This window comes from Mustelus asterias, chromosome 14 (assembly GCF_964213995.1).
Source record: "Mustelus asterias chromosome 14, sMusAst1.hap1.1, whole genome shotgun sequence".
NCBI classification, from domain to species: Eukaryota; Metazoa; Chordata; class Chondrichthyes; order Carcharhiniformes; family Triakidae; genus Mustelus; species Mustelus asterias.
Genome location: NC_135814.1, coordinates 68,999,225 through 69,143,403, shown reverse-complemented (window position 1 = coordinate 69,143,403; position 144,179 = coordinate 68,999,225). Strand labels below are relative to the sequence as shown.

The window sequence follows — 144,179 nt, the reverse complement described above, 5'->3', positions numbered from 1 at the left end:
AGTCTGAATCATTGAATGGTTTCCAGAAGGAGATAGATATATTTCTAATAAAAAGGGGATATGAGGAACAGGTGGGGAAGTGGATTTTAGACCAGGGAGAGATCAGCCATGATCGGATTAAATGGCAGAGCAGGCTTGAAGTGCTGAATTTGCCCACTTCTGCTCCTAATTCCTATGTTCCTATGTAAAGTTCTTTAAATGATACTAATTCCATTAAAATGCAATAATCCGATTAGATGCAAATATACAGGAAATTTCACTTCTTTAATGATGAGTTATTTACCTCTTTCGGTGAGTGTGAATTAAAAGGTGCTTTTATCTTGTCAGATACTTTGGGAATTTTTCTTGCCAGGATTGCTATGTATACATCATTTTATCCTAATAATTGATATCCTTTAAAAAAATGCAAACCCAAACACAAAACTGAGCAGTGTTAAAATGTTTTTAAATGTGAGAAATGGTGGTATAATGTACCTTACAGTAAGAATAGCTATGGCTATATTTATTAAATGAGTGTATGGACAGCTGAGACCAATTTCTAAGGACTCTCAATCTTTTGACCATTTATGATTGCATGACGAATCACGTGCATGAAGCTCTTTTGGTTTAGAAAATAGTGTAAGATTTTTGATATTAGCTGTTTTAAATCATAAAGATATTTCTCCACAGGTTGCAAGAAGATTGTCACTCAAAAATCACTCAGCATGCGGTACAATGAGTGGAGGTGAAGCCATTGAATGTTTGGCTAAAATGGGAAACCGATTACATGTCAAATTAACGCAGCCCATAAGCCGGCACCTGGACTGTGATTTTTCCTTTTCTGGTCTCCGCAATCAAGTCAATCAAATAATTATCAAAAAGGAAAGGGAAGAAGGTTTGCCAGTCTTTTATATTTCTACTTAATGTGACAGATAGTACTGACTCACTCTTATTCTTTGTGCACTATTTAAAGTGAGATATTTTTCTGAACTAGGTTGCCAGGAGGGACAGATATTGTCCTGTGTAAATGACATTGCTGCTGCTGTACAACATACCGTGGCTGCTCACCTAGCAAAGCGAACACATCGAGCCATTCTCTTCTGTAAGAAGGAAGGTTTGTTACCTCAACCAAATCCAGCCTTGGTCAGTATCTCATGATGTACTTCTGTCTCACTTGGTGATAATATGTATTAAGCATGGTTCCACGGAGCCGTAAAATATGAGTTGGTGCTTTGCATTGCTGTATTATCAGTCTTAGTTGTGGCGCTGTTCAGAAGTGTTTGGTGAATCCCAAGCATTTTTGTACAGGGGGGGAAAGTCAGAGAGAGAGAGTCACCTGGCCTGCTCTTGACTTGTTACACCCTGTCATTAATAAGGCCTGACATCATCCTATTTGCTTCCTTAGATAGTGATTAGTGGCACTTGTAGACCTTATTAGAGGGAAAATAACTTTAATAAAAACTAGAGAGAATCTTGTTTTCACTAAAACAATAGTGCTTATGAAAGGTGGTTTAGTGAGAATGACGACTAAAAATTTTAGAACTAATCTATGTGGAGAGGCCAAATAGTTTCAAGTAGTGTCGGGAGACAGAATTCAAAGTAGTTTGACTTGTGTTGATTTTGTGCACTTTGCGTTCATCAATTTGAGACTAGCATTCTGAAGAGGTTTAGGGGTTGGTTACTTGTAAGCACGCTAGGTTGGAGAATTGATGGGATATTTTTAAAATAGTATTGTTTGTGTTCAGTTTCAAGTGTGATTTTCCTGCTTGGACTGGGAGCAGTTGCCGGTGATTGGCTGCTTTCTTGGCAGCATTAATGCACGGGTACTTGTCTCACAAATGGAATATGAACTGTGCCAGTGGCCATCTAATTTAGACCATCACCCGTTTATTGAACTCCTGCTCTGAAAGATCCATTCTTGGTGGCATCCCAATCATTCACGGGGAGGTGATGGCCTAGTGGTGTTATTGCTAGACAATTAATCCAGAAACTCAGCTGATGTTCTGGGGACCAGAGTTCGAATCCTGCCACAGCAGATGGTGGAATTTCAATTCAATAAAAAATATCTAGAATTAAGAATCTACTGATGACCATGAAACCACTGTCGATTGTCGGAAAAACCCATCTGGTTTACTAATGTCCTTTAGGGAAGGAAATGGAAGTAAGATGGATTATGAGAGTAAACTAGCTCAGAATATAAAAATGAATAGCAAAAGTTTCGACAAATATATAAAACGAAAAAGAGTGGCTAAAGTAAACATTGGTCCTTTAGAGGATGAGAAAGCAGAATGAGAAAATGGCTGAGGCATTGAACAGGTATTTTGTGTCGGTCTTCACAGTGGAAGACACAAATAACATGCCAAAAATTGATGACAGGAAGGCTATGGCAGGTGAGGACCTAGAAACTATAATTGTCACGAAAGCAATAGTATTGGGCCAGCTAATGGGGCTAAAGGTAGACAAGTCTCCTGGCCCTGATGAAATGCATCACAGGGTACTAAAAGAGGTGGCGGGGGAAATAGCAAATGCACTAGTGGCAATTTACCAAAATTCGCTAGACTCTGGGTGGTTCCCGTAGATTGGAAAACAGCATATGTGACGCCACTGTTTAAAAAAGGAAGTAGACAAAAGGCGGGTAACTATAGGCTGGTTAGCTTAACTTCTGTAGTAGGAAAAATGCTTGAATCTATCATCAAGGAAGAAATAGCGAGACATCTGGATATAAATTGTCCCATTGGTAACATGCAGCATGGGTTCATGAAGGACAGGTCATGTTTGACTAATTTGGTGGAATTCTTTGAGAACATTATATGTGCAGTGGACAATGGGGAACCTGTGGATGTGGTGTATCCGGATTTTCAGAAGGCATTTGACAAGGTGCCGCATCAAAGACTGCTGCGTAAGATAAAGGTGCACGGTGTTATGGGTAATGTATTAGCATGGATAAAGGATTGATTAACTAACAGAAAGCAAAGAGTGGGGGTAAATGGGTGTTTTTCTGGTTGTCGATCAGTGGCTAGTGGTGTGCCTCAGGGATCAGTGTTGGGACCGCAATTGTTTACAATTTACATAGATGATTTGGAGTTGGGGACCAAGTGTAGTGTGTCAAAATTCGCACATGACACTAAGATGAGTGGCAGAACAAAGTGTGCGGAGGACCTGAAAGTCTGCAAAGGGATATAGATCGTCTAAGTGAGTGGGCGAGGATCTGGCAGATGGAGTACAATGTTGGGTAAATGTGAGGTCATCCATTTTGGTAGGAATAACAGCAAATGGACTGTTATTTAAATCGTAAAAATTTGCAGCATTTTGCTGTGCAGAGGGACCAGCGTGTCCTTGTGGCAAGAATCACAAGGAGTTGGTTTGCAGGTGCAGCAGGTAATTAAGGCGGCAAATGGAATTTTGTCCTTCATTGCTAGAGGGATGGAGTTTAAAAACAGCGAGGTTATGTTGCAGCTGTATAAGGTGCTGGTGAGGCCACACCTGGAGTACTGTGTACAGTTTTGGTCTCCTTACTTGAGAAAGGATATACTGGCACTGGAGGGGGTGTCTAGGAGATTCACTAGGTTGATTCCTGAGTTGAGAGGGTTGGCTTATGAGGAGAGACTGAGTAGACTGGGGCTATACTCATTGGAATTCAGAAGAATGAGGGGAGATATTATAGAAACATATAAGATTATGAAGGGAATAGATAAGATAGAAGCAAGGAAGTTGTTTCCACTGGCAAGTGAAACTAGAACTAGGGGCCATAGCCTCAAAATAAGGGGGAGGAGATTTAGGACTGAGTTGAGGAGGAACTTCTTCACACAAAGGGTTGTGAATCTGTGGAATTCTCTGCCCAGTGAAGCAGCTGAGGCAATCTCATTGAATGTTTTTAAGGCAAGGATAGATACATTTTTGAACAGTAAAGGAACTAAGGGTTATGGTGAGCGGGCGGGTAAGTGGAGCTGAGTCCACAAAAAGATCAGCCATGATCTTATTGAATAGCAGAGCAGGCTCGAGGGGCCAGATGGCCTACTCCTGCTCCTAGTTCTTATGTTCTTAAATCTGCTGTCCTCCTTTGGTCTGGCCTACATGTGACTCCAGAGCCACAGCAATGTGGTTGACTCTCAACTGCCCTCCAAGGACAACGAGGGATCGGCAATAAATGCTGGCCAGCGAATTAGCTAAAGTCATTAAATGGATTGTTAACCTTGGCATCAAACTATATGTGCTTTCTTAGTCATATGGATGTATAAAAGATTGTTTTAATTACATAGGACCATAGTTAGCACACATTAAATCAATTTACTGTATTGTCCATGAGAAATCAATGTTTGGAAAGGTACGGATTTTCATTTGTGCATATTTATTATGATAAATTCCTTAATTTCATTTCAGGTGATTTCAGGGGGTGTGGCCAGTAATGAATACATCCGAAAAGCTCTCCAGATGGTAACTGAAGCAAATGGATTCTCACTGCACTGCCCACCTCCGAAACTTTGCACAGACAATGGCATCATGATTGCATGGTGAGAACAATAAATAGTGTTAATTGTACACTCAGGTACTGTGTACAATGAAGAACTATCATAACCATCCTAAACATAGCTGTTCTGTGGAAAACATGAATCAAAAAGTGCAAACTTTGAAGTCCCCAAGTTTACTTCTTGGATATAAATGTTTGACATCTGTCTAACTATGTAGTACTGATGATGTGGAGATGCCGGTGTTGGACTGGGGTAAACACAGTAAGAAGTCTAACAACACCGGGTTAAAGTCCAACAGGTTTATTTGATAGCAAAAGCCACAAGCCTTCGGAACTATGTAGTACTCCAGGAAGTGATGATCTTCACCTATGTTGGACAATTCTTTCCAGCTGCACCAGTTTTTAATGCATCTGGTACAAACACAGTTTAAATAACTTCATGTTTTTCTCCCTTTTGCTTTCTCGTATTGTGTTTCCACCCCGCGCTCCAATTTGCTTTTAAATATGTATTTATGCTTGAAAGGTGTCAGCAACAGTTTATAACATTCTTACATTCAGTAAGATGTCACTATTTGCTTTAAAAGAAGGAATGATGCACAAGCAGGAAGGAAAAGGAGGAATTGAAACATTTAGTCTGAGTAGGTTTCTGAATAAAGGGAGAGCATTCTGGAGGACAGGAGCATTGCAGCTAAATGAGCAGTTATTTATAAAAGAGTGGAGGGAGTGGGAGATAAAGAGTAACCCAAATGTCTACGGAGTGAAGGCTGTATAGATGATGCGTAAAACTAGAGCAAGGTAGAGGGAGACCATGGAGGAATTGAAGAGCAAGGACCAGAATATTGCGGTAACTTTGTTAGTTTTGGGATGAGGTAAAGGTGTGGGGCTTTGTAGGGCAAGACAGGGGGTCACGTATATGATGTTTAAAAACCTGTGAAGAGTTGATGCAAAGAGACCAACTAGGAGAGCATTGAAGAAGTTGGGAGTTTTGAGGCAATGATAGTAGGGAAAAGAGTTTTGCCAGTGTTGGGGGAAGAGAGGCGGGGGTGTGCAGTGTTGTGGGAGAGCAAGAATGTCCTGATAATGAAGAGAGGAATCTGAACAGTACAAAATGAACCCAAACTGTCTGACTCATCCTGAGATGATTGAGTTTAATTTGATCAAGGACAGAGGTGCTCAAATAGCTTCCACTTTCCTTGCTGTTCTTTGACTTGTGATACTGTAGCAGTTTACAAGCTTAGTTAATGTTTGTGATGACGTTACAATAATCAGTATTTGGATACCCCTGAATAGGACAACTATTTACAGTTTTCACAGACTATATTGGACAGTTTTCTACTCTGAAGGTGTTCTATAAATGTGAGTTGTTATCTTCTTCCGGCCCTTCAGTCCTTATGTTGAATAATTTAGAACTTTATCCTCTTGTTCTGTCCTCTTAGCTTAGATGAATTTCAAGGTCCAAACTCATTATTTCAGCCCTTAAACATGTATTGTACCCAGCATATGTGTAGCCAGACAAACCTAATGTATCAGTGCACAGAACTGCATGCAATTGAAATGTACAATTCCAGAAAATATTTCTAACTGTGCACATGTTAAGAAACGATTTATTAAAAACATTGCATTTATTAAAGTTCCATAAAATTAATGTAGAAATGTATTGACACTGATATTTAATAATGCTTGATGACAATGCTTTAACCTGTCACAAAATAGCTAAAATGAGAAAAGCCATTTAGAATTTAATTCATTCGTCCAGAATTGCCCAACAGCCCAACACCAGAATGTAGCTGCATTTTAAATGATTCCAGGGTTTATACCTTCACCTCAATATTCCGGAATCCATTATTAAAGTTGATTGATCTTTGTGTGAAGAATAGCTTCCTAACATCAGTAATAAATCTGATGCTAACTTGAACATGTGGCCTCTTATCCTGCCGTGTTTTAATTTGAATTAGTGCTCCAGATTTACATTTTTAGTGCTACTTACTATCTTGTGCACCTCTCCAATGTGACCTATTAGTCATCTCCTATCATGATTAGAAAAATCAAAGTTTATCCAATCCAGCCTCATAACTGAGCCACCTGAATCAAGGTACTCCCTCATGGTTCTTCTCAGCAATGCCTGTTGAGTGTCTGTCTTGCTTATAACCTGGAGCCCAAAACTGAATACAATTTAAGGTATGATTTGACCAGATTACACATGAATTCCTCTACTTCTTTGGCTATGTAGGTCAGTATTATCATCAGTCTATTTACTGATTCTATTCTACATAATTTTTTTCATCTAATGGGAGACCTAAAATTAAAAAAAAGGTCTTTTAAGCTTTCTGTTACATTGATTTTTTTAAATGCAATAAAATATATCAGTGCTTTCATTTTATAATTAATTTAGCTTTAATATTTAACAAATTCTGAAAACAGATTATTTGTCTTACATCAGGTCACATGCAACAGTTAAATGGTGCATTTGTACACTGATAATATTTCTATGTTTTAGGAATGGTATTGAGAAACTACGAGCAGGAATTGATGTTGTACATAATCCAAAAGGAATTCGCTATGAGCCAAAGTAAGTAATAAGCTTTTAGTTTTTTAAACAAATCATAAAATAACAGTTTAAATATGTATAGACTTTTCATTTGAAGCTTACACTTTTTAAGAATTGGCTCCAAAGTTGTTACAAATATGTGGCTGAATAATATGATCATGATAAAACAAACAAATGCAGAAGGAAATGAAATAAGAAGTACAGCTGCTTTGTTAGCTTAATTTTCTGTCACTTGTTTTGTTTTGCAGAGCCCCTCTGGGAATTAATTTTTCAGAACGAGTAAAGAAAGCAGCCCTCAAAGTTCCTTATCTTAAACTCAAGATATGATTAATAGGGCTTCTCTGGGATGTGTCACTTTAGGAAACAAGCAATGACCAGAACTCAGGAAACTCCACTGTGCTTTATTTTAAGTTAAATATATGAGCATTGTACTGGACTACATTATAAATAGCTAAGTTAATAAAATGTGCAAATTTGAAATATCAAACATTAAGTGAGGATCTTCAAGAAAATTCTGATATATAAAAAGTCATGAACAGATGAACGGTACTTAATGTAACTGATCAAAACCCCTGTGACATTGCCCATTGTAATTGTAACATTTTGCTGAAAACACAGAAATTAAACTTGTACGCCAACATTTTTACAGAAAAGGAAGTGAGATATTCAAAGATTACAATAAAATGGGTGAAAGAAACCTACGCAGCAGGTTATGTACAAAAGTGTACTAGAACTGTGCAGGGTATGGAAAGATATGGAGAATTCAAAAGGAGAATCACACTGGACTGGCTGCGTAAACGTATTGAGCAGGCTCAGTGAGCCAAATGGCTAGACTTTATCACGGGGAAGGAAGTGGAGGAATTCATCACTGAATTGTTTTTGTACAACCCTCAGCTGCCAACTACGAAGCATAATTGGTGAAGGCCTGGCAGAAGACCTCCAAGTCTAATCTGTAAGCTGACAGCGGTGAAAAGAAAACAGGGAAAACAAGAAATAAATCCTACGATACTACCTCTTTGCAAAGCTTTGTGAAGAGCTCTGCATAACAATCCCCAAATAGCAGGTTTTCGGGAGAAATCAATCAGTTGAGCTTAGTATATACTGATTTCATGTTTCTGCTATTTCTCCCAGTAACCTGCTGAAAATGAGGACTGCAGCAACTCACAGTCACTGTTGTGTGATTCCTACCAAGCAAGCTAACTCTGCTCAAAGAGCTAAACTTGACAACTGGAAGCTGTAGAATAGCTCTCCTGAAAGCTGTGCTGAGTCATACGAGAGCCTAATGTAATTCTAATTCATACAGACCAGAAGATTATAAACTTGATTCTCAAGCTGTGCTGAATTATTGGATTTTAGCCAGCACAGCATTGTATCACCCAATCTGCTGGCCTGGCTGAGAGCAAAGGGGACATGTTGTCACCCCTAATTACCATTCAGTGCTGGAATAAGTGCATGTTGCTTGAGAACAGGTTTGACCTTCACTGTGATTGGCAATTTGGGTGAGACCTGAAGTGCTGTGCTCAGCAAGGGTTAGTGCTCCAGGAAGAAAGTTGGGAAAAAGTCAAAGAAAGCAAGGAGCTCACAATTATTTGTATTGTTTCAAATGTAATGCTTTCTATCCTAAAATTGACATAAAGGTATTTTGGCTTCAAAATTGTAACTTCAGTTTCAATTTAGTGAACATTCCCTTAAATATTCCTTTAATGAGCTTCTATTTGACAGCTGCCAACACACATTTATTGAAGTCAGCGGGGATCAGGGAAAATACTTTCCTCTGGTTGGAGTCATACATAGGAAGATGGTTGTGGTTGTTGGAGGCCAATCATCTCAGGCCCAATACAGGAGCTGCTCAGCATTGTACCCTCGGCCCAACCATCTTCAGCTGCTTTGTTACCAATCTTCCCTTTGACATAAATTCAATCAAATGGAAAAAAAAATCCAGGTGGTAGATTATATGCAGATGTTCTGCTGTAGGGGGTATGTTAATACTACAGTATGCTTTAATAGGAAGAATGGAGCAATCAAAAGGGGAGCCATTGTTGTGAAGTTAGTGTTTGCAAAATTATTTAAAAATTGGAAAAATTCTAAGAGTTGTAAAATTTCATTGTCTGTTTTTAAAAAAAAGATAGCCTTTTGTTAAAAGAAAAGCAAGTGCAAAAATCCAGTACACAAATTGACACAATGTATCAGAGGTAAATACAACAGGGTTGCCTTGGCAACAGACTTCAGGCATTTGAATCAGAACCTGTTTTTGAATTTTAACCAATCAATTTAAAATAGACATTTGAATAGCAGTGGCCTATCAGATTTGAATTTGATGTTTTGATAATCTGTAGACCAATCCTATTGTGGTGGCTGTGGTATGTCATGGGGAGTATAAAGGCCACAGCCCCCAGCTTCAAACTGCCAGAATATCACCTGGCAGTGCCTGCCGAGTATAACAGCTTAGTTCAGCTCTCAGAGAGAGAGAGAGAGAGAGACACACGCACACAAACAAACAAACAGTAACTGTTTGCCAGTGTAACAGCCATTTTTACATCTTAAAAGAGAGCCTCATCTCAATCGTAAAGGTACCAACAGAACGCAGAAGAAGTCAGCAAAGAAGACAGAAGATTCCGGAAAATGACAAACCTGATTGCATTTTGAGTGTGACTCATAAATTCTATTTTTTTGTTAATAAGTGGGAATTGTAATTATCTAAACAGCATTCCATTAGAATAGTGTTTTATTTGGTTTGTTAATACAGTGCGGCCCCGTTATAACGCGATGGTTGGGGTCCATAAAATGTTATCGCGAAAAAAGCAGGGTCGCATCAATTGGGGTCGCGCTAAATTTGCCAATCATGAGCGGAAAAAAAAGGGTCCAATGATTCATCGCGTTATATCCGAATTTGCGCTAAATCGGGGCGCGTTAAATTGGGGTTCCACTGTAGTTATCCTGGTTACTGTTAGAAGAATAAAATGTTACTTGTTGATTTTACAGAGTCTCAGGTAGTTATTTTGATTTGACCACTAAAAGCTGTTGAAGTGCAGATAATCCCCCTTCTCTCTCTCACTTTAACAGATTATGAAGGGAGGTACATTCCTTTAATAAGAACATAAGAACTAGGCGCAGGAGTCGGCCATCTGGCCCCTCGAGCCTGCTCCGCCATTCAATAAGATCATGGCTGATCTTTTTGTGGACTCAGCTCCACTTTCCCACCTGCTCACCATAACCCTTAATTCCTTTACTGTTCAGAAATTTATCCTTACCTTAAAAACATTCAATGAGGTAGCCTCAACTGCTTCACTGGGCAGGGAATTCCACAGATTCACAATCCTTTGTGTGAAGAGGTTCCTCCTCAACTCAGTCCTAAATCTGCTTCCCATTATTTTGAGGCTATGCCCCCTAGTTCTAGTTTCACCCTCCAGTGGAAACAACTTCCCTGCTTCTATCTATTCCCTTCATAATCTTATATGTTTCTATAAGATCTCCCCTCATTCTTCTGAATTCCAATGAGTATTGTCCCAGTCTTTGATTAGTTGAGTGTTAGTTCTCAGAGAGGAGATCAACCTCCCCTTCGTAACACCATGCATGACATTGTTGCTCTTCAACTCTGCTCATTGAGATTTTTTATAGAGGTTTGGAAACAGATCAATTGCCCGCTGTTTAGTTGTAGACCTGCCAAGTCCCTGTACTGTACATCATGTTATATAGTAGTTAATTTATGGCGAGAGTACTCAATTTGATTATTTTAAAATGCCTGTTTCAAATGATTTTGGGTCTTGATTTTTCTTGGCTTTTCAGTTTAAGTTAATTTATTAGTGTCACAAGTAGGCTTACCTTAACACTGCAATGAGGTTACTGTGAAAATCCCCTAGTCGCCATATCAGCGCCTATTCAGGTACATTGAGGGAGAATTCAGCATGGCCAATGCACTTAACCAGCACATCTATTGGACTGTGGGAGGAAACCGGAGCACCCAGAGAAAACCCACGGAGACATGGGGAGAATGTGCAGGCCCCACACTGACAGTGATCCAAGCTGGGAATTGAACCCGGGTCCCTGGTGCTATGAGGCAGCAGTGCCCATCACTGTGCCGCCCCATTTTTGTAAAGTGAACATTTACTTGTTCCATTGGAGTGATTAAAATATTGAAACTGCGTGTGAGCATCTACAACTTCCCATTAAGACTTGAGAAACATCTGGATTGTGCAACTTGGGTTCAAGTTTTGAATTTCACATCTAAAAAAAATATAGATTGAAATGAATTAGCTTTCCATTTCCTACACACATAGATAAAATAAAAACGGAATTGTTGCACAAACATCATTATCAAGGGATTTGTTCTGCATAGTGATGTGTAAATTGACATCCTTTGGTTTCAATTTGAGAAGATTTCAAACATTCCTGTCTGATTCCAGTAAAATACACACTGCATTTCAGGTTGTATTTCAAACTCCCAATAGGATTTCAGCACTCTATTCTGCAGAATGACAACTCATGGATTCACAGTTCCAAACCCTAATATCATTAGTGGGATGCTGACTGGAAACTAAGTGCTTTCCCATGTTTAGATCTAGAGCTAAAAAGAAAATTCTGCTCTTGTCTAAGGTAATTGTTGAACAGGTTCAATAAGCCAAATGGCTTACTCTTGTTCATATATTCTATTTCTCACAGAGAAGGAGGTGGAGGGGCATATCTCTGGGTTGTTTTTGATTTGATTTGATTTGATTTATTATTGTATTAACATACAATGAAAAGTATTGTTTCTTGCGTGCTATACAGACAAAAACATACCGCTCATAGAGAAGGAAAGGCGAGAGTGCAGAATGTAGTGTTACAGTCATAGCTGGGGTGTAGAGAAAGATCAACTTAATGCACGGTAAGTCCATTCAAAAGTCTGATGGCAGCAGGGAAGAAGCTGTTCTTGAGTCGGTTGGTACGTGACCTCAGACTTTTGTATCTTTTTCCTGAAGGAAGAAGGTGGAAGAGAGAATGTCTGGGGTGTGTGGGGTCCTTAATTATGCTGGCTGCTTTGCCGAGGCAGCGGGAAGTGTAGACAGAGTCAATGGATGGGAGGTTGGTTTGCGTGATGGATTGGGCTACATTCACCACCTTTTGTAGTTCCTTGCGGTCTTGGGCAGAGCAGGAGCCATACCAAGCTGTGATACAACCAGTTTTGGTGTGATTGAATTCGACCTAGTTGTTAGAGCAGTTGGTTTGCTTCATAAGAATCACATCAGTGGTTGTGAATTGCTAAGTCCTTGCTACAGTCTTCATTTTTCGATCAGGGTGTTTTCAGCAACTCTCAGCAGCCAATTACAGAGCATAATTGGTGAAGGCCTGGGATATTGGCCTCCAGTCTGTCCTGTTAGCTGACCATGATAACAACCAAAGCAGGGGAAAATATACTACCCCCTTCAGATGCTTTGTGAAGAGACATGCGTAAACACCCCAATTAGAAGATTTTTGGGACAAATCAAATCTTATCAATTAAACTTCATGGGCAAGATTCTCTGTGCTTCCTGCTAGTGGGAGATGGCGCGTTGTTTGCTAGCAGCAGGATTCTCTGGCCCCGCCACTGTCAATGGGAATTCCCATTGCCGTCATCCCACGCCAGCAGGAAATCCATGGACAGGGGTGCATTGCCGGCAGGACCAGAGAATCCCACTGACGTGAACGGCCAGAAAATTCCGGCCAATATATTCTTATTTCATATATCTGCTATTTTGGAAGTTCTTCCACTATCCTGATCGAAAAATGAAGAGTGTAGAAAGGACTTAGCAATTCACAATCACTGATGTGATTCTTAAGAAGCAAACCAACTGCTCTAACAAGTAAACTAGGTCTAATTCATACAGGCCAGAAGTTTATAGATTTGATATTCAAGCTGTGCTGAGTTATTGGATTTTAGCCAGCACAGTATTGTATTGCCTGCTGCCCTGGTTGAGAGCAAAGGGGACATGTTGTCACTTCTGATTACCATTCAGTGCTGGAATAAGTGCATGTTGTTTGAGAACAGGTTTGACCTTCACTGTGATTGGCAACTTGGGTTCAGAACTGTGCCCCAGCAAGGGTTGGTGCTGCCAGGAAAAACAACTTGGAAAAAAGTCAAAGAAAACAAGGAGCTCACAATTATTTGCATTATTTCAAATGTAATGTTTTTCTCCCTAAAAGTGACACAGGGACATTTTGACCTGAAATCATAATGTCAGTTTCATTGAAAGCCTAACGTACTGGACAAATGTTCTTTTAATAAGCTTCAGTTTGACAGCTGCCAATGCAGATTTATTGAAATCAATGGGAACCAGGGAGGAAACTCCACTTGTTGGAGTGAAACCTAGCAGAAAGGAATGTTGTGGTTTGTGGAAGCCAATCATCTTAGGCCCAGTACCTCATTGCAGGAGTTCCTCAGGGTTGCATCTTAGGCCCAACCATTTCCAGTTGCTTCATTAATGACCTTCCTGCCGACATAAGGTCAGAAGTAGGGATGTGCACAGTGTTCAGTAACATTCATAACTCTTCTGAAGCTGAGGCGGTATGCATGCATGCAACAAGACCTAGACAATATTCAGGCTTGGGTTGATAATTGTGTAAGTAACATTGGTGCCATACAAGTGCAAAACAATGACCATCTCCAACAAGAGATAATATAATTACCTACCCTTGAATTTCAATGCATTATCATTGCTGAATCTCCACCATCAACGTCCTTGGAGTTACCATTGGCTAAAAGTTTAACTGACCAGCCATTTAATGACTGGATGCATGAGCATATCAGAGGCTGGAAATTTTGCAGCAAGTAACTCACCCCCAAACGTTCCAAATCTGTTCACCGTCTACAAAGCATTAATCAGGAACGTGATGGAATACTCTCCAATATCCTGGATGAGGGCAGCTCCAACAACACTCAAGTAGGTCAACATCATTAAGGACAAAGCAGACCACTTGATTGGCACCCATCCACTAACAGCACAGTGACAGCAGTGTGTAGAATCTATGAGATGTATTGCAGCCAAGGCTTCTTCAACAGCATCTTCCAAATCCGTGACCTCTATCACCTAGAAGAACAAGGGCAGTAGTTGCAATGGAACACCATCACCTGCAAGTACCCCTCCCAGTCACACAATATCCTGATTTGGAACAATATAGTTGTTCCTTCATTGTCGCTGGAACTCCACTCCAACAGCACAAGGCAGCTCACTATTATCTTCTTAAGGGAAAATGTAGATGGGCAATAAATGCTGGTCTTGCCAACAACACTCATATCTCAAAAATAAATCTGAAAAAAATATATACCCAGTGTTGGAGAAATGGCAGGTCAATTAGGACAATCGGCCCTTTCAATAAAGAAAATGAAGCATGGAATTCCCATGCAAAGCTTAGAGTTTTCAATAATTTGTACAAGCAAATAAAATTGCAAAAACGAAACCTTTAAGGATGTTTGTAAAAGTCAGTACCAATTTCAAAAGCAACATTTGGATAAAATGAATGGTTTTTAAAAATATCTTTATTAAACAACTTTGTGATCAGAAATTGATATGAATTGACTTTTTATTTTGTTCCTTGAACTTTCCCTTATGTTTCTCTTCCCTGGTTCCTGAAGGTGATAACTCATGATGTGGAGATGCCGACGTTGGACTAGGGTAAACAAAGTAAGAAGTTTAACAACACCAGCTTAAAGTCCAACAGGTTTATTTGGTAGCAAAAGCCACAAGCTTTTGGAGCCTAAGGGGTTTAAGGCTCCGAAAGCTTGTGTGGCTTCTGCTACCAAATAAACCTGTTGGACTTTAACCTGGTGTTGTTAAACTTCTTACGGTGATAACTCATGCAGAGATAATTTTCAAAGCTGTTGGAAGTTCTCTCATACTACACCCAAGTAGTCATTCTGTACTTGTTAGCCTGAACAACAGTCAGGGCTAATGGGCTAAACCTGTTGTTGTGGAATGTGCTCGGCCAGGATTCCGGAAAGAAAGAGCTACAGGCATATCAGGATATCTATTTAAAAACTGGTTTATTTACAATATGTGAAGTATGTCCATAGTTACAGGGAAGACACATCTCCCCTCAGGGCTGTTGTCTGCTCCTGTCACTACTTTGCACACTACTGCCAGATGTCAGTGCCATGTCATCATGTGCCTCATAAATTTAGCATAGCCATTCTGTTAACCTCAAGTACACTATCTTCTTTTTAACAACAATATGAAACTATCCCTTTAATTATTTACATGATCTTTGTTTTAAAATTATTTGCTGTCCTGATAACTGCTCCATCGGGTCAGAGGACTAGGAATGTGTTCTGGGGTGGGTCAATGCTCCTCGGAGTACTTAGAGCGTTTTGAGAATCTTCTGACTACATCACATGGTAGTTGAAACCCTGTGGTCTGGTGGGAGTGAGTGCATTGAGGGCTTTAATTCCTGAGACTACATATCAGCAAAAGCTGAAGCATCTTCCTTCAAAACCAGCTAATGTGATTTTAAAGACATATATGGAAGAGATCGTGCCGTTAAAAGGTTGCATCATGGTCAACATAGAATTGAGTGGAGAAACAACGGGGTTGCCTCCGTGTGTAGTCCGTGGTAATTCTCCAGCTCTATCTGGGAGATCATGGTTAGAGAAGATAAAGCTTGACAAATTGGTCATGTCAAAACAGACCTACTGCACCTTTTGGATAAATACAAGAGTGTATTCGAAGAGACCCTTGGCTCAATGAAGGGAGTTCAAGTGAAACTCAAGATAAAGCCTAATAGTCAACCAGAAAGTCTCAAAGCAAAAGCGATGCCATATGCAATTCATCCCAAGGTCAAAGAAGAATTAGTACATGATGTTAACACTGGTGTGTTAGAGCCAATAAGTAACTGGGTTACCTCCATCGTACCGGTCATGAAGCCAGACGGTTCAATTCATATTTATGGTGATTTTAAAACAGCCAGAAATCCAGTATTATGTACTGATCAATATCCAATTCATTTAATTTAAGATTTGTTTGCTAGGTTATCAGGTAGGCAGCAAGACTGTTCTTTCACAAGCATATTTGCAGATAAATGTAGCTGCTGAATCTCAACTATTGCTTACCATAAAGGTTTTTATCAATATAAAAGATTGTCTTTTGGAATAACATCTGCACCAGCCCTTTCCAAAGATTGGTTGTTCAGACTTTAAGTGGTCTCTATGGTGTACAATGTTATCTGGATGATAATTACAGGGTCCAGTGAATATGATCACTTGATTAATTTAGAAGTAACATTGTAATGTCTTCAAACATATGGTCTGCTTATCAAAAAAGAAAAGTGTGACTTTTTCCAGACATCAGCCCAGTCTTTGGATCACATTACTGATAGTAAAGGCCTACATTAAGCACCTAAAAATATGGATGCTATTTTAGATGCATCATGTCTGACGAATGTGATGCAATTGAGGTCATTTCTAGGATTAGTATATTATTATGGTAATTTGTTCCTAACTTAACTACATTATTCAAACCATTGCATAATTTACTGTGTGTGAAATAGTCATGGGACTGGACAACATAATGAGAGAATGCATACAAGGATTCAATGATGCTTTGCAGAATCCTGAAGTATTGGTTCAGATTAATCCAATGCTACTATTAATGCTGGCTTGCAATGCTTCATCTATGGACTAGGGGCAGTTGTTTCACATATTATGCCTTCAAGAGTAGAACAATCAATAGCTTTTGCTTCATGTACTCTGACTAGTGCTGAATCTAACTATGCTCAGCTAGAAAAAGAGGCATTGAGTATATCTTTTGGCATACAAAGGTTTTATCATTATTTATATCATCATCATTTTATGTCATTGACTTATCATCAACCCTTAATTACTATTTTTACGCTGTATAAATGCATACCTTCATTAGCTGCTAGTCGATTGAAAAGAGGGTCACTGATCTTATCTGCACACTCCTACAAAATAAAGTATTGCCAATCAGAGTGTCATGCCAATGCTGATGCTGACTTTTACCTATTGAGCAAATGCCACCAACTAACTTTGCTAATATTCTTTATTTTTCACTAGTAGATCATTTGCTTGTTACAGCTTCTCAAGTTCAGAGACATACCAGAAATGATTCTGTGATGGGAAAGTTGAAGGATAATGGTACTGGAAGGAATAATAGCTGGAATGCATCATCTACATCCTGATTTGAAACCATATTTCTCCTTCAGGAATAGGGCCTGGGTTGGTGCAGACTCGATGGGCCACATGGCCTCCTTCTGCACTGTAGAGATTCGATAATTATATGATTGATATGTGTCAAGAAAGCTTGAGTTAACCGTCCAAAGTGGGTGTGTTTATTGTGAGGAATCCGAGTGATCATTCCTCCTAGTCTACGTGGATGAGTTCTTGAACAACTATATGAAGGACATCCTTGAATCGTTTTGATGAAGGAGTTAGCACATAGTTATTTTTGGTGGTCGGGTCTGGATGCTCAGATTGAAGAAAAAGTGGGATCGAGTCAATCCTGTGCACAAATAAAAAATACACCACCATTGTCTCCTTGGGAGTAGCCTAAAATGCCATGGAAACAATTGCTGGTCTGTTGTTATAATACTGTGCCTTTAGGAAATGTATTTTTATCATGTTTCTTGTGAGGAGTATGTTTAAAAGTCATCTCTTTTCCACAAGATGCCAATTTGTCTGGGCAGCAGGCAGCTCAAATATTGAAACTGCAGGACAATATCAGATTTTAGCTCGGGATGTATTTGTTTAAACAGAGTTAATGCATTTGTCTTTACCTAGGTTTTCCTTGGGTTCAGAAAGTTTTGATTAGGTTGATTGACAGAGACAGGGTCACGTGCTAAAGGGAAGAGAAAATGCAGAGAAAATACACTCGGGGTGATTCTCCCATCCCGCTGCGCTAATTATTTTAGCGCAGTGGGCCGGGAGAATCACACAGGGGGAAATTCGCAGGGTTCCGGTGAGTGTTTGTGCCCTGCTAGTGCCTCCCAGTGCCAGATTTCCGGCACGGTCTGCTCCAGAAATTGGTGGGGAGGCGGGGCTCGTATTTAAATGATAATTTAAATATCATTTAAATGAGATTAGCGGGCCCGGGAATGAATTATCCAGACCCACTAGCCTCTCCCACCCCGCCAGAGTGTTTCACTCCAGCGGGGTTTAGAGTAGCTCCCCATTTTTGGGCAGCTAGCGACTTGACGCCGCTGGAGTGAAGGGGGGAAATTGAGGCCCCCCAGGGGGTCAGGCAGTGGGTGGGTGGTTCCCCCTAGGCATTGATTGGCACCCTGGCAGTGCCAGCCTGTGCCCCTGGCACTGCGCAATGGGCAAAGTGCCAATGCCTGGGGCCACCTTGGCACTGCCCATCAGACATGGGGCAGTGCCAAGGGGGGGTGGCCTGATAGGGCAGGGCCTAGGGGGCAATTGGTGGGGGGCTGGTGTCCCATTGCCACTCTGCATTGGGATCGATGAGGGCAGGAGGGAGGCCAGCAATTGGAGCAGGCTGGGTGGGGGGCAGGGCGTCTGCCAGGGGTTCAGCCTGTGGGGTGTCTACACTGCGGGAGGGGGGTGGGGGATTGGCACTGCGGCGGGGGGCTGGAGATTGGGGCAGTCTGGGATGGGGCTGTGGTCAAGGCTGGCCCAGGAATGGTCGAGAGGGCCATGAATGGGCTGTGGGGAGGTTGGGGGGCAGTACAGCAAATGAGCTGGCCAGCAAATGGGAGGCTGACAGTTTGGGGCATGCACAGAGACCTGCTGGTTTCAGCCTCCTGGGCAGGAATAGGCCCCACCCACTAGTTTTTAAGGATATTCATGCTGGTGGCCTCTGCAGTGCACTGAGTGTGGGAGCTTCTAGTCTGAACTCCCACTGAAAAAAACAGCGTGAATTACTCCAGTTTTCCCGCAAATTCAACACTTAGAATTTTTGGGGGAGAATTCCGCCCACAGTTTATTTTATTTTGAAACAGTTCAGTTTCTACCTGGCTCTGAAAGAAGTAAACCGTGTCTCTATCTCTCGCTCCCAAAAAGTGTTCTGAGAACTCTAGGACTGGCAATCTAGTTACAAGCATGCAAGCCTGTGTTTGCTAACTGATTTTGAAGAGGGGTTTTAAGCCTTTAAGAGGAATATTTCTTGAATTGGAACTCATAGGGGTAGATTAGCAGTTAAGAATTGTTTCTTGTCATGTTTAAGCATTGTTCAAATGTTGAATGTTAAGCTAATTCATTTATTGTAATTAAATTGTTAAATAAAGTTTGTTTTGATAAACTTCCAAGTTTGTCAGTAAAATCATGCCTGGAGTGAAACATCAAATCCTCACATTAATGCCAAAAATAGCAAATAGTTGGGGGTCTAGTTTAACTTCATAACATGCCTTGCAATTTATGATCTGTACCCTAACACTTTGGAGGGTTACATGTTCTTTGTCATAATTGATACACACTCAAAGTGGCCAGAAGTTGTCATGAAACCACTACAACTGAACAAATCATTGAAAAGCTTGACAGAATTTATTGAAGATTTGGTAAAGCAGAACTGACTGTTAGTGATAATGGTTCACAGTTCACTTCACAAGAGTTTGAGGATTATCTCAAAGTAAATGGTATTCAGCATATAAAATCTGCACATTATCATCCATCAACCAAAGGATTAACTGAAAGATCCACACACAGTTTGAAACATTCTTTAAAAGCTTCAAAAGAGCAAGGTTCATTATCATGTTGTGTGAGTAGATTTTTGGCATCTTATAGAAACACTACTCAGGCGACTATTCAATGTTCACCTGCATAACTACTCTTAAAGAGAAAATTAAGAACTTCATTAGATTTGTTATGTTGTCTGTAATGTTAGACACCTCAGTTTATACTAAAACTCATTTACCCAGGTGCTCTTACTCATGAGATGAACAAAGAAGAGTTGATTCACGGTTAAACCCAATTTTATTAAAGAACCTTATTATCAAAACTCTATTTTAAAAAAACAGCTCTTAATAGAAATGATTAACACACTGTACTGTCTATCTGCGACTTTGATACTAGATGCAGTTGAACTTGTCCAGGCTGTTCTACTGGGTACGATTCTTTGTCTTCACTGAGCTCTGCTGATTCTGATGATCTTGCATCTGAAGTCAGGACCTTCTTCACGAAGGTTAGTCTCACACGCCTTCTTCTGTCATCGCTGTGTCTTTGCTAGGTGGTTGAGTCTTCGCTGCGGGTGGCATCCAGGTGTCTCTTACGCCCTTCTGGAAGGTTCCCTAGTTTCCAGCCAATGAGGTTACTGGGTGAACATTGCAGCACCCAACTGGACTGCTGATTCCATGTATGAGAGGTGCTAGGAACACCCTCAGTACCTCCTCAGGTGCATGAAATGCACACAACCCTTTCCATATATGGTAATTGAGGTGCCTGTGAGTCTGGCAGACACTAACAAATACACAAAAACAATGTCCTTATTTAGTCAGGGTTGAATATCTACAGTCCCAGCTTTCAGGACAAATCCAGGTTTGTCCTTGCTTGTTTCTGACCTGTTTCAGTGTTTAAACTTGCCCTGTCCAAATTCCCATCAGGCCTCTCTGCTCAAACTGTTGGCTGCTGTTTAATTTAGATTGTCCAATTCTGTATCTGGCCTATCTGTTCAGGTCATTGACTACTTGGTCACAGTTATTACCTCCAGAAACTTCAGAGGTGGCTAAACGTGAAGTCAGGGCAAAAGAATACTCATTTCAACGAGGCTATCAAGTATTAATGTGCAATTATGCCACAACTGGGAAATGGGTACCAGCTATAGTTTTAGCAAAAACAAGTCCACTTTCTTACACGGTTCAAACCAAAGATGATCCAGTTTGGCAACATTATGCTGACCAATTGTTGTCATCTTGAAATAATTTCTCAGAGTCATCTTCAGAAGTACCAACTTCTTTAGTCCCTGGTGTTTTGAACGCTATTACAGAAAACTTAGTTGAGGCCGGTGATCGGGAGGCCGGTGTGTATGTGCTGATCTCCTCACTGACAGATGGGTGAAGGTGCAGCTGCCCGCTCAGCATTCTGATTCCGGCCTCTCCAGTGGGATGAGGCCACACCCTTATTGCCGTGAATCTCCCTGAGACACTGTGATGCCAGAGGTTCATTAAACTAAATACGCCCAGAATTTCCCGTTTTCCTGCCCATTAAGCACTTTATTTTCTTTTGGAGAATTGCCCCCATAACTTGGAACAACGTCACAAGATAATGCATGCAAAATTTCAAGAAAATGTCCCTTCGTCTGGTGATTGTGTCAATGCTACTGTACCATGTGAGAATGATGTAGAATTAGTTTCAAGAGGTTTCTACTGATGTTGAAAATCATTCTTCTAGAGTCAAGAACAGCCAAATTGCAGAACATTGTACACAACGAAAGAGGAATAGACATCCCCCTGATTGACTTTCTGATTGACTGTTTATAATGTTTATACCCTGCACAGTCTACATTTACTTCAATAAAATCTGTTGTGGTATTTTTGAATCCGTGGACGGAATTTTACAAGAAAGATTCGAAGTGTCCAGCCAGTGTGAAAATGGGAGAGTTCCTTATCTGCTTTTTGGGCGAGTTTTCATGACGAATCTTATAGACTTAGACATTGAAAATATGGGGTAGACCATTTCTAGATGCTGCAGGCAGTGGGCTGGGGTTAATTTGCCAGCCTGCCTGCAGAGGGAGCTATTGCGCATCTGCATGTGCACAATCCCAACAGCAGGGGTCTGACAGACAGACAGAGCTGGTAGTTCCAGCCTGGCACCCTGGCACTGCCCACTAGCATCCTGGCACTACTAGCCTGGCACACTGTCAGTGCCCAGCTGGCACCAGGGAGTGCAAAGGGGCCTTATGGGAGCAGGGCCATACAGGGGCAGAGCCAGACTGAGGGGAGGTAGGGGAGAGGGAAGAGAGGAACTCTACATCGGGGTTGGGAGCTGGTGGTGAGGCCAGCACTCAGAGACCCAGGGCTGTCCATCAGAAGGCCGGCCATCTAGGGTATACTGGGAGATCGGCACATGCGCAATGGCCCTCTCAGCAGTCTGATGCTGGCCTCTTGAGTGGATTTAAGCCCTCCCCCCACTGGCGTAAATTTCCTGATGGCCTCTGCACTGCAGAGCACCGTAAATTCATTTAATTAAGTTCACCCAAAAAACGGGCAGGAAAACAAGAGGTTTTCCCGCTCATTGGGCATTTAGTTTTGTTTGGGGGGAAATTGCACCCCACATCTTTTCATTTTGTTTAAAATCCACAAATCCTAAAATAGTTAGGACATTACATTTGTTAGCTTGCAGGTGAAGAGGGGAGCTGGTGATATGGGAGATCTCTTTGTCAAAGGTTAACTGCTGAAAATGGGCATTAACAAATTGGGGCCTGTTGTCAGAAATAATTTCATCTTGGAGTCTGTGGGTATAAAAGTTGGTTTGAAGTGCCTTGATGACAAACTCTGCTGTGGAATATGAAATCTGATTATCTCTAATCATCAAAAATAATAATCAGGAACCTGGAGCTATGACTTGCCATGGAAGTCAAAAAGGTCGAGTTCTATCTTCTATCATGGATGATCAATTTGTTTAGGTAGTCGCAGAATTTGTCAGGATTGAACACTTTCCGTACGACCAATTGTTGGATTTTTTGCAGATTTGGGCAGCGCTCAGTAATTTTGGTCTTTAACTGGGAAGACCACAGTTTCAACTTGAATGCATTCACTGCATGACAAAGATGTGCAGATTAGGTGGATTGGCTATGCTAAATTGTCCCTTAGTGTCAGGGGGACTACTTAGGATAAATGCATGGGGTTTATGGAGACAAGGCCTGGGTGGGATTGTGGTTGATGCAGATTCTTTCTGCACTGTAGGATTCTATGATTCTATGACAAATCTCTGTCCCACCCCTGCAGTTCATGGTTCAGCTCATTCAATTTTGCACTTATGTGCGTAAGAAACACAGCGTAATTGACAAAGGGAGGGAATTCAGGGTAATTTCTGCAAAGTGTAACAAAGCCTGCATTGGCACCCAGCATTGAGGGGCCCCATCAGTTATGATTGAAACCAAATTTTTGATTGGAATATTTTTCTCTCAAATTTGTTTCAGACATCCTTGCCTCTTGTCCTCTCTTTGAGTGGCAAAAGAGTGAGGAAGTCCTCCTTTGTTGTTGCATCTTTGAATGCCATGCAAACAAAAACAATCAGCTGGGCTGTATCTGTCATGTCTACTGACTCATCAAACTGCAGTGAGAAACATTCACAGTCTGGTAAGTCTTGATGTATTTGCTGAGACACATCCTTGGACAACAATTCCACCCTTCTGGCTACTATTAAAGAACCAAGTGGCGGCATGCTCTTGATGGTGGTTATAATGTCATTTTTGTTTTTAAAGTATTTGAACAAGGCATTGGCAGCAACCATCATAGCCTCCTTGATAACTTTGCCATCGGTGAACAGTTTCTTATGTTTTGCCAGCAGATGGCTGATGTGAAAAGATGCCTTTTTGCCAGCCTTGGCTATAGCCATTGGCTTTGAAAACAGTGACTATTAAGCTTGCAATATTCCTTTTAACTCCCCAACTTCCTTTGTCCAAATTCCGCTATCTAAACGGACATTTTCTTGAAATTTTGCATGCATTATCTTGTGATATTGTTCCAAATTACGGGGCGATTCTGCAAAAAAAAACGAAGTCCTAATGGGCAGGAAAACAGGAAATTTTCCTGCCTGTTTTTTGGGCGTACTTAGTTTAACAAATCTCTGGCATCACATTGTCTCAGGGAGTAAGGGGCGGCCTCATCCCACTGGAAAGGCTGGAATCAGCATGCTGAGTGGGCCACTGCACATGCACCCATCTGTCAGAGGACTTCGGCACATGCGTAATGGCCTCCCGATTTCTTCCCAGGCCGCCTCTCCCAATCGCTGGCCTTCCCAAACCTCCCCCCCCCCGAGTGGGCCAGCCTCAATCACCAGCCCTCCATGTGCAGCCCTGATACCCTCCCCCCAATAGCCTTTCTCCCTCTCCCTCTCAATGATCTCTAATGTAGAGTGCAGAACGGTCCCCCACCACCACCACCACCACCACCACCACCAATTGGCCCGGCCCCCACTAGGCTCCATCCCTCTGGCCCACATGCAACCAATTCTTTCCTATTTTAGGGGACAAAGTTCGTATAAATAACCCTATTTTTTTTGTAAGGCTCGATTTTTGTATTAAAACACTTTTTTTGAAATATACAAGTGAACAATGTGTTTTGAATCAAGTTGGTGGGGGGCAGAAACATGACTGACTCTTCATTATGGTGAGTCCATTTTGCCTGGTGCCCAATGGGTAGTGCCAGGGTGCCAGGCTGGCCGTGCCTCTGTCCTCAACAGTGGGGTGATCACACCTCCTCCCCTTTGATGGGGAACAGCATTAATCCCTGCTGGTGGGAACCTGTCATGGCGGGGCTGGGGGAGACACTAGTGAGCCTGGAGAATACCGTCCTGGGCTCGCTAATCATATAAAAATGTGATTTGCCCAAAAAATGGGTGTAATTCTCTCCTGTTTTCAAGCTCATTCGGCACTTAGAATATTTTTGTTAAGATCGCCCCAGTTTGAAGCATATTGATAGCAGGAATATTGGCTGATCGTTTCAAGTAAATTTTGGGTCTTTGTCTGTTTTTGGGAGGCCAATGACTTTGGACCTGAGCCAGAATTTTAACAGTGTTCCTTCTCATATATGGCTTTCATAAAGAATTGGGCTAGTCAGGAGAAGGCCCGTGGGCCAAGACATTCAGGAATGATGTTGTCATAACCAACTCGCTGGTGCTCAATTTGGGCTCTGCAGGAGCCACTCAGTCCTGACTTCATTACAGCCTTGGTCCAAAGAGGGAGAGAGGAATTGACCTCATGAAGTGAACAATGAGTGTGCTGGTCCTTCACATCAATGCTGTATTTCACTGACTGTGGCATCAAGGAGCCTTAGGGAAAACGGAATCAATGAGAATCAGGAGGAAAATTCTCCAGTAGTTGGAGTCATACCGAGCTCAAAGGAAGATGATTGTGATTATTGGAGGTCAATCATCTCAGACATCACTGCAGGTGTTCTTCAGGATCCTAAGCCCAACCATCTTCAACTGCTTTATCAATGTCCTTCCCTCCATCATATGGTCAGAAGTGGGTATGTTCACTGATGATTGCACGGATACTGGGACAGTCCTTATCCATAGGCAGAAAGATCTAACCTAGATTTTTCATCTGTTGCATTTGTGCACTCAGCAGGCCCAGATGCAGGCATGAAAAGTGCTTCTGGCTGCGATCAGCTCTGGAACCAGTTATTTTGTGCTGGCTGGCCAATTAACAGGCAGCCAATGTGAAACACACACTGGGAGAAGCTGAGTGCTGCCTGGAAGATTGGGCACCCAGAAAAGGGAATATTTGGGTTGGCGTTTCTAATGTGTTCCCTCGGGGGACAGCCACGGCAAAGCAGACCTATAAAAAAAAGTGATGGAGAAACTATGTAGAAGTTCTAGAAGCACATACCAACACAAGCCTGAGTCCCCAGACAAACTTAAGTTTTATTTCAGCACTGACATTTCATCCTGTCCTAGATCGAGGTTGAAGCTAAAATGGAAAGGCTACTTGGCCAATCAGCCCCCCTGCCAATCATAAAAGCAGATGGGCCATGTGAAATTGCATTCAATTGGCCCCTTCGTAGGCTAAACTGCTTGCTTGGTTGTTGGCGGGTGTCTCATGCATGGGGGGGGGGAAAGGTACCTGCTGACTGAAATATTGCTCGAGTGCACAATGACATCAGGACGCACATCCAACAATTTCTTGTGAGATTTTAGGTGCTTCTGGGTTGGGCGTGCGGCTGTCTGAACAACAGAAAATTCTGGCCCTGGACAACTTTCAGGCTTGGGTTGTTAAATGGTAAGTAACATCAGCACTACACAAATGCCAGGCAATGATCAGCTCCAACAAGCAAGATGCCCACAATCTCCCCTCGACATTCAATGGCATTTATAGAATCATAGAATCCTACAGTGCAGAAGGAGGCTATTTGGCCCATCAAGTCTGCACCAACCACAATCCCACCCAGGCCCTATTCTCATAACCCCATGCATTTACCTTAGCTAGTCCACCTGACACTAAGGGGCAATTTTAGCATGGCCAATCCACCTAACCTACACATCTTTGGACTGTGGGAGGAAACCGCAACACCCGCAGGATCTCACGCAGATACGGGGAGAATGTGCAAACTCCACACAGACAGTGACCCAAACCGGAAATCAAACCTGGGTCCCCAGCTTTGTGAGGCAGCAGTGCTAACCACTGTGCTAATTTATCTTTGCTAAAACCCTCCACTGGGGTTTAAACATCCTGAGGGTTACCATTAATGAGAAACTTAACTGGATGTGGAGATGCCGGCGTTGGACTGGGGTGAACACAGTATACACTGGGGTGAACACAAACTTAACTGGACCAGCCTTGTAAATATAGCTACAAGTGCAGAGCAGAATGCTGCAATAAGTAACTCGCCTCCTGACTCCCCAAAGTTTGCCACTATCTTCAAGGCACAAGTCAAGAATGTGATGGAATACTCTCCCCATACCTGGGTGAGTGCAGATCTAACAACACTCAAGTTAAACACCATCCAGGGCAAAGAAGCCCATTTGATTGGTACCTCGTACATCACTTTAAACATTCACTTCCTCCACCATCGCTGCACAGTGGAGCAGTGTGTACCATCTAATAATGCACTGCACCAACTCACCACAGATCCTTGAACATCTTCAAAATCTGCGACATCTACCACTGGGGAAAACCACACGCCATCCTGACTTGGAACTATATTGTCATTCCTTCACTGTTTCTGGGTCAGAATCCAGGAACTCCCTTCCCAACAACACTGTGTGGTTATACCTACATCATGTAGACTGCAGCAGCTCACCACCACCTCCCAAGGGTAATTAGGGATGGGCACCATTGCTGGCCGAGGCAGTGATCTCCATGCTGAGAAAGAATAAGAGAAACATCAGGATGATGGTATGTTGCTGCCTTATTCAGCTTTTTAAATCCCACTTCACTCTCATCCGACCAACTAGCATAGTGCAAATTGCAGGTGGTGAGAGCATGGGCCTCTCCACCCGACGCTGCTAAACTCACTCCAATCTCCTATTCTACTTTCAGAGTCCCAAAATGTTCTCTCCTGACAGTCTTTACAGCCCCATCATAAAGATCAAGGGCAGCACAAAAGCTCTAATGAAGAAGTACTATCACAATATTGATTGACGCTTGCTGGCAGCAGCTCAGAAACTGGTACTGTGTGTACCTCTGAGCCTGGTGTAGAGTCAGGGTCAGGTGAGTGAAATAAAAACAAAAAATGCTGGAACTTTATTCAGTGGATGAATGATCTGATCCCGCCGACTATGGGAATCATGGTTTGGAGACAAAATATATGTTTCCTGATAGTAGGTTCGACTGTTTGAATTTTGTTCTCCTGATTTTCAAGGTAGTTAAAGGTGGGTCAGGCTTCCCGATGAACAATGTCTGGAACCCTATTTACCTGTATTAGCATCTCATGCTCATTAAAAGGCCACTTCACCAGAAATAAGTTGCTCTCGAAGTTAAGTTTCTGCAAGCCCGATTTGAGAACTTTCAGTTTGACAGCTGAATTTAAATTGCATGCACTTTGTAAGCTTCACCTCTTCAACAACTTTGAGGCCTTGAAATGCTGATTTCACCTTTTTGGGGAATTTATATAACTTCGCTCATATCAAGTGCAAAGGCTGGATGTGGGAGGCAGGCTAAGCGGGGACATGGGAAGCCCATTAATTATATTAAAATGCATGGCAATGGGGTTCCTGCTATATATTTTCACTGGGATTCTCTGAAAGAGCATCCCGCCCAAGCCCTCTCCTCTGCCCTATCCCCATAACCCTGCACATTTTCCATGGCTAACCCACCTGACCTAAACATCCTTGGTCACGAAGGGGCAATTTAGCATGGCCAATCCACCTAACCTGTACATCTTTGGACTGTGGGAGGAAACCGGAGCACTCCGAAGAAACCCATGAGACACGGGGAGAACATGCAAACTCCACACAGTCACCCAAGGCTGAAATTGAACCTGGGTCCCTGACACTGTGAGGCAACAGTGCTAACCACTGTGCCACTGTACCACCCTTGTTCCTTGAGCTTACATTGAGCTTCACTGGAACACTGTAGCAGACCCTAGACAGAAAAGTCAGTATAGGAACAAGATGGAGAATTATAATAACGGCTGGAAGCTTGGGATATATTTGTGAACTGAAATGACAGTTCTGCAAAGCAGTTTGGTCTCCCCAGTATACAGAAGACCACATCGTGAACAATGAATACAGTACACTAATTTGAAAGAAGTAAATCGCTATTTCACTTGGAAGGAGTGTTTGGAGTCTTGGGTGGTGACAAGGAAAGAAAAAAAGGAGATATTTTGCTGTGGAGAAGGGACGGGCTGTTGAGGTGACTGAACAATAGACTAGGGTATCACAATGGAGAATCGTAAGCCAGGCATAGAGCTGGTATCCCCTGTCACCCAGCAATCACTCTCCAGTTCTTGTGGTGGACCAAAGATGGCAGGCAGGCCTGACTGCTACAGAATGAATGCAGCATGGCCGATGCCAGGATAGTGGACATTCGACAGGATCTTCTGGACCCATAGCCTGAGACTAATAGCATATTAAAGGACTGCCAAACTGTGTGGTTATGGCACATTAACATGTGGACTCTGCAGGGCCATATATATGCAGCCAATTGCACCCTATACCATTGGGCATCCTGCTAGCCTGGCTAAGTTATGTGCCCACTCCAACTGTTTCTCTTTAATAAGGGTAAAGGTCATGTGTGCAGGGCATCTGATGGGATGATGGACAGCGAACTGTGAGAAATGTTGATACAGGTGCCTGCTCCTGCCTGGGTAGATCCTCTGGCTTAGAAATTTAGTGTTAAAGTCACCTTAACAACCACAGGCAGTGTTATGTTTTTCCTGCTTTGTGGTGGCATCATGTGGCACAGTTCAGCTATAACCACCATGGTCAAACACAGGTGCCTTAGACGCTGATCCTGACTGTGGTGGACATGGATGTGCTTTCTGAAGACCCTTGGATGGAAGGGCTCCTCCTCCTCCCTTTTTGCAGTTTCCCCTACTTGCTGCATCTGCCCATTTCCAAGTTAAACTGCAGCCCAAAAGAAACTGCAGCTATAGTTCCCATACCAAAGTAGATTTGCTCCTGACAGGCCAACTGCTTCCTCTGACCTTTGTCAAAATCCAGCACCACTTACTCATATTTCCAAAATGTTTGCAAACTCCTCCATTAACACTCAAGACAGTATTTCCAATATCTTTGAATCAACAAAGGAAAATTAAAAGGCACTCATCTGAATCTTGTCCGATGATCTCTAAGTAGCACAGGTGGGAGACTCCCTTATGCAGCTAAATGCATGGGAGTGATTAAGGATGGGTGTTATCTAGACGTATGTGCTCAAAAATGGCAGATTGCGTGACAACTCAGCATTAGAGGTTGTTTGAAATAATGATCTGTCCACTCTGCATGCTTCTGTTGTACACATGGCATGCCTGACCCAGCACTTTTACAGCCGGGGAGTTGCACAGCCACTGTGATGAGGTTCCATCATACTGTGTACAAAAGTAAATAGATAATTTGGAAATAGTACAATAATTGGAGCAGCGTAACCTGCAAAGGAAGATCATTACAAACAATAAGAAATTTTGCAACAATATGCTATCAATTTGCCTGACATACCTTCAATTCAAAAATGGAAATATATTGGAAGTTTTTTTAATGGTCTTTGCTACTGAGATGAACATGAGTAACACTGCAGCAAATTTTACATTCTGTTTAGATCCCTAAGCAAGAAGCAAATAGCCTGACCAGAGGTTTATTTGAATTCCTTTTGTTTCATTTTGTTTTGAAAGATGAACGTGTTTTGCTATAGAAACAGCAAATAACATCTTGTTCAGCAGTCCTAGGCTTTTCATTGGGGAGCAGATTTTGATCGTAAAGCCATTATTTTCTTCTGATCATGTGGACAACTTGCTGTTTTCAATCTCACTGTGATTAAAACAAAACAAGTGTTTCGATTAATTATATCATTTTCCCTTTAATGGTAAATTTGCAATTATATAGCACCATGTAAATTATTTTGGTTGCTATTATATAGGCAAAGGCAGGAGAAAGTGTCAGAAGTAAGATGAAAAATCCACAATTCTGCTTTTCATAGTATTGGTTGAGATTTTTAAAATTCATTTGTGGGACATAAGCATTGCTGGCTGGCCAGCATTTATTGCCCATCCCCATTTAAAAAGTTAGCTTTGGTATCAAGAAAATGTCTTGTTCTTCAAATGCTATGGGAATTTTATATTTACTAACAAAGCCATATGACTTCCATCCCAATGACATCAATATGATTAATAAATTTGATAGAATTTGCCAGTAATGACTGTACCATAAGATTTAGGGGGAGATTTTCTGTTCTCATTTTTGGGGGCTGGATCAGGAAATCCTGAGGGAGTCCCAAAACATGGCTTACGCCAGTGGGGTTTTCTGTATCGATTTTCCCTGTTCCCTGCCAATGACATAATGAGAATTTTAAAAATTCATTTGTGGGACTTGGGTGTCATTGGCTGACCAGCATTTATTGTCCATCCCTAGTTGTCTGAGGGCAGTTGAGAATCAACCACATTGCTGCGGGTTTGGAGTCACATGTAGGCCAGACCGGGTAGGCACAGCAGATTTCCTTCCCTAAAGGTCATTAGTGAACCAGGTGGGTTTTTCCAACAATTGACAAATATTTCACGGGTCATTAGAAGGTTCTTAATTCCAGATAAACCTGATATCATCCCAATTTGAATTAATTTAAATGTCATTATCAGACCTTTATACCAGATAGATCCCTGCCCCGTCAGAATCTCCATTCATGTCACTGACAGACCTATAACAATGGGTCTGCTCCAATGTGTACCTGGCACTGCCTGGGTATTGCAGTGCCAGGGAAGTAGTATTGGAGGGGTATTTCATGTCGGGGTGGTGTTGTGTGGGTGGTGGTCCATGGTTTCCACGTTGCTTTTCTTGCCCACTATGCCATTTTGCTTAAAAAACAGGAAATTCCGCCCTTAGGTTGTCTATGGAAAACTAAAGGAACAATCCAGGGTAAAAATAATTAACAAGGGGAAACTAACTTCAATAGGATAAGAATTGATCTGACCCAGATAAATTAGAATCTAAGATTGGAAGACAAAACTATAGATGAACAATGGACTGCCTTTAAAGAAGAGATAGGTCAGGCCCAGTCAAGTATATTTCCATGAAGGGGAAATGTCAGAAAAACAAATCCTGAGCTCCTTGAATGGCAAAAGTGATAGAGGTTAAGATGAAGAAAAATTGTGCTAATGCCAAGTTGTCAAGTGGATAATACAACCAAGAACAAGGCTTAATATAGAATTTGGATGGTAATTGAAAAAGCAAATAAGAGTAGCAACAAACAGAGACCATGAGAAGAAATTGGTAGCCAGCATAGAAGGGACTCCAAATATATTCTATTCAGGAGCACAAAGAGGAGAATTAGGGCCAAGAGGGACCAAAAAGGTGATTCATGCATGAGGGCATGAGTATGGCTGAGGTATTAAGTGAATACTCTGAATCTGTTTTTATCAAGGAACACAGATCATGGTGAAAGAAGAACTCATTTAGACATTTTAATGTTCTAAAATTGATAAGGAAGTGGTACTGGATAGGCTACCTGTACTTAAAGTTGATAAGGCATCAAAACCCAATGAGACGTGTCCAAGTATACTGCAGCAAGTGAGAGTCAAAATTGTGGATGCATTGGTCACAATTTTCCAGTCTTCCTTAGACTCATGGGTGATGAAATAGTATTGGGAGAATTGTGAATGTTACATGCTTGTTCAAAAATGAAAAATAACAGACCAGTCAGTTGGGAAAACTTCAAGAAACAATAATTCACAACATAATTAGTAGTCACTTGGGAAAAATGGGCTCATTAAGGGAAGCCACCATGGATTTGTTAAAGGAAAACTATTTAACTAACTTGCCTGAGTTCTTTGATGAGGTAACAGAGAGGTTGTGTAAATGGATTTTCTAAAGGCGTTAGATAAAGCGTTGTATAACAGGTTTGTAAGCAAAATTTAGAGCTCATGGAATAAAAGGGAAAGTAGCAACTTGGACATGACACTGGCTGAGTGACAGGAAAGAGAGGGACGTGGTTAACAGCTGTTTTTCAGACTGGAGGAGAATATATATTGGGGCTCCCCAGGGGTCGGTGCTTGAACCCCTATTCTTCCTGATATATATTAATGTCCTAGACCTTTGCACAGAGGGCACAATTTCAAAAATTGCGAATGATTAAAATTTTTTGAAGTATTGTGACGTGTGGAGGGTAGTGTAGAACTTCAAAAGTACATAGACATGTTGGTAGAATGGATGGACAATTGGAAGATGACATTTAATGCAGAGAAGTGGAAAATGTTCCATTTTTGTATAAGAACTCAGTGACAATATAAAATAAAGTGAACAATTCTAAAGGGAGTACAGAAGCAAAGGGACCTGGCTGTTAATGTATATAAATCATATAAGGTAACAGCACAAGTTGAGACTGCTATTAATAAAGCATATAGCAACTTTGGCTTTATCAATAGGGACATTGAGAACAAAAGCATAAAATTATGTTAAACTTGTGGAAAACACAGGTTCAGCCTCAGCAGATGCATGCCACCAGTTCTGGGCACCACAATTTGGAGGGAATGTGAAGGCATTAGAAAAATGCAGAAAGGATTCACAGTCATGTCCATGATACATGCAAGAGATCATAAATTGTTTAAATCAAACCTTGCTTTCTGCTTATTTAAAAATGGGTATTGCTGTACCGAAAACATGGCTGCTACAAGTTACATGATTTGCAAGTTGGCTACAGTCCGGGAAACATCCAACAATAATTACAGAACAAAGCTCAACCCTCATCCTTGTGGGATCTCACAACTTTCATTGCTGGATCTATTACAATCAATGAAATGAGGGAACAGCAGACGGCCTGTCTGCCCAGCCTGAACTTAAAACAAAGAGTGGGCCATTGAAACTTGTTATACCTGCGGATGCACCACTAACCACCATCTATCCACTAAGGGGAACAATAGATTTTCAAACCTGAAACCCATTCAACAATGAACAACATTATGTGACCCAAACTCCTCTGATCTTTGGAAAGCTTTAATGTTACATTCCTGGATTCCCAAGGCAGCCGGCTGTTTAGCATCCAACCTGTCACCACAAAAAAAGGACTCAAGGCTGACACTATAACTTGCCTCAAGTCTAAAACTGCCCCGAAGCTTAATTCTCAGACAATTCCTGCCATTTTCTGTAGAGCTGGGGGGTGGGGGTGGGGGGGGTGGTGATGGTGGTGGAGGGAATCTTAGCAAAAACATTAAGTGCAATCAAACGTGAAAACAGGAGAGAATCATGCTGTTTTTTGGGCAGATAAAATCGAATCTTACCCAATTCTATCAAAAAAAAGAGAACTTGTTTCTAACCAGCAGGGGAGGGGCAGGGCCTGGATCGCCGGAAAGCTGGCAGATAGTAACAAAGAGCACCATTACGCACGTGCAGATATCTCTGCTATGTGAACACAGATATGATAGTTACTGCCTCCCCAACTACTGCTGGCCTTCGTGGCTGATTCTACACCCCTCTACCATGGGGCTCTGCAATTGATTCCATCCCATGCAGACTGATTGCGCCCCCACTACTGCGGGGCTCCTCGGCCAAATACCCCCCCATGCCCTGTGCATGGACTGCCCGACTGCCGGTTGCAGAGCGGCAGCAGACCCCCAATCGTCTTTGCAGAATGGCAGCAGTCACCCCCGCCCTGATCGCTGTTACAGAGTGGCAGTGGCTCCCCTCCCCATCGCTGTTGTAGTGGCAGCAGTCATCCCTCCAATCGGCCTGCCCCCATTTGGCCTCACTCCCAGTTGTCCCTGCCCCTCAGGACCCGCATCCCTTGGCACTGCCTGATGCCCAGTGGGTACTGCCAGTGTGCAAAGCTGGCAGTGCCAGGGTGCCTGATAGGCAGTGCCAGAATGCCTGGCTGACACTGCCCAAGGGGCACCCCCCACTCTGCCTCTGACTTCCCAGGAGGCTTCAATGGCCTCCAGTCCTACAAGCATGGCCATCACATCTGGTCCCCATTGATGGGGACCATGCATGATTCTTGCTGGACCGACCCTTCACCGGCAAGGCGACAGAGGCAAGTGAGCCCGGACAATTGCGTCCCAGGCTCACTTGTAACTTTAAATTTTATTTTAAGTAGAATTTAAATATTGCAATCAACCTCACACCCAAATAGGGTGCGAGGCTTATCTCGCCAGATATCCAGTGCTGGTAAGATCGCAAGAGGAGAGAAATTGGGCATGAGACTGATTTCTCAGCTCTCTCGCGATCTTACCAGATTGTCCCACCCATTGGCCAGCGGGGCGAAAAGGTAAGATCGCGGCTCAAGTCTTTGTGTACCAACCTCATCTTTCTGTGTCATCACCAACTTTAAAGAGATTCTGCAACTCCAGCTTTCAGTTAACTGAACCTGCCTGAACATTAACTCCAACATAAATTACCTCATGCTGGACCCTGACATTCACGTGAATTAATATCCAGGGCCAGAATTTTCCAACCTCACTGAGGCTTAGATTCTCTGGTTCTGCTGCAGTGAATGGAGATTTGGCTCAGTGCCAAATTCCCCATTCTCACTGGCAACAGTGGCAGAGTGTATGAGACCGGAGAGTTCTGGCTCGAATCTTTGCATTTCTTTTGTGTTAAATTATTCCTAATTGTAAAACTGTTTTCTTTCCTAGCTCCTGCTTGTATGTGTATATGTAGTATTGATGATAATTCCCATTCCTGCCACTAGTTTGAATGTATGAATAAACAATACTTCTGATTTATCCCTAAATAGAATTTGCTTAAAATTGATGTCACAAACAGAGGGTTTGTAGAAACACACCACCACCTGTTTCACAAATTAAAACATCTCTGTTCACAGACAGTGAAAAAATAAAGGAATTCAGTTTGCCTCCCTTAACTGTCCGTAACAACAAGAATGGTTTTAGGTATGAGGAACTTCAGTTACATCAGTAACTGGAAAAACTGCGATGTTTTTCTTTGGAGAAGAGAATCTTGGGAGTGATTTGACCAAGGTATACAAGATCATGAGGGGTCTGGATGGAGTAGATAGGGAGAAACTGTTCTCACTAATAGGATGATCGCGAACCTGGTTGCACGGGTAAAAGGTATTTGGCAAAAGAAGTAATGGCAGCATGAGGAAAAACTCTTCCACGAGTGATTAGGATCTAGAATGCACTTCTCCAAAGAGTGTGTTGAAAGCAGGTTCACTTCAAGAGGTAATTGGATTATTATTTGAAAAAAAAGTATGTGCAGAGTGACAGGGAGAAGGTCTGGGAGTGGCAATAGATGAATTCCTCAAGAGAGCCAGCACAGACATGGCAGGTCGAATGGCCTTCTTCTGTGTTGTTACCATTTTGTGATTCTGAATTACTTTCCTACCATTTAAATAGATATATGTGAGCTAAATTATTGAAATCACTGTTAAATTTATGGATTCTATTAATTTACCGTTCCTGTCTGATTTGACCACTTGCTGCTGGCCTTCACTTAATTCCAGTCTGTTTTAAATAAAAAACAAAAACAGTTTATTACAAGTCCACTCATGTTAGCTAAGCTATGTTTCAGAGCATTTGCAGAATTTGTAATGTTTTTCAATCTTATGTTTTCATACCTTTCTGCTGGCAGGCCAATTAATCTTTGCATTTTGAATTCCTCCGTAAATTCCTTACTGATTTTGCCATCATTGCATATGTTAGCTATTAAAAGTTCATACAATTCTGGCTGATTCCTGCACTCCATCATCAGGTGACGATGGCCAGTTGGATTAAAACTTAAGTATCCCAAGGCTGTAGCACATGAATCACGAACCTGAAAGAACCAATTATTTTGCTGTCCTTTATATTAATCTTCAATGAAATGAGGGACAATGGTGTAGAATGAAATGCTTTTTAAAACCTTGGATCCACTGACTGTTTTAAGTATTCCATTATTGTAGTCATATTACACAAGCTAGTTTAATGCATACTACATGAACATTATACTGGCTGCTTCAGTTCCATGGTCAGAACAGTGACTTTTTAATCTATTTTTCTAGCTACCTATTCTTACAAAGTCTCTTGAGAGAATGAAATCTAGTTGGTGGTTTTACACTTACTAACAGGAACAGGAATCCAACTGAACAGAGATGTCTGACTTTATGATGTGGTGAGGGAGCTTCTTATCAGAGAGGGGTTGAAGTCAGTTTCAATAGTAAAAGTAGAGGATTAAATTACATGCAGATCACAGCATTAGTGATTTTCTATATAATCTAAAGGTAATGGACTCAAAAGGGAAAATGATTTAAAACCACTCCAAATTTCTGTCATCATGAAAACAAATGCGTTCAATTAAATGGGCAATTTTAGTGAAGGAGTGTGTGATATCTAAAAACAATTAATTAACTGGTACCATCACTTTTGGCCTTGTTCTTTACAGTGGAAGCATCAGGGGAATGAAGAGACAAGAATAATTTTCTATGGTGGCTGAAAATATAAACTGTAATTGTTCTTTGGTAAGGGAGTTGTTTTAAATACAATTTGTGATTCTGAGTTTGTGCACCCTCAGTTAGTGACTCTAAAGCACTAATAAAGCAACAAAGACATTTGTTCCATTCAACAGAACAGTCAGCAACAATAAGAACAGAGAATGCTAGAAATACTCAGCAGCTAGGTAGCATTTGTGGAGAGAGAAACAGAGTTTCAGGTCAAGGACCTTTAATCAGAACTCCACAACCATTTCTGCCAACTCCACATAATGTATCATCAAACATGTCTTCTCCAACCCCTTTCAGCAAACTGAAGGGACCATTTCCTTTGTGACACTGTAGTCCACTCCTAAATCACCCTGAACACCTCCTCCTCTTCCCTCAACACTTATCCATATAAGTGCAGGAGACAGGTAGCACCTGCCTTTTAAGCTCTTCTCTCATTGTCCAAGGTTTAAAGCAATTCTTCAAGGTGAATTAATGACTTGCATATACCTCTTTCAATTTAGTATATTGTATTCATTGTCCGCAATACAGTCAATTTTACATTGAGCAGACCAAATATAGATTGGGTGACTGTTTTGCGGAACATCTTTGTTCAGTCCTCAAATGTGACCTCTAAGATTCTGATGGCCTGCCATTTTAATACTCTTACCCTGCTCTCATGTTGACCTTCTGCCCTCAGCCTACTGCAATGCTCCAGAAGGGTTCAACGTAACCTAGAGGAATAGCACCCTATCTTTCGCTGAGATACTTTACAGTGTTCTGAATTCAGGATTGAGTTCAATAAATTTCAGATTGCAAACTCCACACCCATTTTGTTTTATTTTTCTTTTCTAAGGGCCTAATCCTGGTGCTGCTTGGATTTTAGCCTGGTGACCAGGTATATGCTGTTCCACCATGGGTATCAGAAAACATTGGCGAGCCTGGTTTCTGGCAAGTGGGGGGAGGCGGGGGGTTTGCTCCTCAATGGGCATCTTGTGCCCATCAGAAGATCCCCTCCAAGTGTAAAACCCACATCCATGTTCCTTCCCCTTGCCTTTTCCATTCGTGTCCCCACCCCTCTCACCTTTTCATCAGGTCCTGCCAATCTGGCCCCAGCAAGACACCAGTCTACCTTATATCCCAGCTCCAATCCTGAACATCTCCCTCTTGGCCTTGCTGCTATCCTAACACTGGCCATTGCTTTGTGGTGCACTGCTGGGACATCAGAGCAGCCCATCCTCTGATGGACTGGCAGCTCACGGAAGCAGGACTTCCACTTGGGGAGGGATGGGTGCCCGCCTCATCGCCTTATAATGGCTGTGGGATGAGCCAGCCAAGTAAGTGCAGGAGGGCTCCTTCCCAACTTTTATGCATGGGGCCTTGCATAAAATTCAGTTTCTTTTCCCACTACCACTCCGTTTGTCCCAGCAACATTTTGACCTTGTTAATTTATTGCTGTTAAGACTATTTTCCATAGGAATTCAGTTTAATTGATGTAAATTAATGAGGAAAAAAATAGAATATAGCGGAACCTAACATGGGGATGTTACGTAGTAATTATCTGCACTAAAAGTTCAGGATACTCCTAGCATCTGGGTTCGAACATCACAGAAAAGTTTTAAACCGCAACACAATGTGAGTGTGCAACTCCACAAAAGTGACGCAATATCCTTTGTAACGTGCAAAGATATATTCACAAAGATTTTACTTCTGTTTGTGATTCTTTTACCTGTTCCCTCTCAGCATATAAATGTGGACAAAGGTGTTCCACAGCTCCCATTGTAATGATGGCATCAGAAATACCTGCTCTGGTCTGGGTAAGAGAGGACAGATGCTGTCCTAGAGGGATAACAATCGTACACATTGATTAAAACAGCATTAATCTACAATATAATTTTATTAAGTTAACTTAACAGATACTCTGCATGAACTAAAATTTGAGAAGCAAATCATATTAAATAACATGAGCTCTTAAAGAACTGTACATATAAATTTATGAGATGATCAAGAATGAGCTATACATGAATTGAAAATCAATTTAGGATTTGTTCATGGACAGATGGCACTCAAAACAAGGAAACCATCACCAATGAATTCAGCTGTAACACTCATCAAGATCAAAGAACCCTCCACCAATCACTCTTTAGCCTCATACATGAATACCAGTTATTCGATTGGTGCCAAGGACCTGTTCCTCAAAAGGGGATTCATATCTTCAGGACAGTAGAGGAGTATGCTGAAGAAAATAAGTATTTTAATTAACTCTGAGGGAGTTATATTATATACATATTATATACATTATACGGAAACATTAAGAAGATAGAATAAAGACTCGTGTAAATAGAAGAGATTATATTGTTTATAAAATGTGTACAAATAACATTGAAAAGAAATGATAAGAAAAAATGGTATCACTTAAAATGTGTGTCTTGATTTATTTTAATTATTTAGGATTGACATTGCATTCAAATTTTTCAGCATCACAGTGCATAGGCTGAAATCTTACAAAATAGACTTGGCTCAGGTAAGAGGGATTGTCATGGATTTGCTGGTAGTCTGACTGCTAAGATATCATATTTAGTGTTTTACTTCACATTATCCAGCTTTCGCCCTTCCTTTCTTATCCTGGAGCTAGTGAGTTATCAGTAAATGAATGTCCTTTATACACAAGCTGATATTGAAGGCTGGATTTTCCCATCATGACATAGAGCCAAGGCATCAGGCACCATTTAAAAATGACAGGTGGGACCTAAAAACAGGATTCCCCGCCCCATTTCTGGTACATCAGCATGGAATAAGTGTGCGGATTGGGACCCCACATCATGATATCCTGTCATTGCAGCACCATTGTGGAAAGAGGCATTCAAGACCATCTGCAATTTTGATGGAATCAGGCCAGTTTAGCAAGCCAATATGATCCACAGCAGCACAGAAATCTTGTGAACCATGGTTTACAGGCAGGAGCCATATGAACGGAAAGCACAAAAGGTGTTGTCAAATTTACATGTCATAATTAAATGTTGTATCATAAGTGATATAAGCTTTTAATACAGCGAGTGATGGCTAAAGCTTTGTTTTGAAAGGCCAAGCTGTCAAAGGAAAATGGAAAAATCTTCACATGCATTAGAATATAGTATCCACTGGATATAGAGTTATCCTGTATTGTGCAATAGTGAAATCCAAATATGTTGGAGTGAAATGTGTCAGTGGCTTTGATATTTCCACCCAGTTCATCTTAGCCATCTGTTTTGCTGTTTCAATGCTTTGACAGATTGAGCTTCTGACTGTGTTCTAAGGCTTTAATGGATTGACTTCACGAGGGGTTGTTGACACAAATGTTCATTTGAATCTCACTTTGACAGCTTAGCTGATTTCCAAGCCCACTAATGTATTTAGCTCAGCAAGGATTGTTTAAATAGTTGTGCAGTAGAATCTTATTATGAATTCCTGATGAATTCAGTTCACAGGGGTTGTTGACGCAGATCGCGAGGGAAAGTGAGCTTCTTTGTTTTTACAGATTTATGCACTGATAAGTAAATAATAGTTCTTGAGCAGATATTCAAGAAATCTTTGTTTACCTTGACAGATGTTTGTATTTCGCAAAGACTTCCCAATGTTATTATAGGGCTTGTGGATTTTACCTTAAGCGGATACTGGGTTGTGGGCATTATGAACCGGAATGGTAATGGGCTGAGGATTGGAGGCTCACACTTATCTCCAGAACTGGACTGATGGCTCACTGAACAGAGGCAGGCTTTTTAACCTCTCCATTGAACACCTCTGGTAGCAAGCGTGATTCCGCTCCATCCCCAAATCACCACCATGAAGGTAGCATTGGTTAAGAGGCTGCATTGTGACATTGGGGAATCTCCAAACTCTTAATTCCTTCTTTTGTGCCAGCCTCGAGTGTCTGATCAGTTTGTCTTTAGAGAGATGCAAGAAATCTGGATCAAGATTGGACTGTGCCATTATTCTGGTATGGGGACCACAATTCACACTTTGCTTGTGCATATTCTAGTGAAAGTAGACAAAAAGTAATTTGTGCCCATATCCTCATTTAAACAACTAGAGTGGATAGTCTGGCAGGTCCTGCATTGGTGGCTAGCTTTAAGAACAACAGAGAGCTGGAGTGTATGTGGGGCTAACATGTATTGTAGCTATCCTCCAGCTCTCAAAGGCACTCTGACCCTCTTAAAGGAAACCTCTGCTGGTTAACTGAAGTCTGAAAATAACTGATATTGAAGGTGAAGAAAAATGGAAGTGCAGGCGAGGGAGAAGGCTCCAAAATTCTCAGCTGCTAGAGGCTAGCATTAAGGGTGGAGTCAGAGAGGCAATGGCTGAGATTTTCTCTGATATCAGCAAAATCCGATGTCAGGCAGGAAAAGCAGCACAGAGCCCGTTGGTGGCAATGGTGACTAACGCTGCATAATGTGGGACTTAGTTGATAAAGAAGGCAGGCAGGGGTTTCACACTGTACTGCTGGTAGACAGCCTCTTATTTGCTCACCCTGCCATCACATCAGTGCTTCAATGATCCAGGCTTCATATTTAAAGGCTGCCTCTGCACACAGCAAGCACACCAGGAAACATTCTTCACCCAAGTACAACTCCAGCAACCTCTGGCAGCTCCCCCCACCCCTCCCATAGAACCCTGCTTAACCCCTGCCAACCCCACACTCCCCTGAGGTGGAGCCATTCCGTGAGCACTTCACTCATCTCTGAGCTCCTCTCGGAGTACTCTTTGCCAGTTGCATGCCTTCTGAAACCAGTTGTACAAATGCCTGGATTTTTGCCTCAAAGACCTGGCAACAGTGCTGGGAGAAGTTTAATGACCTTACAGGTATGGCCAAGGTCAGTGAATGTATTTTCACATCATATCCACCAAAACATCAGCCTCTCTGCTCAATACATCACACCCTCATCGCTCACCCAGTTGCACACAGGACTCATGCCTAATATTTATTTTCATCTCCCATTGATGCCCGACTCACATCCACCTCTCACTGCCTCCATAAAACTTATTATTCAGCTATGACAGGCACAACCCACTAGCAAAGTGTCACACAATCATTGACATCCTGCTGTTTCCATGGCAGAACAAGGTCACTTATTACAGGAGACAGAACAGAGAGGCAGAGCAAGGTACCACCTTGACTTCATCCACTTAACTCAATAGAGGAGATGGTTGTTGATCCACCAGAAGGAACTCTTCAGTTATTGGCAATAAAATAAAACTTACTCCAACTTATAAACCAAGGCAAAAGGTTTAATAAAGAGACTTCATTACTCCAACACTTCAGGCCTCACCCTGAGCCATTCAAAGCTCCCACAAACCCCAGCAGCTTCTTATTTGTACTGAGTCAGCTGGTCGGCTGATTACCAAATCATTTTGTCATTGGTTACGGTTTACTGGGTCAGCTGAGCTTTACAGCATGTTACCATTTGTCACACCATAACAGATCCAATGTTATCATTGGTATATTATGAGGCCTACTACATGAGAATCTCTGAGATTTGATGGTGATGATGAGCTACTTTCTCATTCCCCTTCTCAACTCTATTGTCACTCTCTCCCTGAACTCTTGCATGGTGAAAGCTATAGATGTTGTAACTGTGCCCCTCTTATTACCTCTCAATCACCCTCCTCAACTCAGTCCGCCCCTTATGTTTTTATACTTTCAAGTACCCAAGAATTGCTGCCTGGCCAGCTGCAGCACACCAGGAGGAAGAGAGAGACACTGTTAGGCACTAGATCAGCCACAATTTAATTGACTGACAGAACAAGTTCAATGAGCTAAATGTTCCTATCTTCAGCTTCCAGTTCAGGTGAAGATGACCTAGTATTTAGTTGATGCAGTAAACTCAGATGGAGGATATGAGATCTATGCTTATTGCCATGCAGGCTCAATATGATGATATCATGACTGCAGATCAAAGGGGCGTGCAGGCTCTTAGAGCAATCCAGAAGTCTATCCTCTCACATACTAGAATTGTTGAGCTGCTCCCTAATGGAGTAGCATTGGCATAATGGTACACAAACCTGCACTCTGAAGCCAGACCTCAAGACCCACAACTACTCAAAGGCACCCTCCAAGCCTATTTTCAGTTTCCTCATTGAAAGTCAGCGGAATGGCACCCATGAGCCAGAAACTAAGGCAATGCACAGAGTGAATAGTTAATTTCTGTTTGTTAATTGGATGCATTATTGGATTAAGATGCGATGGAAAGGTTTTTGTTGGAGGCTTTTATTGTTGGATGATGATCAAGAGGATGTTGTGATGGAACATTTCGGATTGATGTAATGGTGATTACATCATGTTAATGTTAGTAACTGAAATTAGAGCCAGATAGTCCACTCTCTCATAGATGGTCTGGGGATCTCCCTGGCCTTCCAGACTGCAATGGACAACATACTGAGAATTGTTACTGATGTTTTCCATTCCTGCTTGGGAGGACATGAAGTGTAAGACCATAAGGGCAGTGTTGAACTTCAAGGCCATTGGAAGGACCATCCTTGTCCTGCTATGAGATCAGGTTGTAGGATTTGGCATAGTCCAGTGACCATGTCCTTATTGAATCTGAGTTGCGTCAGGCACTGCTCCTAGTTGAAGACACAAAGAACTCCAGAAAAACAATTGTTGGGTACAGTCTTCTGTATAGAGCTTCCTCCTCCTCCCTGGGAATGGGTGACCACTAGGCAGAGCAAGAGGACTAGACAGGCAGTGCAGGAATCTTCCCCTGAAAAACAGATGTACCGCTTTGGATACTGTTGAGGGAAATGGTCTCTCAGGTGGAAGCAGCAACAACCAAATTCGTTGTACCATGGTTGGCTCTGCTGCACAGGGGAGGAGTAAAAAGTGTGGGAATGAAATAGTTAAAGGGGAATCAATGTAAGGGGAATGTAATGAGACTCCAGAATGGAATGTTGCATCCCTGGTGCTAGGGTCAAGGGTGTCTCACAACGGTTACAGGATATTCTTAGGAGGAGGGTGAACGGCCAGTGGTTGTGGAACTCATTGATACAAAGGATATAGGTAAAAAAAGAGGGTGAGGTCCTCAAAGCAGAATATGAAGTTAAGAAGTAAGCTGAAAAATAGGATCTCAAAGGTTAGGATTACTACCAGTGCCATGTGCTAGTCAGAGTAGAAAAAGCAGGATATATCGGATGAATACCTTGCTGAAGAGATGGTGTGAGGGGGAGGATTTCCAATTCCTGGGATAATGGAACTGGTTCTGGTGGAGGTAGGATCAGTACAAACTGGATGGGTTACACCTGGACAGGACCAGGATTGATGTCCTGGGTGAAGTATTTTTGGTTGGGAGGGTTTCAACTAAAATGGCAGAGGATAGTCATCTTCCAAGATTCTATAGACTCCGGAACAATTCCTACAGACTGGAGGGCAGCTAATGAAATCTCACTGTTTAAAAAGGGAGGAGGAAATTGTAGGCTAGTCAGACTTACAGCAATGGTAGAAAATATTCTAGAGTCCATTATCAAAGATTTTATAGCAGAGCACTTGAATATCAGTGGTAGAATCGGACAGAATCAGCATGAATTTACAAAATAGAAATCATACTTGACAAATCGAGGATGTAACTTGTAGAATTGGTGACAGGGAGCCAGTGGATGTGGTTTATTTGAACAAAGTCCTACATAACAGGTTAACATGTGAAATTAAAGTACATGGGATTGAGGGTAGTGTACTGAGTTAGATAGAAAACTGTTTGGCACACAGGAAACAAAGAGCAGGGATCCACAGGTCTTTTTCCGAATGGCAGGCAGTGACTAGTAGGAAACCACAGGGATCAGTGCTAGGACCCGCTATTCACAATATATATTAATGATTTAGATGAGGGAACTAACTGTAATATCTCCAGATTTGCAGATGACACAGAGCTGGATGGGAGGGAGAGCTGTGAGGAGGATGCAGAAATGCTTTAGTGATCTGGACAAGCTGAGTGAGTGGGCAAATGCATGGCAGATGCAGTATAGTGTGGATACATGTGAAGTTATCCACTTTGGTAGCAAAAGCAGGATGGCAGAATCTGAATGGCTACAAATTGAGAGAGTGGAATGTGCAACGAGACCTGGGTGTCTTTGTATACCAGTTGCTGAAGGTAAGTGTGCAAGTGAAGTCAACGGTAAAGAAGTCAGATGGTATGTTGGCCTTCATAATGAGAGGATTTGAATGCAGGAGCAGGGATGTCTTGCTGCAATTATACAGGGCCTTGGTGAGGCCATACCTGGAATAGTGTGTTCAGTTTTGGTGTCCTTATCTGAGGAAGGATGTTTTTGCTACAGAGGCAATGAAGAACAGTACAGCAAAGGAACAGGCCCTTTGGCTCACCAAGTCTGTGCCGACACAGATGCCTTTCTAATTTAATATTTTCTTGCCTCTATGTCGTCCATATCACTCCATTCCTGCTTATTCATGTATCTATCCAGATGCCTCTTAAACGTTGTTATAGAATTTGCTTTCACTACCTCCTCCAGCAGTGCGTTCCAGGCATTCACCACTCTGTGTGGAAAAACTTGCCCCTTACATCTCTTTTTAAACTTTCCCCCTCTCACTTTCAACCTACGCCCCTGAGTAATTGACCCTTCAATCCTGGGAAAAAGACTTTGACTATCCACTCTATCCAAGCCTATCATAATCTTGTAAACATCTATCAGGTCCCCCTCATCCTCCGATGCTCCAATGAAAACGATCCAAGTTTGTTCAACCTTTCTTCCTAGTCCATATCCTCCAAACCAGGCAACATCCTGGTAAATCTCTTCTGCACCCTTTCAACATCCTTCTGGTAGTGTGGCGACCAGAATTGTACACAATACTCCAAATTCTGCCTAACCAAAATCTTATACAGCTGCAACATGATTTTCCAATTTGTATACTCAATGCCCCGACTTATGAAGGCCAGCATGCCATACACTGCAGTGCAGCAGAGATTTACAGACTGATTCCTGGGAAGGCACGACTGACATATGAGGAGAGAATGAGTCGGTGAGGATTATATTGTATACATCAGAAGAATGAGGGGGGATCTCACAGATTGACAAGGATGTTTCCAGTGATGTTGAGTCCAGAACCAGGGGTGAAAGTCTAAGGATACGGGATGAACTTTTCAGGACTGAGATGAGGAGAAATGTATTCACCCAGAGGGTGTAAGCATGTGGAATGTGCTACCACTGAAAGCAGTTGAGGCCACAACATTGTATGTTTTCAAGAAGGAGATAGATATAGCTCCTGGGGCGAAGGGGATCAAAGGATATAGGGGGAAGATGACTATTGAGTTGGATGATCAGCCATGATCATAATGAAAGGCAAAGCAGGCTTGACGGGCCAAGTGGCCTCCTCCTGCTCCTAGTTTCTATATTTCTTTCTCCGGGAACTTCCTTTCTATGCATCCTCTGCTTCCTGGTCATGTTGCAGACCAAGAGCAGCTATCCTCATATCTGGGTTAGGTATTCCTCTATCCTCCCTGATTCTAAGCACCAGCTCTAAAAATCCAACTTCGAAAACACAGAACAGTCCTTCATCAAACTCAACCTAACCGGAAAGGCGAGTCAAAGGCATCTTACCTAGAACTTGTTGACTGGGCTTTTAAGTAGTGCTGGTGCAAAGCCCATTGTGCAGTTGAGCTGTGTTGCAAATTAATTCAATGGATCTGTCTGATTCAGATTTGCTGCATTAGTGCATAGGACAGTATGGTGTTATGCTATCGCCAGCTCCATTGCTTCTGGCACTCTTGGGGCACCCATGCGATTATCCTTTGCAAGATTGTGCGCTGCCAGCTATGCACCTATAGTGTGATCACCTTCTGTAACACCACTTAAGTGGCATTATGCATACAAATTGTGCCCCCCACCAGTGTGACAGACACGAGAGGATGCAATTGTTGCTCCTCAAGTAATATTAAAAGCTATTATGTAAGTAGCTTTAGGGCAGCATGGTGAACTCCTAGAAAAATAAGACTGCTTATAGATCCAGTGTGAGTGGCAGACCTGAATTTGTAATGATCAACACGATGCTAGATTATGGAATTGTGATCACAAGCAATCTTCCATGTCTAGTCCAGCCACAGCAAGGTCAATCTGAATGTTACATCATTGGCTTCAGCTGACAGTAACTATCTGAGCAGACCAGGGACCAAACTGGGAAACCTGTTAGTTGTGTGGATGAGTGCCACATTACAAGACATTTTCAATTATATAAAATGAGCTGTACAGCAGCTAACTGTCTCAATGTCTCAAAACAGGAGTACAGAATTACAGAAAATTCTGGCATGTTCATATATAAATATATTTTGATGACAAGAATATGATTTGAAGGAATAGAAATTTGACTATAATAAAATATTTGCCAGTAACTTGAAAGACTAGTACTAACTGGGATATGATCACTTTCACATATCATAATTATATATAATGCAATATACTATCAGTCAACCTGCAATGAGAATAAGACATAAATTAACTATTAATGAATGCTTGGGAAGATAATACAAATCCAAATTCTATGACGTTAATTGATCTGGGTAGTACCATGGTCTGTTTTTCATATTTGCATAAGGCAGATTTGCAATTATAAATATAGACAAATGTTTTAGCACAATTGAAAACAATAAACATAATAATGTATTTTACCTACAACAATGACCGTTGATGACTTCTCTGACTTGAGCAGATTGACTAAAGTTATGATACCAGTAGCTGACAATGTGACCTCATCCATATTTGTAATCACCTTGGCTAACATTATCATCTGCACCATGTGAAAAAGAAAGAAATTACTTTCAAATCTTTTGCAATCCATTCCATGGCCCAAGGGCCAAATAATCTTTTCTCATCCTATAAAACCTCAATCTTTTTGTTTTCATTCATACATAAACCTCCATCTTCATAGTGAGCTGTTAGTTATCTGTTTCCAACCTTCAGTATCAAGGGGCAGAATTCTCTTGTGCCCCCGTTAGCATGTTCAATGGTGGGGGTGGAATTCAATGGGAGGCCTAGAAATTGGTTTTACACCGGTGTGAATTTCCTGCAGGATCTTCTGCTGGTGCTCACCACGGCGGATCGGGAAGCCGTTGAAAGCTGGCGTGAAACTGATTTGCATCTTGCTCATGGGATTCAAATGCAGGCTCAACCACCCACACCTGATTTGCTATGGTGCCAGCACGAAAACACATTGCTGCAAAATACATGCAGATATTAGAATTTAACTGAGCAATGCCTGGGGCTGCCTCGGAATGGAGGCCTCTAGCAAGCAGGCCAGAAAACCACAGCAGTGTTGGGGGGTGCATTGACAAGTGGATCTTCTAGATTCCACCTGCTGCAGGAGGTCCATCTTCCAGCCTCAGAATGTTCCTGGAGATCCATCTTCTTTCTCAGGAGGTCAATATTGGGTCTGTGATGTTGGATGCATTTTCAATATGGTGTCCAGATACGACATGCCACATAGCGCTAAACTCATGATTGTGTAATTAATGAGGTTGGAGCAGAAGATATGGCATGTTTTCCCTCTGGCTTCCACAACAGGAAGTATTCCACATTCCCATCCCCACCATGGGACATAGTCCCCAGATGGGAGAATTCCTCCCAAGATTTTTGACTGTAAATGTCACAATACATTTAACCATATGAGCTTGCGCATTTGATGCTAGATAACACATTCAATTAGTTGTGCATCTGATTCTTTTCTCCCCTCTTTGGGTTGCATTGCCTCTTAAAAACTGTATTTTAAAATTAAAGCAAGTTTTCAGAATAGGTTTGGTAACCAGAAATATCAGGCGGGATTTTCTGGCCCTTCCCACCGGTGGGAATGGAAAGTCTCACTGAAGGTGAGCCCCTTGTGATGGGTTCACCAGCAGCAGAGCGGGCCATACAAAATGTCATAGACTTCAGCAGCCAATAGCGAGCTGCCTCCGACGAGGGGCGGAAAATCTCAGTTACTATCATCTGAATGAAGATGTGCCAGTGGGCAGGATCTTGAGCCCACTCTTGCTTTCTGTGGGATTGCCGGTAGGGTCTCAAGATCCGGCAAAATCTGGAAATTGCAAATCTTGCCGGCAAGATAGTGATTTCGGAACTTCGCCGCTCCACGCCGCCGAGATAATCAGTTTCTGGACATGAACCTTATTTCAATACATTTGAATATATTTCAATATAATTAAACACCCCCCTTGCTAGATATTGAGTCATCTTTGTAATTTCAAACCTCACCTACGTGACAACACGTCAGCATGGTTTACAACAGATTCACCCAGACGTGAACCTATTGTGGGGATCCCCCTGGGGGCCTAAAGGTAAATATAGCATGGCCAGGCAGTACCCTGGCATTGCCCCCTGGTGCAGGTTGGCACTGCCAGGTCATTGACTGTTTGGGGTGTTGGCATCAACTGTTTGTGGGGGATAAATGCTGGCTCTGATTGCAGATGGCAGCGGGTGGTGAATGCTGGCTCTGATCATGGAAATTGGGGGGACAGATGCCACCCCTGGTCATGGAAGGGGGGAGCTGATGAATGCCAGCTCTGATTGCAGAAGGGGACGGGGGCAGGGGGAAACTGGGGGTGGGGGGACAGATGCTAATTCTGCTAATTCTGATTGCAGAAGGGTTGGATGGAATAAATGCCAGCTTTGATTGTGGAAGTGCTGGCTCCAATTGCTGGAGGAGGGAATCCCGAGACCTCTGTGGTGGGGAAGGTTATTTTTTGGTCTGATCAGGGTGCCCTTTAAACATAGTGCCCCAAGTTCAGTGGAGCTAGGCTTTACTGGTGTGTTTAGGCCCCGCCCATCAACATGACAGCATCAAACACACCCACCTGTTTTTTTTCTGACTAGCCTCATGGAGATCCGGTGAGAAAACCAGCCTGTCGTTTTCCTTGCTGGAATCGACACTTTGCCAAATTCTGGTTAAGATCATCCCCAATGTCAAATTACCAATCCAACAACTTTAATAGAAATAAACCAGAAACAAGGGGGATCTAAGGCAATGCGGATGCCATCTATGGCATTTTCATACTGAGGAGACCAGTAATTTGGGTGACCCATAGAGCTTTCTTGCTCTGCTTTATCTTGTTCATGGGGAGGGAGATGTATATTCCTCCTGGTGTGCAGAATTTTGGTGACTTCCCTGTTATATTGCTGGACTGTATATGTCATTGATATCACCTGCTTGAAAGGAGCCTACGTGTATAAAAGTTAAGATCCATGGTCATCTTGACTGTCAAAGTATTGTCCATGCTGGTGCAAGCTTGTGACTGCAACAGGTGACAAAGCTTGGTGGCAGTCATCAGTTGCTTTTGAAGTGAAAGCACGTCAGACATTGCTTCTCAGTAAAATTAATGTGCAGGATCCTAATTTAAACAAGTTTCTCATTCTTCTAGATTCCTGTGTGCACTCTTGACAATGTTGGATAAGCTTGATCCAGTAAAATGTGTGATGCACTTTCAGCAGGACAATGTGTGCATGTTATCTGTCTACCATGTTGTGTGTTTAGTAAGCCATTTAGTACCCCAAAAATGGGCACACTGCAATTGAACTTTTAGGGTATACAGGTGACTGGGCAATGTTAGTCGGACAAATTAATTGGTTAACATGTGAGATTGTTCTCCTGGAGGAATACCTGAAATGCAGCGTTTGCCTTGTTCACCTCTTTTGTGGACTGAAGAAGATTCTGGAACACTGACATGTTAATGCCCCCACATTCGCGTATCAGTTGCTCTTGCTTTGGATTGTTGAATGCAAAGAGGGCTAAAGCACTGGCTGCTCGTAAACAGATATCCTGAAATAAAAACAGGTAAATAATAGTTAAGCGCAATAACATTTCACCTGTCATCAGTCAATTCAATAGAATTTAATACAGTAAAAGCAGAAACATTTAAAGCCTTACAATTAATTTAATTGATTGAGGATAAATATCTTTAGTGAAATGAATTGACATGTTTTACTAAATGTACATAAAGTTTTGTACAACTGAACTCTGCTTAACTTGCTAAGAAACGCATATGCTTTATAAATACAGTTAATTTTAATTTATATAATGAGCCCCTTAGAGGTGTACCTGTCACCTTTAATGTGTTGCAACACTCCTTCCATTTTGAATCATATCTGATGAACTTATGGATAAGTATCCATGCAACCAACTGCTCACTGTAACTTACATTCACTATATTAATTTCCCTGCGTATTCCTTTTAGTAAATCAACAATACACACAATTAATATTTCACTATGTGTTGCTGGAAATTTTGAAAACTTTCTTCTTTACAATTTTCTCTCCATACCTTTCCTCTGCAAGTGATTACGCATGGTGAGTTGCAGTAAAAAGACATTGCTAATCTTATGAGTGGACATTCTTTATGTGTGATTCCAGACAGTGACTGAACTGTTTGTGCATTGCCGACAGCCCAAACAAGTTCATTCTTTCTTGATATTTACACACACTTCCAGAAGGAATTATTGGACAGACTTTCACAAATTATCTAATTTTCTCTACCTGAGGGGTTTGAAATCAAATATTGTGTCTTAGAAAAGGTCAGGTAGCAAAACATAGACTAAGAATTTAACCTGAAACCCCTCAATCTGTATGATTCAATTCTGACATAGAATTTCCAGCGATTCATATTACAGTTATTAAATTTACAGCGAACTTGGCAGCACAGTGGCACAGTGCTTAGCATTGCTACCTCATAGCACTAGGAACCTGGGTTCAATTCCAGCCTCGGGTGACTGTCTGCATGGAGTTTGCACATTCTCCCTATGTCCTCCGGGTGCTCTGGTTTCCTCCCACAGTCCAAAGATGTGCAGTATAGATGGATTAGTCCTGCTAAATTACTCCCCATTACATATTTGCATAGTTGTGATCCTTAAAAAAATTCTATTCCATACCAATTTGCTACAGCCTACTTTGTCAGCAGATTTAAGATGGTTCAATACAAGCTTGTAGGTGAAGCCCTTTTTCTTCATTAAGACCTTCTGTAGTTCAATGTTTCCCAACACAATGCAGGCCAAGCTGTGGAGCACTTCAACCTATACACAGAACATAAAAGTGGAAATTATTGGTAATGATTACAATGATAAAAATCTGTTATTTTTTTCATTCATTAATCCATATGATTGTGTTTAATCATGGACAGCATCCTCCAAATCCATTGCCTCTACCGACTAAAAGAACAACAAGTGCATAGGAACATCACCTTCACCTGCAAGTTCCTCCCAAGTCGCACACCATCCTGAATTGGAACACCCTCCCTAACAGAATATGGGTGTACCTATACCACATGGATGCATCTACGCCACATGGATTGCAGGATGGCTCAGCTTCTTGTTGAATTAGGGACAGGCAATCAATGCTAGCCTTGCCAGTTAGGCTCACATTTCATGTATGCACAGAAAAGGTTTTCAGCGTAGTTGATTGGTTCTAACATCTTCCAGTTTCATTGTTCAACTAAGTTGAGTGGTTCATATTGATCACCTTCAACTCTAGTGAAAAGAGTGGTTCTTTCTGCTAATGATTTTTCTTCAGATATATTGACAAACTGACACATTGGTTGGAATTTTCCCATGCCACCTGCCATGGGAGTCATAGCGGCAGGACAGGACCATGCAAGGTGCAGCCGGAAAATCCCACCCTCTGTTTCAAACAGTATTAACTTAAAAATCTTATGATTGGCATGTATGCAATTGAATTCAGTGCTGTAGACTTCAGTCTGTAAATTACTCCAAGTTAGCCCAAGTAAATGCTGCCGTGCACTATAATAACTCCTGTCCCTTGTTACCTCCACTTGAGAAGAATGCGTAGAAAAAAGCAAATTAAGAAGCACATCCATGCCGCCTTCTTCTGTGATTTTATGTTGACTGATGGGATTATTTACATGTGCTACACCTACAAAAGTAAAACAGAAATAACTGTTAGATTTGTATATTTAAGTACATAATTTACAGGGCTAATTGGATACATTTCTTCATCTGATGTGAAATAACTGAGGTCATAGATTTTTCCTGATGCTATTGAATACCATAACAAAGAAATGAAATAGATACAGCTGCAAGGGACGGTTGCATTACACAATAAAGTGGTAATGGAGTTGTTTGTGTTGGATTTTAAGTAACATTACAAGATCCTGATTCTCTTAGGCACTTTAAATTGATTCACATTCTTTAGACATGATTTCCCCCAGTTTTATCACCTAAGTTCACATGGCATGAAGAGGAGAGGAAGAGGGAATTGAACAAAGTCTTGCCCTGCGAGAAATAGACCAGGTTTGTGTCATAACATATTTTTGGTGCTTGTTTCTTTTCAATATGTACTGAGACATATCATATCTACGTGAAGGTTTCCATAGTTCTAACATGGACAGCAACTAATATTAAGAATGCCCATTTTAAATGTGGACATAGAGATATAAACTTCAGCTATTTTAAACATTTTTTCTTTGAATGTATTTTTCCTATTGGTGCATGGGATTTTATGATCTCTGGGTTTTTGTAGTTTATTGCCATTCTGAGCATTTTGTTATCTTTGCTGGCGATGTGTAAAAAAGTTATTCAATAATGGCCATCTGCTCTGAATCTACATGTTGAGTTTTTTCCCACTGCAATACACAACAGAAAGATAGTGATGAGCACAGAATGGAATTATTTGTAATATTCCAACTGGGAAATCAAGGAGTGAAAAACACTGTGACATACTTTTTGAAACTTCTGAACTTTTTTAGGAGGTTTGAAAAATTTGTAAGTTGTGTGCACATTACATTGCCTTCAGGTACACAGTGAGTTAGCACCATATGTAATTGGAAAGAAAATAGCACTGATGGCATATTTGAGGACAATGGGGGATTTCAACCCGAACAAGAGGAGTGGTGTAACTATGAATGAAGGTTACACGTTTGGCTAAAAGAGAATAAGATAAGAGATGGGAATAGAGTAAATGTTTTCCTCACCATATGGGGCCAGATGATTTTGATGTGATGTTTAACCAGTGTTACCTAAGAGTTCAATGGAATATGCAGAAATTAATGAAATTCTGGACTCCTATTGTGCATAACTAAGAATGAAAATGCACTGAGAGTTGCATTCTATGATAGGAAGCAGTTGCCACATGAGACTGTTGCAGATTACATTCTTAAATTAAAGACACTCTATCACTGTATGTGTGATGTGAACTTAGAGATCAACCTGAGACATGTTTGTAAGAGGCCCAAAAAGCAATAAAATTCAGGCCGAACTTTTGAGCAAAGGCAGTATGCTGACATAGAAGGAGATGTAGAATGAGGCACATTTGGAAAATCATATTCTAATCAAGCAAAGTCAGCATGGCTTCATGAAAGGGCAATTGTGTCTGACCAAGTTATTAGAATTTTTTGAGGCAGCCTCAACTAAAGTGGATAAAAGGGAACCAGTGGATGTGTAGTATTTGGACTTCCAGAAGGCATTCAACAAGGTACCTCACAAAAGTTTAAGTCATAAGATAAGTGCCCATGATGTTGGAGGTAGCATGTTGACATGGATAGAGAATTGGTTAATGGGCAGGAAACAGTGAGTAGGGATAAGGAAATATTTTTCAGGTTGGTGACCTGTTATCAATGGGATTCCACAGGGATCAGAGCTGGGACTGCAACTGTTTACAATATATATTAATGACGTGGAGAAAGGAAGCGAATGTACTGTAGCCAAATTTGCAGACAACATAAAAGTAGGTGGAAAGGCAAGTTGCGAGAGGGATACAAACAGTTTACAAAGACATATTGATAGATTGAGTAAATGGCCAAAAAGTTGGCAAATGGGAGTATAATGTGGGAAAATGTGAAGTTGTTCATTTTGGAAGGAAGAACAAAAGAATAGAGTATTATTTAAATGGAGAAAAACCACAGAAAGCTGCAACACAAAGGGACTTGGAGGTACTTGTGCATGAAACGCAGAAAGTTAGCACACACGTGTAGCAGGTAATCAGGAAGGCCAATGGAATGTTGACCCTTATTTCAAGGGGGTTGGAGTATGAGAGTAGGCAGGTCTTGCTGCAACTGTGCAAGGTACTAGTGAGACCACATTGGAAGTACTGTGAACAGTTTTGGTCCCCTTATCTAAGAAAACATTTTAATTCATTGGAGGCAGTTCAGAGAAGCTTCACTAGGATGATCTCCAGTATGGAGGGATTGATCAATTGAAGTTGATTTGTCTGGTTTGATTTTAAACAAAAGCTTTGGGATTTGATGATTTTGTTAGTGTACCTGTTGAAACCATTTGAAAAATATACATTTTATTTTACAAATTGAACAAAGTCAGACCCTAGAATACAGTACGTGCTTGGGTGTAGCATCAGAGGGTCATGCGCCCATGAAGGAGAACTCCAGTATGGAGAAAAACATTTCAGAAAGGGAGGTGAAAAAACTGGTAGATAAAGGAAAAAGCATTTCCAAGCAAGATGAATTTGTTATATTATTGGCAGGTGTGCTTATCTCTTCCTCTGTCTTGAAGTAAAATTAGATAATATGAGCATACTAACCAACACACATAGTACCCAGTGCAGTGATGGCACTCAGCAATGTACGCAAAGATATCCTAGTGCTTCGTAAAAGTCGAACCAAAGGGGAGATTCCATTTTCTGCACAAATTTTGTCTTGCTGTTCTTTGTTGCACTCACTCAGGGCTATCAATGCTTGGCAAGCTAAATAAATGAATAATAAGTTTAGTTTCAAATATTTGGTATTAGGACAGTGAAATTTCCAACTTTATAATTCCCAACTTCACTTGAACTGGCGGAAAAAATTGAATCACTATACAGGGTATTAGCCTTTGAAATTGGCAGGAATAAATTTAAAAAGCCATTTGATTACTTTCTAGCTGAAATGTAAAGTATTACAAACATTAGTTAACATACTTAAGTATGTCCAGTTTTTAACACATATACAAGCTTATCTCTGGTGGTATTGCTTACAGGGTCCTCGACAGGATGCAGAGGAGGTTTACCAAAATGTATCCAAAGAAGGGTGATTTTACCTACAAGGCTAGGTTGGAGAAACTGGTTTTATTCTCTTTGAAGCATAGGGGTTACAGGAGAGATTTGATATAGGTGTGCAAGTTTATGACAGGTTTGGATTAGGAAAGCTGTTCACAATAGTTGATAGTACAAGGATTAGGAGACATAAATTTATGGTTTTGGCAAGAAATGAAGGAGGGAGGTGAGGAAGAACTTTTTTATGTAGGGATTGGCAATGACCCGGAACTCGCTGTACATGAGGGTGGTGGAGGCAGAGTCAGGCTTTGATTTCAAAAGAAAATTGGATGGATGCTTGAAGGAAATATATTTGCTGGGATACATAGATAGAGATGGAGAACGGGACTGGTTGGTTTACTGTACAGAGAACAGGCATAGACTTGTAGGCCAAATGGATTCCTTCTGTGCCATAAATTATTTTATTGGCAGAATTTAATGTCCTCTTGGGAGCAGGCTAGGAGGCAGGGCAGCAGAGGAGATGGTATTATGGGGTCGGAAGAATGGGAGTGGATATCCTGATACATTCAATACTGCCAATTACGTAGGAAGTGGATAGGAGGCTTCCCACCTAGAGGACAATTGATGTCCTTATGTGGCAATTTAAGGATTTCATTCCACTTCCAACAGCTGGCAGGAACCAGAATTGGGCAAGCCTCCATGTAAACCATGGCTGGCATGCCTGTGGCTTGGAGGGTGAAGTCTCTCCTATTGGGCATCATGGGAAGACACCCAACTGCCCTTTACACCAATTTCCCTTGCCTGACCATCCCCAGTGAGCCCACTACATTTACCTGTGTTCCTGGACTCTAGTGAAGTTCATCCTCCTGGACAGCAGTGGTAGTGGGGAGTTGCTGGTCTCTTATTGACCATCTGCTCTCAGAGGCGGGACTTCGGCCCTGTAAAACCCAAGGAGCTCAACAGCAGGTAGCAGACTGTGTGATTGAGATTTAATCCCACTGGGGCTTCCAGCACAGCATTTAGTCCCATCTGGGCTCCCAACACGGTGACACAGTGGTGAGCGCTGCTGCCTACAGGGACGGGATTCAATTCCTGGCTTGGGTCACTGTCTGTGTGGAGTTTGCACGTTCTCTCCGTGTCTGCGTGGGGTTCCTCGGGGTGCTCCAGTTTCCTCCCACTATCTGAAAGATGTGCTGGTTGGGTGCATTGGCCATGCTAAATTCTCCCTCAGTGTACTGGAATAGGCACCAGAGTGTGGCAGCTAGGGGATTTGCACAGTAACTTCATTGCAGTGTTAATGTAAGCCTACTTGTGACATTAATAAATAAACTTTAAACTGGGGTTGACACTCGCTGTCCAGCTCACTATGGTCTTCCAGTTAAAGAGTCCAGAATTCCATATGAATTGATGCTGTGAAGAAAAAATGACATGACAAGAGAAAGGAGCAGGACTGCTTTACTTTCTCACTCTTTTTTAAAGATCTTAAAGGAAGAATAGTGAAGCAGGGTTACCCTGTATTCATGTCAGGGCACACTCTCGCGTCAGAATTTTTTTTCAGACTATTGAACTAATATTCAGGCTGACAAGGTTGCGACAATAATGTGGAGGACCCAAAAACTATACCATATAATTTTACTAATTATAGTTCATAAATTGTTTTAAAAGTAATGAAATTTGCATGGCTTGAGACAATCATCTAAACTATAATGAACAGGTTGATAATGGTAAAGAAAAGGAGAGCTGTGATCCAGAATCACACAGTGATGCCATCGGTAGTTAAGGAACACAATTAATAACTCAAACATTGACTAAACTGTTTAGATTTCAGAAAAAAAATCACAGTTTACCCAGTATATTTACTAAACCTGGACTTTAAATATAAATTACTTTTTGCTGAACCTGCTATTTGTAATATGAGTCAGCATAAAGTGCAAATCCATACAATTATGCACTGAATGAACCTGAACCTGCTGAATAATCAGGGTTTACTACATTAAATCATAAATAATCTGTTGTTGCTTATGAATAAACTCTGACTGCAAAATTTGCTGAAGTATGAAAACAGATGCACTTTGTGCTGCCTGCTCAATAAGCGATTGAAGTTTGAAGCTCGCACTAGGTGCATTGTTCAGAGGCTGCACTGCTGATTGGAAAATCAGAAGGCCAGCACTAAAGCATAAAGTCATCCTGTACCTCTTAGAGGGGTGGTGCATTCTGGCTGCAGTAGGTGCTGAAACTGGTTGCATAAGAGGTTGTAAGAACACTAAATGATGACACATGACTACAAAAAGACTTTCCAATGCTGTGCTGGAGGCCTTTGGACAAGAAGGTGCAGAGGAGGAGAGATGTTATCAATCTGCAGGAATTCCAGACAAACTCTCAGAAAATAATGGAGACAATGGCAACGGTGGTCAAAGCTAGGATTGCAGTTCTGAGGACCTAGATGCAGTGTCATCAAAAGTTCAATAACTTTACATCAGTGGTCAAGGTTAGTAAATGCAACTTCAAAGATTATATTCTAGCAATTGTGCTACAGGTCTTTACATTCTGCTCAATGCAACACATCCCATCTCTCAGCAACCAACAATCACTATCAATAATGACTAAAACATGACATTCATATATCGTACCTCACCTCTTCCACACACCCACATTCCACAGATTGCACACACTACCAGCTATTCAAACATGACAGGCTCATGACTCAAACACACTTTACCACATTCATGACACAGGGAAGGTGTGATGGGGAGGGAGGCTGCGAAGGTGAGAGAGTCTGTGATGGAGAAGAAGTGAGAGGGGGAGAGGCTGTGATGGAAGAGCCTGCAAAAGGGAGATCCTGTGAAGGAGATGTTGAAAAGAGGAGAGGATGTGAGGGAGAGAGGGTACAAGGGAGAGAGATTGCAAAGGTGAGAGAGCATGTGGATAGGAAAGGATACTTTTTAGGGGTGGCACGGTGGCACAGTGGTTAAGCACTGCTGCCTCACAGCGCCAGGGCCCTGGGTTCAATTCCCGGCTTGGGTCACTGTCTGTGTGGAGTTTGCACATTCTCCCCATGTCTGCATGGGTTTCCTCCGGGTGCTCCGGTTTCTTCCCGCAGTCCAAAGACGTGCGGGTTAGGTGGATTGGTCATGCTAAATTGCCCCTTAGTTTCGGGGGACTGGCTAGGGTAAATGCATGGGGTTATGGGGATAGGACCGGGTGGGATTGTGGTCGGTAAGGCTCACTAGGCTGACTGGCCTCCTTCCGCATTGTAGGATTCTATGAGGTTTGAGGGAGTGAGGCTGCGAGGGAGAGTAGCTATGAAGGGGAGAGACTGCAAAGGTGAGAGAGTTGTTTTAAACCTGTCAATAAAGGAATACTCAGCTAACTGTGAACCAAGGAAGCTTGAAGTCACGAAAGGTAATGAATTATTTGCAAATTAATGTGTGGCATCTACAGCTTAAGGTTGCATAAATTCAGGGGCCACTGTATGGGGAAAATGTAGCAGATGCTATTGTATTGGAAATTGTGTTCATTGGATAATTTAATATTGAAAAGCTTTATTTCATAAAATGGAATTGCATTTATGTGTAATCAGATCTCAAAGCAGTTCAAACACTGAATTACTCACGGTGTTAAAGGCAAACATGCAGTCATTTTGCATGTACTAAGATCCCAAACAGTAATGAGTAATTTGCCATTTTTATTCTTTTTGATGACCTTAGGACATCCCAAAGTGTTTTACAGTCAATTTAATACTTTGTTGTGATACAGGAAATGTAATGAGGTAAATGGTTAATTAATTTAGGGCAGTCAAGGACGAGGATGCATAATCTAACCATTAGAACCAAATCTATCAGCAGTGAAATTAGGAAGCACTTCTACACACAAAGGGCAAGTAATGGTTTGGAAACAGCAATTTATGCTTGATCAATATCAAAACCAGATCAATTCATGCATTTAAATCTGAGATCGAGATCTGAGATGCAGTAAAGAGGCTAATGCCTGGTTAAAACCTTCCATCTTTCTGCATATGTAATGAAAAGACATTAGCTGTGGCCTCATCAGGATGGGGTGTTTAGGGTGATGACTTTTTGTCGGTAGAAGTGTGTATCAGTTATTTTGAAAAAAAAGCTTGTTGCTAAATTATGTCTATTTTCTTGGATCAATTTAAATGCTGTTGTGCCTAGGAAATTAATGCATTCCTTGTGCTTTGTTACTTTAAGCTTAATGAAGGTTGTAATAGCAGGCCCCTTTAAGGGGTCTGCATCGCAAGAATTATGTGACCTGACTGGCCAATGAGGAACGAATGTGGGATCTTGGGACAGGGTGCGGGCTTTTGCAGCCAGAGTGGATCCCAGAGCTGGAAGTGTTAACATGGTGAAAGTACTCTGTGTATATATGTATTTGTAAATAAACTGTTGGGGTTCATCATACTAACTAGTGATTGCCAATCCTTGCAATTATTACTTGCAATTATTTAAGATAATAATGAATTCTTCTCATTCTATTTCTATTGAGTCCAAACAACCCAAATGTTAACATAAATCCGGAAGGTAATATTACTACATGACAACATCACCTAATAAAGGAGTTAGTGAGGGTGAAAAAGAAGCCCCTGAAAATCCAAAAAGAAGCCCCAGAAAATAAAAAAGTAGTCCTCAAGAAAATTTCAAGATGAGCCCTCGATAATATATATTTTGACCCTGGAAGGGAACAAGACTAATGCAGAAACTAGCTCACTGATGCACCTGAGGCTGAACACTAGCTCTCTCAGGGAATACTGTACAGATGTGGACCTTGGTGGGATGGCCGATAGAAAATGTTGATGGGTCTGAACACTGAAATGCTTGGTGCATTGGCAGGTCTACCAGAAAGCCTGCAGTCACTGACAAGGCGCCTGGAGGAGGCTGGCAACAACTTTGCAGAAGGATTTTTGTAGAGATTGGAGTCCATCATGTCATAGAATCATGCAGTGCAGAAGAGCCCCTTCAGCCGTTGAATCTGCATCGACACACAGGAAACACCTGACTTCCCACCTAATCCCTGCACCAGCACTTGCCACACAAGCTTCGAAAGCTTGTGTGGCTTTTGCTACCAAATAAACCTGTTGGACTTTAACCTGGTGTTGTTAAACTTCTTACAGCACTTGCCCACAGCCTTGAATGTTATGATGTTTTTAAAGGATGTGAGGCAACTCGCCTCCACCACCCTCCCAGGCAGTGTACTCCAGACTGCCACCACCCTCTGGGTAAAAAAGGTTTCCTCACATTCCCCCTAAGCCTCTTGCCCCTCACCTTGAACCTATGTCCCCTTGTGTCTGATCCTTCAACTAAGGTGAACAGCTGCTCCTATCCACTCTATCCATGTCCCTTGCAATGTTGTACAACTCAATCAGGTCGCCCCTCAATCTTCTCTGCTCCAATAAAAACAACTCAAGCCTATTCAACCTCTCTTCATAACTTACCTGTTCCATCCTTGGCAGCATCCTAGTGAATCTCCTCTGCACCCCCTTTAGTGCAATCACACCCTTCCTATAATGTGACGACCAGAATTGCATACAGAACTCTAGCTGTGGCTTCACTAAAGTTCAATACAAATCCAACATGACTTCCCTGCTTTTGTAACCTATGCATAGATTGATAAAGGCAAGTATCCCCAAAATTCCTCTTTCATCACCCTACTAACATGTTCTTCCGCCTTCAGAGACCTATGGGCAAATACTCAAAAGTCCCTTCCACAAGACTTCCTAATGCCACGCTGTTCACTGATTACTTCTCGTCAAATTACTCCTTCCAAAGAGTAATTTGGCTATCAAGTTCCGCACACATGAGGACAGCCTCAACCGGGATCTTGGATTCATGTCACACTACCTGTAACCCCCACGACTTGCCTGGGCTTGCAATCTCACTAACTGTCCTGGCTGGAGATAATACACACCTCTTTAACCTGTGCTTAACCCTCTCTCCACTCACATTGTCTGTACCTTTAAGACTTGATTACCTGTAAAGACTCGCATTCCAACTATTATCTTGTAAATTGAGTTTGTGTCTATATATGCCCTGTTTGTGAGCACAACTCCTCACTCACCTGAAGAAGGAGCGAGACTCCAAAAGCTTGTGCCACCAAATAAACCTGTTGGACTTTAACCTGGTGTTGTGAGACTTCTTACTGTGCTTACCCCAGTCCAACGCCGGCATCTCCACATCATCCTACAACTGAGCCAATTTTCAATCTACTTAATCAAATTACCCTATATCCCATGTGCATTTGCCTTCTTTATAAATCTCCAATGTGGTACTTTGTCAGATAGAAAGGTGGTTGACTCCATGAAAACACTTGTGGACCAATCTCTTCCCCCTGTGAACAGGACTGAGGTTTGGAGATCAGTTATATAGAGAGTAAAATCTGCATCCCAATTGCTGTTGTGCCACGTACTGGTGCCTCAGTAGATTCTATGACTGTGCATAGACTGAATGAAAACTTTTGTTACAAAGTTAATTTTGTTGTTACATTTTCCAATGTATGCAAAGAATAAACTTAGTAGAAAATGATAACTTACCAACATTGTGCATTTTGTCAGATGAGGATAATAAAAGATCAATGACCAAACTATAACCAATTTCCTTGGCCATCTTTTTTCGTTGTGTCAATGTTTGCCCTGCTAATGCCCAAAGTGCTGTTGCTGCTTGCTCTCTGATCTCTATTTCAAAAACCTGAAGGAATAATTGCAGAATAATAGTGGTTGTGCCATCCTGTAATACTGTGCATTCAGACTTCAGAGTATTTCACAAAATTCTGTCATTAAATATTCTGTCACAAATAATTTTCTATCTTTAAACCCTTATTTTATACAGGAACAAAATCATTTTCATTCATTCTGGGGATATGGGGTTTGCAATCAATGCCAACATTTATTGGTCATCTGTGGTTGCCCTATAACCTTTTTGAACCATATAGTCCATGTGGCAAAAGTACTTTTACCAAGCTTTTCGGTAGGGGGTTCATATCCTCATCCATGCTTCTAGACCCTGACTATTTCAACAATCTCCAGGCCGGGTTCCCGTCTTTCACATTTGAGAAACCTGAGACATTCCAAACCTCTCCTGCCTATGTCCTCACTTGCATTTTGTCCCTTTTGCCTATCGCTCCTGAGCTACCACTATGCTAAATGGAATAGATTTTGAACAGATCAAGCAACTCAAAGCTGGGCTTCCATGAGGTGCTTTGAGCCATCAACAGCAGCAGAATAGTACTCGACCACAAATGGTAACCTCATGGAATGCCATATTCCACACTTTACCATTTTGGGGGATCAACCCTGGTTCAATGAAGAGCACATGAGGGCATGCCAGGAGCAACAGCGAGCATACCTAAAAGTGAGGTATCAACCTGGTAAAGCTACAACACAGGACTACTTGCATGTCAAACAGTCAAAGCAGCATCCAATAGACAGAGCTAAGTGATCCCACAGCCAATGGATTAGATCTAGGCTCTGCTGTCCTGTCAAATCTTGATGTGGAGATGCCGGTGTTGGACTGGGGTAAACACAGTAAGAAGTTTAACAACACCAGGTTAAAGTCCAACAGGTTTATTTGGTAGCAAATGCCACTAGCTTTCGGAACAGGCCGTCCCTTCGTCAGGTGGAGTGGAGAAATGCTCACAAACAGGGCATACAGAGACACAAACTCAATTTACAGAATAATGATTGGAATGCAGTCTTTACAGATAATCAAGTCTTAAAGGTACAAACAATGTGAATGGAGGGGGCATTAAGCACAGGTTAAAGAGATGTGTATTGTCTCCAGACAGGACAGCCAGTGAGATTCTGCAAGTCCAGACAAGCTGTGGGGGTTACAGATAGTGTGACATGAACCCAAGATCCCGGTTGAGGCCGTCCTCACGTGTGCGGAACTTGGCTATCAGTTTCTGCTCAGCGACTCTGCGCTGTCATGTGTCGTGAAGGCCGCCTTGGAGAACGCTTACGCAAAGATCAGAGGTCGAATGCCTGTGACCGTTGAAGTGCTCCCCCACAGGAAGAGAACCGTCTTGCCTGGTGATTGTCGAGCGGTGTTCATTCATCCGTTATCATAACGTCTGCATGGTTTCCCCAATGTACCATGCTTCGGGACATTCTTTCCTGCAGCGTATCAGGTAGACAACGTTGGCCGAGTTGCAAGATTATGTACCGTGTACCTGGTGGATGGTGTTCTCATCTGTGTCGATGATCCGGCATCTCACGTGAGAACACCATCCACCAGGTACACGGTACATACTCTTGCAACTCGGCCAACGTTGTCTACCTGATATGCTGCAGGAAAGGATGTCCCGAGGCATGGCACATTGGGGAAACCATGCAGACGCTACGACAACGGATGAATGAACACCGCTCGACAATCACCAGGCAAGACTGTTCTCTTCCTGTTGGGGAGCACTTCAGTGGTCACAGGCATTCGGCCTCTAATCCTCAGGTAAGCGTTCTCCAAGGCGGCCTTCACGACACATGACAGCGCAGAGTCGCTGAGCAGAAACTGATAGCCAAGCTCCGCACACGTGAGGACGGCCTAAACCGGGATCTTGGGTTTATGTCACACTATCAGTAACCCCCACAGCTTGTCTGGACTTGCAGAATCTCACTGGCTGTCCTGTCTGGAGACAATACACATCTCTAACCTGTGCTTAATGCTCCCTCCATTCACATTGTTTGTACCTTTAAGACTTGATTATCTGTAAAGACTGCATTCCAATCATTATTCTGTAAATTGAGTTTGTGTCACTGTGTGCCCTGTTTGTGAGCACTTCTCCACTCCACCTGACGAAGGGACGGCCTGTTCCGAAAGCTAGTGGCATTTGCTACCAAATAAACCTGTTAGACTTTAACCTGGTGTTGTTAAACTTCTTACGCTGTCAAATCTTGCCATGAATTGTGGTGGACAATTAAACAACAAACAGGAGAAGGAGCCCAGTACATTGACATTGGCATAAGGCAAATCTGAAGCACTTACAATAATCCTTAGCTAGATGCCAAGTGCATGATCCATTTCAGCCTCCTCCCGAGGTCCCTAGCATGACAGATGCCAGTCTTCAGTCAAATCAATTCATATCAAATTGTCCAGCCATAGTACTCCAGAACTAGCCACACCCTTAGCCAAGTTGTTACGCTACAGCTACCAGACATTTGCCCAGGTATGCCCTGAACGTAAAAAGCTAGACAAGTCCAACGTGGTCAATTACCGCCCCATCAGTCTACTCTCGATCATCAGCAAAATGATGGAAGGGGTTGTTGACACTGCTGTCAAACGGCATTTACTCAGCAATAACCTTCTCACTGATGCTCAGTTTGGATTCCACCAGGGTCACTTAGCTCCTGACCTAATTACAACCTTAGAAGGTGGCTAAGCACCATCTATTCAAGGGCAATTAGGTATGAGCAATAAATGCTGACTTTGCCACTCATGCCCACACCCTGTGAACAAATAAAAAAGAAATCTAAGAGGCAACTTATTAGAAACCTTTTTATGCAGAAAATGCTGAGAATATGATATATGTTACCTCAAGGTGCAGATGAAATAAGTAGCAAGATGCTTTTCAGGGAAAGATGGTTATGTATGGAGAAGAGATATTCTAATAGGGTGGAAGGGAGGAAGCTTTATGTGTTGGATAAATGCTGATATAGACAAGTTGGGTCAAATAAGTGACACAGAATTATTTTCATAATAAACCTAGAAATGTCATTCATTGTTTTGAAAATTACTCGAAACTTAACATGGCAACTTCATTGCAGTGTTAATGTAAGCCTTACTTGTGGCTAATCAATAAACTTTAACTTTAATGGCAGAAATTCATTCACGAACACTCCTTCTCAATTATTTGGATTCCCGGGGACAGGAAGTGCCGCAAGCCACAAACTGTATGACCTGCATTCTTCAATATCAATGAGGAATGCTGTGTGAACTAATTTCTCTCCCAACGTGTCTTCAATCTTTCCTATTTTTCAGGATTAGTTGCTGGACCACATTGCCCAAGTTGTTGATAAGTGGCAAAATTATGGCATTTACTGAAATTATGTAACTTAGATAAGCTTAAGTTGATAAAATACCTTGAGAAGCTTCAAAATGTGTTTATCAGCAGACACTTGTAGAAATTCTTTTTGTATAGTAGCATTTCTGTCAGCTAAAACCTCCACTGCTTTTATTGCTTTCATCTGCATCCTGATTTTCCGTCCGCTGAGGATATGTATCAGAGGGATAACAGCCCCTTCGGCTACAATCACATCTTGGTTCCACTTGTGTTCACGTGCAACTTCAGCCAAAGCAACTGCAGCATTACCCTGTAGAACTTCTACATAACAATTGCACATCTGTTAGAATTCTTCTCATCCTTATTGCAAATATACATAAGTTGCAACTATAAATTAAAATTCGCTAGAAAAATAAACAGCAAGCCTAGCATAACTGAAAGACAAATTAATGTTTATTTTCTCTTTTAGCTGCTATCTGATCAGCAATTGTCAATTTATATTTCAAATTTCGAACATTTATAGTTTTTCTATTGTTTTCACTATTGTTTATAGCAAAAATTGATTACTGAACTTTGTGAGGATTATGACAGAATGAAAAACTATATCTGGAAAACCTTTTGTAAAATGATTAATAAAGAAAGGAAATTTAGGGGAATTGTTACTATCAATTACTTTTCCTTGGATGTATGCCACTTTCCAATTGTTCTCCACAAAACCAATCAGAACACCTTAACTGAACCACCTTTTATCAGAGAAGCTGATACATTGGAAATGATCAGGGCGATCAGGTTGATCAAAGAACACAGAAGGCAGGGCAAGAGTGGGCGGGTCAAAGGTGATGGAGGGAAGTCAAAGATGATGGAGGGAGGATGTGCTAATGGTAGACAACCCATTGAGGTGACGCATGGCATCAGGGATGGTGTTGGGTTGCCAGCATCCAGATGGTGACACTTGTTACTGGGAAGGAGTTGGGGGCCTGGGATCGATAATTGTACTACCTGTTTCTCTCTCTGTCACCTTCCAACACCACCTAACCTGTGCCAGGGAGCAATGCCAGGGTGGACCCCAGTGTCAGCCTCATGGGGGGGGGAATTAATTTACTTGTGATGGTGGCTGGGATTGAATGTGGGGGGTGGGATGCCGGTGTTGGCTGTTTTGGAGTGCAGGGGAGGGTGGTGCGGGTAGGTGTTGGCATTAACTTGTGGGTAGTGAGAGTGGGTCGGGGGGAAGGGGTCTGATGTTCAGGGGAAGAGGGGTGAGATATCAGCATTGACTGTATAGATGGGGGGGTTGGGGGAAGATGTATAATATTTGGAGGGAAGGGCTGGAGGTGGTGGGGAAGAGAGGTTCCGACTCCAATTAGTAGGGGGGGTGTGGGGAGAGGGACACAGACTCCGATCAGTGGACAGAGTGAAGAGGAGGAGAGAAGTATCAACTTTGATTAGTGTGGAGGAGAAAAATGCTGACTCAGATCAGTGGCGGAGGGGGGGGGGAGGCAGAAGTGCCAACTTTGGTGCTGGACCCTCTGTGGGGGGCCTCGATTGCCCCCCCTTCACTCCAGTGGGGTTAGGCTGTCAGCTCCCCGCAAGTGGGGAGCTATAATAAACCCTGCTGGAGTGAACCACTCCTGGTGGGGAGGGGGGAGTGGGGTAGTGTGGAGGCTAGTGAGCCCGGAGACATCAGTCCTGGGCCCGCTAATAGCATTTAAATTAGATTCAAATGAGCTGCTGAATACATTAGGCAGCTCTGTGCCGATTTCTGGTGCGGAGCTGACGGCACTGGAAATCCGGCGTTGGGTGATGCGTGGAGGCCGTGGCGCCTACTGGGGAGCCTGCAAAATGCCTCCGCTGTGTCCCGGCCTGCTGTGCTAAAAAAGCAGCGCAGTGGGATGGGAGAATCGCCCCACCCGTTTTTTTTGACAGAATATGGTAAGATCTGAAGAGAAAAACAACTTGAGAGAAGCACATTGTTTTTCTCACCGGAACCAACACCCTGTCAAATTCTGGTTAGATCGCCCCCATAGATCTTGCAGGTCCATTCATGGGGCAGATGTTTCTAATTTTTGATGATGTGCATTCCAAATGGTTGGAGGTTCAATTAATTAAGTCTACATGGCCACAGGAACGATTGAGAAGTTGAGGCAGATTTTTGCCATCCATGGCGTTCCAGAGGTCTTAGTGTCAGAAATTTCTTAAGTCAAATGATATTCGCCATGTTCGGTCAGCACCATATCACCCAGTTTCCAATGGGTTAGCAGAACGAGCTGTACAAATGTTCAAATTATCGATGAAAAAAACAAGCCAATCGGCCATTACCTGTACATTTAACAAGTTTCTCGTTGTCATACAATACCACACCAAATGCGACCACAGTGGGTCACGCCAGTTGAATTACGAATGGGATGCCAGTTATAGACCCGTTTGGATTTAGTATTTCCAGGTGTGACAGGCAGAGTGGAGGCTAGGCAAGCCTCACAGAAAGAAAACCATGACTCCAGGAAAAAGAATAGAGTTTTCCAAGTTGATGATCTAGTCTTGGCCAAGAATTTTGCAGCAGGATCAACATGGCTGGCTGGTAAAATTGTGGAAAGGAACCAGTCTCCGACATTGTAGAAGTATAAGGTTGATGTGTAAAAGAAATTTGGTTCATTTCCAGTGTTTTCTGAAACTGAGAGGGTTGTAGAAGAGGATCTCGACCCCGGATTGATGAGTTTACTTTTTGCAACAGGCCGCTCAGATTCTTAACTCACTGAAGATCATAGTACCTAATTGAGACATTCCTCTAGGATTTGCAATTCTCCTGACGGATTAACAGTGGCGCCACGGTAGTAGTTAGCAATGCTGTCTCACAGCACCAGGGACCTGGGTTCGATTCCCAGCTTGGGTCACTGTCTGTGTGGAGTTTGCACATTCTCCCCGTGTCTGCGTGGGTTTCCTCCAGGTGTTCCGGTTTCCTCCCACAGTCTGAAAGACATGTTGGTTAGGTGCATTGACCTGAACAAGCGCCGAAATGTGGCGGGTAGGGGAATTTCACAGTAGCTTCATTGCAATGTTAATATAAGTCTTACTTGTGACTAATAAATAAACTTTTACTTTAAACTTATCAGTTTTTTCTGTTGAGTTGTGCCTGCCTATGTTTAATGATGTTCCTTTGTTTCAATCATAGGTGAACTCAGGGAGTTAGGAGGGGAAGGAATGTGGTAGCATGATGTTTTTAAGGGAGCAATCACTGAGGGCCACATGATCGGGTCAGAGCCTATGGAGAGGCAACGCGGGAAGCCAAGCCAATCGGGTGCAAGCGCATGTATCCCGAGTTGGAGAGGAAGCTCAGTAGGAGCCAGGGAGGAGAGGAGAGTTTGACGTGGATTGCGGTTCTGTAGACCATCGCATGTAAACGTTGTCCTTTGTTGAGGAAGTTGTACTCGCCCTCTCAGTGAATTGTGAAGGGAAACCATGGCATGCAAAGAATGGAGAAGATAATGAGCAAAGGGTTAACTGCTGATCAGTAATCAGCGGTACTCATAGACTTCAGTGGTGAGTGAATGGGCATAATTTAGAGGTATGGAATCTGGACAAATTAATTCTCTCTTCAAAATGGTGAGCTTCTGTTGATTGAAATCTATCATGCTACATCCTCCTGTCATTTAAATTAGGCTAATCCTGGAAACTGCAGTGGGATGAGTGCAACCCTGGTTGGAAAAATGCCCATCAAACTAGTCTTAGCTTTTAGCATTTGCATAAAATCCAGGCTTAAATTTTGGAAAAGTATTTTAGAAAATTACCTGATGACACACTTAACAGCTCCACTAATAGAGGAATTGCTCCTTCATTGGCTACTAAAGTCTGATTAGTTGGATTATTGCTGCAAAATATCTGAATGCATTTAAGTGCATTGACCAGCACATCTTCAACTTCAGACTTTAAAATCTTCACCAGAGGAGGAATCGCACCCTAGGAAATAAAAAGAATTCAAGGATGCTTAATTAGAACAGTTCCAATAAGTTGAAGATATAAACTTAAGGTTAAAATAACTGACGTTCTAAACAATTGTAACAGTATAGAAGGCGACCATTTATCCCATCATGCCTGTGCTAGCTCTCTGCAAGATCAATTTAGGTAATCTCACTTCCTCGCCTTCTCCTCACAGCCATGCAAAGCCTTCTCATCAGGAAAGTAACAACTGAATCTGCCTCCAGCCCTTTCCAAATTCTGACCACCCACTGAGTAAAAACGGTCTTCCTTATCCCTCTTTTGGATGTTTTGTCAAGAACCTTAAATCTGTGTCCTTTGGTTCTAGAGATTTTCATTAATGGAAACAATTTTTCTCTATCTACACTGACTAAATGTTTCACAACTTTGAATATCTCTATGTTACGACTAGGGAAGGAGTGAACCCTTTCCCTTATTGTTCTTAATCAGTGTGATTTTGGAGAGGAAGATATGTGATTCTTATCCTGTGGATTGTGTTGTCAATTTATAAATAACAGCAGCAAGCCTTTGTGACTTTAAACAAAGAGGCTTATTTACTTACACTTTCAACCCAAAAGTCTAAATGTTATGCCAATCATACCCACACACATACAAAAAAGTATAGTTAAGGAAATTAGCATTCTTTTACTAGTTGTAAACGAAAAGAAAAGTTCATAGTTCATATGTTTTGTTTGTGATAGAAGGAGGGTTGCGGCAGGCCCAATAAAGATAGGGGTCTTTCTTCCACTCTTGAATTGTGCAAATAGGTCAAGTTGAATATTAGGATTACTGCAGGATTCCCTCGAAGAGATGAATGTTCAACAGGTCACGAAGCTTGGCATTCGAGTTTTTGTATCAAGAAGTTGATTGTTTTACAGGTGAATTTGAAATTTTGAAATCAGGCTGGAGGACTGAACCTGGTCTCCAGGTTCTTAAGGGAAAGATGACAAAGCCTTTTACTGCAATGCTGGTACTTTGGGTATTTTCTGGAGAGTGTCCAGTTCCTTCTGGCTCTTTAGATAAACACTTCCAATCATTTTCAGTCACATGCCCAATACTTGTATTTTCCACCCAGAATGGTTGACCTAAAAGCCATTGGAGAATTTTGGATACCTTTTTCCACACTTAATCAGGATGAACTGCCTAACCATCCCTGTTTGAGGTCCAACTTAGAAGTATGGAATCTGGACTTTTGGGTAAATCTCCAGAAAGTAGCAAGCGGGAATCCCACAGATGGTATTTGTTTTGATATATTCATTCCAAGGGAAAGCCTCCACCCAGGGTGATGCGCTTAGGAACTTCACATAAGTTTCAGATAGTCTGTGTGAAGCTGCAAAGGCAGCCAACTTAACATTGGTGTCCATTTTAAATAAAATACAGTTCCAGAAACTTTTATACAAACACAAAGTCCATATTTAAAGTTATGAATTTGACATGTCTTTACTGGACAAAGGTATTAAATCTCCACTCAATCTATTCTTCTCTCAGGAGATCAATCTCAGCTTCTCTAGTATATCTAATCAGGCTGAATTCCCTCACCCAGGGAATCATGATATAAGTATTTTCTGTAGCGTCTCTAAAGCCATCACATCCTTCCTAAAGTATAGTTCCCAGAATTGGGTACATTGCCCAAGTAATATTTTATAAAAGTTCATAACTTTCATGTTTCTGTGCTGTACGCCTCTATTTATAAAGTTCAGGATCTTGTATGTCTTTCTCAATCACTTATCAACCTGTCATGCCACCTTCTGTAATGTGTGCACACATATTCCCAGGTGTCACTGATCCTATATCCCCTTTTGACGTATAGGCTTTAGTTAATATCGTTTTTTTCCCCAGCTCTCCAACCAAAATGCATCAGTTCACACCTCTGCAATAAATTTCAATTGTGAATATCTTCCTCAGGTTCTTCAAATCTGATTAATGCAGGGCTTCTGAAACCTTTTGAGCCACGGAATTCCTAGTGACCTCCCAAAAGCATTGGGTACCTTAAGCATTCTCATAATGTCAAAGCGTCTTTTTTTGCCACAAAATATGTGCGAACACAGGAATCAAAATAAACAGGTCTCTTCTAGCTATATCTATGTATATATTAGAATTGGGAAGAGCCACACAGTAACAATTACATTCATCAGCTACAAGGCCCCCTCATATCAACCCCAAGCCATGCCACCCTCCTATGCCCCTTAACATTAACCCTTGATGTAGTATCCACTGGAGGAGTGGGTAATCTGGTAATAATTATAAGTTATCTTATTAAAACAAACTTGAGTGTTACCCTTCGTCATCTTTAATGGGAAGAATGATGCTGGAAACCTGATTTTCATACAGGACACACGCATCTCCCCTTCACATACACACAAACACACACTCATTCCCCTCTCTCACACACACTCATCCTCTCACACACACACACACACACACATCCTCACACAGAAACACATATCCTCCCACATAAATAAATAGACCCACCTGTCTTTGAGGCCCAAACCCCACCACTCCTTTTCTGAGGCCTGAACATTCCCCTTGCTCCTTCCCTGAGGCCTGAACAAACCCCCACCTTTTTCCTGAGGCCTGAATGCCCCTGCCTGTCCACCCCGGCTCCATTCCTGAGGCTCAAAATCCCATATCGCTCCTTTCCTGAGGCCCAAACCCCTCCCCCTGCTCTTTTCCTGAGGTCGCCACCGCCAGAAGACACATGCCTTTTCTCCTTGCCGCCGCTGCCCCGCTTCTGGCCAATTCGTCTTCTGCTGGCTTCTGCATCACCTTGGCCTCGCTGTTGACCAGGGGCTTTTCTGCTCAGCAACAGGCTTCAGTCAATCTATCAGTGTCCAGTGCTGCAAGAGGTCTTGCTCTGATTGGCCCATTTGATTTCTATAATTCTTTTAAAATTTTACTCATTCGAACTGGCGTTTACTGGTCATGTGGCGGCTGCCAGCTTCATGGATCCCCTGGAGGACATTCATGGATCTCCTTTGGGAACCCCTGGATTAATGTACTGTGCCAGGTCACATCTAATTTATGGCTTTAACATTCAGCAGCTCAAGCAATAACATCATTTTATTTATGGATAAATGCCAATTAGTACCCAATAGTGGCAACTGGCTTGGTTAAAAGATTCAACGCATAATTTTGGATCTGGTTGCTTCCATTGTTTTGGTGCTACTGGTGTCATTCAGGACCAAAATGGTTTTTGATAAGTATGCACACTCTTCTGCCATGAATTGCACTCAATGCCCTCATCAATGCACCCACAGTCCTCATCAATGCACCCACAGTTAAAATCTGCCAGAAGTATGGCATGCAGGCAAATCATAATGGCAATTAACATGTCAACTTGATACCAACTGTATCATTTCGAAGCTCAGTGCTGCAGCTAATGCCCTTATTTAATCTCACAGAGCTAACTATGCATTAAACCATGAAGTGGAGGTGCCGGCATTGGACTGGGGTGGGCACAGTAAGAAGTCTCACAGCACCAGGTTAAAGTTCAACAAACTTATTTGGAATCATGAGCTTTCAGAGTGCTGCTTCTTCATCAGGTGAGTGGAGGTTAGTTCACAAACACGGCATATATAGGCAAAGACACAATTGCAAGGTAATTACAGATTAGAATGTGAAGTAGGGAGGGCTGCTCAATAGTGCTATTTATAGGTGGGGGAAGGGGAGTCCCATGCATATGAGGGTCTGGGGGATGGGGGAGTCACATGGGAGGTTGGGCGTTGTGGAATAATGTCAGGTGGTGATTAGTTGGTTGGGGGCGGGGGAGCTACCCGGGGTCTAGGGGTTGTGAAGGGTGCAGGATCAACCTGAGTGTTTAAAATGGTTATCCAGAATGTTTTCCATGTGCCTGCTCCAAGCGTGATATTCCATCGATGTATGGAGAAAGTCAACAAGATGTACGACTGCAGATTAAATTCAAGGAGTGACTGGAACATGGGATGAATAATGCACAAAGGTTTGCATTGTTCTCGCTTACTAGTAGACCTGACTATTTTCTTGCCATATTTGTGACATTATCAAAGCTTTTTCCAGATTTTTGATTGAAATTTGCAATGATTTTCAAAACAGTTGCCTCCAGGCACTCAGAAGTGTGGGTTTGTAGCTGGATAAAACAGAGAAATCTCTCTACAACTTCACCATCACTGGTAACATATCTTAAAATTAATGTTAATTGGACCACATGATTCACAACTGGTGTTGAAACAACTATTATGGAATAGTATTTGGCATCTTTAACTTCATTAGTGAATTGGTTTCTGTGCCGCTCTGCCATTATGGTAATGAAATGCTCTTTGAGAAGCTCATCAGATTTACTGCGGTATTGAAGGCAGGCTAAAAGAAATTACCTCCTCGACTCATCATTTTCTGTTAAAGGAAGGTAGTAGTTTGACTGTGGTAACAACACATCTCAGCATTTTCCTCCAGTATCATAGAATCCCTACAGTGCAAAAGGAGGCCATTTAGCCTATCAAGTCTGCACCGACTCTCCAACAGAGCATCTTACCCAGGCCTATCTCCCCATATGATTCAGATAACCCCATGCATTTACCCCGCTAATTCCCCTCAGGACGTTAAGGAGCAATTTAGCAAGATCTCTTGCAACATTCTGCCAGTACCCATCGACAATGCTGGTTTCCCTTTACTAGGGTCAGGGAATAATTTGCAAACATAACCGTACAGTGCCTTAGAGGTTTCTGAAAAAAATCAACCAATTTGGGATGGCATGGTGGCACAGTGGTTTGCACTGCTGCCTCACAGTGCCAGGGACCTGGGTTCAATTCCGGCCTCGGGCCACTGTCTGTGTGGAGTTTGCACGTTCTCCCCATGTCTGCATGGGTTATCTCCGGATGCTCCGGTTTCCTCCCACAGACCAAAGATGTGCGGGTTAGGTTGATTGGCCATGCTAAATTGACCCTAGTGTCAGGGGATTAGGAGGGTAAATCTGTGGGGTTATGGGAATAGGGCCTGGGTGAAATTGTGGTTGGTACAGACTGGATGGGCCGAATGACTTTCTGTAGGGATTCTATAATTCTATTCTCCTTCTTGTTTCTCTTCACCCTCGGTAGGGATTCATGAGGGTTTCTCAACTGCTTCTGGCCTCCAACATCAAACGCTTTTTTCAAATTTTTCATATAACCTATGTTCGCTGGTCTATTTATTATGAAATATTCTATCATACCCAGTGGAACAGATTTTGACCATAAGGCAACGTCTTCAGGGTAGGTTTCTTCCCTCATTTCAGCTGCAGAAGAATGAGCTTGAGTAGTATTTTGTACTTCCATTTCCATTTCAGAGTCCACTTCCTCTTGTTCTTGAACTTCTTGTTCAATATATTCAGGCAATGTGGTATCTCTGGAAATCGGCAAGTCAAAGTCATTAGATAACTGTGGTGGATAAGGATGGGGATAAAATTATGCACTGCTCAATACTTCCAACTTTGTAAAGTAAAATGGCAAACTGTCTTTTGCCATCAGTTTTCTGTGTTTTTGACTGCAGTGTTGCTTCATATTGGCCGATCTTTCTTGATTTTAACAAATGAATTTTCTGAAATTGCAGGCTTTTTTGCCGTCCTCAGTCCTGGGGTTCATGTTGTCCTTGTACACATGATGACCACGCTGTTATGCTGGCTCACTGGTTGTTTGGCTATTGTATGGCCTTGGCCTTGCCATCAGTTGCCCAGCCTTCCTCAGCCCTGGCTGGGGTTCAAGTCGCCTCTGCTCATTCAATGACTTCTTTGTTCTGCTGGCTCACTGGCTGCCTGCCTGTCTATCTGGCCTCCTCACCTCACCCTCAGCTCATTGCCCAGCCATCCTCAGCCCTGTTGACCTGGTTGAATTGCCCCACTGCTCCCCAAAATGATCGCCGTTGCTTCCTCAGGCTTGCACCTCACCTCTGCTCAGCAACAATTTTGAGAAATGTGCTTGCTCATTCACTGGTTGCCTCACCTGCTGCCTGGCCTCCTCACTTTGTCTCACCTCATACTCGGTTTGTTGCCCACCAACCCTTTTAACCTTGTTGTTGGCCTGATTGAGCCATCCCATTGCTCTCCTTGACTACCGCTGGCACCTCACCTCTGTTCAATGATGACGACCTTGGGAAATGTGCTGACTCACTCACTAGCTTCCTCTCCTGCTGCCTGGCTGGCCTCCTCACTCACTCTCGGTTCAGTGCCCACCAGCTCTTTCAGCCTTGCTGCTGGCTTGACCGTGTTGTCCCGCTGCTCCCTTCGACAACCGCCGGCACCTTCTCCTAGGCCCTTGCTCCTGAGGCAAGCTCACTGTTGGCTCAGACTGCTCTTGCCTTTTTTTAAAAACTTAGTTCGCCCCTCCATTCTGCTCAGCCCTGGCATTGGGGTTGACAGTTGCCCTGCTGCTCCCCTCGATGACTACCAGCTAATGCCTGCCCTCCTTGCTTGGCCCTCGCAAGCTTATACATCCAAAGTAATCTTACGACCTCAGTGTTGGCTCAGGCTGCCTGCCTGGCTATCTGGCCTCCTCAGCCCTGGTTAAGAAACCTGGGTTGCTGCTGTTTTAAAACTATTTTTAGAGATCTTGTTACTGCTGCTCTCTCTTCTGAAGTCACCAAACTCTCAATGATGAATGTTTTCCTGTACTAACCGGTCTTTACCAATCAGAGCCTAATGTTGCTCTGTATTGTTTGCTGATTGGCTCAAGAAATACAAATGAGCCTATCAGCAAGTTCAGAGTTCTCAAGCTCTGATTGGTGCCCCAAAGCCACCAGGCAGCACGGAGCCCCACCATTGGTCACAGGGCCCTGTGTCTAGGCACGATATATTTCATTGCAAGTCTGCCTCAGAGTGACTCTGTTGTGCTTAGCACCTATGAGCTCCAAGATCCTTTCCTCATGCCCAATGAGAGGCTTGTGGCACGGTGGACCCTGCCAGTCTTCTCTCGCTCCCTCCGGTTGTACCGAGCATCTCCTGATCAAAGAAGAGAATGCTTGAGAGGAGTTACATGTTACATAGGTTGGATCACTGCATTTCAGATCATTCCCCATTGTCCCCTAAGTAAGATAGCCCAATTCTGTGTGGCATGTCATCACTGGGGTGAATTGGGCTCCAGAGGTTGTGAACCAGCTCCCTCCAGAACACTGAGCACATTCACATGCAAGGGGAAGACTCATACATGCATGTGATGTCGAGGCTACTCATTCCCTCAGTGCCAATGCTGGGTCCCCTCCCTTCCTTCCTGACCAGCCCCCATCCCCACTTCATGCAATGTCCCATGTCTTCGGAAGGGTAAAGGAGGCCCAGTGGTCATTTCACCAATGTGTATGTACTGAAGTGGGGCTGTGAGGCAGGACACTGTTGCCACTGGTCTTTGAACACTGACATTTTGGAGTTTGTGTGGATTGTGTGACCGTGGATAGGACTTGCCCTGGCGGAGCAAATGAGGTTATTCGCCCTCTTTTGGCACTGGGTTGCCGACCTTCTCTGCACCCCATGGACGTTAAAGGCATCGGTCATCTGCCCCATGCCGGGTTTGTCTCCCTGCTGGACCTCTTCTTCCCTTCTGCTGGGAATAGAATGTCCCTCCTCACCTTAACATGGTCAAACAGAATGCCCAGTGATGTGTCACTAAACTTAGGAGCTTAACCCTTATCTCCCCATCCTGACATCTTGCGCAAACGCTGCTGGCAGTGGGGATGTTGGTGCCTTTTAAATATGGCACCTGGATATGGCAGCAGGTTATGCACCATTCAGGCCTGTTCCACTACTGAAGATGGCATAAAACACCCTGTAACATAATTAATGAGGTTGGGCTCAGAGGATTGGATTTATTTTCCCGCCGGCCACTGAAGCCCTTAGTCAAGGATTTGTTTCACTGAAAGTAATAATGTGCTTGGCAGAACACAGCTATGGAATTCTTGACACCTGAGAAGTTTTTTCTGATACCCTTTACCAGTTATTAATTATACAATGTAGCAGTACGCTAACGTGTTGTACCAGAGAGAAATAGGGAATGAGTCATTGTCCATGATCCCCAACAGACAGACTTGAAGCAAAAATCAGCAGAGGTGCAAAAACATGATGGGGTAGAATTTTCAATTTGGGTATAATGTCTGGATGCAAATTGTGCTAATTCTCATTTTGATTTTATGCTTCAACAAGTGGCTAACCCATCTCCTACGAATAACCGGAGTTGAAGTAACTGAAAATGACTTTAAAAAAATCTATGCCAAAACATTTACTAGTTTAATTGGAGTGCAGCAGTCAGTTTCAGAGAAAATTAAATATTTTTAATATTTAAAAGCTTTTAATAATGTCTAAAAATAAGAACTTATTTTTAAGAGTCTCTTCAATGTCCCACAAGTAGTAGAAATATAACATGGTGATTAATTTGACCTAAGGCCATGGCTAATTTATCGGTTAGGGCAGCTTTCAGTTTCACTTTTTAAACCAGCATAAAAAGGTACAGAAACTCAATTTGTGGTGGACTTAACTTACAATTGAAATTGTTTATTAAAGCAAAATACTGCGGATGCTGAAAATATGAAATAAAAACAGAAAGTGCTGGATAACTTCAGCAGGTCTGGCAGCATCTATGGAGAGAGAAACAGTTAACATTTCAAGTCTAAACAACCCTTCTAGGTTCTGCAGAAGGGTCATTAAGATTCAAAAATGTAACCCTTTTTTTCTCTCTCTCCACAGATGCTGCCAGACCTGTTGAGTTTATCCAGCATTTTCTGTTTTTATTATACTTGAAATTCCCTGATCTTTTGTTTGGACGATTTTAGGCAAATTGTGCTGGAAAAGTCACTGCAACCTAGTAGAAACTGTACTCTGACATTCCTTCAGTGGCACAAAGAGAATAAATAGATTTAAAAGTGTCGAGTTTTGTTAAATAATAAACCATTCCACAGTTCAAATAACGTAGTCAAAACATTCTGCAATACAAAAAAGGGATAAAAAAATTATGGTACCCCATTTCTTTGATAATTGTTCAAATATATATATTATAGAAAATTGAGTGCTATAAACAAGCATTACTTACAAGAGAAGCAATTAGAGTGGCGTGATCCTCAATCTGGGCAATATCACACAGGATGACAGAGCAACGAGACTGAAGTTCAGGCTGTTGACTGTGCAGTAATCCAATAAGCACTGGGATGATACCAAAATTAATAATCGCATGACAGACTGGCAGATAGGTGGAAAGATTACACAGCACAGCAGCAGAAATGCATTGTAGTGTCTCATGCTTACTGCGTAACAGATTTATAAGAGCAGGAATGCTACCTAAATCAAAGAATTGAAAAAGTCAGTGTCAGTTGGTGCAGTCTACACTCCTGAACTTTTCAGCAACTTTCAAAGTTTCCATGGACTTTGTCGAGAAATCAGTAAAATTGAATTGTTTAAAATCAGCTTTTATGAGGCTCATAAGTTCAGGACAGGCAAGAAGGGTCAAATGGCCACCTCTTATGCTGAAACATTTCAGCACAGGACAATGAGGCACAATGTATCCTTAATCCAATCTATAGGCAAATTCACATTGCTGCTGGGACTAAGTGGTACTGAAAGGATAAGGGTAGCCAATGCATGGGAAAATGACCACTTGCAAGTTCCCCTACAAGGCACACCATCTTGACTTGGAACTTGTGATATTAGTGTGCCTTTAAGAAGTTTTTAAAAAAATGCTCTCTGCAGCAAGGCCTTAGGTAATGTTATTGTGGGAGGAGGAAAAAACTGTGGGCAGGTCAGGTGACAGGGGTTCATGTTTCAGTTTCAGATTGTGAGATGGAGTGTTAAAAGCATCAAGTCAGTCTCTCTCCCTGTTTGTTTTTTTTTGGAAATTCTGTTGGTTAGCTGAAAACAAGATCTTGTTTTCCCGAACGGAGGAAATCTGCTGTTTTTGGGGGCTAGACCAGAGTTTCTCAGGTGGTTTGGAAACCTGTCCTGTTTTCAAACTGCTCTGAGTCACAGGAGTATTTGATGGCAGCCTCATAAGGAAAATAATCAATACCTATACTGTTTGAAGGGTTTTGTCTATGGAAGGTTTTGGTTTTGATTGGAACATCATTAAATATATTCATTAAGGGTTATACATTAGTTGGTTGTTTTGTTTTGTTTGTAATTGTAAAAGTTTGAGCTAATTTTCTTGCTATGCATCTTAACTATATTCTTAAATAAACTTTGTTTGATTAAAAGCTCCCTAGTGGGTCTTTTGAATCACACCTGAAGTGGAACATATCATGCTTATTCTAGCCAAATTCAAGATGCAAAACTTATGATTCAGGCAGGCTTCATAAAACACTTTGAAGTTTCTAACCTGAACCAAAACAAACTATATTGCTATTCATACACTGTCAATGAGGTTGGTGGAGTTGTCGGAAGTTCAGTGGGAAGGTTTGGGTGGTCATTAGAAGGAGGTCAAGGGGTTGCCTGTGGGATCGGGTGGTCAGTGGATGTTGGGTGGTCAGTGGGTATGGGTAGAAAGGGTCAGGGAGGTTGCTGGTCAGTGAAAGTCAGGTGGTCAGTGGGAGAGGTTTGGGTGGTCAGTAGGAATCAGATGGGCTGTGGAGGGGGTTGTGTGGTCAGTGGAATGGTTAGGATAGGTCAGGAGTTGGCTGACCAGTGGGGTGGGGATTAGGGTTGTCAGTGGGGGCTCCGGTGGTCAGTTAGGATGTTGGGAGGACAGTGGAGTATGGGGTGTTGATCTGTGGGGAGATAGGATGGGAAGAGTAGTCTTTATTGGTGTGGGGTAGGGGATGGGATGAGTTGGGGGAATTGGGTGGTCAATTAGTGGTCAGTTAGGGGGAATCCTAGGGTAGCCACAGAAGGGTCAGAAGGGTGGCGGTTAGTCCATGAGGAGATAGGATGGGTCTGAGGGTTAGGCAGTCACTAGGGATCAGGTGTTCAGTCGGAGGTGTACCAACTGCAGGTAGTTTGGTAGTTTTTAGTGGGGTGGGAATGGACTGTCAGGGGTTGGGACAGCATTTGGTGGGAGGAGTAGTTGGGGGGTTGGGAAGGTAGTTGGGATGCTGAAGGGGTAGTATGGGGATGGGGACAATTGGGGTAGTCTCTGGGGTTGGAGGGGTAGTTGGACAGATTTAGGGGGTCAGGAGGGTAGACATGGGGGTGGGAGGGGTAGTTGAAAGGGTTGGGGAGTCCATGGAGGGGGTCAATACTTTAGTTCCCCAGAAGTTAGAAAGGATTTTAAGTCTTCTGACTTGGGTAACTAACCAGGAAAATCGGAGTTTTGGATGATTCCCAGTTTGTACTTCTGGGTAATCGCCATGCAACCCTTCCATGATGATCCTCAGTGCATATTCTGGGGTACCTTCTGTGTACAATCCTCTGGAGCTCAGAAGATATGTGTCTTTATTTTGAGCCAAAATGTAATATGTCAGTAACTGAGTGCATGAGGGCAGGATTTTCTGGGTCAGTCTTCCTGTCCCAGTGAATTTGACCCCCTGCAGCGGGTTTCCTGGCAGCAGGGCAGGCAAGCCATTGAAAACCCCTAGACATTGGCAGGACCGGAAAATCCCACTGTAGCCAATGGTTTGCCACATCTGCCGTGAGCCGAAGTGGTCAACATCTTTCGAACAACTTTAGAATCTAGAACTAAAATCAAATTGTCTACAAGAAAATAGACAATTGATGTTTGATGTTTTAATTAGGTTTTGAAGATTCAAAACACTGCAATGGAACAGTTAATTTATTTACATTTTTGCAAAGACTGAAAACATTATTACAAAGCATATGCACATATATCAAAAGTTGCATTATTATTGCCTTTTGTGTAACAAGAGATTATAAGTCCGGAGCAGCAAGTTTGGGAGGAGCGGATGAGGGACCAAAAGCAACATTAATTCTGAATTTGTTTTTAAAGTGAAAACAAATATAGAAAAGTGTGGAGTTTAGGAAGAAAAGTAATGTAAAGTTGTGATCGCTGAAGGCTCTGGCATCACTAATGGTTTTGTTGTGACAAATACATTGTAGCCATAGTCAGAAAAATAGGAGTTCCATGCCGAAACATAGGGTTAAAGGAAGTGACAGATGTAGGGACTGATTAGTAAATGAGGATGATAACTTCATGGCTACAGTTATACATCTGGCTTCATGGAAAATATAGACACTGCATTCATCATAACAGAATGGAAAATAGACAAGTGGGGGTGATCTTACTTTCTCGTCCCACTGGTCGATGAACGGGGCAATCCAGTAAGATCATGAGAGAGGTGAAAAATCGAGTTTGGGCCCCTGGGCCCGGATTTCCAGCAAGATCAGTCTTGTAACTGGGAAGAGCGCAAGGTTGATCTGACTATTTAAATCAATTCAATTGTTGATTCAATTATTATTAGTGAGTCTGGGATGCAATCACCCAGGCTCACCTGCCTTAGCAGCCTCACTGCAATGATCACCTATGCTCCCCATCAACTGGGACTTGTCATGATGGCCTCACTGGTACAACTGGAGTCCATTGCGGATCCTGGCATTACCCACCCGCATGCCCACTGGGCACTGTAGAGCGCCAAGGGGGAGGGGCCTGAGGAGGCAGTTTTGGGATGGGCAGAGCTTGGAAGGGGCAGGTTGTGGGGGAGACAGGCGGAGGGAAGCTGCATACTTTGCAACTGGGGATCAGCAATCGACCGGACCGGGCAAGGGGGGTGGGTGCGATTGACCGGGCTAGGCCATGGGGGGATGGGTGATTGACCGGTGGTGGGTGGGGTCCAACCAACTGCAAAGGCCATGATCGTGGGATAGGGGAGGTGGGCGGTATCCAGGGGGGTTGGAGGTGATTGACAGATCTCTCTGTTTAGTTGCACCGAACAGATAGATCTGCACATGTGTGATTGCGCCCTCTACTGTGAGCTGCTAGCTTTCTGGCAAGCTTAGGCCCTGCCTCTCCCCCTACAGATAGGAGTGGCATAAGATTGGACTTGTGGCTTCGCCAAAAAAAAGATCTGAAACTCTCCAGTTTGCATGTTCGTTCGGGACTTAGAATTTTTTTTGTAAGATCACCCCAAATGTCTTTGAAACAGGTTGGAATCAGGAAGTGAAGTGTCCTTTGTCCCCTTTTTTGTGTGCCAAATATACATGAAGCTGCTCAATGCTGGAAGTTAGGCTGTTTAGCTGGTCAGCACATTAAAATGAATGTCATTTTGAAACATTCCATTTAAAAGATATTAACAATGCACAGAATCTAATACATAATGACTTCACATACTTAGTAACTACAGAATGAAATTCTACAGATTGGGTGTGGGGAAAGCTCATTCTATTACAAGGAGATGCAATTGTATGAGATTCAAACCCTATAATGCATCAATGTTCACATTGTCAGGGACCATGGGAACACTGATAATTATGGCTCCTTCACAGAAAACAGTTTGTGATCAAAAATACTTATTAAGACATGTTTGAGAGCAATCTCATATCAGTCATCTGGGAGGCAAGCACACCACAGAGGGAAGAGATCCTGCTCATTATAGGAAGAACCCTGCTCAGAATCCACTAGCAGGCAGAGAAATTGGGATAGCCATTTACCTACTGATTTGAAGAATCAAACCAGATCTTCACTACTGGGGCTCGACTACACATCAACTGCAGCAAAACCAGAAACCTGTGTTGCCAGTAGTAAGGCACTCTGAACTTAACATCCATTTCTTCAGTGAACTAAAAAGGAATCATCAGGCCTGCCATGTTTCCAGCTTCTAGCTCTGAAGACTCAAGAGTGACAGTGAATCTCTTACTTTTTCAAAACCTAAGTACATTACCTCTTTTATAATAACCTTCTCTTGTATATGTATGTGTGTGTGGCTTGTATGTGTATGTGAGTGGAGAATACATTTTAGGTATTAAGAAATAAACATTTATTCTTCCTTTTTTGAACTTATGGTAAAGCCTGTCTTGTGTCCATTCTTGAGAGTTAAGGGGTTAAAACTTTTCTTTTTTAAAATGCATCTTGTTATGGTCAATCAGGAGGCAGAGATTGGAGGAGGGTGGAAAACTATCATACCATTTCTCTCCCCTGTCCATAATAATAGTTTTAAAATTCTTTTGTCATTTGCATTGGATTTGTTGTACTTTTCTATTTGTCTTTCTCACCTGAAGAATGAACTGCTTTCCAGTATTGCTTTTTTACCACACAAAGAACCTCAAGTGACCTCACTCCCATCTCCTGCTTTTTATATTCATTGCTCTCCAACATCTCTGGAAAAGTAATAAGGGACTTGATAAGCCAGTATACAAAAATAAAATACCACAGCTGCTGGAAATCTGAAATTAAAACAAAAACTGCTGGAAATACTTAGCAGGCCAGGCAGCATCTGCGAAGAGAAACAGAGATAATGGCCGGGATTTTCCAACAACACACTCCTGACTTGTGCCTTGTAGACTTAGGGCCTCAGGAGGTAATTTATTTTCCACAGAACTCCCAGCCTTTGAACTGCCCTTGGAACCATAGTATTTATATAGAACGATAGAATAGAACCCCTACAGTGCAGAAGGTGGCTATTCAACCCACCGACTCTCCGAAAGACCAACTTACCCCTGCTTACCCCTTCCTTCTCCCTGCTTTATCCCACACCTCTACACATTTACCATGACTAATCTACCTAAGGATAGATTTGAATGGATACAATGGATAGATTTGATAGATACAACACCTTTGGATACCAAGGGGCAAATTAGCATGGCCAATCCACATCTTTAGATTGGCTGGTCCAGTTAATTTTCTGGTTAATTGTACCTGGGATGTTGATGGTGGGGGACTCAGTCATGAAAATGCTGTTGGCTCTAAGGGAGATGGCTATGTTTTTTTTCCTTTTTGGAGATGGTCAGTGCTTGGCACTTGAGTGGTGTAAATGTTACTTCCACTTATCAGCCCAAGCTTGAATGTTATCTAATTCTAGTTGCTAATGGACATGAACAACTTCAATATCTGAGTCATGAATGCTGCCGAACACTATGAAATTGTCAGTAAATATTCCAACTTCTGACTTTATGATGGAGGGAAGGTCATCACACTTTCAGCTGAAGACAGCTGGATCTTGGCACCATCCTGAAGAAGTCTGGTAGCAATGTCTGGGGCTACGAAAATTGCCACCAACAACAACAATAATCTTCCTTTCAGACAGCTACATCTCCAACAAGTTGAGAACTTTCCACTGATCTCATTAATAGGGCTCTTAGATGCCACGCCCTGTCAAAGTTTGGCTTGATGTCAAGGGGCAATCACTCTTGTCTCACCTCTTGAATTCATCCTTGGCCAGATTTGGATAAAGGCTGTTATGCCTCGGCAGAACTAAAACTGCATTGGTGAGCAAATTACTGTGGAATAAGTGCTACTTGATAACACTGTTAACTACACTTACTATCAGTTTGTTTATATTTGAGTGCAGACTGATGGGATTGGATTTGTTCTTCTTTTTGTGGACAGGACAGTCCTGGACAATTTTCCACAAAGTTGAATTCTGATGAAAGGTCACAGACCTAAAACATTACTCCTATTTCTCTCTCACAGAAGCTGCCTGGTATGAGTATTTCCAGCATTTTCGGTTTTTGCTCCTACTTTTGTGTTGGCAGCAAATTGAAATTTTGTTCCTTATGCCCATGTCAAAATCCAATACATATACTGAGAACAATATTGAACCCTGCCAGGCTGAGCACTTACCTTGAAAGTTTCCTTTCCATGAGTTAATTTTCTATCCCTACTATGAAATATCCTCTTATACTGTGGAACTGATTCACTTCAGATCAGCCATGATCTTATTGAATGGCGGGGCAGGCTCGAGGGGCTAGATGGCCTACTCCTGCTCCTATTTCTTATGTTCTTATGTTCTTATACTATGCACCATGGCACAGTGGTTAGTACCAAGGACCAGGGACCTGAGTTGAATTCCTGTCTTGGGTCACTGTCTGTGTGGAGTCTGCACGTTCTCCCTGTGTTTGCGTGGGTTTCCTCCGGGTGCTCTGGTTTCCTCCCACAGTCTGAAAGATGTGCTGGTTAGGTGCATTGGCCATGCTAAAGTGTACCTGAACAGGTGCTGGAGTGTGGCAAATAGGGGATTTTCACAGTAACTTCATTGCAAAGAAACTTGCTTTATCTGTGAAGCCCTTGAGGTCCCTTATCAATGCCTTCTGAAAATCCATGCATTAGATGTTCTGCATTCCCTTTATCTGTCCAATCAGTCACTTCTTAAATAAAACTTATTAAGTCGTAAAACACAACTTGCCTTTAACAAATCCATGCTGGCTATCTTTGCAAAAGATATGTTTCTAAGTACTTGTCAATTGTATCTAGAATGATCAATTTCAAGAGTTTGCCTACAATTGTGACATTGAACTAATCGATCTGTAGTTACCCAGTTTAGCCTCTTTATTCTCATGAACAAGCTACTACACTTGCACAGCAAAAGTTCACATTCAAGCAGGATTAAAAATTTGCTGACAGATGTTTTGTTCTTTTTTCTATCTAACATTCCTCAAGAACCAAGGGTACATCACATCAGGCCAGTTATTTACCAATTTTGAATGGTGTGGATATTTTTCAAAACCAATTAATTTTCTGCAGTAAAAACAGAAAATGCTGGATGAACTCAGCAGGTCAAGCAGCATTGTGGAGAGATAGACAGAGTTAACATTTCAAGTCCATATGACAGTCTCACAGTTAAAGGGAGGGAGAAATATGATGGATGTTACACTATTTAAGAGAAGGTGGAGCAGGTGGAGCAAAATAGGTGTGAGCAAGGAGAGAATGCACAAAGAATTTTTGGACACAAGACAAAGGAAATCTTAATGGCAGTGTTGATTCTTTAGAAGGTGCTAATAATACCAGCAAAAAGGTAGGATAGTAGAATGTGTCAACAGGAGAACAAAAGTCATTGCTCAGTGAAAGCAAAACTCAAGACAAGTGACAGATAGCCCTGTGAGGATAAGGAGGAGAGTGGGTAGCGGTTCCTTGCAGCAAAAAATGCTGGATTGAAAAAAATGGGTCAAGTTGCAGCAAAAAGTTCACAGTCTAAAGTTGTTGAACTCAATGTTGAGCCCAGAAGGCTGTAATGTGCCTAATTGGTAGATGAGGTGCTGCTCCTCCAGTTTGTATTGAGCTAAACTGGCACATTGCAGCAAGCTAAGGACAGACATGTGGCATGAGAGCAAGATGGTGAGTTCAAATGGCAAGTTACAGGAAGGTTGGAATCATGCTTGCGGACTGACCGAAGGTGCTCTGCAAAGCGGTCAGCTGGTGTGTGTTTACTTTGCGCTATTGAAGGAGGTGTAAGTGAAATGCTGCTTCATCTGAAAGGAGTGTCTGAGGCCTTGGACCATGAGGAGGGAGAAGGTAAAGAGGCAGGTGTTGGGCTTTACTGGAACATTGCAGCAGGCAACGGATGGACATGAAGACTTGTCATTTTGATACATAAACTCTCTGTCTGGAAAATTCCACCTTAGTTATAGAGTCATAGAGGTTTACAGCATGGAAACAGGTCCTTCGGCTCAATTTGTCCATGCCGCCCCTTCTTTTAACCCCTAAGCTAGTCCCAATTGCCCGCATTTGGTCCATATCCCTCTATACCCATCTTACCCATGTAACTGTCTAAATGCTTTTTAAAAGACAAAATTGTACCCATGTCTACTACTACCTCTGGCAGCTTGTTCCAGACACTCACCACCCTGTGTGAAAAAATTGCCTCTCTGGACACTTTTGTATCTCTCCCCTCTCACCTTAAATCTATGCCCTCTAGTTTTAGACTCCTCTATCTTTGGGAAAAGATATTGATTATCTGGCTGATTTATGCCCTTCATTATTTCATAGACCTCTATAAGATCACCCCTAAGCCTCCTACATTCCAGAGAAAAAAGTTCCAGTCTATCCAGCCTCTCAAACTCAAACCATCAAGTCCTGGTAGCATCCTAGTAAATCTTTTCTGCACTCTTTCTAGCTTAAGGAAATGCAGTCAGAGATGGGGAATGGGTGAAGTCAGGGGAAGGGAGGCAGGCAGGTAGTCAGCAAAGTCCCCAAGTGCATCTCACTCAAGAACCTTTTTCTGTGTTGGAAAACATGACAGATCCCTTGGGGAGTAGAGCCAGAGCCAAGTTCACAGCACTGTGGGTGGCTCAGCTGTACAAGTCAGGAGGAGTTAGAGTGGAAGAGCAATATTGGTAGGAGACTCGATAGTGAGGGACATAGACAAGAACTTTTGCAGCCGCAGATGGTGTGTTGCCTCTCTGGTGCCAGGGTAAAGGATGTTACTGAATGGCTGCAGGGCAATCTGAAGGGGGAGGGTGAACAGTCAGAGGTCACAGCTTCATATTGTAGTCTACATGGACTTTAGTAAAGCTTTTGACAAGATCCCACATAGGAGGCTGATGAAGAAAACAAAAGCCCATGAAATTCATGGCAATTTGACAAATTAGATCCAAAATAGGCTTAGTGGCAGGAGGCTGAGGGTGATGGTTGAAGGTCGTTTTTGTGACTGGAAACCTGTGACCAGTGGTGTACTGCAAAGATCAGTGTTCGGACCCTTGCTGTTTGGAGTGTACATTAATGATCTAGACATGAATTTGGGGGGTATGATTAGTGGAGGATGTAGGAAGGGAGTATGTTAGGGTACACAAGAGTACATTAGGAAGTAGAAAGGACCAGAGGGATCTTGGAAATCATATCCAAAGATCCCTGAATGAAGCAGGATAGGTAGATGAGGTGGTTAAGAAGGCATTTGGGATATTTGCCTCTATTAGCTGAGGCACAGAATATAAGAGCAAGGAGGTTATGATGGAGCTGAATAAAATATTTGTTAGGCCACAGCTAAAGTACTGTGTACAGTTCTGGTTGCCATAGTATAGGAAAGATATGATTGCACTAGAAAGGTGCAGAGAAAATTCACAAGGATGGAGCGTTTCAGCTATGAAGAGAGGCTGACGGGGGACCTCAGTGAGGGGTACAAAATTATGAGGGACATAGATAAGGTAGATAGGAAGAAACTTTTTCTCTTAGAGGGGTCATCAATAACCAGGGAGCATAGATTTAAGGTAAGGGCCAGGAGATTTAGAGGGGATTTGAGGAAAAACTTTTTCACCTAAAGGGTGGTGAGAATCTGGATCTCTGCTTGAAGGCGTGGTAGAGGCAGGAATCTTCACGACATTTAAGAAGCATTTAGATGGCCACGTGAAATGCCATAGCATACAAGGCTATGGACCATGTGCTGGAAAATGGGATTAGGATAAATAGGTACTTGGTGGCCGGGGCAGACGCAATGGGCCAAAGGGCATCTTTCTGTGCTGACTCTATGAGATAAAATTATCTAAATTAATAGGGAAGTTCAGAGAGCATGAGGTTAAAGGAAAAGGCTTATAATATTGTGAAGATTAGTAGTAAGTCTGAGGATTTTAAACATTTTAGAAACCAGCAAATGATAAACATATATGAGAGTTCCCTAGATGAGCTCCTGATTGGCTTGGGCACCTTTCTTGGACCCTGGGCAGTTTGTGTAAATACCAGAATCACGAGTTCATTGATTTTCAGGGCTACATCTAAAAGGTTCACATGTGAAGAGTAGATATTTACACAAAGTACCGGAGGATGCCTGGCACTGTGGAAATGTATCCTTGCAGGCCTTAAGGAGTTGGTCAGGAGGTGAAAATGTAGTAAAAAGTGTAAGAGATAACCTCCCCCTATTTACAAGAAAAATATACTGTGGAAAACACTATGATTGCTTCACAGCAAAGTCAAAACAATGCACTCTTTTCCAATATTTAAAAAAAATCCAACACTTTCATAAAAAGACCTCTTTTTAATTTAATGGAAATCAATTACAGCTTTAGGAAATATAAACCTTATGAATTCTGAGTTAAAGTGGTGGATACATACCTTTAAGGAGTTTCCAGACATGTAGTTCTGGGATATTCTGCTCAATTATGTACTTGAGAATTTCTGTGTGGGAGTAGAGAGCTGCTAAATGAACAATATTGTTACTTTCACTGTCAAGCTTTGTTAAGTTGGCTCCAAGGGATAGTAAGTACTGAAGTGCATCAAATGCACCTGCCATCGCAGCAAGTAACAGTGGAGTTGAGTGATATCTAAAGCAAAAGAAAAATCTGAATGCTTTCACAAACTACAAAATGACAGAATATATTTGGTGAAAGTCATTATCTGTGTTCATTTTTTACATAACGTTGTGAGCACTACAAATAATATTCTGGGCAAAGGTAGGTGGTGAGAGCTAAGGTGGGAAGAAAGCTTACAATCCAACATTTATTTTGAAGATAGTTACCCTGTTATGAAGTTTCTTTGAATTTCAAAAATGCTGTCTATTGTACTAACCCAAAACACAGAATTAACATATCTTTGACATCATATGTGAACCTGAGATAAACTTGCAAACACAATGATGCACTATCAATCGAGCTGAGACTAGTTGTGAGCAAGACAAATAGGCTTTCATTAGCAAGAACTTGGAGCCATCCCTGTCGGTGATCTGCTCTGAACTGAGAGCAAGGGGGAGGAGCCACCGCCTTTATACCCAGACCAGGGGGAGGAGACTTGGGCGGAACCGACAGGGATGTGCCACATATCCTTGGCGGGTCGGATCAAGGAAAACCCCAAGGCTTTTTACTCTTATGTGAGGAATAAAAGAATGACCAGGGTGAGGTTAGGGCCGGTCAAGGACAGTAGTGGGAACTTGTGTATGGAGTCGGTAGAGATAGGTGAGGTGATGAATGAATACTTTTCTTCAGTGTTCACCAAGGAGAGGGGCCATGTTTTTGAGGAAGAGAAAGTGTTACAGGCTAATAGGCTGGAGGAAATAGTTGTTCGGAGGGAGGATGTACTGGCAGTTTTGAATAAACTGAAGGTCGATAAGTCCCCTGGGCCTGATGAAATATATCCTAGGATTCTTTGGGAGGCAAGGGATGAGATTGTAGAGCCTTTGGCTTTGATCTTTGGGTCCTCACTGTCCACGGGGATGGTGCCAGAGGACTGGAGAGTGGCGAATGTTGTTCCTCTGTTTAAGAAAGGGAATAGAAATGACCCTGGTAATTATAGACCGGTTAGTCTTACTTCGGTGGTTGGTAAATTGATGGAAAAGGTCCTTAGGGATGGGATTTAAGACCATTTAGAAAGATGCGGATTAATCCGGGATAGTCAGCACGGATTCGTGAAGGGCAAGTCGTGCCTCACAAATTTGATTGAATTCTTTGAGGAGGTAATTAAGTGTGTTGATGAAGGTCGGGCAGTTGATGTCATATACATGGATTTTAGTAAGGCGTTTGATAAGGTCCCCCATGGTCGGCTTATGATGAAAGTAAGGAGGTGCGGGATAGAGGGAAAGTTGGCAGATTGGATAGGTAATTGGCTATCTGATCGAAGACAGAGGGTGGTGGTGGATGGAAAATTTTCGGACTGGAGGCAGGTTGCTAGCGGAGTGCCACAGGGATCAGTGCTTGGTCCTCTGCTCTTTGTGATTTTTATTAATGACTTAGAGGAGGGGGCTGAAGGGTGGATCAGTAAATTTGCTGATGACACCAAGATTGGTGGAGTAGTGGATGAGGTGGAGGGCTATTGTAGGCTGCAAAGAGACATAGATAGGATGCAAAGCTGGGCTGAAAAATGGCAAATGGAGTTTAACCCTGATAAATGTGAGGTGATTCATTTTGGTAGGACTAATTTAAATGTGGATTACAGGGTCAAAGGTAGGGTTCTAGTGGCGTGCCGCAGGGATCGGTACTCGGGCCGCAACTATTTACCATTTATATAGATGATCTGGAGGAGGGGACGGAGTGTAGGGTAACGAAGTTTGCAGACGACACAAAGATAAGTGGAAAAGTGAATCGTGTGGAGGACGGAGAAGATCTGCAGAGAGATTTGGACAGGCTGAGTGAGTGGGCGAGGATATGGCAAATGGAGTATAACGTTGATAAATGCGAGGTTATACACTTTGGAGGAAATAATAACAAATGGGATTACTATCTCAATGGAAACAAATTAAAACATGCTACCGTGCAAAGGGACCTGGGGGTCCTTGTGCATGAGACGCAAAAGCCCAGTCTGCAGGTACAACAGGTGATCAAGAAGGCAAATGGGATGTTGGCCTATATTGCGAGGGGGATAGAATATAAAAGCAGGGATGTCTTGATGCACCTGTACAGGGCATTGGTGAGGCCGCAGCTGGAATACTGTGTGCAGTATTGGTCCCCTTATATGAGGAAGGATATATTGGCATTGGAGGGAGTGCAGAGAAGGTTCACCAGGTTGATACCGGAGATGAGGGGTTTGGATTCATAGAAATCATAGAAATCATAGAAACCCTACAGTACAGAAAGAGGCCATTCGGCCCATTGAGTCTGCACCGACCACAATCCCACCCAGGCCCCTACCTCCATATCCCTACATATTTTACCCGCTAATCCCTCTAATCTACGCATCCCAGGACACTAAGGGGCAATTTTAGCATGGCCAATCAACCTAACCCGCACATCTTTGGATTATGAGGAGAGGCTGAGGAGATTGGGTTTGTACTCGTTGGAGTTTAGAAGGATGAGGGGGGATCTTATGGAGACTTATAAGATAATGCGGGGGCTGGATAGGGTGGAGGCGGAGAGATTCTTTCCACTTAGTAAGGAAGTTAAAACTAGAGGACACAGCCTCAAAATAAAGGGGGGTCGGTTTAAGACAGAGTTGAGGAGGAACTTCTTCTCCCAGAGGGTGGTGAATCTCTGGAATTCTCTGCCCACTGAGGTGGTGGAGGCTACCTCGCTGAATATGTTTAAAGCGCGGATGGATGGATTCCTGGTCGGTAAGGGAATTAAGGGTTATGGGGATCAGGCGGGTAAGTGGTACTGATCCACGTCAGATCAGCCATGATCTTATTGAATGGCGGGGCAGGCTCGAGGGGCTAGATGGCCTACTCCTGCTCCTATTTCTTATGTTCTTATGTTCTTATGTTCTGAAGACTGTGGAGGAACAGAGAGATCTTGGGGTTCATATCCACAGATCTCTAAAGGTTGCCACTCAAGTGGATAGAGCTGTGAAGAAGGCCTATAGTGTGTTAGCTTTTATTAACAGGGGGTTGGAGTTTAAGAGCCGTAGGGTTAGGCTGCAACTGTACAGGACCTTGGTGAGACCACATTTGGAATATTGTGTGCAGTTCTGGTCACCTCACTATAAGAAGGATGTGGAAGTGCTGGAAAGAGTGCAGAGGAGATTTACCAGGATGCTGCCTGGTTTGGAGGGTAGGTCTTATGAGGAAAGGTTGAGGGAGCTGGGCTGTTCTCTCTGGAGCGGAGGAGGCTGAGGGGAGACTTAATAGAGGTTTATAAAATGATGAAGGGGATAGATAGAGTGAACGTTCAAAGACTATTTCCTCGGGTGGATGGAGCTATTACAAGGGGGCATAACGATAGGGTTTGTGGTGGGAGATACATGAAGGATATCAGAGGTAGGTTCTTTACGCAGAGAGTGGTTGGGGTGTGGAATGGACTGCCTGCAGTGATAGTGGAGTCAGACACTTTAGGAACATTTAAGCGGTTATTGGATAGGCACATGGAGCACACCAGGATGATAGGGAGTGGGATAGCTTGATCTTGGTTTCAGATAAAGCTCGGCACAACATCGTGGGCCGAAGGGCCTGTTCTGTGCTGTACTGTTCTATGTTCTATGTTCTATACAGGTACTGAGAAATACTAACTACGGTGGTTAACCACTACAGATAACATATAGCAGTGGTTTACCACACACAAATTTACTCCACTCCATAGAGATAGCCTACTTTAAGCTTTTTAACATAGCTCAACTACTCATCTCAAGTCATCTGCTGCTGTAGCCTAATCCTTGCCTTTATTAATTCTAGGCTTGACTATCCCAAAGCACTGCTGGCTGATCTCCAATTTTCCATTTGCCATAAACTGGGCTCATCCATTACTCTGCAGCCTGTACCCTAACTCGTACTGAGTTCCTTACATCCATCACATTGAGTTCATTAACTTACATTGGCTCCCTGTCTGGTGTGACTCAATTTTAAAATTTTCATTTGCTATGAAACACTTATGGTCTCACCCAACTGCAACACCACTCCACCACTCTCCCCCCCCCGCACCCGCCCCCTCTCTCCGCCGCACCCCCCCACCCCGCACCCCCGCCCAAAATATTCTCCAGCGCTTCAATCCTCTGACATTTCTACACTCTCCGATTCTTGCCACTTGCATCTCCTAATTTTAATCTGGTCAACATTGGTGGCTCTGCCTTCTGCTGCCTTGGCCCTAAACTCTGGAATTCGCCCTGAAACCTCGCTACAACCCTCTCCTTTAAGATGTAAACCTTGCTTTTTCATTTGTGTTTATATGTCCTGATGTGTCTTATGACAAATTTTCTTTGAAGGTGAACAGTAATGGGGGGCAGACAGGAAAGTGAAGTTAAGGCCACAAATAGATCAGCCATGATCTTATTGAATGGTGGAGCAAGCTCGAGGGGCCAAATGGCCTACAGGTGCACCAATTCATTGGGTTCTTTGATCACTATCCTGTGAAGAGCCAGACGACTTTACAACATTAAATGTGCTATATAAGTGTAAGGGGTTATTTTGTAAATATAGCTCATAAGAGACATTTGTCTGTTTATTCTCTTTCCTGATAGGAAGTTGCCTAGGGGCATTTGTAGTCCAAGCACAACTCTGAGTGAAAGGGAATGCTGAGAGAGCCTTTCACATAAAGACAGATTTATTTTAACAACACTTGCTTGTTTGTTGCTTTCACAATAGCTCAAAAGCGTAAATAATAGAATCCACTTACAGAAATACTGTAAAAATTATGAACTGCCTCTAAAAGAAAAATATCAAATATATTAAATTTATCCTGTGGAATACAATATTAGAATTTTTATGGAATTTTCACTATTTATGTTGTAAATACATGTACATGCAGTGCAATATAAGCTGTAAATTTTTTGTTATTTGACACTGATAGATAAATCACTGAACACTTACTCAGCTGAAGTCTCCAACTCTAAAAATTTGGGGTCCCTTCTATACAGAGCCCTAATGCAGGAAACATTGTCATAAAATGCAGCAAAATGCATAGCTGTCCAGCCTCGTTCATCAACGCTTGTGTGATCTGCCCGCAGGGCCAGTAGGCAGGTCAGTACACCAAGTGACCCACATTTGGCAGCCATATGCAAACTAGTTGGACCTACAAGAAAAGCAATTACAAGCTAAAGTTAGAAAGAAACTCTGGTATTAATTTAAACAACAGAGTTGTAGATTTTCAAGAGGCGTTTGATAAGGTGCCCACAAAAATGGTTTTTACAAAAGATGAGAGCTTGTCATCGGCTTTGGGTACAAACAACACTTAAACCCGGAGAACACTATTTCCGAGTTTTAATAACTTGTGCACAAGGTGAGAACACGAGGTAAGGAATGTATTGCCGGGTGTTCTGTTGATTCATACAGAAAATTTAGCAGTTATAGTTAATTACAGCGAATGAGAAACGAGCAATTTTTTTCCAATCCTTCATTGGCACACATATCCACCAATCATAGCATAGCCTTTTGCTCTTTCTTATCCAATAGAAAATCAATTCTTCATTAGCATAATTTTTCCCATTTCTTGCTATTTGATAATTGTCATGGTAACTTGATCTTTGTTTTCATCCCGTTGTTCTAGCCTGGAATGCAATGTTTATGGAACAAGGTTTGATATATACTCGCTTATCCTGAGTACGTAAGCATTGGCTTTACTGAAGGTTTGACTGAAGGCCTTGTTTGGCTAATGATCATTTTCCATTACTTGACAGAGTTTTTTGACAATTATGGAACTTTAATTTTCACTGTTGTTTGTAATCTAACTTCCACAAGCTCATAGGATAAGGGTGATATAATGATTTGGAGTGAAGATTAGTTAATGACAGAAAACAGAGTAGAATTTAACAGATCATTTTTGAGTTGACAGATTGTAACTGGTGGTGTACTGCAGGATTGGTGCTTGGGCCTCAACTATTTACAATCCACATAAAAGACTTGGATGAGGGAGCGGAGGTTAATGTGTCCAGGTTTGCCAATGATACAAAACTAAGAGGGAAAGGAAACCAAGGAAGATGCAAGAAGGCTGCAAAGGGATAAACCAGGTTAAGAATGTGGGCAAGAAGATAGAATTGTGATGCAAACGCGGGGGGCAATTCTCCTACTCCGCTGCGCTAGTTTTCTAGCGCAGCGGGATGGGAGAATCTCGCGGCCGGACATACGTGGGATTCATGTATGCATTCCAGCCGCGAGCGCATCTCCCAGCGCTGGATTTTCGGCATGGTCAGATCTGCATTGGAAACCAGCAGGAAGACAGGTAAGTAATTTACATCTTTACATGAATGTAATTCAAATGTGATTTGCGGGCCTGGGTCAAGCCCAGAGTGTTTCACTGCTGGGGGAGGAGAGGGGTGGGGGGGACTGTTTGGGGGGGGCCGCGATCGGGCCGTGGGGCGGGCTGGGGGCGGGACTGTGGGGGTCCTGGGCTGGCGAGCGATCAAGCTGGCCAGCAAATAGGAGGCTGACATTTCGGGGTCATTGCACATGCACAGAGGCCTCCTGGGCAGGAATAGACCCCCGTCCCCTGAAATCTAATGATATTCATGCTGGTGACCTCTACATTGCACAGAGTGTGAACTCCCACTGAAAAAACAAGTGTGAATTACTCAGGTTTTCTCACGAATTCAACACTTAGAATTTTTTTAGGAGAATTCCACCCATGGTGTGATAAGTTTCCTCCTCTAGACCATGCTGGGACCACACCTGACTGCCTTTGCTTCACCCACTGCAAGCAAATGCCCATAGGAACATAAGACCATAAAATATAGGAGCAAAATTAGGGAATTCTGTCCATCGAGTCTACTCCGGCATTCAATCATGGCTGATAAGATTCTCAACCCCATTCTCCTGCCCTTCCCCGTAACTCTTGATCCCTTTACCAATCAAGAACCTATCTATCTTTGTCTTAAACACACTCAATGACCTGGCCTCCACAGTCTTTTGTGGCAATGAATTCCATAGATTCATCACTTTCTGTCTGAAGAAATTCACAAGTAGGCTTACATTAACATTGCAATGAAGTTAGTATGAAAATCCCCTCGTACTCCGGCGCCTTTTCAGGTGCACTGAGGGAGAAATTGGCATGGCCAATGCATCTAACCAGCATGCTTTTCAGATTGTGGGAGAAAATTGGAGCACCCAGAGGAAACCCACTCAGACACAGGGAGAACGTGCAGACAGTGACCCAAGCTGGGAATTGAACCCGGGTGCCTGGCGCTGTTAGGCAACAGTGCTAACCAATTATCACGCACAGAGGCAGAGATTACAACTAACTAAATCCATATTCGCACAGGAATTTTCAGCATTCTCATCTGGGTGGTAAATGTGTGCCTTAATATACATTGCCTCTGTTCCAAATAGAAAACAATTCCTTAGTGACATCTTTGCCTCTCAAGGATCTTCAATCAATACAATCTCATTATCAATTAACTATCAATACACAAACATATTTTTGATGGCTGAATTAAACAACAGAATTCTCCCATCCTGCCTGTGGTGGGTTTGGTGGCAGGTGGGAGCAAAGAATTCAGTGGGAACCAAAAGCTGGAAACCCACCTGCATCAAAACAGTTTGAAATTCTCCCAATGGCAGGTGGATCAGTTCTCCCGCTGCCTGCTGGAGTGAACACCATTTTCATTCGTTTGCATATTATGAATGGCCATTAAAACAGATGTTCATCAGAATCTTGTCAGTCCTTCCAATCTTGCATCATGCCAAAGGGAAATCATGTTGGCTTCGAACCCGCTTGAAAAAGAGTGTTGTACACAAGGTCTCAGTTCGTAAGGCACTAAGGTGACTGCAACATACATAGCCTACTTGTCATAGCGCTGTGTTGCTCTTTATGTGCTGAATGCCAGTTTGCTAGGGCAGAATCATTCCTGCCCCCAGCTCTATGCTGAGCTGGTCTTTATGGATATCACTCTGCTGCTAGACTCATGGACCGTCCCGTTTTGCTGACTCAGATCAGTACTGGGCCTATGATTGGGGAGTGCAGGGGTCTTCTGCTCCAAGTGCCACACACCATTGTCTGATGCAATAGCACTCTGCCACAGGACTCATCTACTCCAACAAACTGAATTTCAACTGGGGGTGGAGCTGATGAAGACAAGGGGACAATAATGAACAATGAAAGGCAGATGGAAGACTGGACCCCAACAAGGCTGTATAAAATGCTCACATAAAAGAGGGTCAAAGGGATGCTGCACCTTTTACTGGAAGGGAATGCACACAGACCTCCATATGGGAAGTGTAGAGGTCCACATGGGGCATGCAGGAATCCAGTATTAGTTGGGGAGGCTACAGAATAACAGGAGGCAGTTCTCCCTGCACATCCTGAGGCTCCAGGTAAATCAGAGGCACGTGGACAGTGAGGGAGGGAGGGTAGAATTCTGTCTGATGAAGCAGAGTTCCAGAACAATGGTGTCTTGTAAAACTGAAAGTAAGATCGGTTTTGTCTGAAAGAGGTATGAGGTAGTGTGTTAGGACTGTTATATTGGCCTATATGGCTCCTTAGTGGGATGGACATTCACTTTTTGGTGTTGTTATAGTGGTCAGGATCTAGGTCCCTTACAATGGACAGAGACCTCATTGCCCAGGAAGCAACAGCAAGACAATCATTTCATTCTGCGCTGTTAGGGCAGAACTCAATAGCCTCACTTCAAGTGTCAACACGGACAGATTCAGAAGTGCAGCCTTGGAGAGTGAAGGTAATGCACAGCTACATCATTTCTGCCATCCCATCATTGAAAGGGAGTCAGGGGTTAACAATTAATGCAGTTTCTCATTGGTCAAACGGATTCCACAGACTGACCATGTGCAGCTGAAAGATAACTGTTACGTCAACTCAAAGAAAGTAGTGCACAGCTACTTTGGTTTAATTGTTTTATCCACATCTTATCACCCCTCACAGAGTTCCAGATGTCACATCTCTGTGTGCTACAGTCTCGGAGGTAAGCTTGCATCAGGCACAATGCAATCAATGTACCCAAAGTTGTGCAGCCAAACATCTCACACAGGTCTCTCAATCACAGCTTCCCTTTCTGCATCCTTTAACCATTATTGTCTTCAATGTTTTTCATAGCGAAGGCAAAAGTGCAAATGGATCCAGGGTTCGAGGCTACATTTCTTAGAGTCCTCATTCAATGAACGAGGTGAAGGAGGGAGAAGCGAAGGTGTGCTCAGCTCCAGCAGGCACCATCGCCTGGGGAGATATTGATTTGATTTATTACTGTCACATGTGTTGGGATACAATGAAAAGTATTATTTCTTGTGAGCTATACAGACAAAACATACCATTCATAGAGAACATAGGGGTGAAGGAAAGGGGAGGATGCAGATTATAGTGTTACAGTCATGGCTAGGGTGCAGATAAAGATCAGCTTAATATATAGTAGACCCATTCAAAAGTCTGACGGAAGTATGGAAGAAGCTGTTCTTGAGTCGGTTGGTACGTGCTCTCAGATGTTTGTATCTTTTTCCCAAAGCATAAAGGTGAAAGAGAGTACGTCCGGGGTGCGTGAGGTCCTTGATTATGCTGGCTGCTTTTCCGAGGCAGCAGGAAGTGTAGACGGAGTCAATGGATAGAAGGCTGGTTTGGGTGATGGATTGGGCTATGTTCACAACCCTTTGTAGTTTCTTGTGGTCTTGGTCAGAGCTGGAGCCATACCAAGCTGTGATACATCCGGAAAGAATGCTTTCTATGGTGCATCTGTAAAAATTGGTGAGAGTCATAGCGAATTTCCTTAGCCTCCTGAGAAAGTAGAGGCATTCGTGGGCTTTCTTGACTACATAGACAGCGTCAGGACAGGATGTTGGATGGCCACGGAAGCCTAAGCAAGCCTAAGTCTGAGGAGGAGAGGCCCAGACAGCAGAGATGACTCACCACACTTGTCGAAGAGTCTCTTACTTACAAATGAGTGAGAGGCAGTGCCAGGCACACCTTCGATTGTCCAGAGGCCTCGAACATCACATCTGCCATATTCTTTGTGAAGACCTGTGCCACATGGGTTTGGATGCTCCCTCTTGCCAGTAGCCTTGAAGATGATGGCAGCACTTAATTTATTTGTTTCTAGGTCTTTCCAGGGATCAACAGGGGACCTGTGCCGCATCTGGCAGTCCACAACACATCACTGCATAAAGTAAATGACCAATGCCCTTTAAAACAAGTTCTTGTTTTGGTAAGCGTTCTCCAAGGCGGCCTTCACGACACACGACGGCGCAGAGTCGCTGAGCAGAAACTGATAGCCAAGTTCCGCACACACGAGGACGGCCTCAACCGGGATATTGGGTTCATGTCACACTATTTGTAACCCCTACAGCTTGCCTGGACCTGCAGAGTTTCACTGGCTGTCTTGTCTGGAGACAATACACATCTTTTTAGCCTGTCTTGATGCTCTCTCCACTCACGTTGTTTGTATCTTAAAGACTTGATTAGTTGTAAGTATTCGCATTCCAACCATTATTCATGTAAATTGAGTCTGTGTCTTTATATGCCCTGTTTGTGAACAGAATTCCCACTCACCTGAAGAAGGGGCTTGGAGCTCCGAAAGCTTGTGTGGCTTTTGCTACCAAATAAACCTGTTGGACTTTAACCTGGTGTTGTTAAACTTCTTACTTTAAAACAAGCCCATCATTATGTCATGTTTGCTCAGGATAAGGTTAGCCAGGCTCAAAGATTCACCTGTTTTGCAGCTGTCTCAGCTTTCCTAAGTGTGCAGGGTGCAATAGACTGCACCCATTAACTATATGGGCTCTCTGGCAATAGCCCTTAATGTTTATAAAACATAAGGGCTACCATTCCACCAAAGTGCAACTTGTGTGCTACCATCACACGCACATCCTGCATGTGTATGCACATTACCCTGGAAATTGCCATGACTCCGACATCCTCAATCCCTTCTAGATGGCTGGGATTTTCAACAGGGTTGCTGGGGATAAGGGCTACCCACTTAAACAATGGCTGATGACCCTGGTGTGTTGCCCTCGGACTTGTGCCAAGAAGAGGTGCAATGCTGCTCACATCTCCACAAGCTTCCTCATAGAGCAGAGCACAGGACTTCTGAAGATAAAATTTAAATGCCTGGACTGTTCAGGTGGCGCTCTGCAATATACACTGGAGAGAGTTTCCCAAAGTGCTGTGCCCTTCACAATCTGGCTATGCAAAGAGGTGAGCCCTTGCCAGAGGATGACGGCTCATTGGATGGTGGTGATGAGGAGGTGCAGGAAGCCGAGGGAACTGCCGAGGGACAGTATGAGTGCACTGATGCCATGGAGGAGGAAAGATGTGAGAGATTTACCCATGATCCTTAAGTAGCAGACAGGTTCCAAGAGGAATAAAATTAAGTGAGGTCATCTGGAATGATCTCTCTGGCCCTCCAGCCATTCCTGTCATCTCAGGACATTGCCGAAACATTGCTGAGAGGATGGATTCTGCATTCACACTTGAACAGACTGACCTCATGATTTGCTCGAATTTTATCTTAGGTGTGGTCAATGGTGACCTGCTAATGCGCTCATTCTGTCAACTTAAAGACCACTGAGGAATGACAGCAATGTGAGACAAGGTTTGACCTTTTCAACGCCATCTGTTGATGTACATGGTGCCACAAAAGAGATGCAGGTTAGCCTGGAGCTCTCATCCTGAAGCGCATATGGGTTTGGGCAGTAACACTGAGGAGACCCATGTGCCCCTAGAGTATCATTGCTAATGAGCTACCGTCAACCATTACTGTCCCAATGGTTCAAAACTTTCCAATGATACTCTTATAATAAAGATTTAAACACATCTTCCTGATAACACATAAGGATCTGGGCAGAGACTAGTTGTACTGAGGTTGACATGACATGAATATTCTTTATAATGGGACATTATCACTGAGCGAGAGGATGGCTGAACCTCGAAATAAGAGGCTTCCAAAGTACAAAATCGCAACGCTTTCATTTGACCAAGACATTCACATACCTATCCATTGAGTTTCAATAAGTGCAATTTATTTACAGTGATGGCACACACTATCATGTCCTGATGCCAATGATGATCTTGGCAGATGTTCTCTGGTAGCCTGAGCCTTTGAGGGCCCCTAGCCTTCTGAGGATCTCCTGCTTAGGGGCAAAAGTACCCTCGGCAGCTTGTGCTGCTGGAGTTGGGCACAGGCAGAGAGAACTTTGAATGGCTGCACACCTGAGTGGAGGCCTCCATGGCTCTGGCTTGACTCCTGCAGGAAATGGGGCACTTGGAGGGAGGTCAAGATGCCTCATCCCCATGCTGCCTACATTCTGGTGGTGCCCACCAGAGTGTGTCCATGGAGAGCAGGGTGGAGTGCAAATCCAGCAAGACCTGCTGGACCAAGGTTTCCATGGTAATCTTCCCATTGGGGCCTCGAGCCACTTTTCACGACATTAGACAGAATGCAGATGGACTCCTTCATCATTTGCACTAGCCTGTTGAAAGATTCTCAAACCTCTGCCTGATGTTCTGCTGTCTGCCTTTGCATCTCCACCAGTGAGGTGGCTCATTATCTGACAGGGACTCAATGGGTAACTGGTCTCCAGCAACCCTCTGAGTGTCTGAAATTTGGCCTGTCCCTGTCTCCGACTGCTGCGGGGACGTGTCAGTGAGTGACAACGGGTCTAATCTAGAGCTATGCCCCATCAAGGTGTGTGTCTCTGCATTTGTGGAGAGTGCACACACTGTGGTGGTTCTTTGTGAGTTCTCTCATCCTCAGATGTTCTCTGGGGGCTCAGAGTACTGCTCAGTTGCCTGCCTGGCACGATTTTCCCGTGCCTGCAGGAAATTAATTACAGTTTTAGTGAATTAACTGAGATACATCAGAGTATATTTAACTCACTGTGTCAAGATTTGATGAAATGATGGAACTGAGATCTGTTCAAGGTTGTTGGGAGAGGTCAAACTCTACGTTACCACAGGAGTGATCCCTATCCTCCTCGACAAGGTCGGCTGCAGCTTTCTCAAATTCTGTCAGGACAAGGACCTTTGCCATCCTGCCTCTGGTCTTGTCTCGCTTTCGCTTGTTGTGTGTCAGCTTTCACTGTATGAAGATGAAAGAAAGGTATGTGGATGATGGGGATAGAGCAGAGGTTGGGTGAAATGTATATTCCCTGTGTATGGTGAGCCCTGTCCAGAAGGGCCATAGAGCATGTGAGCAACATGATAGATGGGATGGTCGCGATGTAAAAGTGTCCATGAGAAAATGAGTGTTGTTATTTGTCCCCCACTAATGGTCTGTGAGATCCGTAAAGAGCGCCGCCATTTGTGTAGATGATGCCATGACGAGAGTTTGATAGAGGGCACTGAGAGAGGACTTAACCCTGGCAGGTCGCCAGGTCATTCGGAAAGATACTTGCTTGTGCATAATCAATGAGGCTCCAAGCACACAATTGGATGCAGCTTCATTCCATTCTGGCCAGGGGAATGGCGCCACTGGAACTTGGACAAAAGAAGGAAAATTTTGCCCAAAATGTGTAGGATTGGTTTTGACTCTCAAGTAGTTGACCAGCAGAGGTGCAGCTTTCTCAAATTCTGCCAGGACAAGGATCTTGACTGTTAGCATGTCTGCTGCTCCATGCGTTGTATCTACAGATTAGTGGAGGGGTCAGGGGTGGGGTGGAAGGTGGAGGAGGAGGCGAGGCAGAGATGGCAAACACAGTCCCAAAACAGGCATGCAGGACCTTTCTGAGGCCTGGAGGGATGTTCTCTCTTAAAAATGGTAATTAAAGGCATATGTATGCTATAAGTCCCTGATTTGCATATTTAAAGGGACCTACCATCTGAAACATAAAGGCGCCTCAACTTGCCAGCGATAGGCACTTTTAAAACTCTTTCGACACCATTTTCAGTGGTACCCATTTAGAATTTTACCAGAATTCACTGCTTTACATCTACTGTAAGACTTTGCATGAGATCCTTTGAAATTATGGGCAGCATGGTGGCACTGTGGTCAGCACTGCTGCCTCACAGCGCCAGGGACCCAGGTTCAATTCCGGCCTCTGGTCACTGTCTGTGTGGAGTTTGCACATTCTCCTCATGTCTGTGTGGATTTCCTCCCACAATCCAAAGATGTGCGGGTTAGGTTGATTGGCCGTGCTAAATTGACCCTAGTGTCAGGGAATTAGCAGGGTAAATATGTAGGGTTACGGGAACAGGGCCTGGGTGGGATTGTGGTCGGTGCAGACTCGATGGGCCCAATGGCCTCCTTCTACACTGTAGGGATTCTATGATTATGTTTTCTTTTTGAAAACTATTGATATTTAACGGCATGTAACATGAGGATTATTTTGAATAGAGCTGCAGCCCTATGTTTCAGCAGCTGGTAGATGGTAGATCGGCCACAAATTCAGATTAAAATGCAGTGGGGACATAAATGTAGTACAATTTTGCCCTCTTAATTATTACTCCATCTGCATTATACCTGAGATGCAACTAGTGGGATTATTTTTTCTTCACACTGTTTAAGTGTGCAGAGTGTGTTGGAAGGATTTACAGGATAACAAACCTGCTTTGAGCTGCATGAACATTCCTCCCATGGCTAACAAGTGCTGGACTGGGACTTGAACTGAGGGCCTGACTCAAAGGCAGGAGTGCTACCGTCTGAACTGCTCAAATTCCACAGATTATGGGCGATGTCTGGATGGAGATTAGCAGGATCAATTATGTCCCGTTATTCCATGATATGAACAGTCTGCACATTAAGTAATTACTAAGGAATATTTTGCTTACGTTAACGAGGTAACACTACTGTCTGAAAAACGTTTCAAGTAAGCTTTGCACTGTACTGGCATTTATCTTGTTTTTTAGAATTCAATATTTTGCAAATTAAAGTTGGTTTTGAAAGTATTAATTTCCTAGAAGATGCTAATCACAAAGAAACTTGCCGACCTTTGGAGCTTACCCAGGTTTTGCAGTTTGTCACTGCGACGTTTGTTGACCTTTAGGTGTATTGTGGTCAGCTGACAAACAATTGACACGTGGTTATGTATAGCAGCATGATGAACAAGTGAATAACCAGCTTCATCGACAACCCCAAGTTGGGATATTGGATTCTGTTGACAGTATGTGTGAAAGACAGCAGCAAGTCCACTTTTAGTAGCAGACATTAGACCAGTGTACAAATCCTGCATGAAAAAAAATAAAGCAACTAGCACCATTGCATGACATTTACATCACAGGAGGACAGCTTCCTCAAGAATTGCATTTCAGAACATCGGGGAAATGTTCTACTTGAATTTTTGTCTAAATTTTCATTTATAACTGATGGGCACCTGCCTCTGTTTTGTCAAGGACAACATTCTTAAAATAAAATGCTTATTTAAAAAAAACCCTTGTAATGCATATTTTGTATTATTGATGCACAAATAATGGGATGGCACAATATCGCAGTGGTTAGCACTGCTGCCTCACAGCTCCAGGGACCCGGGTTCAATTCAGGTCTTAGGTGACTGTCTGTGTGGAGTTTGCACGTTCTCCCTGTGTCTGCGTGGGTTTCCTCCAAGTGCTCTGGTTTCGTCCCACATTCCAAAAATGTGCAGATTAGGTGGTTTAGACATGTTAAATTGCCCCTTAGTGTCCCAAAATGTATAGATTAGATGGGATTATCCATCTAATTACAGCAATAGGGTGGGGGAGAGGGCCTGGGTAAAATACTCTGTCAGAGAGTTAGTGCAGACTTGATGGACCGAATGGCCTCTTCTGCACTGTAGGGATTCTATGAATGTATGGCTTGTTTCTGTGCAGCACATTTTATATAATTATGTGTCAGAAACCACTGATCCTCAATGGCAAATTGAATCCAATCTTAGATGTTTTCTCATTACAAACTTCCAAACTTAAAAAACAAGTTGGAGGAGAACAAATATCAAAATAGTACTAGGGGATTCAGGACTGTAAGGATTAAGGTGGGACTGAGGAAGTTGAATGTAATAGTGAGTCTGTAGAAGTTGGCATGAAGATAGCACTTAGTCAGGGCTGCATCCTTTATATATGTATACAGTTATGTGTTAATAATGAACAGTTATTGTTCAACCAGAAAGACCTCTAGACCTCTTCATGAGACAACATATAACTTACAAGAAGTACCAGCAAAGGCAAGTACAAACATTCAGAGCTGTTCTGGGCCATAACTTCCTCAGTGGAAATCAGCACCAGGTTGCCACTCCGTGCTCAATTACTTACGTGAAATTTATTTTGTGCCTGTCTTGCCAACTTTCCGTCTGAGACCAGATGAGAACCAGGCACTGCAGCAGCCCTCAAGGTCCAGAGTTGCAATCCAGCAGAATCAAAGTGAAAGAGGACACACCTACATATTTATGGCATCAGCTGTCGCAAAACCAGGTAAGTTTAAATGTCTATTCAAATTTATAGGTCAGGAGAAGGTAAGTGTCTAAGGTAAATGGATAGGATTTGGAGATGGTGGGGGGGAAATCAGGCCCGAGTGTTGGACATTGTGGCAGCAGGGGGTCGGATGTCGTGGCGGGGTGGGTTTAGACATTGGGTTGGAGGGGGAGGGTCGGGATGGGCCTACAGGGGCAGGGTGGTCGGGAGGAGGAGGGGGGGGGGGGGGTAAATCCTCTGAGGGAGGGAGAATCCAAAGAGCTTCTACAAATACATAAAGGGCAAAAGAGTAACAAGTGAGAGAGTAGGGCCTCTTACAGATCCACAAGGGATGGGTGAAATCCTAAATGAATATTTCTCATCCGTAGTTACTGTTGAGAAAAGCATGGATGTTACAATCGTAATACATTTTTTGTTTTCCCTAATTCACAATTCAAACTTAACCATAGTTTCCTATTCTTATGACAAAATTCCTTTCCTGACCCAAAACTTCAGAACTTGTGAAAGACCTTGACCCACCTTGGACTGATCTGAGGAGAAACTTCCTCCAACAAAGGCTGATTTTGATCTTTACCTACAATTGAAATTTCCATTTCATCAGACATTCTGTCTGACTCTGACTTGGATATAAACTCTGAGTTTCACTTGTACTAGTTTATGCCATGACTTCTACTGGAATAACTTTCTTTAGGTACTCATCTCCTATCATGACTCTCTTTCTGTCTTGATACTTCCTCTTCTACTGACTGTGCTAAATGTGGCTTCAGCTATGAAAACCATGTTCCAGATTGTATTCCAAGAAACAAGTCAGCTGCCGGTAGTAGTGTGAGGAATGTTATACTAGGGCAAGGACATTGCGTTGTGCAGGTCCTTTGTAGGTGGGAAATTTAAGCACACTTTAACACAGGAGTTCAATTAAATAGCACTTTACTATATTTTTATTATCGCAAAGCCTGTTCCACATAAACGAGCTACTTCAAAAATCATACAGAAATCAGACAACCAAGAACTGAGTTTGTTGAGTGCTAACTTCTCTATATATTTGACCGGATAGTTAAGCAATTTAATAGTGCAATTAAACCAAAACAGACAGTAAATCTCTTAGTTAGTACTTGAAAAGTTAAGGCCCTACCAGGGTTGGGTTCTCAGACAGTCCCAGTTCATATTCCAATTCAACATCACACACCAAACAAAGTTCAAAGCCAGGTAGTCAAATACATTTTCTCTCAGATAAAAGCAAAATATTTCGGATGTTGGAATCTGAAACAAAAACAGAAAAGGCTGGAAAACCTCAGCAGGTCTGACAGCATCTTTGGAGAGAGAACAGAGCCAACGTTTTGAGTCTGGATGATCCTTCGTCAGAGCTCCATAGCTGCAAAGGTATCAATGTTGGCTTCTTTTCCACTACTTGACATGCACTACATTTTTTCACTGTTTCTCTATATCTTTATCTAACCCTGGCTCCCAAAGAGAGCTCCTCATTAGACTCATCGAACACACCCCTAAGTGTTGATCATGAAGACCACAGAGCAACCATTTGTAAATTCCAGGGATTAAAACTCTAGCTACCCACATGGCACAACCTTTATCAATTGACAACTCATTATTACACATGAAAAATGGCTTTGATTTCTAAATACAGTGATAGTCACCCATTTGTGATATCTACACCCTTGTCAACATGGAGTCTGCGGTAAACCACTGTTAGCTTATTGCCTGTGTGTGTGTGTGTAACATGCCTGGACATGCCCCTGCCGGCCCTGCCTGAGACTCCTCCCCCCTGGTGCAGGTATAAAGGTGTCTGCTCCCCACCCCCTGCCTCAGTCCTGGACCAGTTCATCGGCATGGGTGTGCTCCAAGTCTTTTGAGAATAAAAGCCTATTTGTTCCAGCATACAAACTAGTCTTTGCTTGATTGATAGTGCATCAGAGTCCCTACGAGTTATTCTCTCAATGTCATCTGGTGTGGCTGGCAATTCATCCAAATACCAAAAGAAAAATACATTTTCCTTTTTGGCTTCCTTCTCCAATGGAGACAATAATCTAGACATCGCATCAGCATTACAATGATCTCACAATCATTTGCATTTAATTTCATACTGATATCAGACAAAAACAAAGCCCATCTCTGCATTCGGGCTGCAGCCAAAGAGGGTACTGGAGACTTTGGATTCAGAATAGTTGTCAGTCGTTTGTTGTCAGTTATGTTTGTGAAACTATGAGCAGACAGGTACTTTCACAGGTACAGGTACAGGTACAGGTACTTTCACAGGGACAACGCTTCATGTTCTGAGCATAATTTCACTCACTAGCACTGATGGTGTGAGAGGCAAATGCCAGTGGTCTTTCCTCACCACTAGCCAACGCGTGAGGGACCATAACACCTATCCTATAAGAAGAGGCATCACATGCTAGCTTAATCTCATTATAATGTACAAGCATCGTACCCTCTACAAGTTGGCTTCTATCCATTTTGATGTATTGTCACACTCCTTTATCCAATTCCACAGAATATCCTTCTTCAAGAGTTAACTCAATGGGTGCAATAATGTTGCCAAATTTGATATGAATTTATTATCATAAATTACGAGGATTAAAAAGGATTGGAGTTCAGAGATGTTCTGAGGGTGCATTTCTAATTGCTTGAATCTTGACACATCCTTGTCTGCCCTGTTACCCAAGTATTCTACAGAATTGTGAAGTACTTTACATTTGTGTAACTTCACCTGAATCTATTTTCCAAATGAAGGTTTTGCAAATGTTCACTTCCATGGCACACACTGACCTGGTCGTCATTGACATTTTGCATTACCAGCCTGACCCTGGATCATTGCCGGTCTATGGGGAGGTAGATTATTGCTGCCTCTTCTCCTCTGCATCCAGCAGACAGCCCAGCTCTGCATCACTAAACCATGGGGTGCTTCTTTTTGTTGCCATCTTCCTGGCGTGACTGCCTGTGTGTTCATTGTTAAAGCTTATACGGAGCTCTCCTTTGTAAAGGGAGTTCAGCTGTAAGCAGTTTGGGCAAGTCACGTGCCCGTTGGGTTCATTCCGACGAGGATAACATAGAGGCTGTTCAGTTGCCCATTAGGGGAGGGGGAGGCAAGAGCAACTCTGCAGGGGTGCTGATCAGGAAGAACACTGCAGGAGTGTTGATCGGGGAGAGGGATGGGTGATTGGGGAGGAGGGTGTTGATGGGAAGGATCTCTGCATAGTTGGTGATCGGGGAAGGGGTGGCGATCAGGGGAACATTTGCAGTGGTGGTGATGGGGGTGTGGTGATTAGGGAGGGTGGTGGTGATCCGGGGGGAACTCTGCAGGGGGTGGGTGGGGGCCTGATGTCTGTGGGGCAGGGGGAAATAGCCGTTGAGGGTGGCGGGATGGGGGAGGGGGGGGGTCATGTCCATGGGGTGGGCGGGTGACAGAAGATTCCCGGCATACTGGGAGATCAGGGCACCTGTGCAATGGTGCCCCAAGAGCTCAGCAGCTGGCTTTACTGGCAATATTAGACCCATCCCTTCCTGGTGAGAATCGCATGACAGCGCCTGATTTGCACAGAGTGCCAAAAATTCACGTTCCTTACCTCGCTGAAAAAATCGCAGTGAAAACTTATCGTTTCCTCGGCTGTTCAACAATTAAAATTTTCTCGGAAAAATTCCACCCCCTCATCTAACAAAAATATGGAGTACCTTCGCCACATGAAATGCAAGAGTTCAAAACACTTCACCACCACCTTCTCAAAGTGATATAGATGGTCAATAAATAATGCACATTTTAAAAATCTAAAATAATTACTTTCCATAACTGAAATAGTAAAAATAAATTATCAAAGGTGCCATTTGATAAGCCTGGTTACCCTTCTTCTTTGTACTCCTATCTAACTGTTCAAAGTCTTTCAGTAATTACATGGAAAATAGCTGCCAACATTATGTATTTATCATTATCATGAGGTGCAATACAAAAAAATGTGTAATGATATCTACTAAGTATTTTTGTGCACCAAAAAAACAACTTTCCTAGTACCTTGCATTTTAAGGCCTTTTTATGACCAAACTTTTTCCCCAATTGTTCAAACAACTGGACTCCATTTAATGGTAGCCTTTCAGATTTGATCAGAGGGATTGCTTCACACAAACTTTTCCACCATGGAGCTTTCTGAAATGTGTTGAGGAAGTGTTCCAGTTCTATACAGATAACATAATAGCTGTAAACATAACATCAAAACGAGACATTTTAAAACATGGACTAAAGTGCAATTCTGTATAAACTTTCAAACATTCTAAGAATCAAAGTGAAAAAAAAAGATTTCTGAAGGTCCAGCAGGCAAACATACTGCCTAATGTGGGACTAAACTATTTAGGTCAGGAATCTCATGGACTGCATTTTCAGGGTGGTGGGCTTATAAAGAGTCAGCGGGAGAACACATCTCTGCCAACTTCAGCAGGCCCAATGACATTTCATGCTCTAATAAGTGCTGATTGACAGTAGGTCGGCACGGTGGCACAGTGGTTAGCACTGCTGCCTCACAGCCTAAGGACCTGGGTTCAATTCTAGCCTTGAGTAACTGTCTGTGTAGAGTTTGTACGTTAGCCTTGTGTCTGCGTGTGTTTTCTCCAGGTGCTCCGGTTCATCCTACAATCCAAAGGTGGGCAGATTAGGTGGATTGGCCATGATAAATCGACTCTTAGTGTCCCAAGATATATATAGATTAGGGGTAAAATACGTTTTGTTACGGGGATAGGGTTATGGGTATAGGTAAGAGTTGGTGCAGACTCAATGGGGCATATGGCCTCCTTCTGCACTAAAGGGATTCAATGATTCTATGAAGGTGGGACTTCCACCTATCACCAGAAAGAAGTCCTGCCTTGGAGAGCTGCTGGCCAATCTGAGTAGCAGAGTGATGGGTGTTGATGGGGAAAAAGGGAAGGCCTGGGGGATTGCAAGACGAGCGATTGGGGTGTCGGCGGTTGGGAATGGAGGTCCAGAGCTCACTGGGCCCTGAAGGAAGGGTGCCCCCACTAAGGAGGGGTCTTCTGCTGCACACGTCCCCGACTCACCTTGCAGCCTGGGATCGACCTTACTGGCCCACATTCAGTTTGTGCTGAGTCATCTAGTTTGAGATTTTACCAGCCCTCTGGGGACAGGCTGGGAAGTTAGAGGGTTGGTATGGACTTGCATTGCATAAAGAGGGAAGCCCAATGTATGCATTATGTATGATATTTCAGAACAACAATGGTTTGACTGCCTGCTGGCTGGTAATTGCAACCTAAACAAAATGGGAGAAGTTGGCGGTGGGCAGCTACTTAAAAGGGCTGAAATTGACATTGACTCTGGAAGTAGGCTGTAATCTACCAATTTGCATCTTTAATATCAGCACCTATGACTGCATGTAAGAGGTGGGCTGCCAATTGAATTATATTAAAGGGCAATTAATAGGTATTTGAATAGAACTTTTGGAAGTTTGGAAGTTTTGCACAGGTTTCCTGGAACTGATCAGTGAAAGCCCAGTGTGAGGGCCTCGGGAACTGTGGGAGCTGAACAAATGGCAAGTGAAAAATCCTGTAAGTACTCAGGCCACACACATGCTTCCTTATTTAAGAGATATGATTTTGCCAGCCGGACTTGTTCCAAGTGTGCGCTTTCAATATCTTTGAGGAAATTTCCAAGACTTTGGAGACTACCCTGGAGTTCTGCGCATTTGACCTACACTTCTTAGCTGCCAAAGGATGCAGCTTAAACTTGGATCTCAAATGGGGACCAGGATAAGTTACAGGAGCAGCAGACTTCTCACTGATGTGTCATTCCACAGGTGACAAGGAGGGAGCACAAAGGTGCAGCTTGTAGGAGATGAAACACAGGGTTTATAGGCAGGGGATCAGTTTTCTTGTCAGTTTGCTGAACTTTTGCAGCCTCCTTGAAGAAGATCTCCTACCAAGTGGACCTGGTGGGCACACATGTCCAATGGCTGTCAAAGTTACTACCAATGTTCCCTCTAAGTTGTGTGCCTGCATGGCAACCTGCAAGTTCCTGTGCAGATGGTGCACAATTTAACCCTTTTAAGATACTGTCAGTGCACGGCCACACAAAATATTTATGAGGGCTGTGCATCTAAACAACTTGGTTGTGCGCTACAAAAAAGAATAGAAGAGTATGTTGGTTATCACCTCCCTTAACTTCTTCATCTCTGGTTTCTTGCAAGAATCCACAGGAGATATTTGCACAATCTCACAATGTGCTGCCTATAAATGTGTTTCACAGGTAATTGATCCCATTTGGGAATTTGTTCACTTTACAAATGATGAGACCAGTCGGAATGAGTGGGTGCTCAACTTTGTCACACTGGGTTCCCACAACTACAGGAAGTCATTGACAAACTGGTGTGGCAATGAAGGCACCTCCAAATCACCTTGGGGCCTTCATCAACAGAAAGGGCTTGCACTCCATGTGCAGCTTGTATACAGACACAAAAAGGTCATCATGCCCAATTGTAATAAACACCCAGGGAGCTGCCATGATGTTTTCACATTGCACCAGTCAAGTCTTTCTAGGCTCTCCACATATATAAGTAGAGTTATCAGCTTGTTCCTCGGAGACAATGGCTACCCATTAAAGACTAGCTGATGACACCCATTAGGAGCCCAGATATTGATGCGCAGGAGAAATACCATCAAATAGCATTCAGGATGACAATGATGCTCTTTCAATGCTTGGACAGAATACACTTCAGTATGTACCAGAAAGATATTGAGAATGATAGTGGTGGGCAGCACCTTGCTCAACATAATGCAGCAGTGAGGACTGGAGCTCCATAAAGAAGGTGCTGGTACACTGTTTGTTCAGAGGAGGAGTAACTTGATGTCGTGAGGGCACCAGTTGTGGTGCCAATAGCTGCCTGGGGTTTATGGATGGCCTAATTAGGTTTAATTAAGGTATCTGTAGTTTCAGGTAGTTCAACACTAAGTATTTATTAACTACTAGAAATTGAGGTACAGTAAAGATCCAAGCTAGGAACAAACACCATATTGGCTTCTGCATAGGTCTCTGTCCAGACTACAACTCTCTCTAAACTCTGGTCATGTGACCCTCTACATCACACTGTAAGCAGTACTGTACCCAGTCCAATGTTAACCCTTACTATACTGCACCCCCCCACTAAGTATTTACCCAATGTATTTACAGTACATATTTACATTACCATTACGGTATCCCTCCTCCCCAACTCAAGTCTGTCTTTTCAGATTCAGGTAGATCTGGAGGCTTGGCGAATTTTCCATATCATGTCCTGGAAATATTTGGAGTGTAAGGTTCTGTTGATTTGGGTAAACTTTCTTGATTTGGAAGTGACATCATAAGTTATCTTTCTGATACTTGGTTGTTTTCTTCTAATTCAATTTTTATGCTCATTGGAGTTGAAGTGCTCCTTGTCTGCTCAAGGGCCACTGGCTTAACTCATTCTTTCCAGAGAGAGTGTTCACTCTGTTCATTTGTGGGACAAACCCAGTATTTCTTTCTTTGTTGGGTTCATGGAGATCGTTGTGGGAGTTTACATTTCAAAATTGGAACCTTCATTCCCATTTGTTTCACAGTTTTACCCAAATATTTGATTAATCTTTTATTTTCCAGTTTTTTTTCTTTTCATGAATCTTTTCACGAATCTTTTCATTCAGCTCAACAACAACTATGGTAAGTTCAGTTGTCCTTGTTTCAGAGTTATTTGCAGAACTCTTATTTAAGTTTAATGAATATGCCTGGGCATTCAGTTCTTTTTGAAACGTTACTTCCACAGTCATTGACTATTCCTTATATTCTTCCAATTCACACTTTAGATCCTCAATCTGTTTCTTAGAATTTTCCTTGTCTGCTTTCAAAGTCTGGATTTGCTCTTCCATTCCGCACATTTCATCCTTCATGTTGATCAGACTGGATCGAAGTTCAAGAATTTTATCAGTTTTGGTTATTAATTCTGTATTCAAATAACCGTTCTGATTCATCAAGTTGAAAGTTAATTTATTAGTGTGACAAGTAGGCTTACATTATGACTGCAATGAAGTTACTGTGAAAATCACCTAGTAGCCACACTCCGGCGTCTGTTCGGGTACACTGTGGGAGAATTTAACATGGCCAATGCACCAAACCAGCACGTCTTTTGGACTTGGGAGGAAACTGGAGCACCTGAAGGAACCCACGCAGACACCGGGAAACTCCACACAGACAGTCACCCAAGGTTGAAAATCGAACCTGGGTTCCTGGTGCTGTGAGGCAGCAGTGCTAACCAGTGTGCCACCTTGCCATCAGAAATTCCTTCTCAACATTTGATCTTTCTGTTTCTTTCAAAGCCTTTGTGTACCTTTGTGATACTTCAGATATGTGTTTGTTCAGATCTTGAACAGTTTGGTTCATTGAAGATTAAGATCTTCAATGCATGCATTTCCAAAGGAATATACTCAGCTTGAATCTTGTGTTTCGAATCTTCCAGTTCAGCTGTGATATGAACATTTTCTGATCTTATTTTTTATTTTTTATTTCTCCAACTGCAATAGAACTTTGACATGGTTCTTCATTTCCATTTCACCTTAGCCAGGTCTGACTCTGGTAAAGACTTAACTTGTTCCAGTTCTGTAATATTTGATCAAAAGCAGGATAAAGGGCTATGGGGAAAAGGCAGGGAAGTGGAGTTAGGATGAGGTGGAGATCAGCCATGATCATATAGAATGGCGAGTGGGCTCAAAGGGCTGAACTGCCTACTCTCACTCCTTGTTCCTATGTAATGGTGCTACTCATGGTTTCACTGTCCCTCAATCATAGCCATATGGCTCAGCACTGCCACCTGCTGTTGCAGTTCAGGAACTGCATCAGCATTTACAAAAAGAATTATTTTTACACTTGCAGCTAGTTCTCTGCCTGTCTGCTGCTGTTGTGTGGTTTGTTTGGGTATTGTCTTTTGCATCTTGCTTAGCCCTTGCATCAATCCAAATTGGTCTGGTACTGTTGATTTGTTGTCCATGGTTGTTTAAAAGTTAATTGTTGGTACAACTTTAAATGTTGCACAGGATTCAAAGATGGTACCAACGATATGGGCGAAGAGAGGAATGAGGTCTTGCATCAAGAGTTCAGGGAGCTAGGCAGTAGATGAAAAAGGAGCTCAATGGTTGTAATCTCTGGATTACTCCTGGTGTCATGTGCTAGCGAGTATAGAAATAGGACATATGAATGTGTGACTCAAGAGTTGGTGAAAGAGGGAGGGTTTTAGATTCCTGGATCACTGGGACCATTTCTGGGGAAGGTGGGACATGTACAAACATGATGATCTGCACCTGACCACACTGGGGTCAATATCCTTGCGGGTACTTCTGATGGTGCTGTTGGGAGGAGTTTAAATTAGTCTGGCATGGGGAAGGGTCTGCTTACTGTACTTACCCCAGTCCAACGCCAGCATCTCCACATCATGGGGAAGGGACGCAGAATATTTGTGAAATAGAGTCACATCATGCTATAGTAAAGGAAGCAAGTCAGAGTGAGTTCAACTATGTTGAGTGTCAAGAGAGTAAGGCAAGGCTGATGGTCTTTAATTTAATGCTAGGAATGTAATAGGTAAGATGGATGAAATAAAAGTGTGGATTGACACGTGTGATATTGTTGCCATCACAGAAACATGGTTGAGGGAAGGGCAGGACTGGCAACTCAACATTCCGGGGCATAGGATCTTTAGGCGAGACAGAGGAGGGTATAAAAAGGGAGGTGGTGTAGCACTATTATTTAAGGAGTTAATTACTGCAATAAAGAGAGATGATATCTTGGAAGGGTCTTTAAACGAGGCTATATGGCTGGAACTTAGGAATGTTAAGGAGGTAGCCACATTACTGGGAGTGTATCATAGGCCCCTAAAGAATTAGTGGGAAATAGAAGAGGAAATATGTAGACAAAGGTGTGTAAGAGTAATAATTGGGTAATTATAGGAAGGGATTTCAACTTTCCCAACATAAATTGGGATAGTCATAGTGCTCAGGCTTTGGAGGGGGTGCATTTCTTGAATTGTATCCAGGGGAGTTTTTTGTATCAATATGTGGAAGGTCCAAAATGGGATAGAGCAGTGCTGGATCTGGTTCTGGGGAATGAAGCCGGACAATGTTCAATGTGGCAGTAGGAGAGCATTTTAGTGATAGCAACCACAATATAGTATGAGTCATAGAGTCATAGTCATAGAGGTTTACAGCATGGAAACAGGCCCTTTGGCCCAACTTATCCATGCCGCCCTTTCTTTTCTAAAACCCCTCAGCTAATCCCAATTGCCTGCATTTGGCCCATATTCCTCTATACCCATCGTACCCATGTAACAATCTAAATGCTTTTTAAAAGACAAAATTGGACCCACCTCTACTACTACCTCTGGCAACTTGTTCCAGACACTCACCACTCTGTGTGAAAAAATTGCCCCTCTGAACACTTCTGTATCTCTCCCTTCTCACCTTAAACCTATGCCCTCTAGTTTTAGACTCCCCTACCTTTGGGAAAAGATATTAACTATCTAGCTGATCTGTGCCCCTCATTATTTGATAGATCTCTATAAGATCACCCCTCAGCCTCCTACGCTTCCGAGAAAAAAGTCCCAGTCTATCCAGCCTCTCCTTATAACTCAATCCATCAAGTCCCGGTAGCATCCTAGTAAATCTTTTCTGCACTCTTTCTAGTTCAATAATATCCTTTCTATAATAGGGTGACCAGAATTGCACACAGTATTCCAAGTGTGGCCTTACCAATGTCTTGTACAACTTCAATAAGACATTCCAACTCCTGTATTCAATGTTCTGACCAATGAAACCAAGCATGTCGAATGCCTTCTTCACCACTCTGTCCACCTGTGACTCCACTTTCAAGGAGCTATGAACATGTACCCCCAGATCTCTTTGTTCTGCAACTCTCCCCAACGCCCTACCATTAACTGAGTAAGTCCTGCCCTGGTTCAATCTACCAAAATGCATCACCTCGCATTTGTCTAAATTAAACTCCATCTGCCATTCGTCAGCTCACTGGCCCAATTGATCAAGATCCCGTTGCAATTGGAGATAACTTTCTTCACTGTCCACTATGCCACCAATCTTAGTGTCATCTGCAAACTTACTAACCATGCCTCCTATATTCTCATCCAAATCATTAATATAAAAGACAAAGAACAGTGGACCCAGTACTGATCCCTGAGGTACACCACCTCAGAAATCAGTGGTTCAAATTTGTTATGGACAAGAAGAAAGATGGCCTGCAAAAGACGGCTTTGGATTGGGGGAAGAGAGATTTTATTAAAATAAGACAGGATCTGGCCAAAGTTGACTGGGAACAGCTCTTTGCAGGTAAGTCTACAGCAGAGCAGTGGGGGCATCAAAAAGAGCTGGGGAGAATATATGTCCAACATGTACCCTTTAGGGGGAAATGTAGGAGCAATATGTTCTGGATGTCTAGGACAATTCAGGACTGGATGAGGAAAAGAGAAAGGCTTTTAGCAAGTCCAAAGGGAACAATACAGCTGCAGCCCTAGAGTAGTACAAGAAGGAACTTAGGAAAGCAATTTGAAGAGCAAAAAAGGGACATGAAGTAGGACTTGCGAACAGGATTAGGGAGAATCCTAAGAGGTTAACCAGGGAAAGAGTAGGGCCCATTAAGGACCAAAGGGGCAATCTGTGTTTGAAGCCACAGGATACCGGAAGGGTGTTAAATGAATATTTCTCTTCGGTCTTTACTCCGGAAAAGGAGAACATAAGTGCGGAATTCAGGAAGAGAAACTGTGTAGAACTTGCACAGTTTGACATAGGAAATGGGGAGGTATTGGAGGCTCTGATGGACGTAAAAATGGACAAGTCCCCTTGCCCGGACAAATTACATCCCAGGCTGCTTTGGGAGATGAGGCAGGAAATTACAGGGGCTCTGACACAAATTTGTAATTCCTCTCTGTCCATGGGGGAAGTCATGATGTGGAGATGCCGGCGTTGGACTGGGGTAAACACAGTAAGAAGTTTAACAACACCAGGTGTTGTTAAACTTCTTACTATGGGGGAAGTGCCAGAGGACTGGAGGACAGCTAATGTGATTCCATTTTTCAAGAAGGTGGTAGAGATGAACCAGGAAATTACAGACTTGTGAGTCTCATGTCAGTGGTAGGGAAAGAATTGGAGAAAATTCTGCAGAGGATTAATATCCATTTGGAAAGGCATGGGTTAATTAAGGATAGTCAGCATGGTTCTGTCAGAAGGAGGTCATGTGTGTTAATGATGCTACTGGTTCTCAGTGAATCCGATTGTTTATTTATTAGTCACAAGTAGGCTTACATTAACACTGCAATTAAGTTACTGTAATTTTGTCTTTGTGAGTGTGACTAACAGCTGGAGGAATGAACAACTCTGGTTAGTTACAATTCTCCAATGTAAAAGTGGCTTATGTCTGCTTAGGAAGTTTGACTATAATATACTTCCACTGATTAAACTTTATTAGTTTATGAACTGACTATATTTGATCATCAAAGAATTTGCAAAAGGTAATATCATTAGAAAGAAATTATTAGGGTTAGTTCAATGAGTTAGTACAATACTTGGAAAAAACTAGGAGCAAACAGAAACAGATGTAACCTATAAGTTTAAAATAAACTCAACTGATTCAGCAAAATCTACTCATCTGTGTCTTATCAGCAATAATTTTGTTGTTTGGTCATGTATATTTAAATCATCCTGGTGAAAGGCTGTTATAACTGTTCAGAAGAGATGTTCATTCAAATCATTGAGGGAAAAACAGTTTTAAAAAGTCACACAATTAAGCTGGAAATACACTTTAATAACTGTATATTAAATTGAATAATTGTTCTGTTCGCTTCCTTCAGTTTGAGACAAAATTAACGTCATTTTGACAAAACCATCAGTTCATCATTGCTTGGTGTCACAATATCAGGACAAATTTTAGATTTAAAAACAGTACCAGGAGACACATGTGATCAGATCATTTTGATCACAGAATAATTGGATATGTGGATAGGGAGAGAGCTAAAAAACAGGAAACTGAGGAAAATGTAAATGAAAATAAAAATGCTGGATAAACTCAGCAAGTCTGGCAGCATCTGTGGAGAGAGAAACAGTTATATGGACTTGAAATTTTAACTCTGTTTCTCTCTCCACAGATGTTGCCAGATCTGTTGAGTTTACCCAGCATTTTGTGCTTTTATTTCAGCTTTCCAGCATCTGCAGTATTTTGCTTTTATGTAAATGAAAACTGTAGTGTACGAGGCAGGTTTTGTAATGATAGGAAAACTATGTTTTTTTAAAACCTGATTCTTACCCACCTTTTCCCATCAAACTTCATAATTGGTATGGTATGTTGACCCCTGAGTAACATATCAGGTTTGAACAATTGTTTCAAATAGTACATAGCCTGGGTCTGGATATCAGTGAGGGCAGCCTGTGGCAAAACAGTGATAATTATAAAGAACATAAATGATCAACAATTTATTTACTGTATTACAGAATTCAACCTGGCAAAATAAAATTCCATATAAAATTGTGCACTGTAACTTCTTGTTCTCTTTCCCATCATTCCTGAACACAATCACTCATGCAGAAATAATTTCAATATGCCATTAACCCTTTGATTCCTCACTCAAATGTGGTTTCTCACGTGTGCCATCCATTGTTAGTACATTCACATTCCAACACAACCCACTGGACAGTGGACTGCATGACTACTGTACGCCCACATCTGAAGGTTCTCACAGAGTTTGAGGAGAAATGTGGAGTGGGTCTAGGCAATCGGTGATGGAGAGCTTTCACTTGGGCTTCCACCCAGTAAAGATTAATGCATGATGTCGAAACCTGAGGGCCAAGTGTGCCTACATGTTGGAGGCAGCTCACACTGTCACTCACTCTCCCCTCTTTCACTTACAGGTGCCACTAGGAACAGGCCAAGGCCTGAGCCACAGGTATCCAGTCTAGTCTCAACAGAAGCTCTAGCCCTAGCCTGGAGAGGAGCCAGGATAGAGAATCGGAGGAGAGATGTGCACCTGTGCCCCTGACCAACCCAGCGACATGCACCTCGGTGGATAGGAACTCTAGTATTGGTGATCACTGCATGGACACATGTCTGGAGCAGAAGGAGGTAGGAACAGCTGAGTTCCACGTGACTGAACTCATTCAAGGCAACAGGGTCAACTAATCGGCATACTGCTTCCACCCTTGCTGCAGATGTTGAAGACCACCGAGAAGAAGTAACACAACAGGGAAATTAAGAAATATTGATTACAAATTTTATTTATTATTATCACAAGTAGGCTTACATTAACACAGTAATGAAGTTACTGTGAAAATCCCCTAATCGCCACACTCCAGTGCCTGTTCAGGTACACTGAGGGAGAATTTAGCATGGCCAATGCACCTAACCAGCACGTCTTTCAGACTGGAGGAGGAAACGGGAACACCTGAAGGAAACCCACATGGACATGGGGAGAACATGCAAACTCCGCACAGATAGTCATCCAAGCCTGGAATCGAAACTGGGTCCCTGGAGCTGAGAGGCAGCAGTGCTAACCACTGTGTCACCGTGCCACCCCGAGTTGATTGTTACAATTAGGGAATTTGGGTAATAATAATCACTTTCACTTCAACAATGTCTGCAGGGGGACATTATTGAAGTGAAATGACAGCAGGATTTTCCAGTGTTGCTTTCCATGATGGGTTTCAATTCCCACCAGAGGCCGCTGTGAAATGGATTTGCATCCTGCTAATGGGATGCAGGTGCATGTCTGGCTGGAATCTTCCCCCCATGCCTGATTTTTCCATGATGCCAGTTGGAAAACGCACCTATCCAGAACACGCTGAACTAACGTGGCATGCAAAAATCTGGATTTACCTCAAGAAAGCCTTAGTCAGCTTGTGAACATCCAAGGAGAAGCTGGAGGTCTCCAGCTATGGATCCCGGAGCACCATAGACAGCAATAGGTAGCTGGAGTTTCAACCATGTGGGTTCTCTGTGAAGCAGCTTCCTGAAAGTGGGAATAATCCAAGCAGCAGCCACGCTCAATCTTGGATCTTTTGCAAGGGATCTTGCTCAACCTTCAGACCTTATTCAGGGATTTCGCCATGGGATTGCATTGTCCAGCTGCCCAACGGGAGGTGGAAGGCAGCAAGAATTACCGTTGGATGACAGGGGTCTGTTAGTGTTGGTGGGTGGGTATTGTGGTCTCCTGGGGAGTGAACTGAAGGTATATATGTCATGAAGAAACGGTGAGGGTCGCAAGGGCCAAAGGGAGCTGGCAGGGTGGAAGGATGAGAGTGTGATGATATCATGTGAAAGAGTGTTGAAGGTCATTAGTGGGGATGTGAGATGCACACAAGCCCAGGAATGGGCAGAAGGAGGAATGGCAGGTTTCAGGGGTTGGATTCTCAGGATGGAAGGATATGTGGATGTTGATTGCACATGACAATGAAGAAAGGAGAAAATTGAAACATAACAAGAGGAGACAATGGGGAGGTTGAAAGTAATGGCAGGGTGGGACATATTAATGGTGGAAAGGGCATGGAGACTGAGGGTGGGGACATAAAGCGTGTGACTACCACCATTTCTGATAATCTCAATTGGACAACTGAAAGGATACCCCAGTAGGTGGTATTGACAATGCTAGGGACCTGTGACTACATGAGGCTTTGATAGATGAAGGCTCAGTATACACGGGAGAGTGCTTTAACATGGCACACAAGGACCCTGGCACATAATGATTGAGTCACCTGCAGAAGGTAGCTTGAAGCCTCCATGTTCTCCTTGGATGTTCACAAACTGACCAAGGCTTTATTAAGGGAAGTCCTTATTTTTTATGCCACATAGGAGATCAGCAACATTGACAAACAAATTCCAAAATCCCAGTTATTTACTGAAACATTGATTCTGTGGTTTAAAACAGAAAACATTTTACGATACAAGAGTCAAACAAAGCATCAACTGAATACTATCAAGCTAACCATCTACACTCTAATGCCCACAATCAACATTAATAAAACATAAATTGATTTTCTGGCCACTTTGTGGCAGGATTTGGCACCCAGTCAGAAGTCCACTGACTGTTGGTGGGGCTAGATAATACTGGCAGTGGGCGGGGGCTGGAAAATCCCACCCAAAGTCTTTTAAAGCTCTCTCATCCTTGTGAACACTTATAGCTGTTCTCCTCACAGGAGATGATCTGTTTTCCAGCCAACAGAAGCACAAAACCCAACCCGAGTTCCACAGGCACAGTCTTTGCCAAAACTGCTACATATCTGCAGAACCTCCTCACTTTGGATGGTGTAAATCTACCAATGCTATCTTCAAGTAACAGAAAAAGCTGCAGCAACTGTGGATTTGCTTCTGGATCTGACCTCTGTCTTCTTCAGCTTGTCCTTGCTGTGCCACTGGACTCAACAACTTCTTTGCACTGTGATACACCTTTTGTGGCACTCTACTCATGTCATTCCTTTGCTACCTGATCCAGTATACTCAGCATACTCGCATTTGATTCTTCTCCTGCGCCTGTGTGGTCATCTCCAGTGCATCCCCATTGCTCTAGCTTTGCTTTTCCTAGTCCTCAAAAACATCCTCCTGCAGGTGACTCAAAATTAAAAACAGTTTCACTTTTTGTGACTTCATATACCAGTATTTTCTGCACATCGGTGATTGAACAACCCATTCCATAATGTTTGATCTCCATTAGAAAATCCAGGTCTTTGATACTGATCCTGTCCTGCTTCCTTGTTGCCACTGAAACTCAAACTTACAGTCTATCACACTGAGCTGAATTTCAGTCCATCACCAGGACCATTTACTTCCACCTCTGTAATGTTGCCTGCATCTATGCTTATCTCAACGACAGCAGACACATGGGTTCACTAGCTCCAGCAGGTTCCTCTCCAAGCAACACTGCATCCCGACTTGGAACTATATCATCATTCTCTCTGTGTCACTGGCTCAAAAACCTGGAACTCCCTTCCTAAGAGCATTGTGGGTGTACTGCTGTGGTAGTTCAAGAAATTGGCTCATCATCAACTTCACAGCGACAATTAAGGAAGGGCAACAAATGTTGGCCCTACCAGTGATGCTCACATCCCATGAAAGAATAAAAATTAACTTCCAATGAAATCCCCATTCCTGTCTTTGTTACCTTTAATTATGACGAGATGATGGCACAGTGGTAATGTCACTGAACTAGTCATCCAAAGGCTCAGGTTAATGCATCTGGGGAGATGGATTCAAATCCCACCACATCAGCTGATAGAATTTGAATTCAGTTCACAAAATCTGGAATAAAGTTAGTCTGAGTAATAGTGACCATGAAATGACCATTGATTGACATAAAATCTCATCTGGTTCACTAATGTCAATTAGGGAAAGAAATCTGGTCTGGCAACATGTGACAACCAAAGTGGTTGACTTATAACTGTCCTCTGAAATGGCCCAGTATGGATGCCCTCAAGGGCAATTAGGGATGTGCAACAAATGCTGGCCCTGCCGGTGACAGCCTCATCCCATGGAAGAATATTTTTTAAAAAAATCAATTGCTCCAATATTCTCCTTGCTGAGTTGCATCCAAACTCCAACTCATCAAGAATGCTGCAGCCCACATCTTTTCTTGCATAAAGCCTGTATCATTCTGTACTTACTAAATTCCACTGCTGCCTTATGCCTCATTGAATTAGCTTAAAAATTTTCATTTTGTCTCTATCGCCTTGTTCCTTTAGGGCTCAATTCTCTGTTCCTCTGAAATCCTGTATAAGTTCCTATTTGCACCTTTGATTTCACATTGGTGCACTGGGCATTATCCTTACAATTTGCTCCACTATAGCGGCAGAGTGTTCATCCATCTTTTTTGCCAAATTCTTGAACAGTCTTCTTTAAACTCTTGCATTTTGCCACCTCTTTCAGAATCTCCTTCAGATTTTTGGATATCTCTTCCTTGGGTTTGTTGTGAAATTTAGAAGCACTTTGGGAAACGCTGCAAGTTAAAGATGCTACATAAATGTAAATTATTCTTATAAAGGGGGAAAAAGGCTCAAATGTAAATTTGAAACAAGATGATCTGAGTCATCTATTTAGTACTATTTTCTAGACACAGATTCCAGTAACTCACGTAATTGTAGGTTAGCAGACTGTATCTACAGGTGTTTTGACTACAAGGGTCAATATGGCAAAAACTAATTATGTCCACAGCTGATAACCGCAGTATACAGTCAGAGTGGGATCAATGAATTGAGATTGGAATCCTGAATAATTTTTCCTTCCTCACCATCAACAACATTCATCAGCTATATTAGCAAAAATCAACGACTGAACGTAGAACAAACTTAATCTTCCATAGCTTGGTATTAAACTACATGTTGCATTTATCCATCGGACTATCAGAACCAATTTATGTACTTCATTTAAGAATCAGTCTTATTTATGCTTCTAATTTTTTTCTCTGCTCAGGAAGAAGACATTTCAGTTATTGAAAAGATGTACAGCTACATGAATACCTTAATGCTTTCAGGCACATCTTCAAGTGCAGGAGTTCCTATGTCAAATTCAATTCCACCATGCAAATGGAAGTACTCATTCGCTGTGTACAGAAAATGCTTACATTTGAAATCTTGACCAAGAAGAAGGGGTGGCAACTCACGTTCGGTTTTTAACTTGTCAGCTGTTAAGAAAAAGACAGGGATATTATAAAGAGGAGACTGGTGATTGTGAGGCAATGCTTCACATAGCTGTCCTGCAAAATAAATATTCGTCAAATTGTTAAAGTTGATTTTCATAAGCTTTCCTCATCTTATTTTAAGATACTTAGTTTAGCAATAGGGCCACAGATGACGTGTGCACTCAAACTGCTAACTGAGTTCTTAGTCATGAAGACCAGAAGATTAAACAAGTGAAGAGTGCACTCAATAGAGCATATAGCGCCATCATGCTGTGTTAACTTAATGTTATTACATTTATGCAGCTCCTCCTTGAGGCTTTTCCCTGCCTGGCTGATCTCTGTAACTACAAAGGTGAAAAAATAAATATTTTGATAATGAGCTTCCATTTCACTGAAGAGGCTGCAGGCGAATCCACATCCAACAAACTGCTCTGAAAACTCTGCTCACAATTTAATAGCTGAATGTAAATTTTACCACAGCAGCTGAAATAATCCATGATATTTTAAAACAATCCACGACATTCAAAAAGAAAGTCAATTTGCCCAATCTTCCAAAGTTAACAGGTACACTTAAAAATTCCAGGATCTGGATCCAGATTGCATTTTTGACAGAATTTAATCAGTTCTTCCTTGGACCTTATCATATCTTTGTACCAAATTTCATTGAAATCCATCCAATAGTTTTTGAAATATATTTGTTTACAGACAAATGAACAAAAGGGAGGGGGGGGGGAAGATGATCTTGAGCCCATGTTCGCCATCTGTGGGAATGGTGGCAGGGGCTCAAGATTTGGAAAAACCCCGGAAGTCGCAGATCTCACCAGTGAGATCGTGACTTCTGATTTTCGCCAGCAAACCAGGTTTACATTCATTTTAATGTATTTACATATAATTAAAGACCCCCCAGGCCAGATATTGACGCCCCCTCAATATATTCAAACTGGTGCAGTTTACAACAGGTTCATCCAGACGTGACCCTGTTGTGGGGATCCATCCGGGGGCATAAAGGTGAGTATAGCCCCTGCCGGAGAAGGACATGGCTAGGTAGTGGCCTGGCAATGCCCCTTGGCACAGGTCAGTACTACCGGGCTGGCAATAAGGCATCGACCTGGTCAAGTTATAACACAGGACTACTTGTATGCTAAATAGCGAAAGCTGCATGAGATAGACAAAGCTAAGCAAGCCCACAACCAACGGATCTGATCTTAGCTCAGCAGTCTTGCCACATTCAATCATGAATGGTGGTCAACAACTAAACAACTAAGCAGAGGAGGAAGGTTTACAAACATCCCCATCCTCAATGAAGGATGAGCCCAGCATATCAGTGCGAAAGACAAGGTTGTAGCATTTGCAACCATCTTCAGCCAGAAGTGCTGTGAATGATCCATCTTGGTCTCCTCCTGAGGTCCCTGTGATCACACATGCCAGTCTTCAATCTATTTAATTTATTCCGTGTGACATCAAGAAATGTCAAAGGCACTGAATATTGCCAAGGCAAAGGGTCGTGACAACATCCCAGCAATAGTACTTGAAGACTTGTTCGTCAGAACTAGCTGTACCCTTAGTCAAGATACAGTATAGCTACAACACTGGCAACTACCAGGCAATGTGGAAAACTACTCGCGTATATCCTATCTACAAAAAGCAACCAAACCATTATAACCCCAATAGTTTACTCTAGATCATCAGCAAAATGATGGAAGGGGTTGACAGCAATGCTATCAAGAGGCACTTACTCAGCAATAATCTGCTCATTGATGCTCAGTTTGCATTTTGCCATAGCCCCAAAGCTCCTTGTGCTCAGTATATCCTGAGTCCAAAAGTGGACAAAGGAGCTGAACTCAAGTGGTGAAGTTAGAGTGACTGCCTTTGACATCATGGCAGCATTTGATTGAGTGTGGCATCAAGGAATCAGAGTAAAATTCGAGTCAATAGGAATCAGGAGGAAAACTATCTGTTGGTTGGTGTCATAACTAACACAAAGGAAGATGGCTGTGTTTGTTGAATGTCAATCATCTCAGTACCAGGATATCACTGTAGAAGTTCCTCAGGGTAGTGTCCTGGGCCTAACCATCTTCAGCTGCTTCATCAATGACCTTTCTTCCATCATAAGGTCAGAAACAGAAGTGGGGATATTTGCTGATGATTGCACAATGTTCAGCGCCATTCGTGATTCTTCAAATATTGAAGCCGTCCATGTCTAAACGAAGTAAGAACTGAACAATATCCAAGCTTGAGCTGACAAGTGGTAAGTAACATTTGCGCCACACAAGTGCCAGGCAATGACCTTCACCAGCAAGAGAGAATTTAACCATTGCCCCTTGACATTCAATGTCATTACCATTGCTGAATCCCCCACCATCAATATCCTGGGAGTTACCATTAACCAGAAACTTAACTAAGTTAGCGATATAAATATTGCGGCTACAAGAATAGGTCAGAGGCGAGGAATCCTGTGGTGAGTAACTCACCTCATGACTCTCTAAAGCCTGTCCACAATCTACAAGGCACAAGTCATTACATTCCATCTGTCAAGTTTTTGCCCACTCACTTAACCTGTTTATATTCCTCTGTCTCTGTTATCCTCGGTAAGAAGTTTAACAACACCAGGTTAAAGTCCAACAGGTTTATTTGGTAGCAAAAGCCACACAAGCTTTCGAAGCTCTAAGCCCCTTCTTCAGGTGAGTGGGAATTCTGTTCACAAACAGAGCTTATAAAGACACAGACTCAATTTACATGAATAATGGTTGGAATGCGAATACTTACAACTAATCAAGTCTTTAAGAAACAAAACAATGGGAGTGGAGAGAGCATCAAGACAGGCTAAAAAGATGTGTATTGTCTCCAGACAAGACAGCCAGTGAAACTCTGCAGGTCCACGCAACTGTGGGAGTTACAAATAGTGTGACATGAACCCAATATCCTGGTTGAGGCCGTCCTCGTGTGTGCGGAACTTGGCTATCAGTTTCTGCTCAGCGACTCTGCGCTGTTGTGTGTCGCGAAGGCCACCTTGGAGAACGCTTACCTGAATATCAGAGGCCGAATGCCCGTGACCGCTGAAGTGCTCCCCCACAGGAAGAGAACAGTCTTGCCTGGTGATTGTTGAGCGGTGTTCATTCATCCATTGTCGCAGCGTCTGCATAGTTTCCCCAATGTACCATGCCTCGGGACATCCTTTCTTGCAGCGTATCAGGTAGACAACGTTGGCCGAGTTGCAAGAGTATGTACCGTGTACCTGGTGGATGGTGTTCTCACGTGAGATGATGGCATCTGTGTCGATGATCCGGCACGTCTTGCAGAGGTTGCTGTGGCAGGGTTGTGTGGTGTCTTGGTCACTGTTTTCCTGAAGGCTGGGTAGTTTGCTGCGGACAATGGTCTGTTTGAGGTTGTGCGGTTATTTGAAGGCAAGAAGTGGGGGTGTGGGGATGGCCTTGGCGAGGTGTTCGTCTTCATCAATGACATGTTGAAGGCTCCGGAGGAGATGCCGTAGCTTCTCCGCTCCGGGGAAGTACTGGACAACGAAGGGTACTCTGTCCACTGTGTCCCGTGTTTGTCTTCTGAGGAGGTCGGTGCTGTTTTTCGCTGTGGCGCGTTGGAACTGTTGATCAATGAGTCTAGCGCCATATCCTGTTCTTATGAGGGCATCTTTCAGCGTCTGGAGGTGTCTGTTGCGATCCTCCTCATCCGAGCAGATCCTGTGTATACGGAGGGCTTGTCCGTAGGGGATGGCTTCTTTAACGTGTTTAGGGTGGAAGCTGGAGAAGTGGAGCATCGTGAGGTTATCCGTGGGCTTGCGGTACGGGCCACGGATAACCTCACGATGCTCCACTTCTCCAGCTTCCACCCTAAACACATTAAAGAAGCCATCCCCTACAGACAAGCCCTCCGTATACACAGGATCTGCTCGGATGAGGAGGATCGCAACAGACACCTCCAGACGCTGAAAGATGCCCTCGTAAGAACAGGATATGGCGCTAGACTCATTGATCAACAGTTCCAATGCGCCACAGTGAAAAACCGCACTGACCTCCTCAGAAGACAAACACGGGACACAGTGGACAGAGTACCCTTCGTTGTCCAGTACTTCCCCGGAGCGGAGAAGCTACGGCATCTCCTCCGGAGCCTTCAACATGTCATTGATGAAGACGAACACCTCGCCAAGGCCATCCCCACACCCCCACTTCTTGCCTTCAAACAACCGCACAACCTCAAACAGACCATTGTCCGCAGCAAACTACCCAGCCTTCAGGAGAACAGTGACCAAGACACCACACAACCCTGCCACAGCAACCTCTGCAAGACGTGCCGGATCATCGACACAGATGCCATCATCTCACGTGAGAACACCATCCACCAGGTACACGGTACATACTCTTGCAATTCGGCCAACGTTGTCTACCTGATACGCTGCAAGAAAGGATGTCCCGAGGCATGGTACATTGGGGAAACTATGCAGACGCTGCGACAACGGATGAATGAACACCGCTCGACAATCACCAGGCAAGACTGTTCTCTTCCTGTTGGGGAGCACTTCAGCGGTCACGGGCATTCGGCCTCTGATATTCGGGTAAGCGTTCTCCAAGGCGGCCTTCGCGACACACAACAGCGCAGAGTCGCTGAGCAGAAACTGATAGCCAAGTTCCGCACACACGAGGACGGCCTCAACCGGGATATTGGGTTCATGTCACACTATTTGTAACTCCCACAGTTGCGTGGACCTGCAGAGTTTCACTGGCTGTCTTGTCTGGAGACAATACACATCTTTTTAGCCTGTCTTGATGCTCTCTCCACTCCCATTGTTTTGTTTCTTAAAGACTTGATTAGTTGTAAGTATTCGCATTCCAACCATTATTCATGTAAATTGAGTCTGTGTCTTTATAAGCTCTGTTTGTGAACAGAATTCCCACTCACCTGAAGAAGGGGCTTAGAGCTTCGAAAGCTTGTGTGGCTTTTGCTACCAAATAAACCTGTTGGACTTTAACATGGTGTTGTTAAACGTCTTACTGTGTTTACCCCAGTCCAACGCCGGCATCTCCACATCTGTTATCCTCACCACTTCCCTTCTCATCTATTTTTGTGCCATCTACAAACTTGGCAATAATACATTCGGTTCTCTCATCCAAGTCATTAAAATATTGTGAATAATAGTGGCCCCAGCACTGATCCCTGTGCTACTGCACTACTAGTTACAGGATACTGGAAGTGCCCCTTATCTTAACTCTCTGTCTTATATTAATTGGCCAATCCTCTATACATGCTAACATACTACCCCCAATACCATGGGCTCTTATTAAGTAGCCCTTTTTGCGGTACTTTAGAGAACACTTTTTGTAAATCCAAGTATATTACATCTACTGGTTCTGCTTTATTCATCCTGTTCATTACCACCTAAAAGGATTCTAAAAAAAAGTCAGACATGATTTTCCCTTCATGAAGGCATGCTGACTCTGCTTGATTATATTATTTATTTCTAAATGTTCTACTAGTACATCCTTTTTAATGGACTCCAACATTTTCCCAATAACAGATGTTAAGCTAACTGGCCTGTAGTTACCTGCTTTGTGTCTCCCTCCCTTTTTGAATAAGAGGGAACATTGGCAGTTTTCCAATCTTTTGGGATTTTTCCATTATTTAAAGATTTTTGGAATATTACTACCAGTGCTTCCACTATCTCTGTAGCTACTTCCTTTAATATTATATGATGCAACCCATCAGTTTCTGAGGACTTATAGGCCTTTAGCATTTGTTTCCCTAGTACATTTTATCTAGTGATACTTCCCCCCTTTTGCTACTTGATTTGGTATTTTTAAAATGCTTTAATGTATTTTACTGTTAAGACTGAAGCAAGGCATTTATTTAACTCTTCTGCCATTTCCTGGTTCCTCATTAATATTTCCCCAGTCTCATTCTCTAAGGGGTCTATGTTCACATTGGCCACTCTCTTCCTTTATATAAAGAAGTATTTACTGTCCATTTTTAAGATGTGGAGATGCTGGAGGTATTGGACTGCGGTAGGCATGGTAAGAAATCTCACAACACCAGGTTAAAGTCCAACAGGTTTATTTGGACACACGAGCTTTTGGAGTGCTGCTCCGAACCTCATGATGCTCCACTTCTCCAGTTTCCACCCTAAACACGTTAAAGAAGTCATCCCCACGGACAAGACCTCCGTATACACAGGATCTGCTCGGATGAGGAGGATCACAACAGACACCTACAGACGCTGAAGGACACCCTCGTAAGAACAGGATATGGCGCTCAACTCATCGATTGACAGTTCTGACGTGCCACAGCAAAAAACTGCACCGACCTCCTCAGAAGACAAACAGGGACACAACCAACAGAGTACCCTTCGTCGTCCAGTACTTCCCCGGAGCGGAGAAACTACAGCATCTTCTTTAGAGCCTTCAACATGCCATCCATGAAGACGAACATCTTGCCAAGGCCATTCCCACACCCCCACTATTTGCTTTCAAGCAACCGCGCAACCTCAAACAGACGATTGTTCGCAGCAAACTACATAGCCTTCAGGAGAACAGCGACCACGACACCATACAACCCTGCCACGGCAAACTTGCAAGACGTGCCGGATCATCGACACGGATACCACCATCACACATGAGAAAACCACCCACCAGGTACATGGTACATACTCAAGCGACTCGGCCAACGTTGTCTACTTCATATGCTGCAGGAAAGGATGTCCCGAGGCATGGTATATCGGCGAGACCATACAGACAATGGATGAATGGACACCACGCGGTACCCTTCGCGGGCGGCACGGTAGCACAGTGGTTAGCACTGCTGCTCCACAGCTCCAGGGTCCCGGGTTCGATTCCTGGCTCGGGTCACTGTCTGTGTGGAGTTTGCACATTCTCCTCGTGTCTGCGTGGGTTTCCTCCGGGTGCTCCGGTTTCCTCCCACAGTCCAAAGATGTGCAGGTTAGGTTGATTGGCCAGGTTAAAAATTGCCCCTTAGAGTCCTGAGATGCGTAGGTTAGAGGGATTAGCGGGTAAAATATGTGGGGGTAGGGCCTGGGTGGGATTGTGGTCGGTGCAGACTCGATGGGCCGAATGGCCTCCTTCTGCACTTTAGTGATTCTATATCTATATCTATATCATCAGGCAGGAGTGTTCCCTTCCAGTCAGGGAACACTTCAGCAGTCAAAGGCATTCAGCTTCTGATCTTCGGGTAAGCGTTCTATAAGGTGGCCTTCGAGACACATGACAACACAGAATTGCCGAGCAGAAACCGATTGCCAAGTTCTGCATGCATGAGGACGGCCTCATCTTGGGTTCATGTCACACTACATGTAACCTCCACCATTTGGCCTCGGCCAGCAAAATCCTACTAACTGTCCTGGCTTGAGACAATTCACACCTCTTTAACCTGTGATTATCCCTCTCTCCGCTCACATTGTCTGTACCTGTAAAGACTTGATTACGTGTAAAGACTCGCATTCCAACCATTATCTTGCAATTGTGTCTCTGCCAATATATGCTATGTTTATGAACCCAGCTCTCCACTCACCTGATAAAGGAACAGTGCTCTGAAAACTCATGTTTCCAAATGAACCTGTTGGACTTTAACCTGGTGTTGTGAGACTTCGTACTGTGTCTATTTTTATATTACTTGCTAGTTTACCCTCAGTTTATTTTCACTCTCTTACTTTTGGTAATCTTTTGTTGGTTTTTAAAACTTTGCCAATCCTCTGAGTTACCCCTAATCTTTGTCACTTTGTCTATCTTTTCTTTCAGTTTGCTACTAACCTTAACTTCCTTGATGAACCATGGCTAATTTTATCCCCTTCCTCAGTCGTTCTTCGTCATTGGGATATATCTTTGTTGTGAACCATTTTCATAAATGTCTGCCATTGCTGCTCAACTGTCTTTTCTACTAATCTCCTCCTTTCCCAGTCCACTCCAACCAACTCTGCACTTATTGCTTTGTCATTACCCTTATTTAAGTTTAGCACAGTTGTTTCTGACCCAAGTTTCTCACTCTCAAACTGAATGCTAAATTCAACCATGTTATGGTCACTGTTTCCTATGGGACTTTTCACTCTGATTTTGTTTATTAAACATTATGCATTACCAGATTCAAAATAGCTTGATCCCTGGTTGGATCCACAACATGTTCTAGGAAACTGTCCTGAATACACTTTATGAATTTTTCCTCTGCCAAATTGATTTTTCCAATCCATATGAAGGTTAAAATCACTCATGATTAATGGACTGCCTTTTTTACATGCCCTCATTATCTCCTGATTTATTCTCCTTCCTATACAATAGTTACTGTTATTGAGCCAAGAGACAACTCCCACTAGTATCTTCTTTTACTTCTTGCCTCCACCCACATGGATTCTACATCTTCCAATCCAAAATCATTTCTTGCTATCGTACTTATTCCATCTCATTCTAACAAAACTCACCACCACCTTCTCAAGGGCAATTAGAGATAGGCAACAAATGCCTTGACAGCAAAGCCCCCATCTCTTGAATGAATAAAAAATGCTGGCTCCAATGTGAAATGCCATCTTCTATCTTAGGTATGCATAATGTTATATTAAGTATATCCCCAACATTTGAAAATGGAGAGGGAACAGCCATTCTTTAATTTTAGATCAAATTTCATTGTATACACCAGAAATATAATTAATGAATAAACAAAACACCTTCAGCAATTCCACAAAAGACTTAGAAGTTCCAAATTTACATAGATTAGAAAACATAACATAGAAATTCCAACTTAGAAACAGTACTTCACTTATTCAATTTGTATTGGAATCATCTCCAACATGAAATCGACTCAAATCTAATTTCACTGTCTCGTTCCCATATTCCTTTCATTTCACCTTCCCTGTAAGTTATGTATCTACTTTATTGTTCCAAATTAACATGGTCTCAGCTTCAATCACTTACTCTAGTAATGCTTTTGATAGCCTATGGATAAATCTCTTACATTTAATCTTGTATCTATGTGCTCTTATTCTAGACCTCTCCATCACTGGAAACAGTTCAGTTCTATCTACTACGTCCCATTGTTTGATAATTTCAAACATCTTTATCAAGTCACCAAATTATTTTTGTAAGGAAAATTGTTACAATTGATCTAGTCTTCCTTTATTTCTTTAATGATCATAACTTCCTAAGGTGTTACTTTTAATGTCCAGTCTGGCATTACACTTGACCACAGAATTTCTGTGGATTTTCGCACTGGATTCTTTGTGGTTATTAGAGTCAAAACAGTGCAAAGCCTTTTAGGGAATTTGGAATCTGTACGAATAGGGGAAGCAATGGTGTGCTTCCTGAATCAATTATATTGAAGAATTCTTACTGAAACATGCTGGCCACCAGGTTTTGCCTCCAGAATGGCATCTGCATCATGTGCACATTTCTGTGCACAAGAGATGATTTTGGTGAGGGCACTAGCATGCGAAAGCAGGGAATGACCACTGGAAATATGCAGAAGAAACAGATTGTCACAATCAGCATGCAATGTTGATTTGACACCAGTGCTCTCATGTTGGAGCTAAATTCTCCAGTATACTCTTAACATGTCACAGTTTGACAGCAGCAGCAGCACTTTCAGGTTCGTTTCTGATTGATTTCTGCTGCTGCTGCTGTGATTGCAGAAGCACTTTGTGGTTTCTGGAGTTGTTTAAAGTTGCTAAAGTCTACAGTGAGTGATGTGGCATTTGTTGAAGAGTTTTGTCCTGACTTCAAGGATTCAGCACAAACCACATGCTTCCAATCCCAGGTGCACTAGTTTGCCTTCCTTTTGGACAACATTAAAAGAGAATAAGCAGAGGCAAAGCAGAGTAGAATGCTATGCAAAGAGGAAGGGAGAGCAGAGTTCTCAACAAGAGGTCCTGTCTGCCCAGGATACCAGGAAGCAATTCTACCACCTGATCCTCAATGAGGATCAGTGTGCAAGAAGCTTGCTTCAGTAAGGACATCTTCACTGAAATCTGACAAACAGTGCAGTTAAACTATTGTCCAAGAATTGTGCAAGGACAGTATTGCCAATGATTGTGAAGATGACCGTAGATGTGAATGTTTATGTACCTGGCTCTTTCCAGGCTGTAACAGGTAATATCTGCAACATCTCTGGGTTTGTCAAGCACTTTTGCACTAGTGATGCTACTGAGCCTTTATGTTCCAAGGGAACTGAATACATTTCAAAGAGATCATGATGCAGTGGGCACATAGTTTCATAAATATTGCAGGTGTTTCCATACTATGGGTGCCTCAAATCAATTCTGAAATGTACAACAACAAAAATGGATTCCACTCCCTTTACGTTCAGCTGGTATGTGACCACAGGCTGCAAGTCATGCAAGTTAATGCCCAATATGCTGCCAACTGTCTGGGTCTACATTCTGCAGCAGCTCACAATTAAGCTGCAACAAAAAAACCAGGCAGCGGCTACTGGGTGACGAGGAATTTCCTTTTTTCGACATGGACCAATACTCTGGTTTACAACCCATGCTCATACAGGCAGCATGCAGATAGAAAAAACCATGCAACTACATGAAATGTAATTGAAAAGACCATTGGGATGCTTAAACATTACTTTGGAGCAGTCCTGCAGTAGTCCCTAGAGCAGGCGCATGCTGCACAACCATGCCACAGCCCTTACCACCAGCTATGCAGTGACCAGCTGAGGAAGAGCGAAGAAAATAATTGGTCCTAGAAAAGAAGACTGTAGTCTTCACTATTCATATCCACCTGCAAAACTGTCCACTAGTCTTATTCCCTTGTTTTGAACCAGTGCTCCTCACCTAATTCCAAAAATTCTCCAATCTTAGGTTGGAATTTTCCAAACCTGCCAGTGGCAGGCATCATTACGGGCAGAACAGAAAAATTCGGAGATTGGCCAAAAGTTGGCTGATCTCCAAATTCTCCTATCCTGCCCACGATGATCCTGCTGCTGGCGGCACATCTCATCCTGAATCTTCTCCAATTGTCTCCTATGGAGTACTTTATCAAACCCACTCTGGAAGTCCACACATACCACATTCATTGGCATTTCCCCCAACTCCTGCATCTAACCTCAAATATTCCTGTTTCATATGTCAAGTATGATCTTTTCTCCTGAAATACATATTGGCTAATTCAAATTGTTTTCTCCTTATCTCTCTCTTTTCAGGTACCATGCCCTAAGGGCATTGGTAACCACGGACGTTTATGTCTTGGTTCGTGGTTATGTAGTTATGTGTGGAAAGGTACGGCATTGTTTGCATTGCCTTCTGCAGTTTCTGGCTGAGCTGGAAACCCTTCAACTCTTAGTGCCTGCTATAGTTCTTTGGAAGGATTTGCAGGTGGATAATCAACCTGTTTGGCCACATTATGATGAATGCACTTTCTGTGGCCAGCATGTCCTGGAGTGGAACTTCAACCTGGAGCTTCTAGCTCAGAGGTCAGGGTGCTATCATTGCCCCACAAGACCTCTTTCTCCTTATCTACATATTAAAAAACTTAGTTTTGATTACAGATTCCAAAATTTTCCAAACCACAGATGTTAATTACCAAGGTTAACTGTCTCCCTGTTTGAAAATAGGTATCATAACCAATTTCTGATCTACTGACACACATCCATTATCAATAGCTATCCCTGAAACATAAGCTCTGATTTTAATGCAGGGTGCAAATTGGGCATTTGATTTAGGGTTCCCAATCTGAATATGCAGCAAATGGATAGTCCACGCACTTCATGTGTGGAATTTTTACAGGTATCCCAAGGCCTATTTAAAATGTAAGCACACCTCTTAAAGCAAAGTAGCATTCCCTGAAGTCCAATTTCATATTCATGCTCAATAAGAGAAATAGAGATTTGACAAATGAATTGGAGGGTTGTTCCCAGGTTTTCTGCAGTATGCCCTTTTGAATTTCAGCAGCATTGTCATATAGGGCCTGTCCCTATTTAGGGCTTACATTTGATGCGTCCCAATAGTTCACTCAACCACTGACACACCCTGATCTGAAAGACTATTTGAAAATAAAGTTACAGCAAAACAAATTTCCATTTTGGTCCACAATGCTATTGATGAAATGTTAAAGATGCAGTTGCAACAAGAATGCCTCATGTTAAAAATAAATGCAAAGAAATTCAATTAAATGTGCAAACTATGTTTTCTTTAATTTTTCAGAGATATATTCATTGAGATTAAGCATTAAAGACTTGGGGGGAATTACCAATGCCTGTCAAGAGGAAGAATTCATTAATACAGATTTAACATCTCAGATGACTGTCAGATGATCTGAAGAAGGATCATCAACCTGAAATATTAACTGTTTCCATTGAATCACAGAATGGTTACAGTACAGAAGGAGGCCATTTGACCCATCTTGCCTGTGCTGGTTCTCCACAGAAACAACTCGGCTAGTCCCACTCTCTCACCCTTTCCCCATAGCTATGCAATGTTTCTAGGGGGAATTATCATTTGTACCCAACCAGTTCAATGAGCCAATCAAACATTGCAACTGTTCTGTCTCTTCTTTAGGTATAGTGTCATCTTCCTGCGACTACCTTGTACAATTAACCGGGATGGGCAACATTCTCTAAACAGGATTGTTGATTTAAAATTAATCCACTTTGTTTATCTAAAAATACAAATATATTTACAATCTCAAGTTCTGCCGCACCACCCCATAAGGAATCATTAACATGCAACATGAAGATGTCTGAAAGTTTTCTTCCCTCTACACATCATTTGTTGACCTGATTGTAAACTCCCTTTATGACTTTCTAACAGCAAGAAATACACAATATAGAAGGTACTGTGGAACAAATAAAAGGTTAAAGTAGCCTCAAAAATGAATACTTCTGTCAATATTCTGGAATGCTTTGGCATTGAGTTCTTTCCTGTTACTCTAGTCCTCCAATGATTTAAGAATAAAAACATAGAAAACATACATTGGAAGGGACATTTGTTTTAATTTTCTCCTTAAAAGTGGCATGCATGGTAATATGCTTACTTCCATCTCTGGTGTTAAATATTATTTTGCAGAATTTATCGAACAATGTGTTACTAATGTAATATTTACCAGAAATTGGAGGTAGGAGCCTGGTCAGACCTGGAATTTTCTTTTTCCCCTTCAGTGCAATAAGAAAAGGTATGAGAAAGGCAATTAGCTTGAAGTAGGTAATGTTTCTGTGGACCTCTGGTTTCCTCTCCAGATACTTCTCAACAAGTTTCTGCTGGAGAATCAACCTCTGCTGTAGTCGCTGGTAGGTCATTAGATCAATTTCTTCCTCTGTAAGTCTTACTGAATTACTAACGGTGTAAGCTGCGTCATATATGAACAAATTTTTGTATTGCTTAACATCGGTGATGTGAGGATTGATTTGGAGCAAAATATCGTTCACATGTTGCATAAACAATTGCTTCTCCAAACAACTGTTAGGATCATATGTTGGATCAAAGTACACATCAGCAGCATAGATGTCTTCAAAGTCAGGATCAGTTGAAATATCTATGAGGCCTACATAAGGAACAAATTCTTTATTAGAAATATTACTTGTTTATTTGGAATATAGAACTCATGGAAATTACAATACAGAAAAATAATTCAGCTCACTGTGCAGAAATACGTGACCCAGATTTGGTGTTCTGTTGGTAAAAGTAAACTTTGCCAATTTATATTATTGGACTTGTTCATACTACAAGTTATAAATAGTCATTATTTTCTACTGAGCTTTAGATTTATCTCTCATCTGATACTTAAATGTCATTGTCACACATATATCTTAAATTAGAAAAGGACAGAAACATATGGCTAGATGCAAAGTAAAGCTCCCTCCATTCTGTTTCAGGAATACTGCGATCACATCAGTGGGACACTTTCACACTAAGCAACTGTGATCTGCCATAGAGAGATTTATGATTTATTGTAAGTTGAGGCATGATATTTAGCACCTTTTGGGGCCAGGAATTGAGGGGACAAGTGCTAAAATAAAAGCATCACCTACTAACAGGCTGACTTCCTGGCACCATCCACTCCGGTCCCCTTTTCTTAGAGGTGGAATGGTGAAGTGGCAAGACAACCTGTTCGACTAATTAAAGGCTTATTGAGATCTGTTGACAGAGGCTGACAAGGATTTTTCAGTCAGCCTCCAGGTAGGTCCCCATAGGTGGAGGACGTGCGTGCAACTGTCTTGAGGCGGACTTCCAGTGGCAGACCTCAGGAGGCCCTTCTGAGTTCAGCAAAAACCACAGGCTACTAGGTGGAGTGGTTCCAACCTTCCAATTGCACCCAAATTCCCCTCCACCCTCCCCCATCATCCAACCCAACCACCACAGTGGGTAGCCCCATTGCAAAGGCCATACTTCATTCCAAATTTCAAAACACTGGAGGATGCCTCCATTTTGGAACACTCTCTCTCTCTTATATAGCTGCCATGGAATCCTGTAGCTGCTATGAAACTGGAGGGCCTCCTATTGGCTGTCCAGCTTTAAATGCCTTCCCCCCACCCCCAACCACCCTTATTGGAGAGCAAGTCTACCCTCTGGCCATCAGAACAAACAAAGAACAAAGAATAGTACAGCACAAGAAACAGGCCCTTCGGCCCTCCAAGCCTGTGCCGCTCATTGGTCCAACTAGACCATTCGTTTGTATCCCTCCATTCCCAGACTGCTCATGTGACTATCCAGGTAAGTCTTAAATGATGCCAGCGTGTCTGCCTCCACCACCCTACTTGGCAGTGCATTCCAGGCCCCCACCACTCTCTGTGTAAAAAATGTCCCTCTGATATCTGAGTTATACCTCGCCCCTCTCACCTTGAGCCCGTGACCCCTCGTGATCGTCACCTCCAACCTGGGAAAAAGCTTCCACTGTTCACCCTAAACTCTGTCAACAGTTGGCCAATTTGCGGCCAATTTGTTTCCCAGAATGCAGACTTCTGATCCCCATTTGAGACTAACAGCACAATTCTGAAGCCCACAGAAACATTTTGTGCTCTGGGTTGACATCCCCAAACTCATTTCACATAGCACCCAAGTGGCTCGCAGATAAATGAAAACCATTAGTCAAGGCTGAACCTGAGCTTGTGCCCAACAATGCCACAAAGAACCTCAACAACCAGAATTTCATGGACTCTTTGTAAACCAGCTCAGATGTGGGAGTGATGTGGCATAAAATCAGGACAGAAGATGCCAGACAGGGATTTCAACATCTTCATCTTGGTTCTGCCTTCTTCCATTGGTGGGAAGGTAGCTAAGGCAATTAATCGTCCAACTGAGTGTAATTTTATGAGGCTTTTGAATTTTACTAATGGTGCACATGAAACACAGTGCTTCAGAGTCTCTCCCCGTTTAAAGGAGGCTGCAAACAAGCAGGAGCTCACTCCTGGTCCTCACCACCAACCATCAAGAGAATCGGTGTTGCGTGCTAGTGAGAGTGGTGTAGAATGGGAATCATAGAATAATTAAAGTGGAGGTGGAGGCCATTCATCCACTCAAACCTGCAATGACAACAATTACACCCAGGCCTATCCCCTCAAAACAAAATACTGCACGTATTTACCGTGCTAATCCCCCTGACTAAGGGACAATTTAGCAGGGCCAGTCAACCTAACCAGGCACTTCTTTGGAGCGTGGGAGGAAATCAGAGCACCCAGAGGAAATCCAAACCTTGGAGCTCAATTTTTTGAAGCTGGTGACAGTGGCTATATATGTGGTCCTCTAGGTCACCACATACTACAGGACATGCATTCCATGTGACTGAGCTGCCCTGCCATGTCTGAATTTTATTTCACTTACATTAATGTTATTTTACTTTGGTTTTTTATATTAACTTTATTTTACTTGGCCCTAACTTAATAAACCTTACAACTCTTGATAAACCTTCCGAATTCTGATAAAGCTGAATAATCAGCACACTTTATTAGTTGCAATAAATCTTACTCAAAGACACACCTTACTTAAAGACATACCTTAACAGTTTTTTCAGTATCTGATTTATGGTTTTCCTGTGGTGTCACTGTTTTGACTCTTTTCAAGCTCAGCCAGCTGTCAAATAGAGGTGCTCTCTCATAGGTCTGGGCTTTCCCAGCTTTCTCAAGTCAGTGAAGGAACCCAGCCTAGCTCTCTTTTTATCTATTGTCGAGTGGAGGTGCTCTTATGCAGGTGAGGCTTCTCCCAGCTTCCTGAAGTCAGTGAAAGCCCTCAGCTTCTCCCTCTAGTTATCCGCCACCGAGTGGAGCTTTAAGTGCCCTGTAAAGGACACATGAGCCCTATACCTCAGGTAAACCAGAGTCTCCCTTTTGCCACTGCACTCATCCACCCACCCTCTTGATTGGCGCTCCTGCCTCACTATCAGCCACTATATTACACTGCAAATTTTAATGCTTCCTCCTCCATGAGGCACAGGATGGACAGAAATGGTATCCGTCCACTTGTCTTGGCCCATTCCTTTATGTAATAGGCTGTATTCTTCTACAAGTACACAGCTGAGAATTTGTTCGTTTTCCCTGTGACTAGCACAACACCAGTGCTGCTAACAGCCAAGCAGTCCATGATGTGGCACAAACAATAGGGCGGCATGGTGGCACAATGGTTAGCACTTCTGCACACAGTGCCAGTGACACCAGTTCGATTCTGACCTTGGGTGACTGTCTGTGTAGAGTTTGCAGGTTCTTCCCGTGGTCTGCGTGGGTTTCCTCCCACACTCCAAAGACGTGCAGGTTAGGTTGTTTGGCCATACTAAGTTGTCTCTTAGTGTCAGAGAGATTAGTAGGGTGAATACATGGGGTTATGGGGATTGGGCCTGGGTGGGATTGTTGTCCGTGCAGGCTCAATGGGCCGAATGGCCTCCTTCTGCACTGCAGAGATTCTAAATGCCTCCTGCATAACGCCACTCTTGATTAACTTTGTGGGGATTCAAGAATTTCAGACAGGTGTCTCTCACCAAGATGTAGCCATGTCTCTGGTAGCTCAGGCTACTGACTAATACCTTTGTCACAGACTGAGTGGACACTCACTCTCTATCAAATGCACCCCTACACATTGCCACATGGAAGCCCAATAGAAAAAAAGGTATGGAACATTTGGGGCATGGCAAAATAAAGTCATTGACATACTTGTGGTACTATATCCAGGTTCCACGGCAAACTCCTTAGTTGCTGACCCCTTCTGCAATCTCTGTTGAGGCTTGCTTGATCAGGCAGGCCACTCTCCTCCTCTGGGGAAGCTGATCTCCAATCTTGCCCTTGTGGTCAGGAGGAGAGCCTGAAATTGTTAAATCATGGGGCCACCAGCACCTTACTTCTGCCATTGTGGCATTCTTTAGATTGTTAGGTTTTCAGACAGGCAGTCATTTTTAAATGCAATGAGGATGACCCTCTAAATATGGTGTCACTTGACGCCACATCTGCACTGCTCAGGCTCTGTGCTTCCTCATTCTTAATTGGCTGGCAACCAGATGCTCATGTATGGTCGGTCATTCCCCATCTGAAAAGTCCCAACATCATGACCTGTGGCTCAACTGCAAAGTTTAACCTTTTTTTTCCTAACTTCAATATTGCACAACTATTGTATCTACTTTTCAGAGATTTCAATAGCAGTCAATATTTCCATATTTACCTACTGCATGTAATTTAGTATTTTGACAAAAATCAATTTGTTTAACAAATTTAATTTTCCATAGAACTTTACCTGCTTTAAGAAATTCAGAAAGTATATCTTCCCCTGTATTGGAAGATCCATTGAGATCAACATCCAGAATGGTGCGCCATACTTCTGAAAATCGCTTTCTTTTTTCAGTTGGCATGTAGGCTCCATGCCAAATTGCTTTCATAGCATAGTCCACATTTATCAAAATCTGCCCAATTAGAGTATCATGATAAACTGGTGACAGGCGACATGTGGTACTACAGTCATAGTTACCATCTAAATAAATAGTTGGAACTTGATTCAGAATATAAATACCCAGCACCAGTTCTCTCAAAATTTGCTGGACGTCTTTATAATTCAAAGGAGCATCTGGTACCACTGGAGTTAGAATTACAGCATTGGAGTAGCTGAAGTCTTTCATTTGGCTTGAGAGTCCACTGGGGTATTCAACTGGAAATTGAAACTCATCAGCGTTTTGCAGCCAGTGGCAGGAGGCTGTGGTGAGCAATTCTTGTAGATCGCTCAAGTTATATTTGCCAAAGACAGTAGTTGGAATCATTTTTGTTGCCATGTTAGCCAAATATACCTTCTCACTATTCTGATTGTCCTATTTTAGCACTCTAGAGGAATCCAGATCGGAAAGTCTTCATTTTCTACCAGCTTCCTCCTACAAGGGATCAGTTAGGTTTTAGTTCATTGGTAGTATATTCTTATAATTTATCTATACAGTCCATAATTATGTCTACACATTTGCTAAACCAATTATGTTGTTAATTATTGTAAACTATAGTAGGCCTTTCTTTGATTTGAACAAAAGAAATGAAGAACTTGAAAGGTTTATTTAATGTCAATTAAGAAAAAAGTTGTCGTTTTATTTGTATTTCCTCCCATTCATTTCCTCTGGTACCACCACCATGTTAGCTCCATTTAGTCCAAGTGTTGCAGCCTTGAATTTTATCAAGCACATCTAGTTTAGCCATTGACTGACACATCCGGCTGGATGATATTGAGCACTATCAGGCTCCATTCTCCTTTGACAAACTGCTCACTGTTCAATGATCATGCTTGAGTGCAAAGATAACCTCTAGATTTTTTTGTCCATTACCAACTGTCTGCCTACACAACTCCATGCCTTACCTTCACCTGCATGTGTGAGAAGTTCATATAGACTTCTTTGTCATTCATACCAACACCATCCAATCAGCTGCTACGGTTGTATTTCTCTCATCCTTTTCCTCTCAAAACTAATCAAAGTTCTTCAACCCAAGACTGGAACTCACACCATTCTCTAGATTCTCTCCTATTCACCCTCATGCCATTTCTGAGGTCATTCTATCCATGAGACCGACCTCCTTGTCTTTTAATTTTATTTCCAATAAATTGATAACCACCTAACTACCCTTCCAGGCCCATCCCTACGTTGGCTGGTATTTGTAAGTGTTTCTTCTTTCTCCTTCCTTTCAATTCTGCCACCATCAAACTCTCCTAAAAACCCCTCTGGCCTTGCAAATAACTGCCTCATTAAAAATGTCAATTTTCCTCTTGATGTGTTACAATCTCTGTGGAGATCTATAAACCAGAATAAACAAATCTGCCAAATGAACCCCAAATGTAGAAATTACTTGGAGGGGCAATGGCCTAGTGGTATTATCACTAGACTATTAATCCAGAAACTCAGCTAACGTTCTAGGAACCCAGGTGCGAATCCTGCCACGACAGATGGTGGAATGTGAATTCAATCAGAAAAATCTGGAATTAAGAATCATGATGACCATGAACAATTATCAGAAAGACCCATCTGGTTCACTAATATCCTTTAGGGAAGGAAATCTGCCGTCCTTACCTGGCCTGGCCTACATGTGACTCAAGAGCCACAGGAATGTGGTTGATTCTCAACTGCCCTTGGGCAACAAGGGATGGGCAATAAATGCTGGCCAATCAGCGACACCCATGTCCCATGAATGAATAAAAATA

At 42.6% G+C, this 144,179-nt stretch overlaps 2 protein-coding genes across 2 annotated transcripts in view; one reads left to right on the top strand and one right to left on the bottom strand.

Moving 5' to 3' along the window:
• The window catches only part of osgepl1 (O-sialoglycoprotein endopeptidase-like 1), an 11,735-nt gene extending 2,672 nt beyond the window's left edge, over positions 1-9,063 (top strand). The window contains exons 3-7 of the mRNA XM_078228558.1: positions 670-874; positions 974-1,122; positions 4,360-4,490; positions 6,945-7,016; positions 7,244-9,063. Coding sequence (XP_078084684.1) covers positions 670-874; positions 974-1,122; positions 4,360-4,490; positions 6,945-7,016; positions 7,244-7,322 — 636 coding nt within the window. The 3' untranslated portion in view covers positions 7,323-9,063. The remainder of the gene's footprint in view (positions 1-669; positions 875-973; positions 1,123-4,359; positions 4,491-6,944; positions 7,017-7,243) is intronic.
• Positions 9,064-29,557: 20,494 nt separating this feature from the next.
• ankar (ankyrin and armadillo repeat containing) lies at positions 29,558-142,776 on the bottom strand. The gene is made up of 25 exons (XM_078227713.1): positions 142,248-142,776; positions 137,641-138,078; positions 124,431-124,594; positions 119,243-119,358; positions 109,948-110,128; positions 104,488-104,710; positions 94,490-94,691; positions 89,383-89,591; positions 83,619-83,723; positions 78,562-78,806; positions 74,727-74,931; positions 73,548-73,879; positions 69,358-69,526; positions 65,655-65,896; positions 62,118-62,271; positions 55,124-55,285; positions 52,398-52,504; positions 51,508-51,648; positions 50,244-50,402; positions 47,267-47,384; positions 38,352-38,461; positions 35,786-35,982; positions 35,623-35,672; positions 30,434-30,553; positions 29,558-29,661 (listed from the first exon to the last, which is right to left on the bottom strand). The coding sequence occupies exons 1-25, from the start codon at positions 142,774-142,776 to the stop codon at positions 29,558-29,560; spliced, it is 4,782 nt and encodes a 1,593-aa protein (XP_078083839.1).
• Positions 142,777-144,179: the final 1,403 nt, after the last annotated feature.

Excerpts from the sequence above, each read along its gene's own strand:
- ankar (XM_078227713.1), bottom strand. The coding sequence starts at position 142,776 with ATGGCAACAAAAATGATTCCAACTACTGTCTTTGGCAAATATAACTTG. Across the intron at positions 47,385-50,243 it reads AGGCAAACGCTGCATTTCAG|ATGATAATGTTAGCCAAGGT; the intron begins GTATTCCTCCAG and ends CACATGGTGCAG. Across the intron at positions 38,462-47,266 it reads ATCAACGGTCATTGTTGTAG|GACAGCATCTGTCCTCTCTT; the intron begins GTAAAATACATT and ends TTATCCCTCTAG.